Here is a 143,022-nt window from a genome sequence, read left to right as displayed (position 1 = left end):
AATTAACTTTTGACCTGAGCCATGACTTGGTCTCCTAAACATTGTGACAATACAAGTAGCATGTGAAAAAAAATTCTGCCACAAAATATTTCAGTATAATTTTTTGAGAACTTTCTGAGCCTTAAACCTACCTATATGTGGGTTCAGTGCTGTAACCAACATCAAAGATTCATTCATCAGTTTGTTGATCCTCTCTGTATTGGCTTGAATTCCTACTACACAGTTGTCAGTGAAAGAAACACACACATCTCCAAGAAGTCTTGCAGAGTTTAAAACATTTTTAATCTAACAAGACAAAGAAAGAAATACGAATTACTTCATTTGGATATTACTAGTTGCACATTCTGGCGCATTTGTTAATAACCCTTTTCAATACCAAATTATTTAACAGGCTATTTTCCTTCCAGTATCTGAAGGTGGTCTACAGGAAAGCCAGAGAGGGACTCTTCATAAGGAATTGTAGTGATAAGACAAGGAGTAATGGGTACAAACTGAAAGAGGGGAAATTTATGCTAGATATCAGGAAGAAATTCTTTACTGTGAAGGTGATGAGACACTGGAACAGAGTGCTTCTTATTTTTAACAAGACAACAAAACTTCAAAAGCTTTCGTTTTATTGCTATTTAGTATCTTTTCTGAAAGTCACCTTAATCCTTCTAAAACTATCACCCCTACCTTAACCTCTATGCCACTCTATGCAGCAGCATATGCCTCTACGCAGCAGCATGTATCTTGGTATATCCTGCTCACACTGCAGAAGGCAGACATTATTTTAAACACTGAAGTCTAAGACTAATCATTTACAATTTTACATGCCTCACTTGCCAAAAGCATGTAAACCTTTGATATTCGGCAGTAGCAGAAAGAAGGAACAGATAGCTGCTGAACAAAAAAAAAAATCCTTGTTTTTAGCTAAAATACTAAATTCACTTTGGCTTTGTACAAAAATCTTGCCTTGTTTTGTGTCTCTGTCTACTTCCTTAGGCTGATGATACACATACATCGTTAAGGTAGCAGCTTATCTGCATAAGATAGTTTCACGTTGAAAAGATTCTCAGCTCCCCTGTCAAAATAACAAGGGCTTACCATACAAAAGAATAAAATTTGTTCTCACAATTTATTAGCTTCTCTGGTGCTTGTACTGACCAATTATTCACTGAGGGCTTTTCTGCCCATGTATTATCTGACTATACAAGCAATTACTGACAAAGTCCTTGATGTTTAAAACTTTATGAACTTACCATCATGGGCTTAAAAACATTCAGTTCAAAGTGTCCATTGCTTCCTCCTACAGTAACAGCAACGTGGTTTCCCATAACTTGGGCTGCCACCATGGTTACAGCTTCACACTGGGTAGGGTTCACTTTTCCTGGTTATGAAAGGGAGAGAAAAAGGTTACCAAAGAAGGAAGGAAAAAAACAAACCAACCAACCAACCATCACCAGGCAGAAACAAATGATTTCCTCATCTACCAAATCACATTGAATAGAAAATGATTTTTAAGAGATAACAAGTCTTAATCACCTGCATCATGTGCACCACAGACGAAAAAGTATTTCCATAAATTATATTAAATTGACTGTGCCATTCCAGTATTTCAGCTACAATTTTTAAAACAGCTCTGGCTGCTTTAGCAATTTACCAGCACTTCAAGAGCTTGACAAATGTGCATGAGCTAAGCAGCTGTTCATTACCAGACTTCTTAATAGTCAAGAGATTATATAACCTTACTTACCAACATACAGCTCTGCTAGCAGGTATTTTTATAAATGCAAATGGTATAATAGATAAGAACTGACAGAAGGACTGAATCATGGCCTTACTGACATTTGTGATCACAGAATCATAGGATATACTGAGTAGGAAGTGACCCATCAGGATCATTGAGATGGTGTTTGGTAAACGTTTGTTAAGAGACAGTGGTCCAAAACAAAAGAAACAGGCAATTGTTCCCCCTGTATTCTCCGTACCTGGCATGATGCTGCTTCCTGGTTCATTTTCAGGCAGGATGAGTTCTCCTAGTCCAGAGCGCGGTCCAGAGCCCAGGAAACGAATATCGTTAGCTATTTTCATCAGACTACACGCCACCGTGTTCATGGCTCCACTGAGTTCAACTAGAGCATCATGGGCTGCAAGAGCTTCAAACTTATTTGGAGCAGTGACAAAAGGCAAACCTGCATGGAGGAGGGGGAAGTATTAACCCCGTGAGGCACTTCCGTGCAGACATTATAAACCAGATAATCAGACACATGAATAGCTTAATAAAAAATAAGAATTATTAACACTATAACATCACCTCTCTTCTCTACAGCTTACTTCACAAACATAGTTCTTAAACAAATAAAGTCAATATGAAAGACACAATAAAAGTTCTTAACATACAGAAGAATATGAAATTTTAGCACCTACCAACAACAAAGGCACAAATGTCAATCTTTCATTCTGTGTTTTTGCACCACAGTATTTTGTGAATGACAAAAATCTTTCAGAATTTAGCCCAAACTTACACATTTCTTCCATCAAATCAAGTTAGATAATTTAGATTTGCTGAGAGAACTGCTTTGATGCATTCTCTCAATTGTAAAAATAGATGTTTTTGCAGCACAGTGCAGGCATTAAAAGTAATCACAATGGAATTAGCTACTTAAAGGAAAAGGATGCACCTGAGTACCAGCACTGGAAGGGAACAGTACACCACTCAGAATATCTGAAAACTGATTCAGACTTAGGAGAATGCATGCCAACAGCAAAAGCAAAGCAGCAATGGAAGTAACAGCTCTGTTTATGTTAATTAAATGCCTGAAGATTTAAGCCTAGGTTCCGTAATGAAAAACATTTCTTCAGGACTTTGCTCTGGAAGGAAAGTCGAGCAGAATGCTATTAGTGGGAACAGATATCATTAAGGACTGACTGTGGGCTGGACTTCTGCCCCACAGAACTACTGATCTGAGCTTTCATCACCCATTCAAAGAAGAGCAGCATAACCTCCCTAATTTCTTGTGTTTGGCAGCTCCTGACAAACACCAAATCCCACCCAATCTGCATGAGCTTCTGAATTGCACAGCTGCATTCTCAGTTGCAGAGATCCACCCAAACTTTTCCTCTTGTCCTGGCCAATAAACATCCTCTATAAGAACGTGTGGAACTTCAGGAGTCTGCTCTACTTGTTTTAAACTCGTACAACCTGCCATTAGGACACCTAAAGAGTGCCAAGATGGGAGAGCTTCGTAACACCACCAAAACATGCCCTGTACTGCTCCTAGCAGCTGTTGTTTACAAGAAGTTACTTCTTCCCTCTCAGGGCACAAGAAAGTATTGACCCTCTGCAAGACAGTGAATAATAGGTCCATTAAAACCAAAATACTGTTGATAAGCAATTACAGATATTACAGCAAATGTGAATGACAGATGTACATGTTCATTTTGGGGGCATTTTAAAAACTGATATTGTGACACAAGATCTGGTTGACAGATCAAAAAACTCAATATCATTGTAAATTAAGTTTTAAGATCTATCAAGACAGCACTAAAAGAATTAGACAGCTAACCTTTACTCTTTCACATGAAAAAATCAGGGAGGCTTTGGGAGTGTTTTTTCCCTTCATTTGTGCCAAGTCACTGTAAATTAAGAGAGCCAGAGGAGCAAAGATCAAGACAGAAGTATTATAGTTGGGCTAATAATAGAAGTCTGAAACTGTATCCGTATTCAATGAGCCTTGCTCAGAAAAACACCATAATTTCAGTCACTTCCAATGCACTGAGTATAATTACAAAAATATACTGCACGAAAAATCTGAGGTAGAAGGCATATAACACATGGCATTACCAAAAAATGTCACAGTAAAATATAAATACAATTTGAGCTTATTAGAGATATGGAAACAGAAAGATTTAGTTTGAATTTGACTGTGTGTTACGCATAGCTTTAATGGTATTGTTACAGCATATACTTTACTGCTATATGTTACAGCATACTTTACTGGTAACTCCAAAATATCATTCCTCACCTGTCAGTTCAGCCACTTTAGCAGCAACTTTCTCAGCAAAGCCAATTCTTGTGTTTAATCCTGTGCCAACTGCAGTCCCGCCAGCTGCCAGCTGATATACTCTGGGCATGGTTGATTCAATCCTAGCCACACCATATTTAATTTGTTGCACATAACCACTAAATTCCTTTGAAAGAAAGGAGGACAAGATAAAGGAACAAAGACAATTACCAAGAATAAACGCCTAGAATCATTTAGATTTTTTAACATGATTTGACTAATTTTTTAAAAAACATGCAAGCACAGAATTTTACACAAATACTACATCTTAGCATGTTGTCAGTAAAAGTATGGAAATATTAGAAGACTGTTTCCACACAACAAACAACTATACATAAAACCAACATGAATATATAAAATTGTACATCATGCCTTTTATCTCGGGTGTGTACTTAGTAGGATCTGAATCCACATTAAAACAGCTCCAAGACTGAACTAATGTTCTCCAAGTACAAATAAAGAAATGGATCTTGGGCTTTGTTCACTTGACTTTAGTTTAATAAAACCCACTTGTGCATTCTTAGAAAAAATCCACATCCTTTACCTGTATGTTTATCAATTCACTTCAAATTCTTTACCAAATTACTGTTATGTAAGCCATTCTTTTATTATTATAAAATTTGCCATCTTTTATATTAATATACACACACAAGATCATATATAAAAATTTTCATTTAAAATACCTAGTAGTTTTGTGTGTTGGCAAAACCTCATTTACATAAGTTTACAGACTGCAATTACCTCTTCCTTGCAATGCCAGCGTATCTGAAAAATTGCGTTGGGTTATTTGCTAATGAAAAATCATTTATCATTTATATCTTAATACTGTTGAAAGTAAAATACAGGTGCAAAAAGTTAAGAAAATTTATGACTCAGTTATTAGAGTACAGCATATCCAGCAAACTCTTAAACTATCAACTTAATTCAGGCATTCTCAAGTTTGCCTCAATATCATTTACAAGAATTTTCCAAAGAAATGTCTAATTTTATTTTTTTTTACCTGTCCAAGTGTAAGTGGAACAGCATCTTGCGTATGAGTGCGCCCTATTTTTATGATTTGGGAAAACTCTTTGGATTTCCCTTCAAGTGCATTCTGTAGCTTCTTCAGTCCAGGTAACAACACCTCATTAACCTCCTGGGCAGCAGCAATATGCATTGCTGTTGGGAAAGTGTCATTGGAACTCTGTGAAGAAAGTTCAAGAAGTTTATTTACAAGCTTTTCTCACCACTCTTGCTGCAAGATGTGCATGTATGGCTTTATTCTCTTTATGTTACAAATAATTAGAAACTAAACTAAGAGTAAGCAACTTAGGGCTGTCCCACAAGGCCAGAGTCTTATTGATAAATCAGCTTTTTATAACTATACCTTAAGAAAGTTTAACTGAATAGGTTGTTCACAACATTGGGACAAAAAAAAAAAAATAGAAAAATAATTACTACAGTAGTTATGAGAGACAGGTAAAATGGATGGATGGATGATTTTAAAGGAATTGTAAGTGACTTTAAAACACCTGTGTGTTGCTTTGATAATGTTAACTTCATAGTTCACTGGATACTGAGTAAGCACAAAAGATCAGGAAGGGAAACAACCAAGTCAGTGGCTTAGTATATCATTCAGATCAGCTGAAGTTTAAAGGTGAAGTTTATTAAAAATGTCTGCCATGATCCAACATTTAGAAACTGTATCTATATGTAACTTCTTTTAAGACTGCAGTAATAGTCATTGTCATCAGGCCACCTCTGCCCATACATTATGTGTGAATTTATCTGTCATGAATGAATTCAAAATTTTTAATCTGAACAGCTCATTCTGTCACTTAGAAACACCTTAAAGTTCATTTAAACTGAAAAAAAAATGGAAAATTATTGCCAAAGCTATCCCCAAAACTACTTTTTCTTTTTTTTTTTTTTTAATTTAAACAGGGAATATAAGAGAACTCAAAATTCACAATTCAAAACCCCAAAACTTATGAAATTCAAAGAAGTATAATACAAGTATAACAACCTGGCTTTTGTTAACATGGTCATTTGGATGTACTGGCTTTTTGCTCCCCAGGGTGCCCCCCATGATCTCAATGGCTCTATTGCTGATGACTTCGTTGACATTCATATTGGTTTGAGTTCCAGACCCAGTTTGCCACACCACCAATGGGAAGTGATCATTTAATTTTCCTTCAGCTACCTGTAATGAAAAAAGAGAGAAAAGTTATCCTATGAGAAAAAAAGAGTAAAAGCATAAGCCTTAATATTTTATAGCTATAATTAAAATTATGCTCTCTATTGTATTTTTAAATCTACATATAACAATTGTGAATTCACACAAGAATAATTTAAAGTTTTTGATGTAATACCACATATTAAAAGGGAAAAAAATTTGGTATCTTTTTGAAGATGCTGAATTGTGAAACACAAAGATACATAGAATTTGATTTCATGTTCTGCAGTCATAGAAAGAAAATATTTTTAAAAGGTATTTTGAATTATATCTTCTCTTTCCCAAACAATGCAGCTGATTTTACAAGTCAAGCACATCACCCACTTTACCAAATTTTAAAGCCGTTTGAATTCTAATCCTCCAGGGCAAGACTAGAGGTAGTACATGCTGGTTCTCCCTTCCACACTTATTTGCTCAGGTTAGGAAGATTTCTAAGGTAAGAGAAATATCTTAAGAAGATATTATAGTATCTTAAGAAGAGCACATAAGGTTCTTCAGAGTACAGATTCAGTGTTGTGAATCTCCTTCGGTTTTGACCACTTTGACAAGGCTTATCTGTTCCCAGACTTCTCACCATGGGTGTGCTGCTTTCTTCTAGGAGATCAAGATCAACAGCTGTACAATTTCATCATGTACACTGATCACAACTATACAACACCTTGAATTAGAGGCATTGAGAAGTCCGTTCCTTTGGTCCCCCAGAAAAGGTGTTTTTGCCAAAGACCATCAGCCATCCACATGCAGTACATGAAATCTGTGTAACTGGACTGTGATATTTCACAAAAAAGAAATTTCATAAAGGAAGTTCCAGACCTCCTACACCTGTAGACATAATACTTTGCATCAACAAAGCCAGATAGTACCAAACAAAGCTGATAGTACCAAACACCTTCTTCCTCTAAGGTGCGCTCCTCTTTGATCAACATTTTTTGGAGTCTATTGAATCTTATACACATTTAGAGAGTTTTCTAAACATGTGTTTGTGATAACATCAAAATCTGTGCTCAGAAGTATCACACCCATACATCTTAGCCTCAGAAAAACAAAGGATCTGTTGTCACAACTCTGAGCCTAGATAACCATCTCCAGATTATCAGCCCTCCTGGAAACATGTTTTTCAGGAAAGGATCTTATGTATTCCCCATCTTATACAGGGGCAAAGTTCCCACCTCCAGGAGTAACCTGATTCTTTGATGGATCTTTTAAGTTGTATTAGAAAATTACTTTGTAGGTAAGGAAAGGCTATCATCACAAGGATGTTTGTTTTTAAAACATAAAAAACAAAAAAGCCCCAAGCAACTTTCAGAACTTATGAATCTAAACTAAGTAGCCTTTAGCCACCAGAACTTCTAATCCACCTTTAACTAGGGGAACCCTAGAAACAACAGAAAGAGCCTGGATATATTCTGAAATTCCCCAAAGCTATTGGCTCTTGGGACTTAGGCTGCTACAGCTGGTAGAAAGAGGATGAGGCTTCTGCAAATACTGAAATATTTTTAAGCAAGTTAGAACAAGAAAACTCTGTTAACAAATGCTTCTAGATAAACATATATGTTGATTTATACAAATCTGGGATTATTTATTTCTACTGGGTTATTATACAAATCAACACACCTTCTATTACCACACCTCAAATAATGGTCATTTACAACTCTGCACCTGGGTGGCATTTATCCTAAAAAAGAGGAAGATGCCTGTTTATCTCATCATGTCCTCTTGAGCAATAAAACTGATACTTATAAAGCACAGATTTACCAGTAAGCCTAAATATGGAGAGGAAATAGACTAGTAACAGAGAAACTACTCAAACTGCAGATGGTCTTCAGATTACCAAGATCCAATTGCTTTACAGATTAGAGACTTCCAAAACTAAAAAGCTTTGCTTGGCATATCAGACTTCAGGTTAGTTGAATGAACTGAGACTCTATTCCCCTCCTAGGTTCTTTTATATAGTTCATCTGGTAAGACTCAACGCTATGCAAGTAATAATTATTCTTAATAGGGGGGGGAAAAAATCACATTGCTTTTATAATTCAAGTATCAAAATGCATTTGAATATTCCATCATTTCTTTAAATACAAGACATAAAATACTAAAATTATTATACAAAGTAAATGATTTCTGAAAAACAAAAGTCAATAATAAGAAATGCTTTCCTCTAGCAATCTGAGAAATGCAACCCCCCAGGCTCCTGTGAAAAGCGTAACAAACATACAATGGCAGTTCTAGTATTTGAACAGTTTGTTCCTACCTCATTTGCCGCCTGTACAATAGCTTTAGCAATCTTTGGGTCAAGACCATAATCTTGATTTACTTCAGCAGCTGCTCTCTTCAAGATGCCAAAAGCCCTTATGACTTGAACCTGAGACACAAGTGTAAGTTTAAATACACAATTTTGTTCCCCCAAAGGACATGTTAGGAATTTATAGTGCATGTCTCGTTCTAAACCAAACTCCTCCTGATCATAAATCCAGCAGCAGTTCATTGAACAAACCAGAGAGCAATCGGGTCCTATGGCTTACGCTCCCATTAACAGTAACATTCATCCAAGCAGTCCAGAGAGCAGTACACAGCTTTCTCTGCAAGTCCATGTATGCTCTGTGCATCAAAAAATCACATGCATTAAAACTGAACTGGATCCATTTCTAAAATAGCCCTTTGAGGGAAAACTGACACATGTTTCAGTACATGGAAAGTCAGTATATAACAAAGGAAGTGCACACTAATGCTCTATGCACAGCTACATGTGAAAAAGCAACTTTATATCAATTCATGCTATGCTAAACAACCTCAATAAAAACCTATATAAAAGCCACGGCAAACAAATTATTCCATTCACTTTTTCATCTCTGGAAAAATGGAAGACGGATTTCTATTCATCCTGGTTATTAAAAAATTAAGCAACACAATAAAAATTACTCAAAAGCAATATTCAATTTATTTCAGTGCAACAAAAAATGGGATTTCTACCACAGAATAATACATCGCTATGGAATTTCTACCTTTAATTAAAATTCAAAGTTGCTCACACTTCCAGCAGAATTCTAAGAAAAAGGTATTCATTTGCACATCCAAAACGCACTTAAGAAAGAAATTAACACAGATTCAGAGTACTTACTGGCATCCTTTCTGAAACACCTCCAATCTTAAAGTTCATTGTCGATCTTACAGTTTGGGCACCATAGTATTTGTCACTTGGGACCTTCAGTTCACCAAAGGTATCATATTCTATCCTAAAAGCCTCTTGAGTGGACTGTAGAAAAACAAAACAAAAAATGAATTCAAACACTAGTAAATGGAACATCCATTTTCTCAGCAAGCAGTCAAGAAAAAAAAGATTCAAGAAGGGGGGAAAAACACAAAGCAAAGACATGCAGCTAGTCATACATAGGTAGTTTTATACCTTTGAAATTAAGATATTTTTCTAGTTTGAGCACCTGTCTCACTGGAAGTCACAATTACTACCACTGTGAAGCCCAGCTGTCCCACTGGTGTCGGGCAGCACTGAAAGACTCAAGACCTCGGCTGCCCTCTGTCATCCTGATGAGAGACTGCTTCTTCTTTTCTAAGAATTAGTACCTTAACTTACAATTCACAGAACCGGTGTTTAGTAAAAACCAAACTGACAACTAGCATAGTAAGAATTCAGGTAACATCTGCCCAATCCACATAAATGTAACATAACTCCTATTTGAAACCCAGACCCCCACATGACACTTAATACTGGAAGGGAGCAACTGACTAATCCAGGACCAAGTTACTGACCATTAATTATCCCCTTTGGCCTAATAAACCAGAAACAGAGTTGCCCTAGCTGTGCACCACAAAGGAACTGCATCTAGGTATATTTTGTGATAAACAGTAATTTACATATGGCAGTATTTCTGCATCACGTATACATCTTGCATGTGTTATTATCTATATACTATTATACTAACACAGCCACAGGCAAATTAATTTTAGCTGACATATACCAAAAAAGGTAATTCTTTACTTTTTGTAGAACAACAACATTCATTTGTGATGATGTGATCGCATTCACGTGCAGCTCTACAAAGATTATGGATCTGGAACAGGAAGCAAAAGCAGTTTATTCTTCCTCTCCCCACTCCTTGGTCAGCTAAGTCCCAGTTTTCTGTGGGAAAGGTATTGATCCTTCCCCAGAGGAGGAGGTTATCTTCTTCCAGAGTCTTAAGGAAAGGGGAGAAGTAATTTCCAGTTCTTTATCATGGATAGAGTAAAACAATCCTAGTCCCATAGGTAGCATATATACATACACAATACCAGGTCCTGACCTAACCACAACCCTCAGGGGTGAGCCCTTGGGAAAGCTCTATCAATAGAGTCAAGTCAGTGTCGCAGTGCAGTCAAATGAGAAAACCAAACCCAAGGAACTATTGGGAAAACCAAAAGATACAAAAAGAAACGTTGCCATGCCATCATGATTCATGCATAGTCCAAGGTCTTTGTGCAGATTTGGTTCTTTCATCCCCAAAAAGCATATTACTGGAAACAGTTCAAAGGCAGGGATAAAAGGTAGGGAACACCTTTCTTAAGACAAGTGGCTTTTTTGTGCAGAAAAGAGATAACTTGGGCATTGAAGGAAAACTGAGGCAAATAAAACCATCAGTAGGTGTTCACAGTCTCTTCCAGTACAAGAAACAGGAACCATAAGATTAGGCAAGTAGGAGTCAGGTTCAAAGCAAGGGAAAGGGAACAGCTCCTCACACAAGTCACAGACTGATGAAACTCCTTGCCAGTTGATGCTGCAGAACAAGAAAGTCACTGCTTTCCTGGACAGGCCATTCCAATGTTTGACAATCCTTTCAGTGAAGAAATTCTTCCTGATGTCCAACCTGTCCCCTAGTGCAGCTTGAGGCCACGTCCTCTCATCCTGTCGCTGGCCGCCTGGGGGGAGTGGCTGACCCCCACCTTGCTACAGTGTCCCTTTCAAGCAGTTGCAGAGAGCAGTAAGGTCTCCCCCGAGCCTCCTCTTCTGCAGGCTGAACAACCCCAGCTCTCTGAGCTGCTCCTCTTAAGACTTGTGCTCTATACCCTTCTCCAGCTCCATCATCCTTCTCTGGACCCACTCCAGCACCTCAATACCTTTCTTGTAATGAGGGCTCCCGAACTAGACACGGTACTTGAGGTACAGCCTCACCAGTGCCAAGCACATGAAGAGTTTGGGTCAGAATATGGCAAAAGCATTGTATACGTTTGCACAGTTCTTATTCTTCCCCAGGAATCCACTTCTGAAGTCAGACTGTTCCTTTCTCTTCTTGGTTCATTTTACTCACTCCTTGTTAGGTGAGTCTCAGTCTTCTCGGACAGGAGCGCAGCTGGGTACTGGCCAGAACACCCTCCGGCAGCCCTGACCTTCTGCAGCAGCTTGCCCAGGTTTGCATCACCACGGATGGCAAGTTGCAGGCGGGGAAAGGGGAGTGTCCCAGCCTTTTTGCTGTCCTAAGCACCATTCCTAGCCAGATGGAAACACTGCCATCAGGTATTCCATCAGTCCCACAGCAGAGACACCAGCCCTGCTCACTTTGAGTACTTGCAGAGTAGATGGTGCACGTGACCCAGAAGAAACTGCAGCCCAGCCCTCAGCAAGGGTTAGCTCTCACATTGCTGTCCGCTCCCTGTATCTTGTGTTTTGGCTGATACTCTCCCAGACACTGACTTCACAAGAACAGAAAGATTAGTGTGGAACAGTACATCGTTCCTATGTTCTTTAATCTTCTTTATCCTATTTGAGTCACTTAGCATTCATTTACATGCTAACAAGAAACACAACATAGTAAACGCTTCTTCGGTATCTTACTACCAAAAATGTTTAATAGGGATGCTTGTGGGTCTTACTGTACAAGTGCACATATTAATATTCCAACAAAGCTGGGAAATCCCTGCTTTAGGTATTTGGGTGCCTCGTAAAAGCAAACAATGTCAAGCTTTCACAGAGCTGGATAAGCAGAACCAATTCAGTTCCAAGCCCAGCTCTTGGTATGATCAGTGTTTCAATCATCAAAAGTTTCCAGGCTCAAATGATATAAAAAAGTTAAACTACCTGTGACCTTTTAGACAAAAAAGCTAGCAGTTGCACAACTGATTCCTCAAACTTACATAATCCCAGTGTCAACAATGGTGAAACAAAGGTAAATAGGATCAGTGCACACTTGTACAAGTACTTTCTAACAACAAAATCGTTATTAAAAAAAATTATTTCCCTAGCCAGTTGCACATTGCACATTCACAAACTCCAATGAAGTTAACAGGGTAAGGTGCTTTAAGATGAATGTAATTTGCTGACTCACAGAGTAAGAAGTGACATTAGCCAAAAAAGCAAAGGGGTACTTTTCACACATACTGAAGTAACTAAACTGCAGCCATTACCTTCACACTGATGGAGCGCCCTGAAGAAGCCTTGTCTGAATTTGAATGTAACAAACATGCTTCCCTCACTCCTCAGCCAGAATTAACCTTCTTGAATGGTTTTATGAGGAGAAGGTCCCAGTTCCTGTATGTAAAGCAGTTTCTGCAGCCAGTCCCTGACCTACAGGATGGGCTATGAAATGGTGCATCACTACCACACTCTTGTCAACCCTCTACTCCCTGACCCCCTGGGCCGTAGAAGCCAAAAGGTGACCTACCAACTCCATCACAAGCTAAGGCAAACTCCTGTGCTCACCTAGTTTCTATCACAGCTACAGGCCTCTGCTCAGAGCTACTATTCCTCACCTTTACACTTTTTTTTTTTTTTTAATTCCTTAGAAAGGCCTAACAAGGCAAGCTCTGCTCTCCAAAATCCCGAGAACCCACAGTCCAAAGCTTATCAAATTAGGCAAACAGCACTGTACTTTTGCCTTGTTGTAAGGAGCTAATCAGCTAGAACTGATTGCACCATAACATGCTGGAGATACTCAAATGTCAGAACTGCTGCAATATCGCTTTCTGTGGAAAAATATAATTTACAGATGCAGCAACTTTCAGATATAAGTATTTCAATTCAAAAAATCATTGGTTTTAGCCTGTCAAGGCACTTTCTGAGGCCATCAGAAAATGTAATCTATGCTCAATTGCTCCCCTTTAGCAGATGAGGGATGTTTCCATTTTTAAGCATCACTTGCCCTTAAAAACATCGAGTCAAAAATTCTGAAATCTACCCTTTAGAAACCAAACCCCAAAATTTTAAAACATTCAGCCACAGAAGGACCATTGTGACCTCAATTCCATTTAAAATATCCTGTGCAATATAGTTCTAAGTGAAGAGTCACACCATAGGACAACATAAACATTTGGTTGTAGCTAGCTACACAATGTGTTTTAGAACAACTCTTACTAGTGAAAAAATATCTACAGACATCAAAAAGTGATTTTTTTTTTTAATTTAAATACTGGCTGGTACATCTTTTGGTGGACCTCTTTTAAATAAAAACACACAGAACTTTTCCTATGAGAATTCAACAGCTACTTGAGTTACAAATCCACTGAGGGACATTTTGTTATGACTACTGCTGTTATTTAAACCAAAGCAACTAACAGCGCACACAGGTACTTCTGACCTGCAAAGAGCAGGTCTTACCTTTCTTGTAAGAAAGCAGCCTTTCACACCTACTGAGTCTTCAGCAAGTAAATCAAGGCCATGATCTAGAATGTTTTTCTTAGACACCAAATGGAAAGATAAAAAAGGGAACCATCTCACAGGCCAACGATTTGAGCTACAGAGTCTGCTTTGACACCAATTTTATTATGCAGGTAAGTTTCATCCACCATGAAGTTTATTCGCTTGTTGGAAAACTTGTTCTTTTAAATGCTATTTTCTACACCCTAATCAATATCACAGATTGGAAACCAATGTTCTCGTTCAATTTACTACCTAACATGGCAAACTAAGGAATTGATAAAATCCTGAACACCCCACTTTCTGCCGAAATTTTTCTGACAGTCTAAATTACCCCGTTTTAAGGAGTGAGCGCAGAGATGCACCTGCGGCTAAGGCTTCCATGCAACATTCTAGGTGTTATTACCGAGATTTGAAGTTCCGTACTGGAATAGCAGTTTTGTTTCTACGCTGAACTGTGTGCAATAATCGAGTCCCACTCACGTCTGAGCCCAACTACTGCGGATGCCTGCTAGAGGCCACGGGCTGCTCTCTCAGCTAAAAGCTCGGTAGTTTTCAGACAGCCCCGAAGATATTCCGGATATCCCCACTCCTGAGAAGACGCAGCTTTTCCTTATTTGTACCTCAACAGCTCTAAGAAAGGGTCATAAATTCCTGTGGGAGCAGCTGCCGCACGGCAGAGAGGTCCTGCGCCTTTCCTACCTGCCTCCCCTCCCCGGCCACATCAAGGCGGCTCAGGGCCGCGCTCACGGCGTCAATCTCATCCCCCGGAGGGCTGCACATCCCGGCCCGCCCCGGGAGCAGCCGCCGCTCGGGGCCGCAGATCCGGGGCCGTCAGCGGGGCCGAGCCAGGCCCGGCGGGGCCGCAGGAAGGATGCGGGAAACGGCCGCGCAAGCCGGGCAGGGAACGGCGGCCACGTCCTCCGGCTGCCGGCGTGACCCCGACGGAGCAACACCCCGGATTAAAGCGCCCGTGCCCGGCCCCGCCGGCAGCCGCCGCTCCCTCCGGCAGCGCCCGCTGCCCGTTCCCCCCGGGGCGGGGGCGGAGCGAGGGCGGCGGCGGCCGGCGGTGGCACTTAGAGGTCACCGCTGCCCGCTCCCCACCCGGGCTCACCATGGCGGCGCGGAGCGGCAGGATCCAGCGGGGCGCGGCGGGACCCAGTGAGGGCGGCGGCCGGGAGAGCAGGAGCCCAGCGGAGCTGCCGAGGCGGCGGCAGGCGCGAAGTGAGCGGTGCATGGTGGCGGGGGGCCGGCAGCACCGCGGGGGTGGGAGGCGAGGCGGCACCGCCCCGGACGAGCGTCACGGTGCCGGGGCGCCCACCCCCGCCGAGGCTCCGCCGCGCCCATCGCGGCCGCGGGGGGACGGGCCAGGACGGGCCGGGCCAGCAGGGGGATGCCCGAGAGGTGGCGGGGGCCCAGCGCGGCCCCGGCCAAGGGTAGCGGGGGAGGCGCCAAACAAGCGATTTTCCCACGCTGGACGAAAAAGTATGAGGTTGTCCTGCCTTACTGTAACCTTGTCAAAGATGCACGGAACGTTATCTCCCTTCCCCCGCCCCCCACCCCCCCCGGCGACAGACAAGGCTCCTTCTATTAAAACAAGGCTTTCCCCTTCCTGCCCATGCAAGGGTAGTCCTTCGGCACGCTCCATCTCCCCCTGGTGCGAAGTACAGAAACACTACACGAGCGCAATAAGGTGTATTGAAGTCTTCCACCCAGCACCACCATTTCAACACTTCAGGTTTTCCAAACATTCATTTTTTTTCCCTACAGCAGCCACCATTCAGCAGTAAAAAAACCTTTTTTTTTTTTTTTTTTTTTTGGTCAAACATAGCAAAATGCTTCATTCAATTGCAATACACTTCTGTCATCCAAGAACTGGAAGTTATTCACAGAAACACTCCTAGAAACTGCTCTATTAATGCCTTACAAATTACATCTTGGCACTAAATGCACATTAAATTTGAGTTTGGTAAGCTTTAACATTTAGGCAAGTCTTCTGCCCCTTTGTTCCTCTGCGAGTTAAGAGGAAGTACACACCCACAGCATGCCACAAAAATGGCTTCAGAAGTTCCAGAGTCAGTAAAGATTAACTATTAGTATTACAGTCTAGATTACACAGACTATCGTATTATTCTATTATAGAGGAAGTAAGTAGAAGTCTCATTTCATTCAATAAAACAAAAACATGACAGTAAAAAGTTATAATTACTAGTCCATCATTCTCCTTTTCTTCAGTGTTACTTATAATCAGAAATTATGATGCTTAAGTCCCCACATCACAAAGTTCAGTTATCTCCATTGTGTCTAAAACTACTGTGATGCATTTCACAGAATCACAGGAAGGATGGAAGGGCCCTGTGGAGGCCATCTAGTCCAACCTCTGGGCTAAAGCAAGTTCACCTGAAGCATCACATCCAGGCAGGCTTTTAACTTCTCCAGAGAAGGAGACTCCACAACCTCTCTGAGCAGCCTGTTGCAATGCTCTGCCACCCACTATGTAAAGAAGTTTGTCTTCATTTTCAGACAGAACTTCCTGTGCTTCTGTTTGTGCTGTCACCAGGCCTCACCTTTCTTGTTCTTAAAGCATGGAAATCAACGATACATTCATGATAAAAGCACTGTAATTATATATATATATATATATATATATATATATCAGCATATTCAAACAAATACAAATACAAGACTTGTAATGACTTTATTTAGACACATTTTGTGTTGTCCATGTCAGTTTTGACAGATGGGTGAAAGAACATAAGCTGTCCTGCATTCCATTTTTAATAATTGTACAGTAAGCCACAGCAGAATACAAGCTGGAGAAATGTTTAGTCAGCATTTTCCATTCATTGCTAGTGACAACATTGTTTTTGTTTGCTTGTGCTATACTTATGTACACTGGCCCCCTCTGGGAAAGGGCTTCAAGGGCAATGCACATTACTAGTAGGAGCGGATGGCAGGTGGGACAGTCTGGCAGTCTTCCTCGTTCAAAGTTCTGTCGATCACAGGCCTGTATTTCAAGGTAACCTGAAGTAAAAGGGAGCAGACAAATTTAGGAAAAACAAACGTCCCGCATCTAAACAGGACAGCCTAGCTAACAGGAATGGCCAAATAACACAGATAACAGAACAACTTCATGGATGTTAAGCTAATTTCTCCGTCATTTTCCTTCCACAGAAAATGAACAGTTTGTAACCCACAAGGAACTTTAAAAGTTCCATCACGTTACCACTGACTAAATTCCTTAAAAGCAAAGCCTGACCAGAAACGGTATCAGAAGACTGACTTTAAAAAGGCCTTTGAAAAAAAGTAAACTTTTGGCTAAGACTGCTAGCTCCTAGTTCTTTCATCTAGGAAAGCCGTGGAGATAAGAATGCAGTGGGATTAGTTAAGAGACAGAACTGTGTTTCTTTCTATTCTCAGCAGCTATTCAGGAAGTGAAAGTGTTCTCACTTGTCCCCAAACTAGATTCAAGGAAGGTGAAACGGGCTGGAGAGGAAATAAGAGGATTTAGAGCATGAGATACAAAAAAAACACCCTAAAGGCCAAGACTTCTATAGGGTCACAAAGCAGTTCTATCTTTGAAATACCATAAGGCCATTATGCTAAACAGCAACAACAGGTTTTGTCACCATTAGAAGAGAAAAGCTTTTGAACTAGCCTGACACAACGGGAAACACAATCCCAGCTCAAATAGTAAAGTCACTTCCCAAAGATCAACAGTAACTTCTCCCAGGTATGCCTACTGTTTAGCAACAAAATAAGTTTTGTGACAGTATTATCATGATTTCAAAAGCTGTCTATGAGAGCAGCTGTCTGTTGACAGCAAAAAAGAGCCTCAAGCATCATGTACCTTCCCAGACGGGATATCCACATATGAAAGGGTGTGCTTTCTCCAGTGCTCTTCAAACGGCTTTCGCTGTTGGCCTTGGAGTGGCTTAGAATAATCAAACTCATCTACCCGTAACTAAGAAGAAAATCAGGTTAGTTTAGGCCAGAAGCTATATCTGCAGATCACTTTAAAACCAGACAATTAGTTGCACTTCAATTACAACTGTAACACAATATGTCTCTGAGGAGACAGCAAGCTTTCTTAACACTGCCCGTTTCCAATTTTAAATCCTCAGTCTTAACAAGGGCTTTAAGATAACTTCCCTTGCATAGGACAATTATTCTGTGTATGCAAGTTTATGTCCTGTTTATGCATTCATGATGTATTACTATAGTCCTACTATATTACTATAGAGTCCTCTATATCACTATAGAGAGCTATTGAGCTCTCCAGTCATTCAGATGCACACATTGAACAACTCTTCTCAAGACTGCTGCCCAGTGTTGCATATATTGGTCATTTTATATACAACAAATAAGAACAGATAAAGCAGAACAGATGGAACCCCAAACAAATACTACGCTAATCATAACACTGAAGGCTGTACTTAGAAAAAAATTACAAATTTCAAGTAATACATAACAAGGAAATTCAATCCTACACATGGGTCACAGAAAACGTTTATACCTTATAATCCTCTCTGGCATGGGCACCCCGGGACTCTTTGCGAGCCTCGGCACTATAAATGGTTTGAAGAGCACAAAGCATCAGGTTTTGCAGTTCGAGGGTCTCCACCAAGTCAGTGTTCCACACAATACCTAGAAAAATTTTTTAAAATACTATGGAAAATGGTCTACAAACAAGTCACTCCTCAATTTACTTCTGTCCTATTGCTGATACTTAAAAACTGAGCTACCCAAAGCTCTATATACTGCAGCCACAGTACTCCACAATTACTCCACTGAATTACTCACATTGCCTGCAAAGCTCAGGAATGACTCCAACACTCTAGTTATCATGAATCTTAGAAAAATTACTGTTCTACCAGTCCCTGTTGCATACGTACTACTGAGTCAAAATTACGCCATAGATTCTTGCCTGCAACTCAGTCCCCATGCCTCATTTCAGCCCCTAAGATCTGACTAGATGATAGCTCTTTAAGTATATCCCGAATAGATCCATGCAACAGGGCTTTCCCTTCCCTCCTACCATCTGAGAGAGGAAAATAAATCCTGCGAGTTACACAGGGTCCTTCAAGATGCACACGAGTTCACTTACACATACATATGTCCATTTTGATCCCTATATTCTAAGTTAACACTTTACTTGATGCTTAGCAAGAGCTGTCCAAGAAACCCAGTTCTAGTTTTAGTGTTAGAAAACACATCCAACAGCAATAGCTAAAGAGAAACACATGTAAGTGAACAAAACGTACATCATCAGTTGTACTTAAATAACCAAGTTCTCTTAAGATACACTGCAAGACATAGCAGTATCTGCATGCACTGGGATCTGCTCAGATGAAGAATGAAAACTGTTAACCCTATGAATAGTCTTGCAACTCCCTGGCCTTTTCAGAAAATACTAATGAAGTTCATCATTCCTCTTAATATCAGAACAACTTCACCTCGTATTCTGAGAGAAGAGCAGTTTGTACCTCACACAGTTAAATCCAATTTCAGTCTCTGCTTCTTTCAAAGATTATGCAACCAGAAAACGACCAGTAAGATCAAGTACTTTACTGATTACCATGTTTAGTAAGTAGGGCTCTACAAAATATTTTGAAAGTTTCAAAGTGGTCAAAGTCTTCAGCCAAAATTTCAAGAAATACATAAAGTTTACAGAAAAAAAAACCCCAAACACCAACACTTTTCCCAGAGAGTACTCTGGCCAAGGTGTATTCTTTGCTATCAAATTACCTCTGTCAAAAGTCTTTAGATGAGCCAGATCACCATAAATTTGGCTAAGTTTTTCACAGCCTTCTTGGAGTACAGAACCAGTACGAAATACGGCAGCATGATTTTGCATTGCCTGCAACACAGTAAAACAAAATCAGTTTGATATGCTGCTTATGAACCCATGTAACTTCCTTAGCTCCAACAGAGCTTGCTACAGAGCTGGTTTGACTTCAAACTTGTCTTCAGCCTAAAAAATGCCACATTCTTCTGTTCACCACAAACAAATGAAACCCCACTCTATTATACAGTAAGTAAACCACACAAGAGGAATGACCATGAAGGGAAAAAAGAAATGAACAGAAGACATACAAGCTTTGCTGCACACAGACAGTATTAACACCCACTTTTTACTTCTGCAAAGCAAATCCTGAAGGGCACTTTGCAAAGTGGCCGAACCCCACTGTTGCTTGCAGCTTCTCCCACCCTGTAGCTGAGAGCTCCACCAGACTTACCTTCTGCATGCTAAGTCGCAGTTCTGAAGTTCTTATGCTTCCGTTAGCAAACCTTAATTTGTCAAGATTAGCAACTGACTCTTCACCAGCGTTTGGTTTAATGGGGGGAACTGGCTCTCCTAATAAGAAAGTTTCAGTAAGTTTAGTAGTTTGGCTTGGTTTTGCTTTCTGGCAGTTTCATAGACTAACAACTACTGAAAGATTTGACTAAAACACGATCTGTTTGCTTCCTCTGAGGTACACATTAACTGTAACTTTCCTGAACTCCCACCAATAGTACCCATACACATAAAGTTCTCAGAGGAACATATGAATCCCATTCTTTACTATGACAATCCATAGACATTTTATAGTTTTGGCTAAATTCTGCTGTTCATTTCTTAGAAGCAGCACTTGATGAAAATTCTTCTAAACTATGGAATAAGCTTGTGGTCCTTAACACCTTTTCCTATACTTTCCTTGTCTCCTCACTCCCAAACCTCCCACCTTCCCTTGGATCTGTTAAGGGACCAGTACAGGTCTATAAGCTTGGCAGGTACTTGAGCTCTGCTTCTTAGCTCTAATATTGGAACCTGCGTGTTACTGGGTAACAAATCAAACACAGCATCTTAACAGCACAGTTCACTTCATGTGTAGCTTTGCATTCAGACTAATAAAACCCTTTCTACAATTTCAAACTCTAAGGAGCCACAGAGGGATTCAAATAAACGTGGGCACAAAGCCAACCAAGAGATACCACAAGATCTAAGCCAATTCCATCAGGAACCATCACTCTGCACCTCGTGCAGTCAGACTGAAAAAACAATCAAGTCTTATTATTTTGGACATTAAGCAATGAGAAAACAAATGATTACTGCTGGAATTCAGCTGCTCTGGCAATATAACTGCCACTAACAGTATTTTGTTGGGGGTTGGGGGTGTTGTTTGTTTTTTCAGCTCAGTAACTGTTGCTGAACCAGATTATTTAAAAATATTTAATATTCAGCAGTGAATATTAAATCTCACCAGGGAATGAGATGTTTAGTATCTATGTCTTACCACTTGCATGTGAGTCCTTCTTATAAATCAGCAAGGTGGCAGCAAATTCCACTACACAAAAGTGCCAAGTGTAAGACAGACTACATTTTGATGTAGAAGATGGTATAGGATGTAGAAAAGTCAGTTTTCACATTTAGTATACTGTTTTAATTTGTGAAAAAAACCAACTGTTTTTGCCAATAGCACTGACCCAATTCTAGTTTTAAAAGGATCAACTTACAATGCCAATGTTAATGTCAAAATATTTTCACAGCAAAGAACGTGCCTATAAAAAGCATAAACATCGATTTCTTTCTTTTCTAACAAATAGAGACTATGTCTATCACTCTAAATTTGATTCAGGTAGCAACAACTCTTTGTTGGGCTGAAATGAAATCATAAAGGCAAAAGTTTCTAAAAAAAAGTGAGACTTACCAGGCTTGCATGTATTTGCAATAGTAAGGGCACAAGCACGACCAAAGACCACCAGATCCAGAAGTGAGTTTGCTCCAAGTCTGTTTGCCCCATGGACAGATGCAGAGGCTGCTTCGCCACAAGCATATAAACCAGGTACCACTTTATCCTCGCCATTCACATGTGTAATCACCTGTCATTTCAGACACACAATTAATACTCATTTTTCAAACAATTTATGATATTGCAAACATCCTTATTTGCAAAAGCCATGTGCATGTAAGGATGAAACACAGCAACCTTTAAGTTTTCCGCAACTCTAAACCCATAATCACCTTAGTTCTAAAGGGCAAGTAGTAATACAACAGATGGGACTAAAACCAAAGATTTCTTTATGCATGCTTATGAAAAGTACATGGTGCTGTTTCCCCACAATTCTGCAGCAAGTTGGAAATGCACAGGAATGAAGTCTGATCTGCACACATTTCTAAGGTTAAATTTTACAATAAAATTTAAAAAGTACAATACACGAACAGAAGAATTTAGCTGACATGATCACATGTCACTAACTATAGCTCGTGTCAATTGGAGGAATCTACTTTAGTGTTCAGATCACATGAACTGCAGAGAATTAATACACATTAGCTCAAGTTACAGATTGCAATAGAGCCCCAGTTTGATCACTGTTCAACTATACTATCCTCAACTTGAAAAACAGAATTATTGTCAGATGTGACAGTAACTTCATTTTAGATGCTTCTTGGAACTCCCGCCTCTCCAGACGGACAAACCAGATTGTGGGTTTTTTAAGTATTCTGACATCATCATTATATTACTATTAATAAAGGTATTAGTCATGCTTACATTTATGAAAAGCATTCTTAATGTTTTTATATTTGGAAAATAATTTCCTATTATGATGAGGAGGAGGAAAAAAAAAACAACCCCAAAAGTGATGCATATTACTTACCTGTCCTTTGTAGTTCGTAGGAATGCCTCCCATATTATAATGCACAGTAGGCAGAACAGGGATAGGCTCTTTAGTGACATCAACTCCAGCAAATATCATAGCTGTTTCCGAAATCCCAGGGAGACGGGTTGCTAGCTGCTGTGGTGGCAAGTGGTGCAACTGCAAGTACACATGGTCTTTTTCAGGACCACAACCCCTACCAAAAAAAAAAGGCAACACTGGAATACATAACAGGAATTCACAAACACTAGTGACATTTCTAATTCAGTTTGTTTCTCTTGTGAAAATAAATAATTTTTTTTGTCAAATGTTATCTGACAAAAATTAATATCTAGCATATTAATAAGACTCTTGCACTTGGCAGAATTAAGACCATTTTCCAACTCCCAGCTGTCTTTTCACAATAATTCACAGACTTTAAACCACTATATCTCTGCAGAAATACGTGCAAATTGAAGATAATTAGTCAAGAGAACAGAGCACCAAATTATGTTCCCTGTTTGCAGTAAGAGCAAATACATTAAGAGCAATTGTCTCTAAACACACCAAATTCAAACAGGAGACTCCTAACATCTGTTCTCTTTCAGTATCACTAGGAATTAACAAGAAAAATTTCAGCTTTACATGGGGAGATCAGCTAACACTTATTAAAGCTCACTCTCACAAATCATCATGTGCTTATCAAATGAACTATTGCACCACATACAGTCTAGCATGGTTAAGTATTTATTCTGCAGCTTTGTTAAGAGTCTGCAACTAACCTTCCTTCACGGATTTCTATGGTCATAGAACGAGACACTACATCCCTGGAAGCCAGATCCTTAGCAACAGGTGCGTATCTCTCCATGAACCTTTCACCTTGACTGTTAATCAGAATACCTCCCTCTCCACGACACCCTTCCGTTATAAGGCAGCCAGCCCCATAGATACCTGTTCAACAAAGAAAATACCATCACATGAGATATTTTCTACACAGCTTCGCAATCAGGATGAAAAACACTGAATAAACAATATCTTCTTAATAATAATGCAAGTAAGTCAGAGGGGCAGATTTTATCCCACCCTACATAGAGCACTAGGAGCTGTCCCCCAGGACTACATAGAACCAAGTGCTGTTCCTTTCAAACACTCTTCCTGAAGGGTAAGAAAGTTGATCTGGAACACCGACAGTATTTAAAATATTAAAACTGGAAGCGATCTGCACCCATCAATATGCAAGGAGAATTTTACAATTATTTGCTTATTTTTGTTTCCTCTTCTCTTGTGCTAAAGCAGTACGGGACGACTTCAAATTGTGTGGAATATCACAGCTTACTCAGTTTTCCTTTAGAGGAAGAAGACCTACCGTTAGCCTTCAGCACTGGTCATAACAGAAAACAAAACCACAAACCAACTCATGCACTTGATAATTATCTTAAAAGCAACAGAATTATCACACAAACAATGGAGCTTCATTAACTGGGAAAACCTTAAGTAAGTCAAATGAACACTGGATCCCTATGATTGTAAAATTAAGTAAACAATTAAAAAAAAAAAAACCCACACATTAAAACGAAGCATATAATCAGCTACAAAAGAAATCTAGTTTGCAACTGCTGTTCGAGTATTATTTCATATTCTGTACCTGTAGGGTGAAACTGCACAAATTCCAAGTCCTGGCAAGGAAGCCCAGCTCGTGTGACCATTGCAGTGCCATCACCCGTACTAGTATGAGCAGATGTACAGCTGAAGTAAGTGCGGCCGTACCCACTACAGAACACAAAAGGTAACAGAATCAGCAGGAAGAAAAATTAAAACATCACTCACCTATGATGTTTGCTCAACAGTGGAAACAGAGCAAAGGGTTAATAAGAAAAATGCATAAGGTTTGCCCTCTCCTGCACTAAGTTCAACCAAAAGAAAATAACACCAGTATTGCCCTGTTATGCTCAACCATATTTGAAAATGGCTGATACCATTCAACTTCATTCAAAATATTACTCGCAGTTTTATAAAGAATTGCATATAACAGGGCTTTATATCCTCAATATGGCTCCTAACTTTATATTCTTACATTTAAAAACTTAGTTCTCTAGGTATTAAACATGAATTCTTATGCTGAAAACTAGGTTAGCCTCCAATGTTATTGAGAACTGCCAATAAGCCAAATTTCAGGACAAACTCTCAAAAGAAATATCAATGTACATACTGTACGTACCTCAAAGTGCACAAGTGTGAAAACTGCCTTGGCTTAAAAAAGCAACATCACATATGGCTGTCTCCTATCTATTTCAGTATATAAAATATTTATAAACATATATGTCAAAGAAAAATGTTTAGCTTGGTTGCCTAAGAAGCAAAAGACTAATGTATATAGCACTCTAATAAACATATACAAACTTTGCAACTAAGTATTGTTAAGTTATATTCACATTCTGACAATTTCATCCTAGATCAGCTAGAATTACAATGGTAACAATAATGTCATAGATTCTTCAGAATTTTGACAAAAGCTGTTTTCTAAAGGAAATTTGGGAGTCTACAGATATACACACACATTTGTAGCATTGCAACAATATCTGCTTTGAACAGCATGTTTTAAAAATCAAAGACCAGCTGAATCACACATACCACTCTTACACATTTCTACTTTATGTCAGTGTTCTAGAACTCAAAGTTAGACCTAATACCAAATTTATACTTGGTCACAAAATTAGTACATACCTCCTTTCAGAGAGAATGACTGAATTCAGTTATATTGCTTTTGGGGTGGAGGGAATGAACCTATAACATATCACCTCCACATCGTGGATTCAAATACATGTACAAACACACAGACTTCCAACAGTAACACTCCCAAGTTTCTGTCCCTCACCACAAACATTACATTACCCAGTGGCAATGACTGTGTTCTTTGCCCTAAAACGATGTATGGTGCCATCTTCTATGCAGAGGGCAATAACACCACGACATTCTCCATTCTCCATAAGCAGGTCCAAGGCAAAATATTCAACAAAGTAGCTTGTATCATATCGCAGGGACTGGGGGGAAATTAAAAAGGAAACTTTAGGAAAAATGGAGCATGCAAGTAACCTCTCTTCAAAACTGTCAATGCATGTGGGCTGCCCTGATACAGCAAACACCCTCCACCAACCCTCGAGGAAGACTGTTTGCACTCAAATATCAATAAAAAACTGCTAATTAATCTATTCTAGCTTAGAAAGACAAAAGTAACTACCAAACCACTTAATTCTGAAAAGCCATAGCTAGTCAGCAGGTCTTGTTATTCCACCTCTACATTTGGCAACAGGCTACTCAGCTGCAGGGCTGGATACATGTACAAGCACGTTGTACTTAAGCTCTCCAGGAGGAATGGAATAAATCTCCAGGAGCCTATTATACCAGCAGAAGCAGCGGGCACTAAGTCAAACATTTGTTCATGCCCTCAAGGATCAGAGAAGTGTCTGGCAGCACTGAGCATTTGTATTGCAGCAGCATACACAGTCCAAACCTGGAGAGCAATTAGTTGCCAAGTAAATAAAAAACAGTAGCTACCAAGTACTTAATTTTGGGTTTGAAGCAGCTCACTATGATTTTCAAACAACCAAAACTTTCTTCAGTTATGGTCTGTAGAATCAATAGGCAGAAATGCTGGAGCACTAGTCACTTACTTGCTACAGAGCAAACTCAGAAATGCACAGTGGGCCTTAATCCAGCTACATCTCATCTCCCCCTGCTACCCGTTTGAGTAACAGTGAAACACAATGCTGTCTTGTACTTCTCTTCAGAGTTCCTCAATGCTGCTGTCTCAAATGTTTTGAAAAAAACAGGTTTTGGGAGGAAAATTTACATAAATTCTCTTTGGGTCTATCAACAGACACGGAAGTCCTAAAAGTGCAGATCTACTTCAAACCACAAAGCTAACAGTGTATGCTAATTAACATCCATTGTCTTTGTGAAAGCCATTATATTTACAATCTTTTTATTTATTCTGCTTCTGCTTACTCCTCACAAGAAATTAACATCAACTAGGCTATATCTTTCCACATTGCCTCAGAAAGGAAGGAAACCCAGAACTGTTATAAGCCATTCCCCTGGATTCCTCATTCATATGTGAACAGCTACAGGGGTTTAGGGTTTTTTTGTTTGTTTGTTTGTTTGTTTCAAACTCTAGGGGAAATAAGAAAAAAAAATCATTAACTGTAAATGCAAAAAACCAAACCAAGTTTACTTCACCACTGCTTACCCTGCCATACAGAGTATGTAAGAGTGAGTGTCCTGTCCTGTCTGCAACACAGCAGCATCTGTGCGCCTGTCCTCCTTTTCCAAACTGAAGACTTTGTCCACCAAATGCACGCTGATAGATTTTTCCTTCTTCAGTTCTGCTGAATGGCATGCCATAATTTTCCAGCTGTTGAACCCAAACAGAAGCGTCAGAAGCTCTTGCGCATAACAATCCAAACAGTTATTTTAAGGAGATCTCCTTGGGAGCTAGCCTATGTTATAAACAACTACAGCTGACATCAAATCCAGTGTGTCTCACCTCTATCACCGCAGCTGGGGCTTGCTCAGTCATGTAGTGAATGGCATCCTGGTCACCCAGCCAGTCGGACCCTTTCACTGTGTCATAGAAATGCCACCTCCAGTTGTCATCCTCCATGTTTCCCAGAGCAGCATTGATCCCTCCCTGGAAATAAAAATCCATTTGCCTGGAATTACACTACTGAAATAAGGTTTATCTCATTTCTATTAAAAAATTTTTTAAAATCACACACCACTTATGCAAGTGTGTACAAGAAATACAGTAAAGTCAGATTTCATGTGGTTTTGAAAAACCCGAAATTTCTCAATTTCACTGTGGCTTATCTTGCTGTTTTGTGAAACACAATGAATTACAAACTTACACAGAAGCAGCACTGCATTTTGAAAATGTTTAGAAAAAGGGAAGAAAAAAGAGGCAGTATGGTGAAATGAATACATAAGTGAGGAAATAAAAATTATAAAAACAACTGGAAGAGAGATAAAAAAATGTGTCTTGCAATGTCATTAGGTTGGAAAGACAATGAAAAGTACCTGCTACTTAATGCAAAGTGTGGCAGTGTTCGGATAATGGTTGGGCTCTGTGATCTTAGAGGTCTTTTCCAACCTTAATGATTCTGTGATTCTACGATAAACTGCCCCCCAAAAAAGTTTCAACTAAATATGCAATATTTATAAGAAGAAGCATGGCCTTGATGTTCAAGTGCCCCATCCCTGGAAGTGTTCAAGGACAGACTGGGTGGGGCTCTGAGCAACCTCATCTAGTGCGTGGCACTCCTGTCCATGGCAAGGGTGTTGGAACTGGATAACCTTTAAAGTCCCTTCCTACCCAAACCGTTCCATGATTCTATATCCAAACCAACTTTCTGACAGCAGGCATTTTTTAAACATTTGTTCTACCTCATTTCTCACCTGTGCAGCAACTGTATGAGAGCGGGTGGGAAACAGCTTGGTAACACAGGCTGTATTAAATCCAGCTTCTGATAAACCAAAGGCAGCCCGCAGACCTGCTCCTCCCGCACCCACAACAACTGCATCGAACTCATGGTCCACTACTGGGTATTGTGTAGAAATCTGGAAAAATAAATCAGTTTGTTATAATCACAAATAGTTCGAGCTAGATCAAACAACTTTCATAGAAACACAAGCCATGTAAGTTTACTGATCTTCATAGGCTCTTGCAGCAATTGCTGTATCTGTTACATGCTCTTGGGTAAAAACTATCATTAAAAAAAGCCATGCATTTCAGCACCTCAGTGTCACTACGTACTGGAACACAACACTCCACTGGAAGCCAAGTACCTGGCCGCTACATGCTCTTAAGCATTAAGTGTATTATTTAATCTGTTACGATATAAAAAGTACAAACATACCGAATCAGAAACCTTCGTAGAAGCATTTTTCTTCCCATAGACCGTGAAGTGCAAGTTGCGTGCAGGAGTCTGGCATGCCGCTGGCCACTGCGGAAAGAAGCCAAGACAACCATTATAGAACAAGTGTTTCCACAGGGAAGACTCTGGGCATTCTCAGCTACCCTGTGTTTATAACAAATCTTCACTTAACCACTGATACCATGCACACAAGACTATTGCATCAATACATTTTAGAGCTACATGCAATGAAGTTCTGGCTTTCCATGATCACACTGAGAATAAAAAGCAGGAAAGTATTAGGTTTTGACTGGATGAGAGAACACCCTGTAATTAACAAGATGTCACAGACTATCCATTATGTACTTCACTAACAGTGACCAGTCTCTCAGACTTATCTGAGGCAGCACCAACAGAAGAATATGTTTGTAAATAATGCTGTAGTATTCTTCCATCTTTTTTCATAATTAAGCAAAGATGAAGACAGCACTATAGGAACCACGGGAAGAAATGGAAAATACCTCTCATATCGAGCAATCATCATAATTTAAATTATTTCAGGTAGTCAGAGTAATGAAGTCTGAAAAAAATAGGTTGTAGGGAATGCTGTTCCAGCTGAGCATTTCTTCAAAACTCAGAGACATTTCTCTTTTCTCATGCTTTTATTAAATTAGTGACCCATTTAGAAACATTTATTAATACTTAAATGAAGCACAGGAACACGAGTTTTACCCTCCTGCAATGTCATTCCCTCTCCCCTGACATGTTCAAAACCAAACCATACAAAAAGCACCGACACCTACTCAGTACTCAGTCTTTGCTTCGATAGATTATAACAATCAGAATTTTAGTCTCCTCCTCTCCAACGTATTGGAACCTGGTGTTCCTTCTTTACGCAGCCCAAAAAATACACCTAACTCAACATGTAGGACTGCTGAGAAGAGAATCACAAAGCCATACTAGTTACCTGCCCAGTGACATCAGCACTTCCCTATTTGAAATGTATCCTAAAATGCAGATATCACTGGAGTGATGTCTGTCTTTTCCAGCAACTGTTACATTCATCGTTCCATCATTCTACAATACGCTAACAAGGAGCTCTTCCCTCCTCATCCATTGCAAATGTCCACCTCTTTCCTCAGCTCTGAAGTGAACTACAGAACACAACTTAGTTTTGTCATTTCTGATAACAGTTTCCTCAAATTATCTTCTTGCATAACAGCAAGTTATACAAGTCTGTGTACTCAGACTTGCTAACATTCACTTCTGGTTTTTACAGTCATCTTAGAGTAAGAGCAATCTTAACATTGCTGTATTACCATGCCTTGGGGCAATTCCATGACCACCTTAACCTCTGTATCAATCTTCTTCATTCATATTCTTCATTCACATGCGGAAACAGATCAGCTAGTCCACTGACAGCCAGATGAAATCTAAGCATCAGACACAATGTACCTGCAAACCAACTTTCCCGAGTCACTGCTCAAGCAGAAATGGGGTCTCCTCTTTGCAGCAAAACCACCTTCACAGGTGCACCCTGTGAGACTCACAGAACTCTACACCACACATCTGAAATGCAGCAGCCACGCATTCTGTAGCAGACACTACTGCCCGTTCCCAAAACATTATTCCAGCAACAGTACAGCTCTTTTTACTGCAATAAATTATTTCTTGCATGTGCACAACAATATATTCGGTTATTGGACTAAGTGATTCAAAGAAAATCTTAACTGTATGTGAAGACAGCACACAAAAAGAGGTCTGCACATACTTGGTATTGTTTACAGAAAGCGTAAATGACTGAAGGGAAAAAAATATAACAGGTTATGCTCTAAAGCCTCAAAAGAAATTGAACCTTTTTTTTCCTCCCCTCAGACTAAACAGCCTACTGCAATCTCCAGTCAGAATTCTGGCACAATACCTTGCAATTGATTTACTTTCTAAAAACCTTTATTATTTCCTGAAGTCACTACCAACAGTTATCAAATACATTTTGCATCAGTGGACTCTGGAACTATATTATTAAAAAACCCCACAAAATATGCAACTTTCTAGCAGATTGCTTTTCTTTTCCCATCTAAGCTTCTGCAAAACATTTTCAGAACTGCTATTCCCATCCACATACACTTGTTTTGTTAGAATTATACATAAGAATTTCTCTTGCCACTGAGTTTTGTTAGAATGAGTCTGAACAAGAGTCCACAAAGCAGAAAAAGATGTTGGAATAAACCTGAAGGAAACATTGATCACAGTAATCCTAAACTGTTATGATACTGGGAAGATTGTGGCCCTTATGAAATCAAAGGTTCAAACAGTTGTGTTTACAGGGTCCTTTTCCCACACACTTACCTTTTGTAACCCCAAGTTCATTATGGATACAGAGTGAGAATAGAGCAAAGAAACTGTAAACTCCCACTTCACCATGGAGAAAAAAAAGCCTTCCTTCAGGATTTGCAGCTTACAGCCCAGCTAGCACAAACCTACCAGATGCCTCAGCAGCCCTTTCCGGCATAATCACCAACCAGTTTCAAGCCACATGCTTGATACGCTGGCTTCCTATGCAGGTCCAGAATCACAGAATCTGTTAGGTTGGAAAAGACTTCTAAGACCATCAAGTCCAACCTACGACTGAACTGGACCATCACAGTGAACAAGACCATAACACCAAGTGCCACATCCAGTCTTTTCTTAAACACCTCCCGGGGGGGTGACTCTACCACCTCCCTGGGCAGCCCAATCCAATGTTTGACCACCCTTTCCGAGAAGAAATTCTTCCTAATGCCCAACCTAAACCTCATCTGGTGCAGTACGCCCTCTCATCCTATCGCTGGTTACCTGGGAGAAGAGGCCAAGCCCCACCTGGCCACAATCTCCTTACAGGTGGTTGTAGAGAGTGATAACGTCACTCCTGAGTTTCCTTTTCTCCAGGCTAAACAGCCAGCTCCCTCAGCCAATCCTCACCAGACTTGAGCTCCAGGCCCTTCACCAACTTCGTTGCCCTTCTCTGGACCTACTCCAGCACCTCAATATGAGGGATCATACACCTGAACTGAGGGGCCCAGAACTGGACACAGCACTCCAGCTGTGGCCTCACCAGCGCTGAGCACAAGAGAAGAATCACTTCCCTGCTCCTGCCGGCCACACTGTTCCTGATACAGAAGGAGCCTGCGGCGACCTTTTTACCCCGGTGCTGGGGCTGCACTTGCCAGGCCCCTCCAGGGCCCGTCCCCGGCACATCCCTTTCCCGAAGCCTCCCTCATTCCCTCAGGACTGCGCTCATGGCCTCAGGCTACGGCGCTCGGGAGGCGCGGCCCGGCCATGCCCACAGCCACCTAACTCCCTGGTATTCCCTCCAGGAGGAGCCTGCCTCCAGGACACGAGCAGCAAGATCGGCGCCGCTTCAAAACAGGCACCGGAAAGACCGAGCCTGGCGAAGGGCGGGGGGAGCCGGGGGCACCGGACGGGTGAAGGTCACGGGGGAGACAGCGGGATCGGGCCGCCGACGGCGGCGGGAGGACAGGGCCAGAGCTGGGCAGCGGCACGGGCAGGGGGCACAGATAAGCAGAAGCACTCACCGCCCGCGAAGTCGCCGCCGGGCGCAGCCAGCGCTTCGCCAGCCCCCGCGCCGCCGCCGCCGCCGCCATCTCGCACCGAGGCCACGGCAAGAGCGAGCGGGCAGGGCGCATGCGCGGGGCTCGGCGGGACACACCAACCGTGCCGGCGGGGCGGGGGGGCGAAGTCACGGGCTCGGTGCTGCCTGAGGAATCCGACCCGACAGCTGAGTGTTTGCTTTGCTAAAACCTGCTTGCGGGTGTGTCTCTTCCGTGAGGAAAGGTTCCTAAACAGCTCCTGCTTTCAGCAGAATTTAAAAAACAAAACAAAACACAAACCCCAAAACGAAACAAAAACCACGAACCTAGAATTGTGTTACTGCCATTATTTCTCCTTGGTGAAATACTGAAAAAATGTAGTTCTCCAGCACTGTAGGATTCGGACTCTCCTATCTTTGACAGTGCCTGACATAGTGTTGCCTAACGAACAGGCCACAATGATCTTTTTTTTTAAAGCTGTGGGAAAGATCGCTTTGTAAACACAAGGTTTGGGCAAAAGGGTGAGGAAAAAACTGTAAAGCATTTTCTCTATGAAACAAAAAACAAACAAACAAACAAACAAACAAAAAAAGGTAGATTCAGTTAATTCGTAGGGTTTAGATGCCACTACCATCTGTGTTCCCCTGCCGGTGTTAATCGAATAAAAAGAGCCCCTTTGGGGCGGGGACGGACAGCGGGTAGCGTCCGTCTGTTATGTCACCCTCCTCGGCTCCCCCCGCTTTGTCTCGGCTGATGGGCCGGCCCGGGAGGGGGCAGGTGAGTGGCAACGCCGGGGGCCCGCGCGCTCCCGGGCTCGTGCGTGGGGGTCGCGCTGGAGGGGGATAGGGTTGGGAATGGGGATAGGGATACGATATGGATATGGGGACGGGCCTGGGATGCCTCCGCGGGGCGGGCCGGGCCGGGTTGGCCGCTCGGAGCTCGGCCAAGCTCCTAAGTGTCGTGGCCGCCGTCCGAGGGGCTCGGGCAGCTTTCCCAGCCCCGCAGCGGGAGGGAATGGTGGCGGTGGGAGCGACCCCTCCGCTGCTGAGGCCGTGTCTCCCCTTTCTACGCCTCAGGTGCCTTCATGAATAACTTAAACGACCCTCCCCACTGGAACATCCAGCCCAATCGGCGCGATCCCGGTGATGACGGGAGCAGATGGAACTACGCCCTGCTGGTCCCCATGCTGGGCTTGGCCGCCTTCCGTAAGTAGCGCCGACCGGGGTCTCGCCCCCAGCCCCGGGCGGGTCTCTGCAGCAGCCCAGGGATAAAGCCGTGCCCTATTTGTGGATTTCCTCAGGTCTTCTTGTTTGTAAACAACCAGCACTGCTCGTAACGCTAAGGCAGTGGCCATTTCTCCTAGGTGGAATGGAATCTATGTTTAATAAGGTTTATAAATAATTTATAAAGTTCTCTCGGAGGAGTGGACACAGGATGTGCTGGAGAGCCCCAGGGTAGCAACCCAGGAAGATGCTGATGCATATTTTTATACTGGACCTGAAAAGTTCTCAGTGTGGTACCTGAATTGGAAACCTCCAGTTTGTTTCTGCATGACTTTTTTTTTCCTTCTTTAATCCAAGTAGTGCAAGTGTTAGCAATAAAAGAATAGGGAATATTTTACTTCGGGGAAAACAAGATCACTTAAAGTGACTTACTGTGAAAGAGGGACCACAGAAGTACACTTTGTGGGGACTTGTAAATAGAAGTAAGTATCACTGGGGAGGGCAGGAGAGAGAGTTACTTACCACTTAGTAGCTTCCCTGGAGGCATAGCTAGTTAATCACACTCATTGTTGTTTTATGTTATACTCGTGTCTGAAGTCTCATTTATATATGGTAGGTTGGATCTGGACCAGAGAATGTCAAAAAGAAATAGAAAGAGAAAAACAAGAGTACCATAAAAAGCACTCATCTTTACAAAAAGACCTGGAAGGCAAATACCGGGATATAATCACGGAGAACCGTCGCGCTCTTGCTCACTTGGAGGTGGAGCTGGAAAAGGAACGCAACAGAACCCTGAGTTACCGTGAAGCCCTCGTGTCCCAGAGCCGCAAACTAGTAGAAGAAAGGAGGTTCCTAGAACAGGAGCAGGAGAAGTTGGAGCGAGAAAAACAAGTCCTCTTGCACTCAGGAGCAGAAGGTACCTTGTACCAGAGTTGCCTGGCAAAGGAAGAAGAGTGGCAAAAGAGAGCCAGTATTTTACTGAAAGAATTTGAAGAGGGACTTAAAGAAAGGCAGGACATCTACTGCAGTCTTGTTGTACCCAGAAGTCAGAGACTAGAAATAGAGAAAAATCTGCTAGTTAAAGCAGCAACTGATCCTGTTGCTCTGGCTTTACATGTGGAAAGTGGCTTAAAAGATATTTTCAAATACGATAACTACTGTGGCAATATGCTGAACAGAAACAAGAGTCAAAATGGAAAGCTTATGTGGCTGTATCTGAGAAACTGGGAACTAGCTGTTGAACTGCAGAAGTTCAAGAGGGTAGAAAAGGCCATGTTAGGAAAACGCTAAGTAGGGGAAGTAATGGGATCCTGCGTGATCCACCGTGCATAAGTAGGGACAATCGCGGTTGTAGTCCGAAGCTGTTAAACAACTCTTCTACTGTGTTGCCATCTCCCCTCCTCACTGCGCTTGTATTTGCATGGGATGTGCGGTGCTGGTGCCTTTCCTTTCACTAACAGCAGACGCTCCGGCGAGCTGTGCATGCTCTTAAACTCTGTGATTGTGTTTGTATTGCAGACTGCAGTGTAGTGTAGAGATAGGCCAGCTTCCACAGGTATCAGAAGCAGCGAAATAGAACTCAGTTTAGAGGGATTTACCTGATTGATGGTCACACTCCATCAACAGAGAAGTGTGGTTTGTCTCCCCCAAGTGCGGTAGCACATTGTGCTCTTTATCCCTGACATTTTACGAGGTATCTTAAGACTATCTTCTTATTATCATCATTATTACCATTTTTCAAAGTTTGTTTAAGCAAGACTGATTTTGAGGCAGATGTTTGGAAGGGACAATGTTTGAGTAAGCTCCTTGATACAAATCCTGCGTGTCTGTACGTACATTCATAGAAGTACGTGCATGTGTGAATGTGTGTGCGTATAAATGTATGTATTAGTATTCTGAGGGGGGGAATAGCATGATCCTGTTTCAAATTCATCAGTCTTGCAGTGTCTTCCAGCTTGATATACAAATAGTACTTTACGAATGAAACACGTAGAAGATGCTAATTAAAATAACACATGAAGAAACAGACTGATGTAAGTCTCCTTGGGCCTTGGGATCCATTCCTGAGTACTAGAGTGCATAAACTTGGAAGTTACATTCTCATCATATTCAAGATAAGTTAAGAATACTTGTATTTTTTTTCTCAGTCAGAGTTTTAGTTGTAACCCAACAATGTGCCTCCATGAGGAATGATGTCACCATGCTGCTGCTTCTGCCTCTCAGGGCAGTGGCTGCTACCTGGTTAGCTTGCAGGAACCTCCTTGAATTACAGCTGTTGCACCTGGCTTTGTTCCTTGGACAGGCCCTGTTTGTTATATGCAGATAGAAACTTAAAAATAGCCTGCACTGGTAGCCACAATCTCCCTCTCCGACTGTCTCCGTTATCCCAGAACTGAATTTCACTTCCCCATAGCCCTTAAATTCTGACCTTACGGTTCATCACTTCGTGTACAGCTGACCACGAAAGCCTACAGATAGACAAGCTTTACCAACTTTTAAGAGGGGAGACTTTTTAATTTTATTAGTAAAAACAAAATAGACACCGTAAAAATAAAATTATAGATAAAGCAAAATAATATAGGAAAATAATCACCTCTAGATTTAAAAAAACAGCATCAACAAGTAAAAACCCCATTGCCTGAAATCTCTTGAAACTTTGAATATACTTTGGCTCCTTTTAGCAGTAGGAACCAATTTTTTTTTCAACAGTGCCATGTATGTTGGATAACTTTTTTCTTCCTCCTTTTTAATCCAGCCTTAGACCTCAGAGGGGCAATGTTTACCCTTCTGTATATAATATCCGGTCTTCTCTGTTACTTGACTTTGATTAGTGTTGGTAGGTTGTCAGCTCTTTAATTAGCAGTTCATTATTTCCTGAGGGCTAGACTTGGTAAACAGGTTTGCTCTAGGCAATCATCTAGAACCATGTCTTGGAAGCAATCCAGCTGTGTGAATGCCCATCCAAGTTTAACAGAACTCTTATAGATGTGGGTTTTTTTCTCTTACTGTTTTCTCCTGGTTTCATTTCAGTCTGGGCACAGAAGACAGCAGATAAATCTTTTGAAATAGTGTGTGCAAGCTAATCCAGTTACTCGGTAAAAATACCTAACATGAAACGAGATTCCTTAACAAAAAAGACGCTCCCCAACTACTCGGTTTTGCAGTTGTGATTTTGCTCACAGTGTTGGTACTAATTATACTGTTGTGTTGATCTGTTAGTATTTTATGTACTAATTTCTTTTAATAAAGTTGTAGTAGACAAAACAAACTTGGAGGAAAAAAAAGAGATCATCACAAACACCAGAAAGGCCACAGTTTGTCTGGATGCGAAGTGTGTGTGGGTTGAGAGATGAGAACACAATTGAGTTACTACTCACGTGTGACTGCCTGAGCCAAGCTGGTGCCCCTGGCCTTATGCACACACCTTAATTGCCGAGTAGAACAAATCAGTTTGAATAACTTACCCCATGTGTAATTCCTTCTGAATGTGGAAAGTGACCATCCAGCTATGGCGCGTTTCACACATCGTTGCAGGCAGTTCAGCCACTCAGCTGACAAATGTCAGACAGGGAATCGATGCCAATGTATTTGAGATTCATGCCTTGAATTTGTACCTCTTAGTATTAAAAGAGCAAAGATTTTACGCTTTTCCACTTTTTTGTAGTTTGTCACTGGTATCACTGAAAATGTTTAAAATTGTAATCAAGAGGGTAAAATATTGTTTTTTCAGTATAAATATATATGTTGAAGCATCATACACTCAATTGTACGGGGTTGGATGCAATAGAGTAAGTGTTACTCACTTTCTCTTTTTTAGAAGTGTCAGTTATTCGTTCAACTAATCACTGAACTATTGTTCATGGACTTTGAAGATCACTGTATAAAGACTGAAGAGTTACTTCAGGAGGCTTTTTAAAAGTGTGTAACTGGTTAAGAAGCAATGGTCCTGTTAGTTTCTACCCAAACCCATGTTTGTGTGTGTGTGATGTATTTTTGAAACATTCACACTTTGTAGCTTTTTATGTTGAAAATGCTAATTTAAGTTTTATCTTGCTCAGCACTGTTATTCTGGATTGGTTAATTGTTTGGAACTGCCCATAAATATATAGTATGCAAGAATAATTTCAAAATATGTAATGAATTTTTTTTTGTTATGAAAATTGTTGCTCACTTGTTAAACAAACAGTAACAATTAATAAAAACCCTTATGTTTTCTGCACTGTTTTTCAGCTTGGACAAGGTGGGTGGGAGGAATGGAATTTACTACTCTATTGCAACTTTCCAAGCTAATTACACCATTTTAGGTTTGACAAATTATACATTTTTTTAATTGGCATGTAAAAAGTATTGGTCTTGGGGCTGAGAAGAGAATGTGTTTCTTAGGAAAGAACACTATCATCACACAGATAAGTGCAACAGCATTAACTAAAAATGTGGGTTTAAAGATGATCGCCCCTCTGAAAGACTGGGTTCATCCTTACAGATAGAATGTGGTGTAGAATATTCTGCCTTCCTCCAGAATCCCTCAGATGGTCTCATTCTGCATGTCAGCTCTTTTTATTTCCCTCCTCTTCGTTCTCCCTATGAAAAACTAAAACCTAGCTGCTCTAGGGCAGTGTTCAGACACTGTAAATCCTTGTTCCCATCACATAAGATCCTCAATGTATTTGTATTTGACACGATCCTTTGCCACCTCCTGGCTCTATAGAGCATACTTTTGAGCACTTGTGTATGGAGAAAACAGTGAGTGATACAAGGCAGAAACTGGTCAGCAGTTCAGGTATTGTGGTAAAATCAAAGGAATTTGAGTTATTGCTGTGATACAGGGATGAAAGTCAAGTTTATGTTTGCAGTTTTGGTGCAGCTGGATATGAAGGCTTTGCTGGTCTGCATGCAAAGGGCACTTGGTCATTAACTGACTGCCTGATCCAGGAGCTTTCCAGCTAATCACTGCATAGCTTAGACAACAGATGGATCTGCTAAGAAGTAACTCACTGGAATTCAGTATAGTTTGGCAATGGGGAAATCAATGGCCACTTCACAACAAAGCAATCAACTGATTGCTGCAGGTTCTTTCCCAGCAGCTGGGGACATGCAGGGTTTTCCCCAGGGAGCTCCTGCTGATAGGCAGGAACTCTGCTCTGTAAGCTGATGGATGGAATCTGTCTGTTAAGATATATTGCTTAATGACTTGGGTTGAAAGATCCAGCACACAGCCAGGGATTTCCCCAAGCAGCTCCTGTTGTCAATTCAGGAATTGACCAAAGCATGCATAATTTTATATAGCCAGTGCAAATCGTTCGTGCTTATGAAAAGATAGGCATGTAAGGCTAACTTTTATTCATAACTGTGTTTCTTACATACCTTACATACCTTAAGATAATCAACAAGAACTGATCATGCATATGCTGTAATGATCACACAGAATTCACCAGAGCAGTCTGGGGAGTCTCAGCCCATCTAGCCGAAGACACCATTGATGAATGTTTGCAACATCAGCAATTGTTGTCTTGGTCAAAAGATCCAATTCCCCCTGTGAGCATTACCCTATGCAAAGTGTCTCGTTAAAAACAGTAGATGTTCTCTCTGTGAATGTGCACAGCAGTATGTTCAGTCAGTAAGGTTTAAGTGTAAGAGTGAGAAACCATTTCTCAACAGGGGAGGAGTTTCAAAATCTTGGAAAGTGGACAAATTGACCTTTTAAGCTGATAACACCTACAAACATTTTGAATAAGATCAAAGAAAAGTAAAACCGCAGCACCTGACCTAGACCAAGTAAGTTTAAAAGGCCTTGTACAGACAGACCCCCTAAGGACTGGTATTAGCAGAACTTTGACTTTACATGTGTACTGGGTAGTATCAAAGAACACAGAACAATATTGATACTGATCAAGCATCTTAATACTTTTTACATGGATTTTGACAACCAGGGTAACAAAAGCTCAGCCTATTAAGGGTCAGTGGGTAACAGAGGCCTTATATCTGAACCTGGGTTCTCTGAGAGCGTACAGTCACTCCAAGTTATCATTCAATATGCTACCAAAAAACCATAAGCCTTGTGGGGAGTATTCACAGAAATGGCCAAGGCCTCCTACTCAGTGACCCATGAGCATATCTTTTGGTCCTGAAGTAAAGAGAACTTTCTGAACATGTGGTCAGATGAAACTTGATCTGTAAGTGTCACTACCATGCCAAAGGATCATGCTAAGCCAATTACCATCAAGGCCACTGTCAAACAAGGGGATCCAATGTCACCAAATCAATCCATTATTCTGCAGCCTAGAAAAACATGGCTATGGATTCCTCCAGAGTAAAACCAGATTACCTCCTTGGCCTTTGTTGATGACTTGGTTTTGCCAAGCAACACATGGGAGAGAATGCAAAACACTGTCTCCCTCACAGCAACCTTCTTGTATTTGCACTGACCTAAAAACCCAGGAGAAATAAATATCATGACTTTTTCATCAACCCCATCCATGACTCTTATACAATTAGTGACTGCAGCCACTGGCAAATGTTCAATATAAATCAAACACAATTGCTCCAGGAGACTCTGAAAAATACCCTGGGTTGAAAATATACCTCTGGATAGAGACATCTAAACCTGAATATTGAAACTTGCTTCTTAGTTTTCTAACATCAGAAAAGCTCTGTCAAAACCTTTACAGAGTGCTGACAACTGTGAAAACGTACCAGGTATCAAGAATTACAAATGTGGTGAACCATGCAGATGTTAAGGGGACAACCTGGACTTTAACATCAGAAGGGCTGTTAAAAAATGATCTCACCTCCCAGCCTGCACATGTGATAGAATACTGGGTAACAGCACTAAAGGTGGTGGCTGACAAGTCACCTGTGTGGCAAGCTTTATTCCAAGTGGACAAGCACAGTAATAGCATATATCGCTATCCTCAAGGTACCATCATGTGAGACATTACTGTGGAAGGAGTTGTGCAAAAAGACTAATTACAGAAAGATTATGGTTAGCCATTGGAGAAAGTCAAAAGATGAAACATTACTGGTAAAATAGCCCTGAAAATGCTAGTTGTTGTGTATGATACTCAGGGCAACCACGAAACAACTGAAAGTAAATGGTGCCTCTGGAAACAAGGAGTCTGCGGATTAGAAGAGTTTGAAGAGAGCTGAGGGATTGTGACACCTGTAGTGGTGGCCATTCACAGTCATGCACCCCAACAGCCCTCTGTGCTGATACCAGCCCGAGCTGTCCAGCTGCTGAAAAAAATGCCTCTTCACTCTATTCTGAGTGGTTTATATTTCTCTAAACTTGACTTACACAATCACAATGAAATCCTCAAGTACGGAGGTTGGTGCTTCGTATCACTGGTTGCTGCCTCCCCCTTGTGGCTAATGGGTCTTCGAGCCGGCAGCCTCAACAGCACCTTCTGCTCCCATGAGCAATTCTGGAGCACATCTCCAATGCTACACAGTCAGACCCCTCTGGCCCAAACACCACTGAAGCATAATAACAAGAAAGAGGAGGAAAACCACGGTGTTCAGTGACCAAGACAGAATGAACTTTCCTCCGCCAAAGAGGGTACTAGAGTAGATCTCCGTGCAAAGGTGGTATGCAACAGTTGGATGTAGTTTGGCACCTGGTTAGCATTTCATTGAATATTACAGCACTGGAAAGGAAAATAGTAACAAACTTGATTAAAGAACACTGTTCATTGCTTAATTAAAGTAGCAAGCAACAACCTATAGCTGTTAACATGTTCTGCTGCCTGCTAGAGAGGAGATGTTTGGTGAGACAGATCCAAGCAATAGCACTTAACTGGCTAAGAAATTTAGGGGGTTTCTGGGCATCATAAAGTCATAGAATGGTTTGGGTTGAAAGGGACTTTTAAAGCTCATCTATTCCAACCCATCTGCAATGAGCAGGGACATCTTCAACTAGATCAGGTTGCTCAGAGCCCTGTCCAACCTGATCTTGAGTATTTCCAGGGATGGAGCATCTACCACCTCTTTGGGCAACCTGTTCCAGTTTTTCACCACCCTAGTGGGGTAAAAAAATTCTTCCTTATATCTAGTCTAAATCAACCCTCTTTTAGTTTAAAACCATTACCCCTTGTCCTGTCACAACAGGCCGTGCTAAAAATTTGTCCCTGTGTTCATATAAGCCTCTTTGAAGTCCTGAAATAAGGTCTCTCCTGAGTATTTTCTTCTCTAGACTGAACAACCCCATCTCTCTCATCCTGTCTTTGTAGGAGAGGTACTCCAGCCCTCTGATCATGAGATCAGATGATTTGGTGCTATCCGCAGAAGTATTTCTACACCTATGCCCCTTACCTGTATTTTCCCCCAAAGCTATTCCTAAGATGAAATATATTCTTCAAAGATGAAAGCAATATTTTGGTGATCTTTTGACTGTATGCAGTGAAATATTAAGGACAGAACATCTCCCTCCCTGCTGTCAACAAGAAGAACCAAAAAAAGCAGCATGATGCTGCTGGAGCTGATATTACTTTACTGAAATATTTATATATAACATTGAAGTAAGTATTATGGAAACTACCAGTACAGAGAAATATAAGGATTGTGCCTCTTTCTGGGAGATAAAAAGGAGAAAAAGGCCACATGGACATAAGTGTTAGCTCAGTTCTGGATGAACTACGCTAGATACGCTGTTCACAGCTTGTTTCCTTAAATATTTCTGTGGCTCTGCTACTTCCACAATAAACATGAATTTCTAGGTATGTCAGATTGCTGAAGGAAACTCCTTGACATCATACAATCACTCCAGAATGGGATGCTTGTGGAAGTCCCACCTCTGTTGTGTTCCCAATAGCCTGAGACAAATTTCCAATGACAGCTCAGTGCTGTCTTATTTCTCCTCTGCAGTGATAGTTGATAGCACCAAAAGACTTCTCTCGAAACTGGAGAAGTTTACAATTTTTTAGGAAGAGATTTAGCTTCCACAGTTTATTGGATGTCTCCAAAGCCTTCAAGGTATCCCTCCTTGAACTGCTGTGGGCTGATGGCAGCAGCCTTGAAGCACAAACATAGGATATCAAATCATGCCAGATGAAGAGTGCCTTTTGGTTACTTATCACGTAGAGTTTGAGAACAACAGAGCATAAAACTTAGATCAAGTTAAAGATCTACAGATCATTTATTGGCAAAGTAAACTGCATGACCACCTGCCATTGATTATTACCCTTAAAACTAAGCGACTCTGAAATATTTTGCCTGCATCTTTCCCCTTCTAATATGATCATCAGTGTCCATTAGGCTGGTGATTTGAGTCTCCTCCCAAGCCTGGGTTTCAGTGCTCCCTCTTTGCACAGCTGTTCAAGGATGTGACCCATGGGCAACTTGTATAAGGATTTTGTGTTTTCTCCACGTATTTTAAAGGATGGTCCAACCAGGGATGGGCTGTTAGAGAGGCTATTTAATTTAACCTTTGAATTTTCTTCTTCTTTTTCACTTTTACTACATCTTTACCAATTTACACTTCCAAATGAGAATCCTGTGCCTTAGGCATTTGGCTGTATAGTTACCACCATCTTTATATTTCCATCTTTTCCTGGTTTAGGCTTATCACACAAGCAGGAGTAATTGCATTACTGTATATGATGCTTTGACTATAAAGCAGAGACTGACTGGAAAGAAAATATGATTAATGCTGGTAAGACAGTGCTTTAGAGTCACTACAGTAAGAGGTTTCACATCAGTATCTGCTACAGTACTAAAAGGGGTCATAGAGTAATGTAGTTAATCCTGATAGCAGGCTATATAGTTAGTCCAGATAAAAATATCTGGAGAATTACAGATTTGTCCTATGTCATATCACGGAGGATGGAATCACAAGGAAAGGACTGTACTGTATTTCATGCCTGAAACTATGACTGGATGCAAACTACATATATTGCTGGTGCTCTCTGCTTTTCTCAATGGCTTTATAGGAAGGGATTTGGTTTTTTTAAAGGAGAGGTCCCTGCTCTGTCATGCTTGTTTCTCTTTGTCCCCTCCTTCACAGGATCCAGCCAAAAGAAGTTCCCCCTCTGCAGTTTCTTCCAGCCCATGATGGAGGGCAGAAGAATCATAGAATATCTCAAGTTGGAAGGGACCCAGAAGGATCATTAGTTTCAACTCCCTGGTCCTCACAGGAGCATAACTTCAGCGGTTTCCAAAGGAGGAAAGCATAACAACCTGCACATGTAAGAGTTTCCACACCAACTCCAGCTGCTATCATAGTTCCTGGCCAGTCCTCAGTGTAGCTTGGCTGGGCCCTGTCAGTGCCCATGGGGGCCCTGGCACACTCAACACAACGCATGTCCTCAGAGGCAGCTGGGGCTCCTTCTGTGGTGGAGGCGCGGAGTGTGAAGCGCTCCAGACAAGCTTCAGCCAGGTCCTTCAGTCGGCCAACTCCACTCAGGAAAGGAGAAGCTCTCCTTAGGAATCACGGAATCATGGAGCAAATAAGATTGGAAAAGACCTCTAAGATTGTCAAGTCCAATTGTTAACCCACCACCACCATGTTCACCATTAAACTATGCCCCCAGGTGCCACATCCACGCACCTTTTGAACACTTCCAAGGCTGGTGATTCAACCACTTCCCTGGGAAGCCTGTTTCAAAGCCTGGCCACCCTTTCCAGGAAGAATTTTCCCTAGTATCCAATTCTAAACCTCCCTTGGCACAACTTGAGTCCATTTCCTCTGGTCACTTGTTACTGGGAGAAGAGGCTGACTCCCACCTCCCACATCCTTTCAGTCCTTCTTTATATGGGGATGGCTTCCTGATGGTCTGGAAGTAAGCTGTGCTGGGCCGGGAGTGCCTGTGATGGCACAGAGAGAGACCCCCACAAGGTCAGAGCAGGAACAGCTGCCAGGTGGCCAGTTTGGTAAAATGTGTCAGGCACTGCAGGGGAAGACAGATTGTCTCACAGCTGGAAACAGTCCCTGTGGAGCCAGACCACCATAGGCATTCTGAGGGTTGCCCATTGCCACGAGTTCCTCAGCCCAGGTGGTACCACACCATTCCCACAACTGGTCCCAGAAAAGGAAGTGAGTGCCTCTGTTCTTCTTGTTGCCTCAATTTATAGCCCCAATAACCTTCTTCAGCCGTTTGTTTTCTTTATTGCCACCCCTTTCATACTCTTTCATAGCATTGTCATCATCCTGCTAGATGAAAGACATGTTCTTCTAAGAAAAGCAATATGCCCATGTTCTTCCACTATGCCTGTATGTATATGTTCCAGTAAAATATAGGACTTTTGTAAAGGGGATATTTCCTTCTTACTCAAGTCTTTGTAAAACTGTGTGTTATTTACAAACAAATTAGCTCACTTTTTTTGTATAGCTCTTTTTAACTTTTGAAGAAATGGTACATTAAAAATATGAGGGTAGTAGACAAAAAGACAAATGTGTCATTAGAAATGTTTCAAGTAATCCAATATAAGTTCAAGATCCATTTTCTCCTGCATTTACAATTAGCAGTTCGCAATACATGTCTTGTTTAGTGGCCTATATTGTGAGAGGGTGGATTTCATGGAGGTTTATTAGCCACAACAAACCTTGTGCCAAATTCAAGCTTGGCATTACTTGAATGAGAAATTTACCTCAGAGCACAGGAAGGGGCTCTGCTGAATAAACGAGTGACTGTGACTATGAAAGAGCAGCTCCAACTTGCTTGTTCAAATCCACAGGGTGGCAATATAGACAACCCCTCCGAACACCTGCTGGTCATGTAGGAGCTGGTGTCATTGCTGCCACAGGTCCTTCAGAAAAAAGCACTGTGCTTTCCAAAGTCATTAGCTATTACACTGATAAAGAAATTTGAGCTAGATGCTATACCAGCACATTTGCTTCTGCAAATATTTAACAACTGATAGATAACTAACAACCGCTGGAACCATGCATTACCGAAATAAGATAAAATTCTTCAAAACCAGGATTTGTTCAGCAGAAGGCAATTTGGACTGTATTTTTGGATCCTGATAGAAACTGCTTGCACGTGAAACTTAGCAGAGAGAAATTTTCAGTAGACGAGTTGCCACGTGACCACAACTAGATGTATGAACTGAACTAAACAGGAGATACAACATGAACGAAGTGGTGCAGTTGATACAACAGAAGGAAGGGACACCATCGAGGGAGGACCTGGACAAGCTTGAGAAGTGGGCACATGAGAACATAATGGGGTTCAACCAGCCCAAGTGCAAGCTGCTCCACCTGGGTCAGGGCAACCTCAAGTTCAAATACAAGCTGGGTGGAGAATGGATTGAAAGTAGCCTTGGAGAGAAGGAATTCTGGATGTTGATGGCCATAAAGCTGGACATGAGCCAATAGTGTGCTTGCAGCCCAGAAGACCAACCAATCAACTCCTATATCCAAAAAAGTGTGACTAGCAGGTCAAGGGAGGTGATTCTCCTCTCAACTCTGCCCATGTGAGACCCCACCTGGAGTGATACATCCAACTCTGGGACACTCTGCACAAGAAAGATGGTTAGAGCGAATCCAGAGGAGTGCACAAAGATGATCACAGCTCTAATATGAAGAAGGCTCCCAGGAGACCCTAGACCACCTTCAAGTACCTAAAGGGAGCCACAAGGAAGCAAGAGAGGTACGTGTGACAGGGCATGCAGTGTTAGGACAAGGGGTAATGGCTTCAGAATGAAAGGAAGTAGGTTTAGATTAGATATTAGGTAGAAATTCTTCACTATGAACTTGGTAAGACACTGGAACAAGTTTCTCAGAGAAGTTGCAGATGCCCTATCCACAGGTTGAATGAGGCTTTGAGCAACTTGGTCTAGTGGAAGATGTCCCTGCCCATGGCTGGGGGGTGTGAACTAGATGACTTTTAATGTCCCTTCCAAACCATTCTATGATTCTATGATGACACTATGAACAAAGAGCTTGGTAAAGATCTAATTATGATGGTAAACTCAGCTGAAAGCAGAAATGGTGGTCTAAGGGGAGGTTACTATGGCAGTTCCTTAAATATCAGTTTAGGAGCAGTGTTTTGTCATTGTTCCACTAATGACTAAGGACAAAAAACACTAGCATGTTAATGAAATACTCATGACACAGTCTCAGAAATATTGTGAATGCTGAAAAAGTATGAATTCAGGAAGATCTGAGCAGCTCAATGCACTGGAGTAGCAGACAGTGAGTGAAACTGAACATATGCATTTGGCAGCTTAAATGAAGTTGTTCTGCTGCAAGATAGGAAATCTGTACTTGAAATCACCAAAGAAGAAGAAAGTTGATGATCCAGTGGTTAATCAGGAAACATCTCACCCACAGACCTGACAGGGTCATGAAAAAGGCAGATACTATCACTAGGCCAACTGAGAGATATTTCAGGTCAAATTGGGCAAATATTAATACTTATTACAGGGAAAATTCATCTGGGTTACTGTATACAGTCATCCATGTGAAGGATGAAGACTTTTTTTGTAACTTTTCTATTCAAAAGATAATGAACAGCCTTTGGAAACAACTTTGAATCCACATAATAAGACTGTAAAGGGATGCTCTGATGTGTTCACCTCCTTTGCCACAGGCTGGAATTACAAGATCTTTTCTAGTTCTTTATTTTGATGATACTGTGTCATTGTATGCAATGAGCCTATAGGGCTTAGCTGAAAAAAATTCTTATGGTAGTGTTAGTTTTTATGTATAGTTTTCAGTGGCAAGTACTTATCTTTTGATAACACTGAGGTACAAATGGAAGGTTTTTTTATGATTGTGCTGAAATAATGAATATGTGACTAGTATCTGTGATATTTGTTAACCAATGTCTCTTTTTTATTTTGGACCAGTGTATCTAGGGTCATTTAAAAGGTGAAGAGACCTTTGATTTCAAGACCATTTATAAAAAAGACGCTCTGTTCTTCAGACCTTGTTCTGTAACAATCAAAGGCGTTAGTGTAAGCAGATTATGCTTATGACTTTAAAGGTCAGATTTTATAATCCCTTTCATTTCCCATCCTTTTGGTCAGAACATTCAGGTCTTTTACAGAGGAACATGAAACATATGGTTTTGTAAGTGAACGCTATGAGAAATTGAGTGTGATGGTGAGTCACAAGCTGTTTATCTTCCTGATAAAAAATGATATAAAGTTTCTATATTTGGTCTTAGACCAGTGGAATCTTATTACTTCTTATTTAAGTGAGTTTAGGCAGGGGAGTGGCAAGGGGTGTTATGTATCCTCATAGGAGATTACAGTTTATAGCCAAATTATCTCCTGAATTACATTAGCTGAAATCCATGTCTTCTACTAGATGAACAGACTGTTCCATAAAACCTTGGCAGATAAAGCATTAATAAGTGTCAGAGCTGACTTGGTCAATCGAATGATTTGCTGACACTTCTTTTTACCACAAGCATGCAATTACAAGTCTAGTGCCAAAGGTTCACTATATATAGCTGAAGACAGCAAATAGATGGTCTCTTTTTGAGCAGGTTTCTGACTAGCTGCCTGTTTCATTGTTCCTCACTGTGGCAGTGTTTTCAGTCAGGAAATTTAAAATATGGTAAAGCTAAAGTTGCCCAATCCTGGCCTGGAGGACAGGATACCTTCTCATGCTGAACTTGAGGTCCTTGAGAAAGAAGAGGCAGACTCCAGACCAAAATGGGATAACAAGGCTCAGTATATGCTGACGTGCGTAGGGTTTTGTGTGGGCTTAGGAAATGTGTGGAGGTTCCCGTATCTCTGTCAGAGCCACGGAGGAGGTACGTCTTTAATATATCTTAACTAACTTTGGGTATAAACTGGGTTTAATCTCTCTTTTGGGAAACAAATAATGGAATATGTTTTGAACTGGTCAGTCCCTGTAAGAACAGTGATGTTCTTTCACAGGTAATGAACACCCAGAGAAATCATGTTAGTGATGGAAGAAAAGGAAGGGTCTGCTTTTTACTTCAGGGCACGGGACTGAACAAATCAGTCTGGCACTGTCATGTACCTAGGATATTTTCTTAGTCTAAAACCAAAGTTACTTTATGTACATATATATAGTGTGTATTTTAAAATAATAATTAACTATTTGACACAATGATTCTGATCATGATCCCCACTCATCTTTTCACAATTGGGTTTTCATTGGGTTTGGACTGATCTGTGTATCACTTGTAGGGTCAGTGTGGGTGTAATTTGTGCTAGGAGTAAAAGCATGAAAGTAGTTAACATTAAGAATATGGTTTTAGAAGTTGCTGTAGTTAAGTCATTTAAAATCCAATTATATGTTATTTATTGGGAATCCTTAGGGTTCAGGTTAGGTCTAAATGACCGTATTAGAAATTTTGTTTCACTATTTTTATGTTTGTTTTAAAAGATGATTTTGAGATGAACCATTGCTTAAATATTATATGACAACATAAATTTCTCATTTTCCTACAGTAATTTCTGTCTGCTATCTAGTTGTCTGCATTTCAGTCTGGGATGTGTGAAAAAAAAGCTTTTGTTCCCTTGTAATGTTTGATCTTGAAAGAAAAAAATGGCTTAAGGAATAGTATTTCTAACTAATTTTCATTAAATTTCCAAGGTGGAATATTTAAAAATTGCTCTTCCTAGTTAGAGTAGGGACAAATGAGAGTTCTGTGGAGAGTTGCTCATATGAACTCAGGAATATGTAACAACATGTGACTCCATTGCAAGAGGAGATGCTTTTGACATTAAGATTTTTCTAACATGGACCGATATTTAGAGTTTGCAGTGCAAACTGAAGGTCATTTGCATCAGAGCCAACTCTTGTAATAAAAAAATTACAAGACACACACACACACACAAATCAGAAACTCTTTTCCATATTTGAAAATTTTAGTTTTAAAAAATTGGATGTATATCTTCAAAATTTAAGGTACTCACTGGCTTTTCAGGTTCTACTTAGTCTCAGAAAGTGGAGATGTTCTGTTTTCTAGGGTAGACTTATAGGCACTCTGCTGCTTTTTGGAATTTCTTTCCTTTGTGGTCTAGCCATGTGAAATGCAGCTAAAAAGCAAACATCTAATGAATGCAAAGAACTTGGTATGGACCATGGTTTTCTGACTGATGTCAGTGAAAATTTATGAATTGATTGTGTGTGTTTGTCAGCACTCTGTTTTAATTTGTCCTTTGACAACAAATATTTTTCTTTCTCATCATCCTATTCCTTGTCCTTTCTTAGGAACAAACGGTTATCCCTGTGTTTTTTGTTTCCCTGGGACTCTCTCACTCAGATTTTAGGCAGAAGTTGAAAGGGAGCAATGGCAAAGAAATTATGTAGCTAGGTCTGCACTTAGAGCTAATACATAGATGCATGTCCTTCTAGCCTGAACTGCTACCTTATTTATCAATTCTTCTGCACGATACCAAATGATGTGACTCATATCAATACAAAAGAGTTATCAGGAATTACTTCCTGTGACTTCTTAGAAAGACTTAAGACTCCTTAATTTCATCATACATGAGGATGGAGAGCTATTGTGCAATTCCTTCTGCTTCTCTGCTGTACAGTGCACCTCAGACTCTTCTAGTAGGTCTAAATCCAACTCCTGCCACCACTGTCATCCTCTCATTAGAGTGTCTGTTCTCAAGCTTCTCCCTTCGATCAGAAAAAAATTAAAAAAGACTATTGCTGATCTTTGGGTGGATGGCTTTGAATTTGAATATGTGATGCCATAAAACCACTCCAGAATGGGATGCTTGTGAAAGTCATTATGTATGACATCCTACCTCTGGTGTGCTCCCTCTATCTGGCTTCAACTAACTCCAGTTGGAAACACATATTTCCTAGACATTTTATACAAGTTTTGCATTAGTCTTTGCCCCTCAACATGGTGGTCAAAATAAGTCATTCACCTTTGCTTGTGGAGCCCACTCAGGGGCACAGATGTGCCTCTATAACAGAGTGGGGGGAACTGCAACATTATGCACCTTCTTCCAAGTTATCCATTAGAAAGTATACACCATATTCCGGAGTTCAATGTGGAAGCTCCATTTTCCCCCAGCAGGTCCCATGCCTTTACTCTGGATGGTGTATGACTTCACACTTTGTGTCTTCAAGATACGTCTTCACTAAATCCTGAATGCAGAGCAGCAAGAATCCCTGCTACTGCTCTCTCACCAGAAATGAGGATTATGCTCCTGGCATGATCATGGATTATGGATGTAAATCAAGAGATTAAAAAAAAAAAAAAAGCTATTTCCCATGCAGTAAATATCTGCAGAGGATGATAAGTCCTATGTGATCACATGATCAGATATTAGGCACATGCTGAATCAAGGTTGAAAGACTATCTTCTGAAAATTGTTTCTAATTTTTGCTTTGCTATCTTAACTTCTTTCTTTTTGGATATGAGTGATATGGATGAACACTTGGATCATTTAGCATGGGTGAGGTCTGATAGCAATGATGTAGATAGTATTTCAGCCAAAGACACTCCCAAATGGGGTTGGATGTCCACTTTGTGAACCAGTGTTTGCATATTTTAAATACCTTATGAAACATAATTAGATCACAGTGAAGTATAAAATTTACCCCTGTGGTACTTGGAATTCAAAGAAGTTGGATTTTTTTCTCTAAAAATAGTCTCTAGTGAAGGTAGTTAGGAGCACTGAGTTTATAAGTAGCTCTTATTTTTAGATGTTTGAACTTAAATCTGGAATTATTTAAGAGCTGCCTCTTCCCCAACACAATACTATGGTAGGGTTTTAACACTGTGATACCCAAACATACAAAAAGAAATTGTGTTTGCATAATTTGCTTACTTTTGTTGTCATAGATTTTGAGTTTGTATTTTTTTAAATGGAATATTTTCCCCAGTGAAATTTAGTAGAGCAAAGCACATTTTATCCTTTAATGGCTTGAAAGTTGTCAAATACATCATTACCTAAGGCGAACTAGAGTTCGATATGCACACAATTTAAAATGTATGGTGTTTGTCTCAGTGCTTTTACCAGCTTAATGAGATTGAAATTTCCTTTCATTTAAGGGCTGTCTCTGACATCGCACATAGCTTTTGTTTAATCTTTATTGAGCAACATGTCATTTAATCAGCTGGTGAGCAGTTTTTTTCATCCCTTATGACCATAATAAAAAAGAGAATGCATATTTAATGTTTAAATCATTGATTAAAAAAAAAAATAAATGTCTCTAAGTCTACAGCTTGCATATGGAAACCTTGCTTCTGCATGACAGAGAACTTTCTTATCTCTGTGTGTGCCACACTGAGTGAAGTGACAGTCATGACATTAGCAGTCCCTCATTGGTACCCTCACTACGGTTGAGGTCTAAGAAAATGTTAATATAATAAAACATCTCTGTCTGAAGTCTGCCTGCCTTCCCTTCATGAGGAATTATGTGCAAGCACTAACAGTTTCTTCAATTTCACATTAGAAGCTCTCATATTAAAGAGAGAGTAATAGCTATACAGATGTTCAAACCAAATATTATGTGTTCTGAAATACAGTACTGAAAGAGGATGAGAACCTAATATCTCAAATGGAAGGTTTTTAGACTGAAATATTAATCATAATTTATATACATCTGTACAGCATCTATTTTCAGATAATTGGTGTATTTGTTAGGTTCATAACACTGTGACAGCTTAAAAAGGATGGTTTTATTTTTTTATTTCCCATATGAACTTGGAAGTATTCTAAAGTTGTGTGGATGTGGCACCTGGGGACATGATTTAGTGGTGAACACTGGTGTTAATGTCAGATTCAATGATCTTAGAAGTTTTTTCCAACCTTAGGGATTCTATGATTCTATATAGCAGCTTTGCAGAGTCAAATTGTTATTATTATTTTTCCATTACAGCTTTTTTTGGAAAGATTGGGGAGAAATTGAGAGAAAGAGATAATGCAGCAGAGATGGATTTCTGAGCTGGCTGTTAGACTTGAACCCTAGAAAGAGAAGAAGCCAAGAAAGGGAAAAAATGTCAAATATGATTGAGAACTGTCATTTTATTTCTCTTGAAAATATAACAATATTCCTACAGCTAAATACCAGTAATTTTAATAATTCATCCAGTTGTGACATGGCACACTATGGATTTTTACCTTGTCAGAGTTACCATAATATACATGGTTAAAGCCAGAAATGCTTTTGTTGTATCTGTGTGTGGATGTAGTTTCTGCTCTGCAGATCTATACACACACCATGTACTTCATGTCTGTGATAACAAAAGGGGTGGACAGAGATCCACTTGCTTCACGGGGTATCTCCTTGATGTTGTCGACACCGGACTTTTTGAAACAACCATTATAGCAAAGTCTAAATTTTTTGTGTACTTCAATAAAGTCTGCTAAAAACAATAATGTGGTATCAAGTGGCCACTATTATAATGAAGTCAGCCAACTGCACTTTTTGCTTTCTACTTCTATGGAATTCAAGTAATGATAGTTACTTACTTGTTTTTCATTGACATTTTTAATGTTAGTCAGACTGAGGAACTCATTATGAATTGTTATTTGCAGAGATGTTTGCGAAACTTTGCTGACTATTCCTCTCTTTCTTCTGTGTCAGTCTGTCACTTCAGGAAAAGGATTATGTAGACATCACCTCCAAGGAGAACAGTATTCCATCTGTTTTCTTCCCCACTTTTCACATCTCAGCTACATTCCCTTTTCATAGCTCTTGCAAGAACAAAAGCCTTGCATTAGTGTGGAGCAGCTACATGATAAATCTAGGAGCCTCAGGCTTGTACTATGTCACCTTGGAGGAAAGTGGCTGTTTTGTAACACCAGAAAGAGTGAATTATAGTGATCTATCCTAGTTTTGAGGAAACTGAACTCCCTTAGTTTCAAATTCAAATTTATCATGGTGGTCTTAGCTCAGATCTTGTTACAAATAGTTTCAGTGCTCAAGCAATCAGTTTCTGACTTGTGTCCTTTTGACTATGTATTTTCATGTCACAAACCTGTGAAATAAATAGGGCATATTCCAGTTTTTGAGGGACTAAGATCACTTCCAAAACAAGGTTCTTCCCTCTCTCTGCCCACCACTCCAAGGACTTCTATGAAGTTACAGACAGCAGGAGCTACTAATGTCAGGTGCAACTGGGCAGCCCTTTCTTCTTGCTTTGTTGACTGGTGGCTGAAAGGCAGCCATGCCAAAAATGGTGCCTCTTACCTGCCTGTGCCCTGGCATCATTGTTGACAATGCAAAGGTCTTACCCAGTGTTGGCAGAGGTTCTGGGACTCACTGAAACTGTGTCAGACTCAGTTACTGCAAGGAACTGACTCTCTCTGTCCTTTCAGTTTCTAAAGGTTTGTCCCATTTTGTCTCTATGGACTTGCTTAGCTATGCTGGAGCATTGTCTGGTATGCACCTAAGGGCCCCTTTTTATCTGGTTAGATAAGCAGTGCATGAAGATTTGTCTTCAAATACTTTGTTATCTACTAATGTTGGACCCTCTTTCTGTGAATAATACTTCTCCTAACTGTTTTATTCTTGCTTTCATAGAAATCAGGATTTTTTAAGGGTATGCAATGAGTGCTCCCTCACTGTTGTGTTTCATCCCCTTAAATCCTGATGGCTTCCTTCCTACATGGGAGGGTCGATAAGATAACCTTCACACACAGGGTGTCTGACCTTTTCCAAAGACAAAGTTAATTGTCTATGTGAGGAACTGCAAGCAGCCATAAATACATCATGTGTTCCAACCCCATGTCAGGCTGCCACACAGTTTCATTCCTGTCACACTCTGACCAGGAGCTCTCCTGAGGGTAAGATGAGAGAAGGACGTGATCATTGTGTTTATACCAGCATTTTTAAGTTCCGGAGCATCCTTTCTCTTTCAAGCCCAAGACACCTCATAAGAGTCTGAAACCTGACCCTGAAGAGTTTGTATGACTACTTCATCTGGATTTTTTTCTTTTACCTCCCCTTTTGGATGCCATATGGGTTTCTGCCATACCACAATTTCACTTCTCTGTGGTAAAGCCCTTCTTTGGCAATAGTAATAGTTAAGTCCAGAAGATGGATCTGTACAGCTACCTTATCCAAATACTCCTCATTTGCACTGAGGATAAGTCCTTGTCACCCTTTGAAACTCAACTTACAGTAATTTGAGATAATCTCTTGAAACCTAAAAATGGATTTTCAGTTAGTTCTGCTAAGATGATCCTCATGAAGATCCGTCACTTCTTTTTTTTTTTTTAATCAGGTCACAGTAAGATCACTCAAGGACTTGATTAGAAATTATCTCCCTGGTTAAAGATCATGTTGAATAAGGAAATACACAGCCTTTGCAATCTATTCAAGCTATAACCACTTGTTTCTTATCATATCTTTCAAAGAAAATATGTTTTGATAGCTGCTGTCTGTTAGCAGAAGGAGGGAAAAATCAGGCCATTTCCAATGCAGTATTAGAAAGCATTCAAAGGTAGTCTGAACTTTTTGCTTTCAGTAGACAGCAGGCAGATTGATATTCTGATTTAGTCTTCATTTTTTCCACCCTCAAGACTTTCTCGCAAACCTCAAATGCAAAATATACCTCCACTCACACAGTTCTAGCAGTCTGGATAGACATCATGGCTTATTCTCCAAGACAGCAAGGTTCAGCAGCAGCACAGTCCCTGCATCATAACTCTCCCTGTCAACAGCACAGTGGGTAAAATTTGCTGCAAGACTCTCAGAATTGAACCACCTTGTTCGGCGGACATGCCAAGAGTGCTCTGCCAGCCTCAGGGCATTTCCTGAGGCCTCAAGATACTTATAGAGGTACCTTTATGGAAGAAGTCTTCAAGCATAACATATCTATGACAGAGCAGTCAGACGAAGGGACTCCATGACGGTCCTTGCGCAGACATAAAAATAGGAAAGGAAAAAAATTAAAAAAGTGTACTGTGTGCTCCCAGCTTCCCAGCTTTCTTGCTACCCTGGAATCATCAGGAAGTAAATTTCAGCTTCTGGCATGGTTTTCTTACTTCAGATTTCCTCTGTATGTTGCTATCTGATTTTCGTTGCATACATGAGGAAGAAGTCAGCAAATTCCCAGACCTGAACCATTCACACACTGGTCTGCATTTTTTTAATGCATTCAGATTTTTTACTCCTCTTTAGATGGGGAAGTTAAAGACATTTTGCAATGACAGGTAACCATAATTCTATTATTAGCTATATATAATACATATACAGTACATAATTCTAGTAATAGCTATATTCAAGCATTTGACTCTGCACTTTGGTAGTCCAGTATGGTGTTCTATGTTATCTCTGTATCCAAAGTACACCTTACTCAGGAAAAAATTAGTTTAGAATACTTGTCCTACACTGACCAGCTTTCTCATAATCAACAACATTTGAACTCTGTACTTAGATCTCTTCTAATCAAACATAAAGGCTATTGCACACAGATGCCAAGAACTCATTTTTGTTTTATGCAAACAGCCCTGGGCTCCGGCATAATATTTCAAAACACATTGCTTAGTTCATTCAACTATTTTATATACTTTGCATGATTCTCAACTATAAACCCATCATCTTTTGCCAAAAAAAAAAAAAAAAAAAAAAAAAAAGTCATTCTAGAAAAGGAACTACCTTTCCTCCACTTGCCATACAAAGGTGGCTTTTTCAAAGTTTAACTTTGAGACTATATAATTTCTGTTTATGTTTGTGCCTTGGGAAGAATAAAACTTCCTACCTGAAACTGCATATGTAATGAAGTCCCCTGCTTGGGCAATCAGGCAGAAGCATTGTTCAGAAAACAGAGAAGGGTTTCCACAATGATTCTTACAACTCACTTATTGTGTCAGCATCTCACAAATCTGATGTTTGTGTTTTGTTGTAGCACTTCACTGATCAGAATCATTATTTTTCTTATCCATTACAGGAGCCTTCATGATCCCTTTCCTGATTTTGCTTGTCCTGGAGGGTATCCCCTTGCTTCATCTTGAGTTTGCCATCGGTCAAAGGCTGAGGAAAGGCAGTGTGGGCGTATGGAGCTCTATCCACCCTACCCTGAAAGGAGTTGGTAAGTCTGATGACAATACAAAAAACCACCTGAGAAAGCATAAATCTCTGAAATTATAATCTACTGAGCAAATCCTCAAGATTTTATTCTGGCATGCCATGAGAGATTCCAAGATCTATAACTTTTCCCTTCTTGTTAACTCTTCATTGATAGGTCAGACTAATGATAAAGCACTATGACAATTTTGTGTTCATATTCCTAAGTACCACGGGCCCAGTTAAAACATCTCTTAATTTCAGACTAATTTCAGGCCTCAGAGATATTTTCTGTGTTATTGATATTGGCTTTTTTGCCATTAGGAGGAATCCTTAAGTGTGCCAAAAATTATTCTGTAATTGTTCTGTGGATAAAAAATGGTTGAATCTTTATCTGGTAGACCTCAGCTCCATCTAATGTTACTTTCTTGCATCAGAAAAGTACCAGAAGCCACAGAAGCAGTATTTTGCAGAAAATATACTTCTTCACATCTGTACCAGACTTCTGAATATGGTACTGTAGTAGAAGCAGCACTATGCACACAATGTAAGAAACTCCACAAATACCTCATTACACAGAAAACACAGAAGGTGCCATCTGAACATCAGGAAATACTGTGAGAATGCTAAAACGCTGGCACAGGTTGCCCAGAGATGTTGTGGAGTTTCCAACCTTGGAGATATTAGAAGTCTGCCTGGACATGATCCTGGGCAATCACCTCTATGTGGCCCTGCTCGAGCAGAGGATTGGACCACATGACCTCCGGAGATCCATCCCAACCTCAGCCACATACTTGGAAGGGAAGAAACAAGGCCAGTGAGGATTGTTTCATCACCCAGTGCATTTGTAAATCAGTTACAAAAGAAAATTGTTCATTGCATCTGGAATTTTTCAAGTTTATTTAGAACCTAAGAGTTCTCAGGAGCTAATCATTAGCATTTACTGTCTGCCAGGAAAGACACTAGAGGCTGACTACTTGGGAGCAAGTGGAGAGGAAGAGATACCTGTACCTTGTCACAGACTGTTCCTCCTGGCCGCCGTCCATCCTATACAACACCCCCTATTCTGAACTCTGCAGTGACATTGCAGAAGAAGACTATATGGGTGTAATTTAGGCAAAATCCCAAGTCAGTTGAGCTTTCCAAACTCCTCCAATATCAGCTGGCAGGACTACGAACAGGACTGTGTGGTGTCTGTAGAGAGTTAGTCTAGTCACAATGTTGGCTCCTAAGTGGGAGTCAGCTTCAGTCTCAGAGCAGTTTTAGGATGTACATCTGCATAGGACTCACCCGTCCAAACTTTAGGTAACAAATTCACAGTGATTAAACCTACACCCAGAATAAAGAGAGGAGAGGGGAAAGGCTATAAACCACAGAATTAGGGTGAGGAGGGGAGGAGGGAAATGTTGAGGCTTATGCAATATACTTTGATATGTGTTGAAGACGGGACTGTTGAAATTTACATTGTGTTCTGATTTTTATTTTTTTCAGGCATAGCATCAATGTTTGTCTCTTTCCTGGTGGGTTTGTATTATAACGCTATTATTGCCTATGTGATGTGGTATTTCTTCAACTCCTTCCAAGAGCCCCTACCTTGGAACAACTGTCCTCTCAATGAAAACAGAACAGGTATATTTTATGAAATATTGTATTTTGTTGCACAGCACATACTTCTGTCTTTAACAATTACCCTAATTTAGCCTTTTTCTTTAAAATGGCAGTAAGGCATGGCAGTCCTGTCAGGAACACTGTGCTATTTTGATACTTGTGTTTTGCAAAAATTCACATTACATAAAATGAGATCAACTCTTAATCCTTCAGACAAACTTTGACTTTTTATATGAAACTACATGGTTGATTGTGACAGATGTATTTGTACCCAGAATATTCATAGAGTGGAAGTCTAACATAAATATTCAGATTTTCCAGATTTAAGCAATGTGTTTCATTCATCTCTTCACCAAAAGCCCTCTGTTAGCATACTGAAAAGGAAAAAAAAAAAAAAAAAAAGAATTGCATAATCCATATGAAACACCTGTACCTCTCAATATGCTCCATGGAGACTGCTTGGTTTTCCATAGTCAGCCCTGCATGAAATTGTATGAAGCAGGTGTTTCCAGTGGGTCCGTGAACAGCTGTTTGGAACTCTTTGCTCCTCTCCTCCCAGAATAAGTATGAAAAGCCTCATTTAAGGGAAGACCAGGGCAGAATATTGCACAGGTCAGCAAATTGCAGGGAACTGAGAATCCAGCTTGAGCTAACAAGACCTTAAAGGATGTCCTACAAAACAGAAAGACAAAATACTGATGATCTGAAAGAGGTATGGGAGGGGAAGGAGGTGTGGGAGAGGAAAAGCTGCTGTATTAAAATCCCTGTTAAACAATTCTGTTTTAAATCTCTCATTTTGCCATGAAACCAGCCTCTAAAAATCGGAAATTTACCAACAACAAATTCTTTGGCATTAGGTGGTACAATTTAGATCACTGGTGTTTACTGTTTAGCTTCATTTTTTCCAAGTAAATAAAAGACATGAACCATTTTGTTGTTACAGATTATATAGAAGAGTGTGCCAAGAGCTCTCCTGTAGATTACTTCTGGTACAGAGAAACATTAAATATCTCCACTTCCATTGAGGATTCTGGCAGTATACAGTGGTGGCTTTTGCTATGTTTAACATGTGCATGGTGTGTACTGTATGTGTGCACAATCAGAGGCATTGAAACAACAGGAAAGGTAAGTTATTTTTTTTAATGAGATTATATTAATCATGTTGTTGTGATTCCTTATTTATACAGACCTAATAATGCTGTAGAAACTGTTTCTTGAGTAAAAGCATATCTAAAACTTTGTGTGTCATCACTGGGTCTGCTTTTTGAAGAAGGAAGATGAATTAAATTAAATCTGATTGATTTGATTTATGTGAGCAATTTGTCTTTCTTGTCCTTACAGGTCCTAGAAAAACATTCTTTAAGTATTATCACTTTAGCATAATACTAATCTTTTGTGCAGGACCATGGGACTCTCTTTTTGTTATGCTGTTCTCTTCAAAACATATATATACATATTTATTTGGGTTTGTGTTACTCTTAAACATTATCTCCCTGAAAGAGTGACCAATGTTCTGCTGCCTAGCAAAGCCCTGAGAGTCCATCCTTGCATCCTTGCATCATCCTGGTCTCAGGGTGTAGATTATTTTTGATGCTGCTTTTGTATTATCTGAGCTGAATTTCAACAAAGACAATTTGTCTAAAATAGACAATTATTGCTGAAAAAATTCTTTTTATCAAAATATACCATACATACTGTTTCACTTGAACACTTCCTCTAGTATGCTAATTGTGACTCGCTTGAAACTTGCCCTAATTGCTAATCACCGTACCTTGTTTACTCCCCTCTTCTCTTCCCTGCAATGCGACTTTTATTCAAGAGTTCTGTTTCATATAAGTGTTTAATTTACATTCTTTTTGTGCAGGCTGTGTATATAACTTCGACTCTTCCATACGTCGTGCTTACCATTTTCCTAATCCGTGGCTTGACGCTGAAAGGATCAACCAATGGAATTGTGTATCTCTTCACCCCTAACGTAAGTCGCTGCGTGGTTCACCCGTTAGTGAAACATGATGTAGTTTTCTCTGTAATTAACAACCAATTGAAAATTAGGTCTCTCCACTGGTGCTTTTCTAACTATCCCTCAGACACCTTAGAAGTCCTGATTCTGGGAGGTGAATCCTTTACATTGGATGGAACAAGTGTACATATTCGCAGACATTTTTTCTCTCTCTTTCTCTCTCTTTGTCTCTCTCCATCCCCCATCAAAATCTGTTATAAAAAATTGAAGGATCATCACAGAGAAACTGGATTACCATTATGTAGCTTGGTTTCTTTTCCTGTATTCTAATTAGGAACAAGTCTAAAATTAGAGCATAAATCATGTATTTGAGAGTAGAACCCATCTAATGGCTACATGGACAAAAGACTGAAGAGTTTTTGAACAAAATTAAAAGGGATTTCATTTTCCATGAGCAGACCTCTGAATGATCATTATTAATGCTAAATATTAAATACCTTTTCTGAAAATAGGCATGGCAGCTGTCAGCTACGCAAAGTAATTTTTTAATCAATTTCCAAAATACTTGTATAAAAACTACAGATAGGCTTTTCTTTTGGAAGAAAAAGGTAAATTTGACAAAAATATTGACCTATCTGTTGAAATTCTTCAAAAACAGTGAGTTTTGCACGGTTAATGTTCTTGCTTTAATGATTGTTTTGAGTCTCTCATGCTCAGTTTAAACAGCCATGTTGGATATGCTTAAAGCTGTATATCTGATGCTTCAGGTTACCGAGCTGGCGAATCCCCTGACATGGCTGGACGCGGGCGCTCAGGTGTTTTATTCTTTCTCCCTGGCCTTTGGAGGCCTCATTTCATTCTCCAGTTACAACTCTGTTCAGTAAGTAGCTAGGCAAAAGCCAAATTTTATATGAATATTTCATTCTTTCAAATGAAACATCTACTTTTGCCCTGTTGTTACGCTACTTGGAACTGGGAGAACACCCCCTCAGATGTGTAAGATGTATCTCTGACTACTCCTAACTCTCCTGAGACAAGATTTCAGGTCCCAATGCTGGCTGACTTGCTATAGAAAGATGTAGTGGTGCAGGATAGAAAAAAGGGGATTGACTACCCAGCACCAGCTGATGAGCAGGAGTTTCCTTTGTGAGAGTGCTCAGTGCATGGTGATGACCTTGGTCTCAGTGCTGTCAGAGTAGGGTGATAGTACCCACATTTCAAAGCATTTCTGAGACCACAGTTTAAATCCTTAGTTTTGACATGAGGAGATATATCTAGTTTCGAAATTCAAATTTAGTGTGGCCAGGTAGTGTGAACTCCCATCATCCAGGGACTGACCCATCCTGCAAAGTATGATGCAGTGCTATATTCTACACTCTCCCTCACAAAATATTGGAGCAGCCACCAATGCTTCTTGGTGCCTGGCATTCCTTCATCACTGTCTGTCCTCTTGAAAAGCAAGCTGTGTGGCATTCTCTAATATTATTGATAAATCTCTCTGAATTGTTTTGGATATATGGTTTGGTCATGCTTTCAGAAATCTGTGTTTCAGTTTTAGCTTGGGTTCAATCACACCACACCAGAATTTCAGTTACCAAAGTAGTTCCCTGCCACCACTCTTGATTTCAGATGTTTTTGAAAAGATCATCTGGAATTTTTGGTGCCTGTAAGTCTAGGTGTGAGGTGTGAAGCCCTGCTTCAGGTCCAAGTCAATGTCCCACAGCCATGGGGAGCAGGACTGAGAGTGTTCTTCATCTTTCCAAAAAGGCACAAAGGAAAGGAACAGTGTCCTCCTGCTTTTCCAACCCAGAGGGCTGTTGCACATGGCCATCCTCCTTCAATGCTCAATCATTTATGACTTAGGGAGCAAACTGCAGAAAGTCATTAAACTCCCAAGGAAATGTAAGGGAAAAAAAACCTCAAAATGTGCAAATTTCACAGTGTTACACTGTGTTGTTGGGCCACTTGCAGTCCAGCACCACCAGGACCAGGTGTCAGTGACAATGGATGGTTTGGGAATATAAAAATCTCAGAAAATACTGTAAGGTTTCAATGCCATGAAGAATTCACTAATTCATAATGAGAAGGAGCTTGAGCATCTTGTTTTCTCTAAAAGGAAGAAGTGCTTTTATCAAGCCTGTAATTGAGAATCTCGTGTTACAATTCAAAAGCTGACATGACAATACAGCAAGGAATTTTCATTCAATGCCCTACACCCAGTAAAAACCTATTTGCAGTGCTATAAAAGGGTAAAGGACACAGTATGACAGGTCTTGGTTGGACAGGCTTGTCTCTCCCCTTGAAGGTGTTCAGAAAATTAGTATGACAACATCAAGTTAATTTCAATAGTCCTTTCTCACGCAGAAGTAATAAAGTATCTACAGTTTTACTGTCTTCTCATAAAACAATTAACTAACTTAATGTTGATGTTTTATCTTGTCCCTCAGATGAAAGTCTGTTTCTGGCTCTGCAATTTTTTTGTCTTAACACAGACATACTGGAAAGAAGTGCCTGCAGCAGAGAAGTGTCTACAAACAGCTTCTCTGTCCAACCTTATCAGCATGTTGTTCCATTGCGTTTCAAAAAGTTCAGTATATTTTGAACCATTTTTTATTCAGCAGTCAAACAATACTGTTCCAAGTGCTCATGGCTACTGCAATTCCACCATACCTAGTTGCTATGAAAACTTTTGTTCACTTTTCCTTTTTGGCTGTCTGAATTTAAATCCAAATCTTTCACCTTGCAGCAGAATAAACTAGCAATGTAGATACAGCCCCTGGCAGTGTGTGTCTACACGCATGCATGCTAAGCTTGAAAAGGAGGAGACATATTTTTTTACCCCTCATACTTTACTTCCTGTGACGCAGACTTGAAAACAACTCAGGCAGTTATTCCTTATGAATAGGATTATTTGAAGGGGAAAAAATCGCCAAAACAAACCAAAGCCACAGCTATTAAATTGTTTAAGGCACTAAGTTTTAGTTTACCAAATCTATCCCAAACAGCAGTACTTGTCTGCTCTTAGAGGGTACACTGATATACCTATGCATCCGTAGGCTACTTTTTCTTAGTCTTGGTAACCAGTTTTAGTATTTGTTTTGGGAACGTGTTTGAAATCCATTGGGCTTTTTTTCTTTGAATTGCAGCAATAACTGTGAGCAAGACGCTGTGATTGTCTCAGTGATCAATGGTTTCACTTCCATCTATGCAGCAACTGTCATATATTCCATCATTGGATTCAGAGCCACAGAAAGATATGATGACTGTTTTGACAGGTAAGTTATTAGGAAAAGCCCCCACAGAATATGCAGGTGTTTGTTTGGCTGAGGCAGCTCTGTTAGCCTGATGATAATGGAATTATCATTTCTGAATAATTGCAGGACCTGGCTCACATGGTATCAGAACTATTAATTACTTTAAAAATTCGAATAATGGAATAAATCCCATGGAAAGTGATAATTGTTTGAGCCGCCTGTTCTCCTACATAAATGTTGCATAAGCAACCATAATTTACATTATTCCCCATGCTGACATATGGCATGAATGAAATATTCCCTGGGGCCTGTGTCAGCTCTGTATTTAGGTTTCCTCTCGGAGACCTTAAATGCTTAGGTCTCACTGGAGTTACCTCATTTCACCAGGGCAACCAGACTCTTTTCTAACCGGGACTGCCAGACTACGTGGGTTCCAGTCTAGTTCCTGCACATTCAATTGCAAAAGTGCATGATTCATAACTGCAGACAACTTAGACATTCCCAGAAACTGCCCAGTCTGGGAACTGGTGCCCAGTCTGCAATGTAAAGATAGGCACCTAATTCCGATACAGATTCCTACAGTGCCCACCCAGTTAGTGATCAGCTTTACCATGACAGACAGTGTCAGACTTACCTTGGAAGAAGAAAGAAAGGCTTGCACATGCACATCTCCTGGAATTTCAAAATCCGAGCTTGATAATGTGCTCTTAGTAACTTGCTTGATGATGGAAATGAGTCCTGAGGATGCTTAAAAATAAATAATTTCAAATTACTTGCATTTCACTTTTTCAGAAATATTCTTACTCTGATGAATGCATTTGATTTGCCAGAAGGTAATGTAACACAAGATAACTTTGAACAAATTCAGCAGCTGTGTAACATGACTGATCCGGTAACTTTTGCAAGCCTGAAGTTTGAAACATGTGATCTGGAAACTTTCCTGAATGATGTAAGTTTAACACCCAAGTCACACTGGTACATTCAGTATGGTAGGAATCCATAGTAATTATTTAATTGCAAAATGTTTTTTTCTTTTGAGGTTGTTGGGGTTTTTTTATATTTCCAGTGATGGATTGCAGTTGGCTTGAAATGCTCTTGGACTGAAAACTTACTTTTGTTTGCCCCATTTTGCTTGTGAAGAGATAAACTATTTAATTCCCCTGAAAAGCATTGGCAGTCTGTCACCGTGTTCTAGGCTGGCCTCACGTAGCTGGCAAAATAGCAGCAGGTCTTTCTCTGGAACTAGGTGGTTGCAGCTGTGGTGGGGCAAGATGACTAGGGAAGAGACACCCAGAGAGAGGTTAAAAAGGTTGTGAGTTACAGATGGAAATAGGTGCCCATGAAATTCCATGAAAGAGAATATGGAATAGAATTTGTGTTATATTACAGTAAATATATCCCTGCATTAGGAGGTCTTTGTGGAAACAAAAAGTGTAAGTACTATGGTATGTGTAACATATACCAAGTCTGGTGAATACCAATAAAAATGTAAGTGCTGCATGATGTTAGTGAGCCTGAATCTTCCACAGGGAGCTCAAGGAACTGGTCTAGCCTTTATTGTCTTCACTGAAGCTATCACCAAAATGCCCGTCTCACCTTTGTGGTCCATCCTCTTCTTCATCATGCTCTTCTGCTTGGGTTTGTCATCTATGTTTGGAAATATGGAAGGTGTGCTTGTACCTTTACAAGATCTTAAGCTTATACCCTCCAGAGTGCCTAAGGAACTTGTTACTGGTAAGTGCCTTTTTAGAGACAAGTGACTTCCCCAGGGAACAGCTTTTATGCTGAAAAAGCAACCCACCACCCATCTACTTTCTGATCTGGAATGGTCCTAAGACACTCAGACAACCTACTGAAGCTTTCTCACGTCCTCCAGTGGGGTAGCTCCTGAGAGGTTCCTTTTGAGCCTGCAGACAGCTGTTCACCCTTTGGCTTGCCCATCAGCTTGCTTGTGATGACTGTCCATCGTGCTCCATTGGGAAGCTGGAGGACCCAAGTCCTTCACCCAGGCAGGTTTTCTCTCAGAGCAACATTGTCCCACCAAGTAGGAGGAAGACCACCTGATGCGTCTCCTAAGCTTTCTCCCCTTCTGTTTGCAGCATCTCCCACCTGTGCAATGTTAGGATAGTTTTGCCATTTTACCTGCATAGAAACAGACCTTCTCAGAGTGCCATTAAAAAATAAAGTGGTAACCTTCAGGCTGCAAGAATTACTTATTAAGCTTTATAGTTACTGGGAAAATACCTTCTATTATTATTATTATTATTATTATTATTATTATTATTATTATTATTATTATTATTATTATTTCTTTGCCTAAGTGTCCTGTTTTGTCTTTTTTTTCCCCCCACAGGTGTCGTTTGTTTGGTGTGTTATTTGATAGCTTTTATTTTTGTGTTGAATTCTGGTAATTACTGGCTGAGTCTGTTTGATGGTTATGCTGGCTCTATTCCCTTGCTGATAATTGCATTTTGTGAGATGTTTTCAGTCGTCTACATTTATGGAATAGACAGGTATGAAATACAGCTTAAACATTACTAGATAGTGGTGCATAAAGTAATTAGTTGCATAGCTACAATCTTGCTGCATCTCTGTGCATAGCATTTCTGTTACAGAAATCACTGAGATTATGCAACTGTAGTTTCGGCTTGCTTATATGTTTTAGGTTTGGTAAATAGTTCTCAACAAAAAAGAAAAAATATTTAATAAGAATTTGTACAGGAAACTTTTCCACGTCATTAATGCATTATAATAAATACTGCTCTTTAACAACCAGCTAAAATAAACACATTACTAAGATATTGCAAGGAAATATTAGGCATTAATAAGTGTCCTAGAGTGTAATTATATGAGTGCAAATAATTTATTTTTAAAGAAGGCATCAGAATGTAGGTATTTGCAAGAGCTGCTGTAGCTCACTTGCATTTTATGTATGGTGATATTTACAATAACACTTCTTCAGGATAATTATATTAAATATTTAGTTAGAAGAAACAAAATACAAGTGCACTGAGATGAAAGTTTAAAACAGAGGTATATCCCAGGAGTGTTTACAGTGAATGCTAAATGACATTGTCCAACGCAGGTATCTCCAGGCAGGCAACAGATCCTGTTTTACAGCAGGATGCAAATCCAAGGCTACTGAGATACATTCTTAGCTGATAGATTCAGGATTTTATCAGTTGTAGGAGCAAGTAACTATCCTCTCAACTTTCTGGAGATGTAATAAATCAAATTTCAGCATCTTTATGTTTATAATTAATATGTAAGAAATAGGAAAAAGAGCACGGGGAATTCAATCACCCTCAGGATTTGCTTGAACCTATGCTAGATCCTCCCACTGCTGCTCCTGACAATGGGGTGAATGCCCTTGTGGCCAGTCTTCCCATACTTAGATTTATATTACCTGAGTAGGCATGAATCAGCCTAGGTAAATTAAACAGAGTATCCTTGAGAAAGAAGGCTTATTTTGATTTGTTAAGTACAGAAAAGTCTGTTTTGACCACTTTCCCTTACCTTTTAGATCTCAGAACACTTTACAAAGTAAAATTAAACTATTCCCAGGACACAAACATGGGCTGACTCTAAAGAGGGATGGGGGTTCATTCAGAACAGAGCTTCACACCAGACTTTATTGTTCCTGGCCAGTACACTGCAGCCCTCTTTGAGAACAAAGCTTATTGGAACTGCCCAAAAGTACTCCAAATGAGTTTCTGTGACCTTTTTCTGAGAAAGGGTCATTGGCAAAAAGATAGACCTCTTGACTGAAGGATAACATGTGTGTTACCCATGACACTCACATGAACTACACCTGGACATGCTCTGAAGTTGGGATGTGGGGCTCCATGTCATTTTAGGACACCTAGATCTGAGAAGTTAGGGGTGAAAAGATAAAACAAATTTATGTAGTATTTGAGACTTTGCTGAATTCAGTGTGTTATTCATAGCTGAAGGACCAACTGAATAGCCCCCTCAGGCTTATCCCCACAAGATACGCTGGAAAGCCAGACAAGAGGACTAAGAATAGAAGCCCAGGCTTCCAAACTAACTATTTTTTAAAAAGTGTGTGCACAAAATGTTGCACCATAGGGAGAAGTCATAAGTTGGTGCAGGACTGATGCAGACAGTATCGCTCTAAATGCAGGGATTGTTTCTTCTTGTGGAAAGATTTTTTTCCCATTGTCCACTGCACATTCTATGAATAGTCCAAATAATACATTTTTAGATGTTCTTAATAATGTGGAAAGTTAAATATTGTTTCCGCACTCAACCTGAGAAAACTGGTAGAAATCCAAATCAAGCTAATATTATGCACAGAATATAATTAGTAAAATTAATAGAATTTGCTTTTGTTTCTTTTTAATATAGTGTTATTCCTTTTAGTTTATACAGCACTGAGATGCTTACCAAGAAATTGTGAAGCAATACAACAATATGTTTTAGGGAAAGTCTATCTACATTGACTCTTTCCTATTCAAAATATTGAAAATATTTTGCATATGCCTCACAGACCTCTAGAAGATAGTACATTTCCAAAGATAATTTTCCTGACTTGTAATGATATGTGCCTTACATTGAACTACTCAGATTTAACTTCTGATATTGTTGACAATTCCAGTTTCACACTGACATTAGCAAAGTCCCGGGAAACACAGCCAGGGGTAGTTTGGACTTCTCTGTTTAGGAGCAGGCACTCTTTGATCCTCAACAGTTTTTTACAGTCCTGAACTTCCTGTTTTTGTTTCTAGGTTTAACAAGGATATTGAGTTCATGATTGGACACAAGCCCAATATTTTCTGGCAGGTTACCTGGAGACTAATTAGTCCTCTCATTATGTTAGTTATTTTCTTCTTTTATCTTGTGGTGAATGTCAGCAAAGAACTGTTTTACAGCGTTTGGGACCCTACCTATGTAAGTATATAAACCAAAATAGTTTTTAATAATTATTTTATGTATTCTTCTTTAATGCAAAATTCATGGTCAGATATATTCATCTCCCACCTGAAACAGTTTTCTAATAGAAACATACTATGAGACAAAGTAATATTAAAAAACAACACTTAAAAAAAAAGTCCTAAATTCAGCTGTAATGCCTGCAACTGATATAAAGTGATACCTGAATAGCTTTTCCATAGTGGACAAAACCAAAACACTAGTCCAGTTTTTCTGGGGTTTATTTTGCAAGCCTGAAACAGATGTCACTGCCCCAGTAGGGATTATAGAAGATATGGAAATGACTCAACCTTTCCACTTTGACAAAGGACCAAATCTTTGAAGCCATTTTGATATTACACTTGTTTCTGCTTGCATTTAAAATCATAGAACAGCAGTAGTGCTGGTTACTCATCACTGACAGAAGAAATGAATATTAATATTAATATCCATATTTCCTCTTCCAAATTTTATTTAAATTATGATTGCAGCAATAAGTTACCTACTTTTCCTTTCCTCCCCTTGCAAAACAAAAAGCTGCATGTGGTACAGAGAAGGGAGTATTAGAAAAACTGTGGGTCCCATAATTTTCTCTGTCATCCCATCTCTTTTCTGCCTGTCTAGCTCTGCTTTCTGTTCTATGACCTTATACCAGTGACCATCTTCAAAGCAGAAACAGTCATGCAACACACTTAATTTGTAAAGTTTAATTTTAATTTTCTTAGGTCAGAGACAGAAAGAGAGAGGAAGGAATATGGGGAAATGGGACTGTTTTATTCTCTCCTCCTTGACAACCTCACTTCCTTCTTAATGTTTCAGCTCTCCCTCACCCTTTGATTTCAGACTTCCCACCCAGAGACTATTTGGCCATCAAACTTGCTTCCTTCGTGCCATCTTCTTTCCATGAATTTTAGGGAAAAATAATTTCAAAACAGCTGAGAGTGGAAACCCTTGGCCTGAAAGCTGCTCTGGAATTGGCAAATTGTTGTGCCATTGTGGCCAGCTACTGTTCCAATTACATTTTTGATACACTGAAATATTGAATGTGAATTATTGAATGTATCCTAGGTATTTGCTCCTCACAACTCTCCACAACTCAATTGTTTGTTCTTTCAGGAGGAGTTCCCCAAAATGAAGAACGTTGAATATCCCCCTTGGGTGTATGCTGTTATTGTAGTCCTTGCTGGAGTGCCTAGTTTGGCCATCCCTACTTTTGCCATCTACAAAGCCATCAGAAATTGCTGTGAGAAAAAAAATGACCGTGCGGGCCTTATTGCTACATCTGAGACTTCCATTAATGGAAACTTGAAGTATTCATCATAAAGCCACTTATTAAAATGTGGAAGGAAGCTTTGACAGTGAGGAAAGTAAAAAACAAAAATTTTAAAAATCAGGAGTTTTCACATAAGGGTAACTGTGTTGTTTCCAGGTGAACATTTACTTAGCAATGCAATGCACTGTTAAGAGTTGATGTCCTGGAAGCAAATGGTGACATTTGCAAGTGATTGGGTCACCAGACCAAATCATTTGTCCTCCTTCTGGTTTTGGAGCCAGATTGTTTGAAACTGGCTTTCATTCCCTATGCCTGGGGAAGCACTGTGCTTGAAATGCCAGAAGTGACTCTTCCATACGCAGTCGTTCTGGTTGGGTGGCTAATATGAGAGGTAACTTAATACTGTCTTCTCTTGCACATTAAATTGTTTTTATTTTACATGCCACTGTGTTGCACAAAGCCACCAATATTATTTGTCTCATACAGAAGTGTAAAATATTTAATAAAAATGTTTCTAAGTATGAGCATGACAGCTTGATTTGTTTAGAATTCTATCGATTTTATAAATTACTTTCAAGTTCCCAGCAGATAGTGATGCTTCTGCTGACGATAGTAATCTTGCAATGGGGCAGCAGCAGTTCAGGAAACAGCAAAATCTGCCCTCTCTGGCATCCCTGAGCAACCAGTGCACCACTTGCTTGGGAGGTCCAGGCTGATGGGAGAGCCAAGGCACTCAAATGATGCAAAGGTTCTTGCTGTTACAATCAAGGTGGGTGGCTCTGGTTGACGTACACACCCCACTCCCCCCCCACCCCCCCCACCCCCTTACAACTGTTTCAAGCTTCTAACTTCCATGTGACTCAGAGGAGCTCAGTGAGGAGTCCCAGTCCTCATGGGCAACACATTTATATTACCTTTTAGCAATCCCCCTTCCTTTTAAAACAAAAATGGATCCAAGTTATACCCTGACACTAATTGAAACACTCTTTTACAAGAAGTGGCTATAATTCAGGTATATTTACTATGGAATGTATTTGCTATCTTTAGAATAGCATATGTGTTCTAAATAGAGAGTAAAGTAAGAGGCATTGCATGTGTGCTTCATGAAATCATAGAATCAATGGTTTAGTTTGAAAGAGACCTTAAAGATCATCTACTTCCACCACTCTGCCGCAGTCAGGTACACCTTCCACTAGACCAGGTTGCTCCAAATCCCCTCCAGCCTGGCCTTGAACAGTTCCAGGAATGAGGCATCCACAACTTCTCTGGGCAACCTGTTCAAGAGAATATGAATGATCAAAATAATTTGCATTCCAATTTCCATTTTTTTAATTACTTGAGTGTAATTATTTAAACTATTTAAAGATGTTATTCTTTAATGGGAAAAACATTTTTTGTCAGATTTTTCTGCTGATAAAAAGATCAGCCACCACGAACAAATAAAATTGAGTTTGAAGCATCTATCTGCAGCTGGCAGGTGTGGAATTCAGTATTTTGCTAGAAGGGCCCAAGCACAGCATGAGGTACATTCCTGACTGGAAGCACAGCAGCGGCAGGGCGATGGTGGTGGCTGCCATGGCAGCACTGATGCTGTGTAAGTGCTGCCAAGCCTCACTGCATGCACGGACTCGTGTGCCCTGTGAGACAATCTTGACAAGAGACTGGGAAGTTAAGCTGCTCCATCTGTGGATCGGGATATTTGCAGAGCTGCAAGCGGATAAGCTGTGCCAGCCTGGGAAGACTCGAGTAGCCTAGATCTGAAACTGGCTTCTGGTTGCATGATCTGCAACCTGACCATATTTGTGTGCTTAGCTGCAGAGCAGGGTTTTTATTTAGGGGCAAATATTTAGGGGAAAATATTTAGGGTAATCCAGGCACAAAGTGTTGATTTACTGAACAAAGCAAGCTGACTGGTTGCTCTGTTGAGTGTGGAATGAACTGATTCATCTCGCAAACTAGGAAAATCCTGATGTAACTGAAAGAAAACAGAAAAATACTCTTGCATAGTTTCAACAGAAGGAAGGCATTCAGCTCTTGTATTCATCAGTAACTATTTAATGACAATAAAAATAGTCACTGAGGATTCATTGACAAATGGGAAGTGATTAACTTCTAGCAGCTATTGTAAAAATGGACCAAATTCTTATGTCTGAACATACAAGGTCTGATTTTTCTTGCCTTTTTTCTGATTGACTTTTTGCATTTGCAAAAGATGCCTTCATTCATTTACTTCTATTAACAAGCTAGTAAAGAAAATGGTCACACTTTGTTCACAGATTTTTACCAGTATTTTACAATTTTAATTAGTCTGCTGTAAAGGTTTCTTTTTAATTATATTCAGTGTCACACTTCTCTGACAGATTCGGAGAACAGAAGGAGAACAGAAAATAAAAACCTGTTTGATCCCAAGTTACCCATTAACAACGTATTCCCAAACTCTCTAACTACAGAAGGAGTTGCAAAAAAGGCAAGAGTGGTAACTCTCTATATAATAACAATTCTTGGTTTTTTCTTTAAACTGCAGTCTTGGCAATGACACATTCCTTTGTATCAGATAAAAAGAGAGCTCCACCTCTCTTCCAGGATCCTCCTGTCACCCTACATAAAACCATAGGAGAGACAGGTTTTGAAGCATCTTCCCTTTTATAGGGAAAGGGGCTAAGGAGCCAAGGATATTTCATTAAAATGTCAAAAGATTTATCAGCAACCCCTGAAATCCCTAAAGAAGATGGCAGACCCAAGTGGGACAATAAGTTCCAGTATATTTTAAGCTGTATTGGATTTGCTGTTGGTCTGGGAAACGTGTGGCGATTTCCATACTTGTGTCAGATTCACGGAGGCGGTAAGATTGAAATGGGACTTTGCCAAAATATTACACTGCAATTCTGATATAATTGTACCAACTTCTGAGAGGTATGGAAGTTATATGATTTATATTGGTTACATCACTTTAAAAAAAAAATTAATTATCTTAAATGTTTTGCTCTAGTTAGATTAGCTTTTTCTATAGAAGTATATTTCTTTTTAAAATGATGCATTTGTTTAGGAAGACCTGACTGATGTTCACTCTCAGAAAAAGCTATTTTAAAGTTTTTACATTGCTACTACAGTCCCAATGGGACCAGGAAACTGAACCTGCAACTGGCTACCTTAAGGAGAAACAAGAAGTCCTAGGGAGGACTGAGTGAATCGGCCCCCAGCCAAATGGCCACTGAGTTTTCCTTTGGGAAGGTCAGCAAGTCATTCCTTCTCTGATGCTCTTAGAAGCTACCTCATCATCTGGAACTGCCTCTGCAGAAAACTAAGTTGTGCTTTTGGGTGTCTTAGAGGCTGTTTAAAATACTCAGCCGATAGAATAGCAACAGGATCCTGTCAGGTGGTATGGACAAGTGCCCAAGCCTGTCCCTGGGCACCAGTTCCACAAAGAATTGCTTTAGAATCAGACAATTTGGTAAATATAAATGGATCAGAAAGGAGTACTTGATAACTCACTATCCTCAATAGCTCATGAAATCTGCTGCTATCTAAAGCAGAGTGAGACAGCAAAATGTTTCAGCCCAATATTATTTGTTATTTTTCAATTAATTGTAGAAACAGAAAATTCAGACCTGGAGAAACTGTCAAATGACAGAAAATACTATTAAATCCAAGCTTATTTTACTAAGGTGTCTGTATAATGTGATGAACTACATATATTTCAATCCATCAAGGAGCCAAGAATGGATGTTGCCTTTAATGGAAGGTGTTTCAGAAAGAAGTAGCCACTTAGGGACTCTGGTAAGCATCTCAATGAATGAGATACAGCAGGTTGTATCAACAGAAAGAATCTTGGCACATATAAGCAGAGCACTAGGAAGTAGGTAGAGATATTGCTACCAATACTAAATCAACTTCTGAACCTCTGACTTTTTCTGGAAGTCCACTCTTCAAAGTCAGCTTGAAAAATTAGGCAAAATGCAGACAAGCCCCAACAATTATTCAAGGGCTGGAAAACTTGTGGGACAAGAAACAATGGTAATGAAATTGAAAATGAAAATGTCTATCATAGTCTTTAAACAAGCAAATGTAAATTATTTTGGTGGCAGGGAGCTTTTTAACGTTGAATATGTGACAGCTGAAAGTTGCAATTACACAAATACAAATAATAAAAGACAAGATGCAGTAGGTTAGATTCCTCCCGGGAGACTTGATGGTTTCTGTTATTTTATTTACAAGATGAGAAACCCAGTGGAATTCCCTCAGAGAAGTCCCATAACTGGGTGGCTAGAAAGCCACAGGTTCACATTGTTTCTCTGCATTTGTCCCTGGGAACGACTGGGAAAAAACTGATCCCTTCAGTTAATGATACTTGCTTTAATGAGACACGATAAAGACCTTCAGAGAGACATCCCCATAGCAGATACGGCATGAGACCTGCAAAGAAAGTGTTCTGGAGCAGGAGCTGTAGGACAAATACTCTACAGCATCTCAGGCTGTCTTTTGATCTTGGAAAGTTAGGGAAGATACATACAACACTAACAAATAACATAAGGCTAACATAATATGATATTTTTGTAATGTAATGAATGATTAACACAAAGCGTTCAGTGGAAGGTTTGAAACTCACAGGCAGGGACATAGCAAGATGAAGCTCCTCCTCACATCTGATTACACAGAGCTGCTTCTGGGACCACCGACTGCACCAGGCTGCATGAAATTTGTGCTTCAGAGTTTTGTGCAAATCTGGATAAGATGAAATATTGCTACTGACCATAAAATGGCTCTCAAACCTTCCCACAAAGCACCAATCGTTGTTTCTCTATGCTGGAGGGGGGGGAGCAGCTTTGGCCAAGAGTTTTCCAGTATCTCCAGATCCTAGCCTCACTTCAGAGTACAGCAATGTTTACCTGTTACTGAGGTTTGATCTCCATCCTCCCTTCTGGGGTCTCCCGCATCCCTGCCCTATAGATCTCACCACCCTAGGAGAAGTGTGAGACTGACTGCAAGGAGACCCGTGGTGACTTGTCTAATGAACTGAACAGTGCTCAGAAAGTCTATTTGCTTCCAGATATTTCCCACAGGAACTGCTGGGGAAAAAAATGCAGGGGTTAGAGCAGGTTTAAAGATAATAAAAATAGGAAAAATGCTGCAAAAACAAGTCTGAGTTGCTCTTTTGCTCTGTGAATAGTAATGTTGACAGTGAAAAACCAGTTTAAAATAGCTATCAGAGTCAGTAACAGCAAACAGCTACTTTGCATCATCACAAACAATGGCACAAGACAGTGGTGATTTAAGGTCAATGTGTGGATGTACAGCCAGTGTTTGGTCACTCAGCCTCAATAAAGGGCTTGAAGAGCTGAACAGCAGGATTAACTCTGTAGCAAAGTGCAGTGGGGTTTGTGAATAATTTATCCTAGAGAGATGACACTGGAAAAGTTGAGGGAGTTATGAAGACCACTGAGAAGACAGACTTGTTGGGTTTACACCAGTGTATAAGGTAGTTGCATTTTTCTTCTGTTAGTTTAAGGCAGTGATGTGATTAGGGGTTGCATTTTTGAAAGCAAACAACTCAAAAAAAGCCCAATAGATTTTCAGGAGTACTGGAGCATAAATCCTGTTTGTGTGCATCTGAAGATGTGAACGTGGGAGAGAACAGCAGCATCGTGGTTGACTGGGAGCCCTGAGAGGTGCAGTGGATTGTGCCTGCAGCCACAGTCATATGTGCAGTGAAACCTGGTAGGGATATGGCACAGACATGCTCGAAGGCTGAATGGCTTCTATGGTACAGTTTCACTGCTGGTTCAGGTGATGTCCAAGTATTTCAGCGCTAGGCAATGTACTTTTCCTCATTTCTATATATTTCAAAAAACAAGAGATGAAAACAAGTGCATGTGCATTTGTCCCATATCAGCTGTTCCCATCAGACCTCTGGACCTGATTCATTGCACATTAGTGTTACTCAGTAACTCGTATCTAATATAATATCAGTTTTGCTGACATTTATCACCTGCTGCCGTTACTGATTATTTGGATTTATTGCCTGAGTTAAGTTAGCTATTTACTTTTCATGACTAATGGGTATGAAGGTTGTTTGCCACAGTCAGTGGAGTCAAACACAAATGTTCCCAGGCAACTGGGATTGAAAAGAAGTCTGTAAATAGCCCAGTATATTGTTGAGACACTGACAAATGTATATTGACTCAGTATATATTGAAACACTAACAAGTCATATAGCTATACCTGTACACATAGAGTCATCCGAGTATACTTTAGAAAAATCAACCCTGTTCTAGCTGGACTGACTGCAGTAGTTTACTTTTAATTTTTGCTATTATATGCTTGCCTAGCTCATGGGCATTAAAACGTGCACAGTGCCTGAGCCTACAAGATGACTGAAAAATATCTTTAATATAGAATACAGTTTCTTTCTAGGAAAAGAAATATGCATAAACACTACAGTCATGGTAAAAAGGGAGAACTGTTTACTTCTGGGGCAACCATTTACAGACTTTCATAACCTTATCTGACCTTTTCCTCAAACTTGAACTATAACTTGCTGCGAAATGCCTGGCTCACTGTGTCCTCAGAAAGAAAACAAAACCCAAGAGGAACAACATCTATACCAGAAAGATACTGTAAAGACACACAAACCCAAACATAGTATGTTGGGAAGTGCAGAACAGTTTACTCTCTGACAGAAAGCAACAACTTCATTTCCTGGATTGTTGCCATGTTCTGCTCAAGTCCTTGGTGAAAAGCTGTGACATTCGGAGTTGATCCTTTCACAATCTGTTATATTTGTTTGCCCTTCACAGCTCAGGTTGGTGGATATTTGCATGTGAGTGCTGCTTGCTTGCATCCTTCAGTCATGAGTATTTCAAAGGAAGTTCACCAAGATTATTTTATAAGTTGGTCTATGGGTGTTACACATCTTTGTTTGAAACGGCTAATGCTCCCTTGGATTTCTGGACTCAGCTTTAGCTCCTTCAGTGTTGCTGAAGGAGATATTGTTATTTACATGGAAAGTTCAACACTTCCAAGTCTCAGACTTTGTAAGATGCACAATGTGACCTGCAAGTCAAAATCAGTGCCATCATAAATATGCTGCACAAATACAATATTTATAGTAGCTCATACTTTTCATTCTCATTGAGGCATGTGCAGAAGACATAAAAAAGGTCATGGAGTACTATTTTCTAGAGAGAGGGGTGAGTGTGATGAAGTTGCTTCTTTTTTCCTACTAGATGCCTTGATGTGATTCCTTGCTGTGTTGACTACCACACTGCTTAGCTGAATTCTCGTAAGGAAAGTGGGACGGGTCTGATAATCCCCTTTCAATAGCTAATAGCTTTTTCTCTGTATCTGAACAAGTAATTACCACCTATTGCAATTTCTTGGAGGTAAAACATAAATTATCACAGGTATCTTGCCATGAAGTCCTCATTTTTTTGGAAAAGTTCACCCAACACCCTTCCTCCTATGTGCCAACACAAACAGTAAAGTGGATCTCTGAACTCTTGCTACACTGTATCACACTGAGATGTGCTTTCTGAATTTTTCAGACTCTACAGATGCACTTCCTTTGAAGTTACTATTTTGATCCTTTCCAGGTCATTTCAGTCTTTATCAAAATTATTTTTTTCTATTCCTAAATCTCTGTCTGAAGGAAAATTATCATTCATGTTCTGCCCTCTCAAATGCTATCGTGTCTTTAGATCATCATTCAAGTCACTTGCCTTTCTTCTGCAAGCTGATCCACAAGCACTGCTAAGATGCAAAATTGAACACATAGATCAGTTCCTGCAAGTTTTTCTCCAATATTTAGGAAGTTTTCCTTAGTATCCCATCATCAAGCAAAGCTGCTGGGTTTTCTTCTCTGTTTCTGAGGCTCATGGATTTCTGCTGATCTTGGTATCTATAGATCATGAGGTCACCTGGCTGATTCTTCAACTGCCTTACATTTCCACTAGTCAGATCTGTTGTTCCCTCCTTCTAAGAAGTTACAAACCCAGTTCAGTTGTTTCACCCTGTTTTGCTGGTTGATGTGAACCAACTTTACACTGTGCTACTTCCTGAGCCTCCTGGTCATTCTGCCCTGTGGTGCATCAGCAGCACTCCCCAGGCTGCATCATAGCACTTCTCATCCAGCTTGTCCCATGCAGGTAATATAACAAAGATCATGCCCTTTAAATGTCATTTTGCTGAATGTGGTTGAACAGTTGTTTTTCTGAGTTGATTTGCCTGTGCATTGCAATCAAGGAGTCAGGTTTAAAAACCCTCAGTGTATCTCGAGTGCACCACGTCCTTTCTTTTCTACTGCTCTGACTGTGGAGCTACCTCCACTCCAGTGGTTCTTCATCAATCGTGTCACACACTGGTGCTCCTTGTCACTTGGGACTCTATTCTTAATGGAACCAGCTCACCAGTGTGTGCAGAATTTGAAGTTGTTGATAGCCTGATTTGAAAAAGTTCTTGAAGGCTTTCTGTGCCTTCTCATGTGCACAGGGGTTGTTCCACAGCTTTGTAGTATCCTTGTGCAGGATCTCGTTCAAAAACAACATTTAACTCTCATAGGTTTTGAACTGGGTTCCCCCTCCTCCCCTTGACCTTCTTTTAGTACTTCATGTATCTACTTGCTTTATGAACCTTCACTATCTTTCTGACAGAAGGAATGATGTAGATGAAAATTTTCCTAAGTCATGCCTCAGGGATGCAACTAAATCATGCTCTGGCAACACTTCCGATTTTTATGGGCATTGCTCCAGACTTTAAAAGTACCTAAAAATACTTCATCACTATCATTTTCCTTATTTATTTTTTGAGAGGAAAAAGTTACTGGAAATAAACCTTTTTTTTAGAGGTTCCCCCCCATCCCTGGCTTGCTTCTTATGTCATTTATTTTCCATTCATTGTAGAGCATATAGACCTAGAATATCTAGATATAAATATACCTAGAATGTCCAGATCAGGATAATTTGTTACTAGTATTTTATGATCGTTTCTTCCATGCCTCATGGAAGCCAAATCTACAGAGTTTCTGTTGTACCTGTATTACGCATCATATGAGTGCTGATGGGATTTTGCTGTGCCTGTGTTTGAATGCTCTGGTTTGGGATATCTGCTGTGTGCCAGGTACCAGCTTGCTGCTTCATTCTGCTTCTTGGATTTTCTACTTGCCTTTTCTGTGGTTAGATTTCTCATTGCATTTTTTTAAAAAGGTACTTAAATTTTGCCTTCTGGCACATCCTCTTCCATCTATTAAACAGAGCTGTTAAGCCCTTGACTAGACAGTGCTGGAGGGTTCCTACTCACTATTCCATATATGATACCTTTATGTTAATGTATTTCTGTTTTTATAGGTGAGGGATTTTATTGTGGAAAAGAGTAAGCTTCAAGTTCTTCAGCAGACTAACTGTCCTTCTCCTGACTATTTTCTTTTTGCCTAAAAATAGGGTAATGCAAAGGAATGAATAACCGAAAACTTCATTTTACACTACAAACCATTTACTTTAATTAGGTTTGAGAAAGTTGGCTTCATAAATTATTTTTTCTTAACCAAGTCTTCTGCCACATTTTCATATCTGCAGATAGCAGATTTTTTATATTGTTCTCATGGAAAGCCAATATCTTCTTTCCAAGTGTGACATTATGTTTTGCCATGCCGTAAATATGCCTGGAGGTACACACAAGCTTGCACAAAGTAAACAGGCTTTTATCAGCAGAATGTCTAAACACGCTCTGCTGTCAATGGCTCAACTAGCAAACAGAAAAGGGGAGAGAGATAACAGAGGGCGGTTTGCACTAATTATTACACAGTTATTTCCCAGGAGATATGATATGGGAGATAGGTCGGTCTCTTATGGAGTGCTCTGCTAGCAAGGCCTCAACACTGTGTGGATTGGAGCAAGACAGCTACTGCCCAGGGCTGGTGTATGGCCAGGCAGCTGGACAAAGTAAAATGCTCCATACTGTGGTGCTCTGGTCACTTGCCTGAATATTTTGCTCTTCCCAGGGGGCAGTCCAAGTCATTGGGCTGTCAGGAGTGCTGGGTGGGCATTCTTAGGAGTGCTGTGGAGAGGGATACTGCAGCAGGTTTGAAGCAGATTGCAGAACTGAGCATGGCAAGAGGTTACTGAGTTCCTGTGGAAGGGACTTCCAAATTCCTTCATATTTACATGGGAGCTTTGGTACGTAGCTCCAGATGAGATTTCATCAGGTGGCAAAACACTTAAAAATAAACCAAATACTGCAGTCCTGAAGTCCCTCTGTAAATCTCTCTTGGAGGGGGAAGTTTGTAACAGCCACTTTAGAGCTTCCTCCAAGGACAAGGACTACTGAGCAGGGGTACCAAGGATCCAAATCGAGAATTTAACATACTGCAAATTAATTGTGAGACTCCTTTTTCAAATCTGCTTCTTAGTAGTTAAAAACATCTTAAGAGTTCAGGTCATAAGGCAAGGCATTTATTTCCACCTTTGGCAATTTTTTTTCCTGTGTATTTATTGGTAGAAGGCTAAACCATTCAACACCACACCTTCTCTGGGTGTTGTATGTATTTATTGCAGCTTCTAGCAATAGGTAGCAAAGTTATTGCAATACAACACTAGCCCAAGTGATTAGATTTATCTGCCCAGCCTTTCTAAATGACCAGTGATTGCAGAATCCCGGCGCCACTCCAGGTAGAGACCACAAATCCTTCTTCATTTCCCAACTTCCCTCTCAGGCTGAAGACTGAGCAGAGCTACTCCGTAGTGCTCTCTCAGATGGGGATGGTGAGGCTGATCTCCCTGCCAACCTGGAGGGAGAAGAGAAAGTTTCCAGAGCTGGAAGAGCAGAGCTGAGCAGACCCAGATATGAGATTTGGAGGCAAAGTAGAAATGGTAGAACAAGGCACGGGTTTATTGACAAAGCAATGAGGAGCACAAAATCAGTCCGCATCAGTACACATCCTCTCAGTAGGAGAACTAGGAGGTGGCTGGGGCAGGACTTCTCTCTTTGTTTCCCTGGAGAAAAGAGACTTCGTGATCACAGTGGTTGTTGGCCATGGCAATAAACTTCAGTCTATTACACTATTCCAATTTAATTGGACATTTGGGCAGGTGGTATAAACATACTGATGGAACTTCTCCTGGTCTCCTAAAAATCAGTATCTGTGTGAAAGAAGGGAGACCCAAAACCATGTCCTTTCTGAGGAAAAGTGTGGGAAACCAGGCACTGTACACAGTTTAGCAGGAAATAGCCAGGCTGCTGGCAAGACTGGTCCCTTCCTCCAGGTAACCAACAGCACATGCTGCTTCTGGCCCAAGGGGGGTGCTGTGAGAAAAACGGGAAAGATGTAAAGGATTCAAACTGGGAAGAAATTGGGTTTCATTTCTCCCACGTCTCACAGAAAAACTTCAGCCTTGCTTTCAGTTTTTCGTTAGCCAGAGGCTCAGTGCTCTGAGCAGAACTTTATGCAATAAAGCAACCTTGTCTCTTGGGGGCATCCAGCACGAAATCATGCTTTAGTAGCAGAAGACAGAGGAGCACATGCCTGAGAGCTTTAAGAAGGGGAATAATCCAATGCACTGAAGGGAAAACAGACAGTATAGGGGACAGACAAACCCTTGTTCTTTATGAAAATGGGGACAAGAGATGCTTAAAAGGAAGGGAAAGGGATGAAATAGTGAGCGAAATACTTACAATGGGCTGCAGCAATGCCTGAGGGGAAGTGCCCTGCAGCATTAAGCATCCCAGTCCTTCCTCCTCCATCTTCACCAGCAAAACATAACCAGTAACAAACATTACTTGGTAGGTGTCCCTAGAAATGATCCTTTGTTCATCCTTTAGGTTCATAAGGAAATTAATTATCAAATGGTAATTTAGTGAGATGCAGATAATCATGTGACTTAATTGCACTTAATTGTCTTTTCAGGGGCCTTCCTGATCCCATACTTCATAGCTCTTCTCTTCGAAGGCATCCCACTGTTGCATCTTGAATTGGCCCTAGGACAGTGCCTGAGAAAAGGCAGCATCGGTGCCTGGAACACTATCTCGCCTTACCTGGGAGGCGTTGGTATGTCTCTTTGGGTCCCAGCTCAAGGAATGGCAGATGAGCTCCCATCCAGCACTCACTTCCTACACACCTATGCCTGATGCTTTTTGGGATACAAAAATTAATGAGCGAGAGGATTAGAAAGAGTTTTTTTACAATGAGAGTGGTGAGATACTGGAACAGGAGGCCCAGAGAGGAGTGGTTTCCTTGGAAATATTCATGGTCAGGTTGGACAGGGCTCTGAACAACCTGGTCTAGTAAAAAATGTCCCTGTTGATGGCAGGGCAGTGGGAATAGATGACCTTTAAATGCCCATTCCAATCCAAACAATTCTATGATTCTATAATTCTATATTGCTCTCAGCAGGTATTACTCTAGGCACACAGGAGCCTAAAATGCAAACTTCATAACCTTTGCTGTTGGAAGCATAATGGACATGAGCTCTACTAGCCAACACTGTCCTGTTCCTACCATATCTTGGTGCTCACACAAGGGCTGCCTGCTTGCAGTGCTTCTTGCTCTTCCCTGGAAGCCCTTCCAGGATCCAGTCCATGAATAGTCAGACTGAAGAGAGGACAGAAAGATATGAGGATTCTGGCACCTCCTAATGAGTCTATAGCACCTCAGAAAGTTGCCCTCCACAAGAGGGGGGCAGAGTGGGGTGACTGAAGAGAGATTATTAACATGGCTGAGCACCAGGTACAATCCACATAGCAGTGTGCATCAGACTGGTGTGTAGGACTGTACTGGCAATTCATTTCTATTTATTGAATATACACTGAAAAAAACACATCTTGTGTCCTGCATGCATTGTTAGGCTGTAGAAGTGATTGGGAACACCCATCATGAGGGCTGAAGCATCGACTCTATTCGGTATTTGAGGTAGCACCCTTGTGCCTGCAGGGCAAGGAGAAGCCTCTGGATGCTCCAGCCAGCTCTGCTGGATCATACCTGGGCACTGGGCTGGATTATGCTTGAAATGGGCTTGGTACTGACAGCCATGCCTGTGGGCACGTGTGGGAGAAGAAGGGATGGGTGAGAGGAGTTATCTAAGGGCCAAGGACAACAAGGAAAAAATACCAAGCAGCGGGGTGGTGCTGCCAGCTAAGCCTATCTCCTTTAACTAGGCATGTTCTGCACTCCCTCTATAAAAATATAAGCAAGCAGAAAATGTGGTGTTGATATTCTTCCCTCCTTATCACAGGAGCAAAAAACAGTGATCAATTTAGGGCATATGTGCATGATTTGAGACAAAAGAGTGGTCTCATGCAGCTACAGCATGCTGTAAAACTTCAGTCTCTTTTGGTCTCTACTATTAAAGTTGTCCTGTGTTACAGAAAACAATGTATTATGTACTTGAGCAAAGATTTCAATCCTAATCTTTCATGAAAGTAGAGAGTGTCAGCATTCTTGGAGCAGGGTTGATGAGATGGGGGACTGTGCACTAATGTTTGGTTACTGAGAACACAAATGCCCATCTTTCAGGGGAAAATCTCGGGGAGGGGCAAGAGAGGATGGACAAGAAAATCTTGAAAGAACAGGAAATGTGAGCTTCCAAGAGCTAGTGCTGTGACTGACTGATAGCTTTTTCCAAAGCTTTTCTAAGCTGAGATCTTGTGCTCTCTGCAGGTGTTGGTTCGTGGGTGGTGTCCATTCTGGTGAGCTTATACTACAATACTGTTTTAACCTGGGTGATGTGGTATTTCATAAACTCCTTCCAAGAACCTCTTCCTTGGAGCGTTTGTCCTCTAAATGAAAACAGAACAGGTAACTACAAAAAATTTCATAGTCTCCAGTGCCATTAGTTTAGGTTTTACCTTGCACTGCGTGCACCACTGTTTCTATTTAGAAAGTTATCCCCTGTAGAAATGCTGGTGATGGTCTCAGATAAATCTGAGTCTCAGACTGATGTGTCAGAGTTTGTCTTGCTGCACTTCACCCACAGTGCAGAAAGTCCATCTCTGAATTTGATTTGGCAGCCTACAATTTATTCTAACATTTGCAACATTTTTTTTCCCAGGGTTCAATAAAGAATGTTATGAAAGCACTGCAGTAAATTATTTTTGGTATAGGAAGACTTTGAACATAACACCTGATATCGCTGAGAGTGGCACATTACAGTGGTGGCTCATTTTGTGCTTAGCAACTTGCTGGGCAATTGTCTATCTCTGCACCATCCGAGGAATTGAAACCACAGGAAAGGTACAAAAAGGACAGAGAAGTGCATTACCCTACACTTTGCATCTTGCTCTTCAGAAACTGAGTTTTTACCACCAAGGAATGCCTTCCCTATTTACCACACCAGCACCATTTCACTGTGCTCCTTGTCCAAGAAAGCCAGAACAGCAGTACAAGTGGCTTAAAATGATGCTTCTCTCTTTTTCCATTGCAAATGCTTCTGCCCTACCAGCCTCCTCTGACATGGTTTTAAGAGTAATTTTTTTAGAAATATATCATGCAAAAGTACACCCTGATTCTTTTAAAGATGGCAGTGTTCATCTGTAGCTGTCTTATCAAATATTATTAGTATTGTATGTTGCAATAACTTAAATAGGTTTTATTGAAGTTATTGCTAGTAACTGTTTGTCTTCTGACTTTCTTACTTCAGGCAATTTATGTAACAGCAATATTTCCTTACCTAGTCCTGACTATATTCCTTATTCAAGGACTCACTCTACCAGGAGCCACAGATGGTCTGGCTTATCTCTTCACCCCTAATGTAAGTATTGCTGCTATAGTCAGAAACATTTTTCCTTTTTCTTCCCCTCAGATTTCACAGTGTATACTCATTTTCTAGCAACACCTGATCTAACTTTCTACCGAAGAGCTCAGCTAAGCCCTTTTTTCAGAGATGAAGTGATTTAGTATTTTAATATATTCTGGCAGGAAAAAAAAGCATCAAAGTATTTATCAGTTCAGTAGTATGCATATCAGAAAATACTGGAAAATTAAGTATATTATGGGTGCTTCAGTCTTGAATATGTAAGTAAACTTCACAAACACATGATAAAGATGAGATTTCTGTGCCAATGTTATAGAATTCACACAACTTTAATCTTTTAAGAATTCACAAGGAAAACTAATGAGGAATTACACTGCAAAGTGTTTTGGTTTTTTTTTAAGGTTGAAAGTCATTTTCTCCTACCCATGTTTCTCCTTAACTGCAGTTTCCTCCCCTCCATTGTAGCTGTTCCTAAAAGACACAACTGCTAGAGAAGAACGCCTCTCCCATTTCTTCTCATCTTCTCAAAGGGGTGGGATTTCCAGATCCCTCCTTTCAGAAGGAACTTTTTACACTGTCCTTAGTGGCATTCCCAAATGAAAAGTCAGACTGTCCCCCTGAGTGGTTGCTATCCGCTGTAAGCTCCTCACAGCTCTGCCCTTGTGCTAAAAAGCTCCATGAAGTGGTGAGTGCAGAGAAGGAAAAGCAGCACCCACTAATAGGTGGTCTCAGAGCATCCACTGGTTCTGCAGCCACAGCAGCACTTCCAACCACATATTTTTCCCTTTCCTTTTCTACGACAAGAAAACAGACATTAAGGAAAACATAAGTCAGGTAGCCCAGAGATATATGCCAGGCTGGAAAGGGACAACAGGAGAAAGCTCAAATGAGACATCTCTTTATCCCTCCCTCTGCAAGCCCCATGGCACAGACAGCCATCTAAATGCTGCCAGAGCTCAAGAAGGACAACCTTGGTTATTACAGAAGATCAGGACATACACTTGTATTTTTTTAGGGCCCAGACAGGACAATAAAAGCTTGGTGCAATGTCTCAAGGAAGAAAGCAGGTTAGACACCACAACCAGGAACAGGGCACAGCCTGTTGTCATTTGGTCTCAGCCTGGCTGTTGGGTTTCTCTGGAAGAGCTCAGGCATCTCTGGGACACAGGATCACTGCACACTGAATTTAACACAGAAAATAGATTTGTGTATATTCCCAAAGCTTGGACGTATTGCAGTGCTAAGGAGGAGTGGATCATCATAAAAACAGCCGGATGGATTTGTAGACTGGTGCCAGAAGTCGGAGTGGAAATCCGCCTGCAGTCAACCTGCAGTTAATGTTTAGCTGGTTTGAGGAAGCAGATCCTGGGTACATCCTTGAAAAGTCATCTGAAGATGGTTCTAGTGATGAAACTGTGCTCTTATCTACAAACATGGGAAAGCTGGTGCAACAGCCTTGTAAGTTGATACCTGCTATGGGTGTTCCATTGCATAGAAAGTTATAGTATAGGAGAGAGAGAGATGGCTTTGTTAAACCAACCCACGAACTGCTATGCAGGATTGTGGCACTTCAAGGATTTCCAGACAGTAAGAATATAGCTGCAACATTGCCCTTCTCTCTTCTTCCCCTTAGCCCATAACTGCAGTACCACTATTTTGTTTACTGTTAGCCTATTTCATGAGGAACTATTCCTACCCCTGCCATCAGTAAACACAGTCATGTTTCTTGTTATGCTTCCCCACAAGGAATGTCCCAAAGTGAGTTGCAGAGGAAGGGCTATTGGTTTTTGGGTTTTTTTGTTGTTGCTTTTTGTTTTTCTGGTTTTTTTTGGTAGAGATTTATCTGCTCCACCCAGACTACACCAGCTTACAAAGTTGTAAAGCATGTTTCTTAAGTGTGTGCTGTTTCCTTCTTCTTTTCCTGTGTTTTTGCAGGAAGTTTGTAAAGTTTTAGGAAAATAAAGTAAGAATTAGCTCACCTACTGCTTTTTTCAGTTTGCTTTTAAAATAAATATATAAATCAAATCATTCTTCTTGACATTCATGCCTCATTGGAGGTATTATTTTCCAACTTTTTTCCAACTTTGCAGTGCAGCACAAATTGTAGTTTCTGATAGCTGCCACATCCACTTCCTGGTAACTGTGACATCTCACTGTTTTTGAAAATCTGTGAAAGAAGTAACACCTAGTGCTAAAAGTTATATCTTACCCAGTTTCAAGATCATAATCACCCAAATGAATTCATTTTTTTTCCCCAAACCACCACTGTTTAAGTTTATTCACTTTCCAAGTTTGTATTTCAGTTCTCATTAAAAAATATCAAAAATAACAGCTGCATGCATATGGATTTAAATGTGGCAGGCTATACAGAAATACATAGGCTTTTTGCCATTTGTCTTACTTTCATACCCTAAGTTTTAGAACAAATAATGAATACTTCTTTTCATTGACTTTCAGACATGGAAAAGTCTGACAATTCACTCACTCTTTCTAAACTCTTGGCTACCTGGAAAATGAAGCTGCCAAGAAAATAAAAGAGACTGAAATGATGTTCACAGGCATTTGAAGGGAAAGCAGAAGTTGTCAAAGATGAAGCAACACAGGAGCTGGAACAGACTTTTGGAAAGGTTTTTTTAAAAAATAAATAATGAGAGGAAGCAGAAAAGAGATCTCATCAAGCATCAGCAACAGTATGCATGGCACACCTTCAGTGGACATCTATGTCAGCTCAGGAACACAAATGTCTCCTCCAGTCTCTTTCACATTTGAGAGAGCTTCAGAGACTTGAAATATTTGGAGGTTTGGCAATGAACAATTCCAAGAACTTGTTTGGGCAACTGATGCCTGTGCCCAGAGCTCTGCAGCTATTTAACGAGCAGCGAGCATAGCCAAGAAAAAGGCAGCACAGGCACCAAATCCACTACCCACAGAGGCAATTTGTAACTTTTTTCTCTATTTTACAGTTATGATATATTACTGTGCATGGCCACTTAAAGCTTCTTTCAAGGTACCTGGACTGTCCATAATGGTTCTGGTATTAAGGGGAGGAAAAGCACTGCCCTAATGAAATGCTGCCTTTAAGTACAGCATTACTTGTTGGCCTTATGAGAAAAGCATTAGTTTTTACACATCAGAGGGACCTCAGTAATTTTAAACTCTGTTTTAAGAAAATTTCTGTGTTTCATGTGTTCGTGTATCCAAACATATTTCCATCCATAGGGTAGCAATTATACTTCCTGTTCTCATTACTCCCGTGTTCAATCATTGACATTCTGCTTGTGCATCTTCATCTGCATGTTTCTGGCATCAGCACACTTTTTCTTCTGAAGATACTTATAAACTCTATATGCCATATTACTGAAAATATAAAATAATATTTAAAATCATTTTCTCAAGAGCACATAATGACATTGCCATGACATCAACATGTTTGCCCACCTGTTATTTTTTCAAGTTTGGGGGTTGATTAGTATCTTTTAGAGTCAATAAATGCATTGCACCCAGCACTGGTCATAACTACCTGCAGACTCATTTGCCAAAGTCCCCAGTCAAAAATCCAGACTTGTAGGAGTCGCATCTGTCAGCGCTGACTTGGCAGCACTTAATCCAACTGTGAAGGTCATGCAGCACTGTGAGTGCCAAGCTTCTGCACTGCAATAGCAGTCTAGATCTGTACCTGCACAGGGCCCTGCCAGTGAGCACTCTGGCCTTTGAGGGTTTGGTTGTGATCTTTCAAATTAATCCTCTAGGAGGTTTGGCTAAGCTGAAGCATTTCAGCCAGCAGTGGTGACACATATCTGCTTGTTATGCTATGTTGCACAAAGGGTTACACCAGTTTTGCTGCGATCAAAGCACTGACATCCCTGTGGGGAGGGCATCGGCAGTAATGGCATTACCTGCTTCCATCCACACTGAGGTGAACCCATTATTCTTGCTCTTCAAGCTCAGGCCAGCTGCAGAGAAACCCAAAATGCTGTTAAGGGTCTTTTGACATACTTACCTCTCACTCCTGCAAATGTTCCCAGTCATGTACCAGGATCACTTGCACAGACACAGAGACAGACACAGTAGACACATAAGTTGTCCTGCAAGACTGGGATGCAGATTTAACTCAAACTGATGTGAAACAAAGTGAAATATTCTGCAGTCCCAGTATTACTTTTCAACCATCTGCTTTCTAAAACATTCTTAACTAATACTGTACTCTATTCCCCCTCCTTGATAACAGATTGGAAAGTAATTTACCTACTAGGGTATGAATATAACATGCCACTTTCTGCAGGAAACTAGTATTTATTGACCACTAATATTTACTGACCACGTTTACATTTTGCCCACTACTTACGTTTTATCTTTCTTTCAGACAGATTTCAACGGCAAAATTCCTTAGTGCCACTGTTTAAAACTGCTCGACATTCTCTGTAATCCAACAATTACTTTTTAATTTAGCTTCCTGTATGACGCTGGTTGCCCTTACATAAAAATTCAAATTTCACTTTTTCAGTTTCTTCTTTTTCCTTGTATTTCCTCAGAATAGCAGAAGTGAAATAAGGCGTAAGCTATGAGAGCTGGAAGAGAGAAAGAAATTGTAATTTAAGCCTAACACTCGCATTTCTTCCAATTATTTCAGCTGAACACTTTGAAAAATCCCCGTGTATGGCTTGATGCAGCTACCCAGATTTTCTTCTCTCTCTCTTTGGCTTTTGGAGGGCTCATTGCATTCTCAAGCTACAATCCGCAAAAGTAAGTAGAACTGCAGCTTTTATTAACTGGCTAAATTCTTGTTGCATTCTGTGCCTCTTTTTCTTTTTTTTTTTTTTTTTAATTTTCAAAAATCTTTCTTAAGAATATTTATAAATGATCTTAATTTTTTCTAAAGGATATTATCAGATGCTGTCTTTCTAAAAGGCCAAATAGATCTACCAGAAAGTGGGGCAAGGGAGAGTGGAGGACTTTAAAAAGTTAAAACGCTTGCAGAAATAAGTGAGAGAATCACAGATAAAATACTGCCTTTTTCAAGTTTCTTCACTTGTTTGAATGCTATCTCTAGGAATGACTGTGAAAAGGATGCTGTGACAGTAGCAATTGTGAACAGCGTGACATCCCTCTACGCTTCCATCCCAGTCTTTTCTGTTTTGGGGTTTAAAGCAACAACAGCTTACTGGGACTGCTTGGACAGGTGAGAAAGTTGTGTTCCCAGTGTTACACTGTGGTTTCAATGCCAAAATAGATAATGTGTTACTTGAAAAACATGCATTTGGAGAATTTATTTTCAATAAAAAGGAAAAGCATCTATGGATGACAAGCATGTATGGAGAAGTCTAATATAAAACCAGAAAGTATTATGGCACTGAGGTAAGGATGATCAAGGTTAGCATTCATAAGAAGCAAGACATATTATAACCACAGAAATATGTAACTATAACCATGTAAATATACCCATTTCAAGTAGTGCATCAAAGTTCACATCTCAGTCTCAGGCAAGCATTAAAAGTAGTAAGAAATAACACATTTTTCTATTCCACCAGATTCACTAATTTTCACTAATTTTATTAATCAAAAGTGGTAGAAATGATCTGGATAAATTTTAGAGACTGGATCTCCATAAAGTACTCAGAGTTTGTATCTGAAAGAGAAGACATTAAATAGTCTATTTTTTTCTGTTTAATAAAAAAGCTGTCAATTAATATTTTCCTTTATACTGTAAATAGCAGCACAGGAAGTAAGCACAACTTTTGAGTAACCTCTGGATACACAGCATAGCATTTCCAGCCACATCATCTGCAAAGATTTAAACTCATGCTATGTTGGCTTCTCTCGCAGGAACATTATCAGTATCATTAATGAATTTGATCTTCCGGAAGAGAGCATCATGCGGCAAAACTATACATCCTGGATTACTTTCCTGAATTCATCACATCCAGAAAAAATTGCTGGACTCAAACTGAAGAGCTGTGACCTCCAAGAATTTCTTGATCAGGTACCATAACTGCTTCCAACAGGTAATCCTTAAACAAAATAATGTAGAAGGATTGGTATCTTCCTTTTTCTTATAAGTGCTTGTATTTTGCTCTACTTGTAATGAATATATGATATATAATCATCATTGAACAAATCAATTTTTCAACATTTGAGATAACAGTACTGTTGTAGGGTAGTTTGAACTTAAACCTGTCTGTTACAGCATGTAAAATTACACACAGTAATCACAAAACTAATCTTCAAGGGTGCTCCCACCTGCAGCCTACCATGGACACTCCATTCAGCTGTACTTTAGTTTATAGGAATAAGCACAACAGAGGAAACACATCTAGATGAAAGATTATAGAAAAAGGATGCTGAATGGGAATTTCCTAAATCTATATTTAGGAAACTTCCTAAATCTGTATTTCCTAAATCTATATTTAGGAAAGCATCAAAAAACCTATAACAACGTACACTGTTTGCCACAGAACCAGATTATGATCCTCTCCCCTTCCTTATTTTCTAATTCTCCTAAAACATATCCTCTATCACTACACATGGATGTTTCTTCTCTGTCTACTTGTCCTACCTCACTTCATGTGTGATTCACATGATGGAGAAGTCCAAGGATGACATTCCAGCCCTGGCACAAGTCTGTTTCATCTCACCTCTTCTGATGGCACCCATTTCTGATTTACGGTTTGAAATACTTTACTTCCAAATTATGGCAACATTAGTGTTTTTCGATGCTTATATTTAAATATCCCTGTCCCTGGGAGACTAAATTAAAAGAAATTTGTTTGAAATTGGCTTTTTCCCTATTAGTCTTTTCTGCCTTTGCAATTATGGGGTGCTTTGTAATCAACAATTCACCATTTGTCTTGCTGCTAGAGTGACAATCATATCCTTATTTAAATCTCTTTCTTTCCAGCACCATCTTAGATTTTTTAAAAAACACACTTAAAATGGCATTAGCAAAGCAATTGCTATTTCAATTACAGCTCTAAGATCTGCTTTACTGTGGACCCATCTCTTTGTGCAAGCTGAAGTTCTGCTCCATGACTGTCTAGACAACTCTGATAGAAAATTTAGACTCCCCACAAACACCCCTCACCTTCTTAGCTGCTGGCTGCCACAGAGCCCTGCAGGCTGACTAGCATCCTTGACTACAGAGAAGGACAGAAGTCTGCCATAATAACTTCGGAATGAGAAATGACATTATAATGTGTATTTTTATCTGTTTGTGACTTCTGCAGAGTGTATCAGGAACTGGCTTGGCTTTCATCGTTTTCACCCAAGCTATCATTCTCATGCCAGGCTCCCAGGCCTGGGCCATCCTGTTTTTCATAATGTTGTTCAGCTTGGGTCTTTCTTCAATGTTTGGAAACATCGAGGGTGTCTTCACTCCTCTTCTAGAGCTTCAAATTGTATCTAAATCAACACCTAAAGAGTTATTATCTGGTAAGGCATTTGCTTTGTTCGAAGAAGGTGGCTTCTTTATAGATTCACAAAATACCAACTGCTTAGTAAATATCACAGTGGAATTAATAATTTGTAATATTGATTTAGCTTAATCTCACAGTGTAAGTAATGGCATTGGACTGTGTTTGCAGAAGACAAGCACAGAGATGAGATAGCAGTTATGGCAGAAGCTGTCAGGTGACAGTATTATATTGCCTTTGCCCTTTTTTTTCTTAAGTTCGCAAGGTAGCTGTTTCAGTGTGAGAAAGCTTGCTAAATTGCTATTCCTGGAGCCAAGTTCATGCTGAACTGTTGTGGATGTCAGGAAGAGCCTTGTCTTCCCTTAAGCCTTTGGCACCAATACAAATCACTTTAAGGCATCCAGTGACATCAGCTAGTCTGCCGTAACCACCTGCACGTTAACATTGTCACAACTGTAGGAGAGGTCATTCACTCCTATTTCATTCAGGTTTATGATGCTGCAGATTGTTTCACATTTACCATAAACAAGCCAGAGTAGCAAATTATCACTTGGAAAATGAGGAAGTACTGTGTGTGTAATCCTGTTCTTGCACCAAAACTGGGATCTTTTTAACCAGAGGCGGATACTGAACCCAACCTGCTCCTTAAGAACCAGGCTCGATGAGAGTCTGAGAGATTCTGCTGTGAAACTGGTCCAGAAAAACTGCTCAAGAAAAATGTCTGGAGCCGTTTGAAGTAATGGATTAATACTTCCACAGTGTTCCCTTTTAAATTCTCATGGGAAATATTGCTGTCGTGTCTTTTTTAGATTCTTCCTGTGGCATCTAAATTATATCCTTCATTTTACAACTTTTAATGCAGAAAACCAAATTTATTCACAACCTGATGAGGTAACCATATTAGTTCGAAATGGATTTTCCAATTGTGAACTTCCTTTAGTAAAATAATAAAAAAAAAAAAGGTCTAGAAGTCTAGAGCCAACTTTTTACAGAATTGAACCAAAGTCCATCTCAGAGTCAGAAGAAATCAGTAACACATTAGGAGGACATACAAATTGATGTGCAGCCCCTGTCTGCACGCAGCATCATTTTCCCTCCTTCCCACTTTTTGAACAATTACCTCAAACCTAAATCCTGCTAAAGTGGAACTGACTGTGCAGAAGAGGGTGCTGAAACCCAAACTGTACACACTGGAACATAAGGGGCTGTAAGGATGTGAGGGCACTTGAAACTCGTGGCATCAGCCAAAAATTAACATTGGACAACAGCATAGCACAGCCCAGGCTTCCTAAAGGATTAACAACAGGAGGGTGGTCTGAGTCAGATGAGTGCATTCCGCCTGCAACAGCTGGCCTCTTAGCCAACACACAAGGGAAAACTGAGTTTGGGAAGTGATATTAGCTCCCCTAAGGTAAAAACAGCTTGTCGTAGCTCCATAGAGGGAGAGAGAATAAAAATGACAAGAACAAGAGCAAAAACAATTTAGAACAAAAATATACTTACCAAATTCAATACTCCAGTAACATAGATATCTTTTTTCCTTCAGGTATAATATGTCTAATTAGCTTCCTCATTGCTCTGTGTTTTACGCTGAGTTCAGGGAGTTACTGGATTGACATTTTTGACAGATATGCAGGCTCAGTGCCTCTTCTAGTCCTTGCTTTCTTTGAAGTTATTGGAGTTGTGTATGTCTACAAAATTAAAAGGTACGTTGGAAACAGATAGAATTTTTTTTCATAAGACATAAATACAACCCAGGTTGCAGTAATTTTGTCCCTGATGACCTGATTTGATTTGGTGCTGGTTAATTCAGACTTCTTCCTAAAATTCTGTTTTTTCCCTTGATAATTTTGCCTTTTTATTTTAAATATTTGAATAGTCTATAGAACTGCTGAAATATTATCATTTATTTGTGCTTAGAAACCTTAGACTACGTGCTCTGGTAATGTAAACTGACAGTGCAAACTGGTCATTCACCTCTGGTAGGGATCAATAAAGACCTACTTCATTGATATTATTATTTACTGAAGTCAATACTAAGTTATTAAAGAATGGTAAGGAATAGAAAAGACTTAGGGTGCTGTACTGTGTGTTTAAAACTTACAGAAAATTATAAAGAAGTGAAACTATTATACTCTAGATCTGACATCATCATAAACATGCCCTCTTTTACAAGGTTCAGTAAAGATGTGAAATGGATGACTGGTCGAAAACTCAACATCTACTGGCAAATCACCTGGAGGTTTATTAGCCCTCTGCTCCTGCTAACTGTCTTCATGGCCTTTGTTACTCTTCAGATGCTGAAGCCGCCAAGCTATGCAGCCTGGAACCCTAAATACGTATGTTCCCAAATATTTTCAGAACCTCTAATAAAAGCAAGATTTACCTTATTTTCTCCCTTAGCAGATCCTTTAAAATCATTGCTAACTACGGCTTGCCTATGGAATGCAGCCTGAAGTGATGTAGTGCTGAGAATGAGAAGGCTCCAGCATGCAAAGAGGTTACACATACTAAAATGTGTCTCTTCTTGAGGTGTCCACGTACTTTGTGCTCTGTATTTGTAACGCTGAGAAGTGTTGAAGTGAAATGTCTCACAGACATTCCATACCTATACAGGGCTCAGAGGCAGAACAAATGCATGAGCAGAACTGCAAGACGGATGTCAGAGATGAAAACATTCCTCAGTGAGAACTATCAGCATCACTGGGATCCTGATGAACATATGAATATGTACTTTTGACAGGCAGACAGGGAGGGAGCAGTGGTCTGAGAACAGTGTTGGTTAATTCAGCAACAAAGTCATGTCAATGCTCAGAACAATTGATCTGGGTGTCACTGTCTCATGTCACCTCAGTTTCTTGGATCCCTCTCAAATACAACCTGTGTAGGGGTTTGGAGATCGATTCTGGTCCTAAACTGTATGAGGATTACACAGCAGCAGTATCTCCTCCAAATGGCATTAAATATATATCACCCCAAATAAAACTCTCAGCCACAGACTTGCAGAAATTGTTTTACCATCATTCCCTCAAAATCTCTGACAGAAATCTTCCCTGTTTGACAGAGAACATGTTCAGTCATTGCTGACACCAGGTAAGCTTTGAATCCTCACACATATAAACAGACTTTAATCAAGAGAGGGTGAAGGTTTGATAACTCTTTGGGCCATCTTTGTATCCCTAGTAATGTGTCACAATTACAGCTACAAATCTTTGAAACTGTAAAACATTTACTGCCATCTTTAGACCCAAAAGAAGGGTTTACAGAGGGCACGGCCTCTGAGTGCTATTGTTGACCAAGAGTGAAATGTTGCTATCCTTACTGAAACAGTGTAAGAAAACGCAAACGTAAGTGTACCTACCAATTATTTCTTTTGTTTGCTTTTTTTGTCTCCATAGGAAGGCTTCCCCATGAAAGAGGAGAAAGTTTATCCACCTTGGGTACAGGCAATCTGTGTGCTGTTAGCTGCCCTTCCCTGCGTGTGTGTACCTCTGGTAGCACTCTACCATCTCACCAAACAAAAGTGTAGAAGCAAGGACACAAGCCTTGTATCACCAGAAGTATTTTCGTGTCAGGGGGCCAATAGCAACTTTTCTAATCCAAAAGAGTAAATACTCATTGTACCTCTCTGTAAGCAAATATAAGCCTTTGTTAGGCATGAGGAGATGTCATACAGTATTATCCAACCAACCTGGTACATGCAGTTCATATACTTACAGCCAATCACTATTACTGTATGAACAGTACTGCTGTTTCCTTCAATTTCAACCAGTTTCACTGCAGTTATATTAATAAAATTGTCCCTCCTGCATCCTGTCCTAAATCCTACACACTGACCAAGTACCAGCCCCATCGCTTTAACCCTTTTTATGCACTACCAGCTTCATGTATCTTTCCAGCCAGACTTTAAACTTAGAAAGCCTGTGAGTTATTGTTGGTGCCTTCTGTCTTTCTTCACTTCTAAAAAACCAGTTTGTAAGGATCAGCAATATAAAAATTGGAATACAAGCACTTACAGTTTCATCCACTGACAGATACACCCCACTCCAAGAGATGCAGAATGGAAGCTCTTAAGGAGTAAGGACTGCTTTCGTCCACTACGCTCTAGTTTTTGTAAATCCCTAGATGTGTTTAAATAGCAGTTATTTTGTGATTATTTCATATTCTGCAGCATTGCAAAGAGCAAAAATAAAGCATCAGCAGTTAAAAGAATGTTCGTTAAGTAAATCTGAACAATTAATTCTGTACAAATGTCTTCTCTTAGCAGATTCCAGAATTTACTGCAGTGGAAAATACTGCAAAAACAAATGACTCATTTTTTTTCCCCCTTCACTTCTCAAACTGAACACAGTAACCGAATAGTATAATAAAAGCGCAAATACATGGCAGCCTCTCAGTGAGCTGCAACCTTGCATGGTATGACAGTGAAGCTAATCTTTACTTAAAACCAGGTTTTTCTGTACTTGCCTTGCAGATTCTGGCCACTCCACAGTGATGGGAGATGAGAATTCCTTTTGTCAAGATATTTGAGAAATCAGCAGCCTCTGAAAAAAATATAGGGAAAGTATGTGAGGATAAGGTACAACAAAGCCTTTAGATTGAGGAGTCAAGAAAAGGAAAGGAAGATTAAGGAAAATGGCGGCAATTTCAGTATTTAGCCTTGTGATAGGTTATGCACTAGTAGGGCTTCATATAATGGGTGTCAGGAATTTGGCAGCACAGTGAAGATGAATGAGACCAACTGAAACTCTGCAGAGCAAAGGCAGTTACCTGACTCCTTGAAAGAGGCACAAAGGGGAACTGCAAGCTTGGGAGGGAGAGGGGATGATTTCTTTCTTGCAGTTTAATTTTTTTTTTAGTCTTTTCCTTTTTTTTAGATTTAGTATCCCCCTCACACAGCTGCTGCAGCAGCAACCTCCTGTCCTGCAACTTGAGGTTGGACTTGATGATTTTGGAGGTCTTTTCCAACCTTAATGATTCTACGATTCTGTAAACTAGCCTGGACAGTAAGATTCTCCTGAAGTAGTGATGGGAACAATGCCACAACAGTGGTATCCAACCTGTCTACACCAAATGACGAAAAGCACACCGTGACTGCCTCCTGAAAAGAAATGCACAGGGTAAACAGTCTGTGTGCATAGCAGTTGCCACGCCAGAGCCTCTCGGCTCTTCCCCCTATGTGGAACGAGTCATATCACCTGCAAAGTGGTTAAGTGCCTGGGCTACGCACGTTTTTATTTCTGAGAGCCATGGACTTGGCCAGTGGTCTGCATGAGGATGTCCAGCAATTGCTCATGGTAGCCTGCCAACAGCCCCAGCCCTTCAAGTCAATAGAGGGACAGGTACCCCAGCATGGAAACACAGCTTCTGTCAACAGAAACCTCACAAGTCACAAAGGTCTAAGCAGAGTTCTTGATGTTCTGCAGCTATGCACTGTAAAGCTTTTGGCAATGACACTAAAGATTTAAATCACTAGTCAGCCTGCTGCAAATAAAATTTGAAATGTTGTGAGTAAAAAATGCTTCCAAAAAAATAACAAAAAAAACACCCCATTTAAATTTTGTGCATGTATTTATATAAAAGCTGTGAATACATAAGATTTTTTTACTAACTAAAGCATATTAGTTTATATTCATGTCTCTGACTACAGATAGCTAGATGTTCATTAAAATCACATAAGCAAGTATATGCAGCAGGTTTAAGTATCTGGTCAGAGTTCTGTTGTTACACAAAAACACATCCAATTAATACAGACACAAGATGAGAAAATAATTAAACTACATACACAAGACTTTCAAGTCTACAAACCCATCTTGCATCTCCAGCGTAGCACTCACAGACTTGTTGACTTTTGAGCTGCCCCTTCCCATTCAGCAGAAGGGAGACTTTGTGGGTCACTGGACATGCAGTTCAGCCTAGGACAGGACTCAGGGGGAAGACAATTTTCAGCTCCAGCAACTACAAACGATAGCAGGGAAACACACTCTCTGAAGTTACTGTTTAGCTGCAGGAGGCATGTAGAAAACGTGTTGAGCAACTCTCACATGAACATTGTGTTTCTGTTGTCACTGCCCTTCTGATGTGACCTCTACCCAAATTCCTAAGCCAAAACTGCAGCCTTATGCCAGCAAAATCAGTGCTGCAACCTTCCCCTTCCTATTCATGTGAAACACAGCATCTTATAAGTACTATTTTCACTTGAATTGCATGACTGAGTGTTACTTGGGGAAGGATATGCATGCAAACATGTAACTAAACGTGCTGAAGTCTTACATACTAAGTGCTTTCCCTACTTCTGCTCATTCCTCTTTGAATATTTTATCTCCATATTCCAACAAATCTTTTTTGCTATAATACTCCACAGTGAACTCATACTGTTCTGACTTTCCTACAATTGTCTAGGCTGTAAGGACAGCCTGGATTCTTTGGGGGTGAGTTAATAAAGGACACAGGCATTGTCATGTTCAGCCTTAAGCAGAATCCACATCCCTAAGAAAAGGAGCTCAACTGTCTCTTAAAGGAAAAAGTATCAAAAGGAGCATTGCAACAGCACTATAAATAAGGACACATCCAAATTATCACAATACAATAAATAGAGAAAAGATGCAGAGAGAAAAGCATATTCCTTCTGGAACACAGGCAGTTTCCTAACTTGGAAAACTTGACACCTACCTCAAATTGAGATTCGCAGTCCGCAATTCCCTCCTAAAAGGAAGCAGTGGGGAGAAGGATGTGTTTGACGAATGCATCCAGATACTATAATATCTTCCAGAGAGACTTGTGTCAAATGCCTCCCTTCCAGCCCTGCACACACATTAGGAAACAATGTTCAGTCCTATCCCTCTTCCTCCCCACATAAACCCTCCAGCAAGCTCCCTTGCAGAGCGGTTTGCAACAACTGCAACGTAGGTTGCGCAGTGACTTACATCGAGTGGCTTAGTTCTCTCTACTTACCTTCTCTTAAATACTGAGACAATCTTAACCTTCACCCCAACCCTCAAATCTTTTGCATTTTTCCCAGCTGTCCAATGATTGCTGAAAATCCACATTACAGATTCAGAACGCTCCTAAGGTAATTCATTTAATATTTCCAGATTCAAGTTATTCAATCCACCCAAACACTTCCAGTTAGCAGTTGCTGTTTAACGCACTGCCTTGCTACCAATTAAGTAGAATACATTTTACCACCACAACATATGGCACTATTTTAGAGCAGTTCTGTGCAGCAGCAGCTTTATAGAATATTTCTACCTTCCCAACAGTATAAACATCTAATTTTAGAGCAACAAATGCATCCCCTTGCTATGGTTAATCTATTCCTTACATGTATGCCCATGGTACTGTTTTCCCAATTATCATAAGCCACCACAGCAAGTTCAAATTTCCAGTAGAGACTGTAGCTTTTCTTCAAATATACAAATTCTCCATTTGCTAAAACACATACTAGTTTCAGTTTTACATCCACTTGCCTTCTTGAGTGGAGCATATTTTAAATGAAATAGTCTTGTGATTTCTGCATTGTATTTGTATCTGTTTACAAACAGCCTTCAGAAACAGCGGTTACTGTTCAAAACTGACAACTCAGCCAGTAATTACAGATAAAGACAAATATCAGGTCAGGGAATTGAATGCATTACATTTTATTCATTTTTATAAAATTGCACCTTCAACTGGGACCACATCAGCTGTTTGCACTCTCACAGTATCACAACGGATTGTGATACAGAGAAAATATGGTCTAATCCAAGCCATCAAGTGAAGTTTACATTCCCTCTCTTCTTCATGTTGGAGGGTCTTCCTGTCTCCTCCTGCCCCGCGATCCAATCAAATAAAGCTTCCTGCCTGGCCAAGGCCTCTCTTATGCGATGTTGCCCGTGATAGTGCTCCCTCACACCAGTATCACTGCAGACCATCGTGGGGCACAGGAGGGTTTAAATGTTTGAGCTGCTGGCTGAGACGCAACTGGTTTGTTCTTCATCTCTAGTAGGAACAATTCTTCTGTGGCTTTTTGAAAGTTTATTACATTTTTATTTTAACAGTGCCACTTTTTAGAAAGAAAAAAACCAAACCCATATGACTGATTGTATGTTTTGAAGTGAGTTATGATATTAATGGACAGATTGCAATACGGCAAATCAGCTTCTAGGTGCTGTGTGGTGGTGGTCTGCCAGGGATGGGGCTTCCATGACTTCTTTGGGCAAACTGTTTCAGTGGCTCGTCTCCCTCACAGTAAAGAATTTCTTCCTTAAATCTACTGTAAACATACTCTCAGTTTAAACCCATCTCCCATGTCCTATATATATCTCTATATCTATCTATATCTACCTAGATATAAAGGACATATATATATATGCCTTTGTAAAAAGTTTTTTTGTATAGAGGCAAAGATAAACATAAATATAAAACAGTAAATGCAAACAGAAGAGCAACATATGTGGTATATTTTCTAATCAAGAACTTCTGTTTTGTAGGTATAAATGCACCAGCATCATCATTCCATATAACACTGTACTAAAAATACCACCAAGTATTCAAAATATATAAAACATGCTCTAAAAAAATCCATTCTGGACAGTGAAATTTTGTTGTATACTAGCTGTGATCTCCAAAGCATAAAATTTCCAGCCTGTGCATCTTGCTAGGTAATGCCATGAAACGCACTTGCCCTGTGAAGGTAACTAAATTTCAAGGCATAACCCAGATGGGCAGAATATTAAAGATTACTATAAAATAAAGGTACTGGAAAAAAGCACGTGTTATTGCAATTAACCAGGTACTTTATTATAAAATAGTCTGCAACACAGAGTCCTTCAAAACAACCCACTGAAACATGAAAGTAGGTAACTTTGTACAGAACATAGTTTAATGATTCCTTCATCAAGAGGATGGGGATCACTGAATGAAACCAAGTAAATTACTTCAAATAGCCTATGAATTTACAAAAAAAACCCCAACAACAAAAAAATACAAACAAAAAGATATTAAAAAAATTGTCTACTCTTTTTAAGTCCTTGTATGGTATCTGAGAAACAAAGAGAAAACTTCTGAACAAAGTTGATTTTGGTCCACTCTATCAAAACAAAGTAGAGAGGAAAGTCACCTAAAGGCATAGCACTTATTTTCAAACCTGGAAAAATTATAAAATAAACATCAATCAGTTAGTCCAGGATAGCTTTGAAATCTTGACAAAGAGATGGTTCTGTCACTGCCTCCAGTAGTGCCATAGTATCCTTTGAGATCTTCCTGAACAGCTGCATCTTACCTACCAAAATATCAGAAACAATTCATTATAACTGCAAGTAACTATCATTTGTCATTTAGGCAAAATACTAATGAAGTCATGAAATGAATACTAGCTAAATCCAATTAAAAAGCTGAAACATATGGAATATGGGGATGAAAAAAGTTATAATAAAATATGCTACCATTCTTCTACCTTTAAATGAGACTAATAAATAAAAAGGTTCAAAATTGTACATGAAAATATTAGCAAAGAAAATCAAGGAGCAAATTCCTCCTACTTTCAATTCTTGTAACACTTATTTGTTTGGATTTGAGAACTTCATTAAACGTTTTTGAAAAGCACAAGACCATTTATTCAATAACTTTAGCCACCCAAAAAGGCCTTCTGTCAAGCCAGTTACTTTGAAAGACCCTGTTTTAAACAATGCTAAGGACAAGGGATAGGTCCTTATCTGTCGCAGGAAGGTATTCCCAGACTGTTTCCTTTCCCCTCTACTTTCATGTATGACATCTAAGTAGCCATATCCCTGGAACTGACGTATGCAAAAAAGATTAAAAAAAATAAAATCAAGTGGAAAATGCACCTTTTGCTATAAGACTGGCAACAGCAATTCTCCCCGCTGTGTTTTCTTGTCAGAGAAGAGAGGCTAACTGGAAAGCCACCCTTATGGTGGAAAATATTGGAGACTAAATGAGATTCTCAGAAATTAATTTTTTATAGGATAACATAACTGTTTGAAACACAGGTCAGTGAATGTCCCATCAACAGAATTACAGACAGTTAAAAGGACTTTTTAAATATTAAGAAGAACATGTAAAATCCTAGCAACAGTTTAAGTCCGTCACCTAAACAGAGTCAGCAAAATTGTCAATGGTGCAGAAAGGTAGAAGTGCTCAGTAAACATTTATCCTGGACTTGGAAAGGAGACAGATGATGTATTTATATCTTATCATGATAAGGAAAGACTCTTGCTCCTTTCCCTACTGGTAATAATAGGAGAGATGTTAAACAGTAACTATGTTTTAAATACTTTACTCTGAAGAATGATGACAACTCGTACTGACAAGCCCCTGACGTTGATATTTAACAGGTTTGGGAATTGGGGGGGGACGATCCTCCTCCCCCAAACCAATGGGCTTGGTATTGACTTCCTGTGGAGAGTAATGGGAAGGCATGTGCAGGGAAACAAGAAAACCCATGTTTGTAACAATTCCTATCAACAACATGAACTTACAGGGGCAATAGGCTTGATACAGCCAATACAAACTCCAAAATGACAACAAAAAAATGCAGTTGTTAAGTCAACACAGGGGCTATTACCAACCTTGGTTATCTCTGTGCTACAGTTACCACACAGAGATACTGAGCTAACTTTACAGGATCACACCTGAGTCAGTGACTTCCCTGTCATGACTACTCCAACATCTACACGTGCTATCCGATTGCCAGAAGTAAGACAAAAATTTTTGTCTCACTTTCACAGTAAAAAATGAGTCAAAGCCTGCTAATTGTTTAGGTAGCTATGAAGCAAAGATCTCTAAACCCTTGACTTTTCAGCACTTTACCTGAAGTCTCAAACATTGCAAAAGAAACTGTGCCCTGTACATAAAAAGAGTGGGTTGTCTTGACACTGTGGCTGTGAAGAACAGACTCTGCCTTAGAGAAGGTAAGATTTATGAAAGAATAGCTGGAAATTACTCTTTTCAAGAAAACATCACCACTAACCTTCTAGTGACCTTTGTATTTTTCCTGCTCCACCTCCACAATACTCAGCAAGTAGTGTGTTATACAACATAGACTTTTCCAGGAATTTAGGAAGAAAGATTATTCCATTTCTCAAGGGCAATTCTCACTTCCAGAGAAGCCAACTGATAGATGGTCAGCCTTCCCTCTTTCCCTTATCAGTTTAGAAACTGTGCACACAGGCTTGGACCACATGCAAGTTTCAGGCCAGTGCTGCATTTAGGCAAGCAGCTGTATGGGTACAGCAGAAGGAGCCTAGTGACAACCACTATTCACACTAGGGAAACTCCACTTTACTTCCCCAGCACATTTTCCCTGCCATTTGTGGTGGAGTGATTCTGTGGAGGGCAGAAACCATTTTTATGGCAGATGCGTGCAGCCACGGAAGACAAGCTTCTGCTGAGCAGTAACGCTGCCTGGGGCTGTCTCCACCGTGAAGGTACTGTCAGATTCAAGAGCAAAGTATGCACAGAGAAGGATGATGGAGCTTTGGCTTGCATTGTGGTCTGCCAGTCAAAGATCCCAAGAGCACAACATTCAGCATTAAAGACGAAAACTCAAATGTGCCTTATAAGGATCTCAAAGAAGTGAGGCAGTTCCCAGGGAAGCCATTATCCTACAGGGTATGACTACTGCATTGTCTGCTTAGTTTTCCAGTTCCTGTCCCCTCCAAGTGAAGCCAGCAGCCACGCCCAGGTACTTCTCAGCAGCAGTGAGAAGTACTTGGGGCTCTGGTTTTGGTGTCAGTGAGTAACTGGGAGAAGGAGCTTCTCTGGGAGAGGCTGTTGGAGTTCTGCTCCATAGCTGTCAAGAACATGGCTGGTACAATCCCAAACACCAGTCTGGTTCCTGTCAAAGTTTAATTGACATCTTGATACATTCACACTGCACCACCAAAAATCAGACTGTGCACTCAGGCACTGCTGCAAGCCTTTGATCTGGGAAGAAAATGCATCCTTTCAAAAGGAGAGCTGCCCTCTTTTCGGGGCACTGTGAAGGTATCAAAGTAAGCTTATGACACGTTTCAAATCAAATAGATGCTATTCTGGAATGAGACTGAAGAATTGCCCAAGCAACAGAAATAATAGAACGGAGCACACAACTAGTTAAAGCGAGAGCCCCCCAGATGCCAGGAACACAGGCAGCTTCTTTCACCAAATAGAAGTGTCAGAGGTATGCCAACACCACCACTCTGTAAGAACACAGCACACACAGTGTAGCCAGCAGTTCTGTTTCAAAGTGACCCCAATGACACTTTTTTTGGTACGAATTTAAATTGTGTGAGGAACTTATTTAGTTGCCATCTACATTTTTAAAAATAGAAGCCCGAGCATTTATACTTCATTTAGTTAAACCTGCTGAGAATGCTTTTATGATTACCTCAATCTTTTTAAGCCTTCTGAACAGTACAAACTTAAGTGTCAAGTATCAGGTATTGTCCTGTAAGGACGAGGCTCTAGAACATGCAGTGTTGAAAAACACACCATTTTAATTTGCCTACTTATCCTTAGTAAATTTGATTAAAATCAGAAAGCATATTAATGTATATTTTATAACAACATTTTATGATGAGAAAACTTGAAAAATCAATTAATTACCAATATTTATTAAAATTAACCTTAGATAAAACTGTAAAAATAGTTGAATACTTACAGATTTTTAAGGGCTTAAGCAGACATTTGTAAATAACTTTGTGATTCGACAGTTTGACAATGAAGGCATGGTAGCAGAGCCATTCTGCTGCCTCATAAGGGAACACACCAGATGCACCTTTGTTACCTAAAGCAATCCCTAAAGATAGAACAGGATAATAATGTCACTGCAAATGATGAGCATCACGAAGTATGTCTGATCTCTCCTTCTACAAAACCACTTAAAGACTTTTTACTAAAGACCCATTTAGTCAATGATGTCTCTTAGGCCAGCAGAAAACTAAAAACTAAAGCCTGAATCTCAGTCTTCAGAAAACTGAATTTAAGAAGAAAAATGGACTGTGATTCTTAACACACACTCCATATTTTTCATTCCTGATCTTTATCTAAAAATTACATTATCAGACTGCACATTAAAGATGCTTCGTTTGTCTAAAAAGACTACCCAAAACCAACTACTTCATCATCATTAACAACCTATACCTGCATTTTTTGCTTTCAGGATAGCATAGCAGCATGGCGCAGTCTCAGAGATGATCCTTAGGAAGAAATAAGGATTTTTTCTAACTTGCTGGTTGAACGGAAGTTGGAGAACACAGGCATGGAACCTGTTCACAAAAAACCAGCCTATTTAATCAAAAGTCATTTGCAATTTCAAGTGCAAGTATGATTACATACCTTACCCACTATACAACATTTAAAAGCACCCAACAATCTTTAGCTGTATCAACACTGTTACCGTATGACACCTCTCCTATATATACACATTCCTGGAGGCGTCAGACACACAGGACATTTGTTTATAGGTTTTATGCTGAAAGAAGATCTTGAAGCCATCTGCCTTGGTAACAGAATTCTCTTCTGAGGACAACAACTCTGTTATGTGCAGGGAAAAATAAACTACACATCGTCACCAATTCCATATCACAGACCATGCAACCAGAGAACACCCACATGAAAGAGTTTGAGAGAAAATTAAAACAAAGCAAAATTCCACAATAAATTCTGTTCAGGTACACAGGAAAACAGACTTTCAAATGATGTGGTGTTTCAGAGACCGGGATACGCCCTATTTTATGTATTTTGAAGCCAATTCTACAGAAATTATTTGTATCAAATGCTCCTTTACGCCTGTTTGGAAATATGTTAAAATTGTGACCTTTTTCTCCCTTTTTTTTTCCTTCAGACTCTGGCATTATAATCCCGCTTATGTGAATATAGCTAATTACAATGTTGACTTTTATTATTCAAGAATGTATATAGTTGTTCATTAAATTAGTGTATTGCAATCACTTTAAAAAATTTTGACATTTTCAAATATTTATTAAAGCTTCGTTGGAGGTCTCTGGCTGAATTAACCTGACATGCAGCTCTAGACAGTTTTTAAAATAACATATAAAGAGCACTGTTAGAATGCTACCCTAAAAGCATACAGAAGTAACTAAGTAATCCTATCCAACATCAGAGAAAAACCATAAGTCACTCACACAAAAATTTAAGAGTCTGACACATCAGTGCTGTACTAGACAAATCCAATTACACTTCTTGGACAAAGAATATATCTTGGACAAAGAATACAGTTTGAATATAGACCAAGATGATTTTAAGAACAAAACTAAAATGCCACTTCCTAAAAAGTATGACCCTAGCAAAAGATCTGTTAAAAAAAATTTTAAAAATTACTTTCTGCTGCCAATCATTCAAAGTTTTCAATGTACAGAGTTTATTATTTTCTCCCAGTCTGGTTATCAGTTTTAATTTCTTTCCCTTATCTTTGTTTAAAACATTCATTTCCTCTGCTGATCAAGACCAGCTCACAGACACCAAGATACTACCAGCTAAGGAGCAATCAAGACATTATCAGCAGGTAAGAAACTGCAATTAACTTGGCAGAATGAAACCTCACTTTACCTAGTTATACTGGTCAAAGTTCTATATGAATTTAATAGATACAAAGTTCTAAATATAAACTGATTAACATTTAACTGGTCTAAATATAAAATGGTTAATAAGATATACTCCTGAAGAAAAACAAACTGGTTTTCTTGAAGTCACCTGTCAATACCAAGAGACACTGAAAATCTACTTAGTGAAATACCACTTAACACACACATCAATATAATCCTGTATTCTAAATCTAATACTCTTACTTAAGAGGTGTTGAAAAAAGAATAACTTGACTTGCTACTGATATTTACTACTGAACACATTACACACTGCACATTTATATGGCACACTTATTTCTAACCCATAGCTCCTCCCTGTGTCAAGAAAGAGTAATGAAATATTGACAGTTACTACAGAAGACAGTGGCTTACCTGTAAGCCTGAAGTAAAAATATCTTGTAGATGTTAATGAGAACTGTTCTAAGGCTGTTGATCTAGAAGAGAATAGAAACAGAGCCTTAAGAATATTTTAGTGTTATAATAGGATTTGTTGAAGATCCAGATAAAAAACATTTTATGCTAAACTTCAAAAATTTCCTTTATGCAAGTAAGTTAGCAGGTTCAGTTCTGGAAGACCCTACAACATAATTATTGTCAACAGTCCCAAATGATGTGGATTACCTCTCAAAATAAAGTCTTTATCTTAGAACTCAAAGCAGTTCTAATGCTTTTCATCAGTGATCACAGTACTTCCAAACATCCGTTTTCATATTCTTACCTCTAAATCAAGAAATAAACAATGACATTTCAGTTTGAGGACTGCAATCAGTTTGTTTTTCATGTTTTTCCCAGCTGTTCTACATGAATTGAAGGAAAGACTTGATCTGATAGAAGTAAAGGTATAACTAGAAAAAAAAAAAAAGTAGTTTAATTCCATGGGCCAATAGACTATATTACATTCTGTAAAGTACGCCCCATTTAACAACTCATGTTACAGAGATTCCTGCTAATCAACAAGCCAATAGCTAAAAGAAGGCCACAACTAAATTCAGTGTTGAAAAAAACTAGACACTATGGCTTTAAGGGTATTATCTAAGGAACAACTTCAATATCTCAGGGTTGAATAACTCACCTTGCTTAAAAAAGCCAAACCAATAACCTTAAACACAAACTAAATGTATTTCTAAAACACATAGTCTAGCCGGAGCATTATTAATTACTCCACTGACAATCAGGTTACAATTTATGATCCATGCAATGCAGGATCTTAGGTCTGAAGCCATCTTAGTTGCTGGAACAATCCCAGTGTTCCAGTTACTTAAGTCAAGCTTATCAAAAGCAAGGCAGTCCTTGTAACAAACACCGTGGTGGACTTGGCAGTTCTGGGTTAATGGTTGGACTTGATGATCTTAAAGGCCTTTTCCAACATAAACAATTCTATGATTTTATGATTCTGATTAGTGTCTCCAAGACCAGTAGCACTGATGCCCTTTATCAACATAAACTGTTTCTTTCAGAAACACAGCTAGTGAATAAATCTCTTTGGCTGTTGGTTTTAGTCCTTTGCTATGGAAAATCATATGTCATATAAATTCCTTTCCTAAACCGACCAAGCTTTTCTGTTTAGGAAGACTACTGAAGAATTTTACCATTCAGTTGATGGAAAACGTCCTCCTAATTTCCCACTTAAATGCATGAAGCGCTGTTTATACTAAAAATGGTCATTAATGCAGCAATATTATGCTTGAGCTTAAACAGTTCCTTCTTTTCAATCTTTAGCAAATGTCTAATGCTATCCCTAGTAGTCCATGTGAAGGGTCTACAGAGCTTTTTAGTAGGACACATTGTTTTGTCCTGAGTTCTATGCCACTTTGAGCTGTTTTGTGTAGACAGTCAAGAAGTTCTCTCTCCCCTACACTACCATCTGAAGTGTACTGCAGGGAACACCTCTGATGGTGAAAGGATTGCTAGTCGCTCCAGTCAATACCAAATTAATCCCAATCTCTAGCAATCCCAATCCCTACCTGAAGAATAATAATTCCTGCTTTTTTTAGGAAGGTACAAAAATAACAATTTCAAAACAATACATGTAGTTACATGACATCAGGTGCAATACAGTGCATAGTGGTGACAGAAACTGAACTGATGTGATTGAATAAACATTTTCAGAACCATGTAGCCATCATGTGGCATACATCACCAGTGAGCTAGCCACATTTAATGGTGTTAATGGCATGCACATTCCACCAGCGTGGAATGGAGAAAACAGTAAGCTGCACAACAGCATAAAGTGTTTAGATTACTGTATAAGAATCAGAATTGTAAAATACATTTTGCAGTTAATTTATTTACACCATTCACAAGACACCCTTGTGCCTCCCACACTATGTACAAGACACTATAAAGCTGACACTGGAGTTTACAACTATATTTACCTGGAGTAATCGCAGTAAACCTCAAGTGTCTGTATATCTAATAATAAACCACACCACGGGATCAAACGACAATTTGGCAGCTGTTTAAATTTGGAACATCCTGGGATATCATCAACAGGAAAATTCACGACTGTCTTATTTGGATTTATTAAAAAGCCATACTCGGGAATACCTGTTGCTAGAGTCCTAGAACAGACACAAACAGTTAGCCTAACTCTCACCATAAAAGCAAACAAGATCTTGCATAAGAGGTCAGAAACCAAAGAATAAAGGGAACTGCAGCCAACTCTAGGTTAAAGAATACAGCAAGAAATAAACAAAAGTGAAGATATTAGAGGTAAATACATACATAAAATAAACTTTAGGATAATGGTGAAGAAATGTCACAGATTAATGCAAATTAAGCATTTCTGCCATGAAACATTTGAGACAAGCTGCATAAACCACACTCAGAAACCACTGAGATCATAATCACTGGAAAAAGATTAAGAGTTATTGTTTTTGAAAGTTAACTAAACAAAAGGAGAATCCATATAATAGTAACCTCATTTATTTGATGAAAGGTTTGGAACTTTGTGGAGAAAGTTTCCCCTAAGGATGTTTTCACTGGCAGAATGCCTGCTGATTATCTACTACTATTGGATTAGTGGTGTCACAGACAAGCAGCAATTTGTCTTACTTGGCAATGTATTTATGGGCAGGTTTCATCCTTTTAAAGAGTGAGAGGAAGAGACAGGCTTTTCTTCTTGGGGTGCCATAGCCGTAATGCTGTCTCCTCAAAATTAATTTATTGAGTCCCCATAATGCAGTACTACACTAGACAAAACTGTTACTACTCCATTTGTGGTACAGAGTTCATAGGATCTGTAAGCAGTTCTGGAAAACTCTCACAGAAGAGGCTGCTTCTCTACAGAAAATCAATGCAGATGGTGCAGAAGTTGATATAGAACAAAGATGCAGGTAACTTCAAAAGGCAAGTAGGACAATATCTGCAATGCTACTGCAAATGACATTGTGCTGAAAACATGTTATAAGGATTATTAGCTTCAGGCACCCCCAGCCTCTTAGTTTAGTTTATCACTTCCAGAAATGTAAACCTACAGATCCCTAGAAATTTCTTTCTGTTCTGATAAGGAAATGAGGATAAATAAAGTCTTAAAAGCACATTATCCACTATTTCATACAATTTATACTTCAATCTGTACTTAATTGATTCCTCCATCACCCTTCAGGTTCACAAGAGAGCTACATCTTTCTGAGTACTGAAAAGCATGATGCAAATGACTGCACTGCAGAGCCTAAGCTTCAAGATCAGTCTATTGGATCCATGAAATTGGCTTTGGTATCAGTCAAACTCTCCTTGGACTGACTGTACACTCATACTCCACGGTAAGCAGGAACCTCTTTTGGGTTCAATTTTAAAAGAAAACGTAGTTCTGAAGCACTCTATAGAATTACTGGTTTAAAACTTCTGTGTGAACTGCATGCTGCCCTGCTACTGGTATCTTTAGATACTCACCATGGAATTTTAATGATCAGAAAATTCTTAGCAATATTGGATCAGTTAAAATTTGCACCCTTTCCCAGGAACAGAAACTAGCAGCACAACTGCTCAATAAAAACATCTAAAGAATATAAATAAGATATCATCAAAATTTGAGGGAAATTACTTAAAAGACACCTGTCAGCTGCTTTGGTTACTAGTGCACTACTAATTTTTGCTGGAAGCTCCATCAAAGTCAGTAGGTAGGTCCCTAATTTAAACTTCAGCAGGAGTCCCCTAGCATCTGAGCTGCAACAGATTGTTAGCTGGCTGTCAAGAATGTAGCTATTAGGATTCTTCCCAAGCACACGCTTACACCAAGTAAGGACTCTAAAACAGCCCTTGGCTATTAACTCATAAAACAAATATACCTGTATGTACAACATGTATAGAGACTAAAAAGAATTATGTAAAAGGTGTTAGTGCTTATTACTTTGAAGACTGTCTTCAATAGCATACCTTAGAAAAGTTCGTGCCTGCAATAAATGTGGCGTAACCAGCAAAAAGTCATCAATGAGACGTATTAGTACTCTGTAATCAAGAAGAAATCAATATAAGATTTTTTTAATATGTATTCCTTACAAATTTTTGTCATACTCTTCAGAGCAAAAATGTGCCCATTTTAATTCACAAGATAGTAGAAGCCAGACTCATGATGAAATTCTCAATTCTGTTTCTTTCCTAAATATAAATTAAAAAAAAAAAAAAAAGTTAAGGGACCAGCTACGTGAAACATGAAGGAATTTACAGCACACAAGACATTCCCCAGTGGCACCCCTGGATGCAGAGCTGCACACTTTTCCAAGGCAAAATTTGCAATACCTTAATCTACAAGACATGGAAAAGAGGTGCAAGACCAGGTACATAAGCAGAAACCAGATTCTCGATGGGCTCTAATTCTTTATCTTTGTTTACCATATAATAACTTGTTTATGAAGCTATAACTTGAATGTAAAACAGACTGCCATCTACCACTGTAAAGGCTGGAATTTTCCAACAGAATTAAGATCCCAAGAACACCCATGTTTTTCTGATAAATCCTGCCTAGCAGATCACAGAAGCTCTGGAGATGATCTTGTAAAGTCTCCTCTTCAAAGCAAGAGTATTGTCATCGCTATGATCAGATCAGCTGTGCCTCTGCCTAGCCAAGTCAACAGCCACCATTATTCTTTTGACTTAAAAGGTAATTTTCAAAATCATTCAACATGCACCTAAGCAATAGTCTAAAATCTATTTTCTGTAAAACCAGTTGCTGCACTAGGGAACGCATTCTTCTAAATCAGTTTCGTAATTCCAGTTTCATAAACAATAGCCTTTGAAAACAATAGACAACTGTTCAGACTCATCACAGTGACCCAGAGCCTGTAAGAACTCTACTAGTTTTGTAGGGATATGTTTAAAATTCTGAGATCTTCCATTGCACAATGAGCCTCCCAAGAAGAGATACCAGACAGATGCACCTATCTGGAGTATTCCTACACAATTCTGTTTCTTTTTTCTTTCTTAGGATAGAATTCACAGCAATGAAGGGAGATATCTGAACACAGACAGGTTTCAGGGTCCAGCTCATGCCCAAATACCCTGATCTGGGATTCAGTTTTACCTCCAGTTCACATGGAGGGAAAAGGGACCCCAAAATTTTTAGAGATAATAAAGAAGTAAAGCTTTTATCAGGTTAGCTTTCTACCAAGCTCCTAAGAAGCAAGCACATGCAGGGCACAAAGGCTGAGAAGATTTACCAAGAATCACACAGGGCTTCAAACAAGAACCAACATCCCTCACAAAAACTCTGCAATAACTCCTTGATAAAATGTTAAGATTTACACACAGTGGATTGGAAAACCCGCAGGCAAAACCCTGGAATATCAGGAAGCCTGTAACAAACATCCTATCTTGTCTGAGGTCAAAAGACCACAGATGATGTGAGAATGAGCATGGAAGAACCATAAACTTCTTAGATGTACAAAAGCAGATTGTCAGACTCTTCACAGCATACCTAAATACAGTTCTCTTTGTAAGAATAAGATATAGGAAAACCAAAGATATAGGAAAACTTCTTTTCTGCACTTTTACTTCTAATCTTATGACACAAAATAACCACAGTTTCACTGAAGCTGCAGAGATGTTTGTGGGCACCACACTCCTAATGAAGGGTTGGAAATCCTTCAAATTCAAAATTAAACTTTGGAGAAAATGACTAATGCATATACCATGTATTCTGCACTACTATAACAGAGCACAGAACAAAGCATCCCTACCCATCCTGCTGCACTCCACAGAGCAATTTGTTTTCCATGTCTCCGTAGCATAAGCTGCAAAGTAAGGTTGACAAAATGGAGCCCTGTGGAATTCCACAGCACTGTAAGTAGTACCTAATAAAGAATAAAAGAAAACAAAAAATCAAAACATGCAACAAGATCACGACAGTCATTAAATATTTTTTATTTCAAGTATAATATATTTTATTTCAATAAGAAATACAGTATATGTTCGCCAGTTAGTCTCACTTATATTTGTTTGTCCTTTCATCTAAGAATCTACATATGGATCCAGAAGTTTTAAGTTAAAGAGCAAAAAAAACCCAACTAATACAGATATTCCTTTCATATTAACAAACTCTAGGAACAACTATCATCAAACAAAAGAAATCTTAAAACTGATCTCAAACCACAATGTCTCCTTCAGCTGCAGGGACAGCCTTAATTTAAGCTTTTTAATTCTTTATGTTACACCTCACACAGCTTCAAAAGAAGTGTTCTTGTACAAGAAACAAAGTGCACTGGGCAGATCTTTCAAACTATAACGTATTTATTTTCAATTACTGCTGCGGTGTTTATCCTTTGTTTATACTTGCACAGCATGACCAGGTCAAGGAAAATATTTTCATAGGGGCTTTGGTTTTGGTTTGTTTCTTGTGGTATTTCCTCCCCCCGCAAAATAAATAGTATCTTAATTTTAGAGAAATTTCTGATGGCTTAGCCCAATACAGCACAATCTGGTTTTATACATCCCAGCTACAGTCTAAATCACATTTATTTCCTCATTTAGCTCCTCAGGCATGAAGTTATATTACTTCTAGTTAGGAAAAATCATTACATCCTGTGAAATGCTAACCTTTGTTATTTGTAATTATAGTAAACCTCCCCGCGTCCTGCTTGAAAAGTTCTCTGAGATTGTCAGTTGTCATTTTGCAAAGAAGCAAATCTTGATTTGTTTCTCAGAGCTTCAAAGAGTTCACACAGACATAGCAGGGGGAGGTTCATTAATACTTCTACTTTGTTGCTTGTGTACAGCCCATAATAACACACAGAGTAATAGTAATGTATCAAATCTAGATATGATACTGAAGACAATCCTCCAAATCCTCCAAGAACTTGTGCCTTTCTTTGTGCTGGCAGCAACAGAAGGGTTATGCCTCACAAAGCCCAAGGGAATTATTTTCACAACACTTCCTTGAAATAGGGAGATGTTATAATGTCCATTTCAACATTACTACATGAATGGCTTGGTGAAGCTGAACAGAATGAAATTATCCAACTGGATATCAGAGCCACATACTACTTTTGAGCATTGATCTTACCTATGTTTTGAGTCATCTGCAAATTTTCCTAGCAGGAACTTTACTTTACAGACCTTTGATAAATGTATCAAATGGTATTCAAAGATTCCTTCTAGGTGCCCAGCTCAAAAATCAGCATTTTTCTCAAAACATCAAGTGAATGTTGACTGTGATAGCTTTTTGAGAACCATCAGTTAAAGAGTCTATTCATTCACTAACCTTATTTGCAGTTTTGGTTTTTTTTCTGAACAAATGAGAATAAGCTACTTAAATGGTGTAAACTCATTCCAGTACAAACATTATTTTTTGTTACAGCTTGACTGAATTCAAGTGCAAAGTTGGCTTTGTCAGACTGTGCTTTCTGTAAAACCATTCAACTTTCAAGAAACATACTGATGCTGGTCAGTTACTCTTAAGAGTCATGCCACATCAGCATTCTCATGACCCTCACACAGTGAGCGTAAGCATCAGTGCCAGAAAAACCTACAAATGCCCTTCTGTTTGCCTCCTTGAAAGCTCTCCTCCCTCTCCCTCAGTCCTTTAAGTATTCTAAAATAAACGTATTTTTTCAAGCACAAGAAGGTAATACTTGTTCTAATACACTTCACTCTGAATTTACAAACAAAGGTCATGTAAGCACTTGCTTTCTAGACATGGTAGACATTTGTCATCTACAGGTGGCATTTTACCTACACGTAAAACATAAGCACCAACATAAGAAGAAATCTGCATTGTTATCCTCTTAACATCTGATCCTTAATTATGGAGTTGCCAAATTTTAATTCCTATTGCTATTGCCTTTTATTTCTATTGCAACTTGCCAAATAGCAAAACCATGCAGAAAAGGTTTAATTTTCCACAACAAGGACATGAATAAACAAGGCCTACGCATGATTGCCTGTATGTCACATTGCTTTGTCACCAGTTGCTTTTTTTCACCACTATAGATCTTAACATTTTTAAGTATTTTCCTTTTGAATTACACTTAAAACTTTCAGCTGAAGAAGGTTACATATCTATGAAATAATGTATTCTGTGTACAGGTAACATCATCCAGATTGGAAAGAGAAATTTTATTCAGAATCAGTTGGATTCCAAACCCTTCACATTTTTTCGGAGCTTAATTTCAAATTAACATGAAATAAAAATCTTTAAAAATTAGCTATCAAAAGTCTCCTGAGTCAATTAAAAGTATCCTTAACAGAAAACTCAAACAAATCAAGCATGCTATACAAAGAAAAACTAACTTCTTTTTTACCTGTTTCCAATCTCCAGAACGTTGTTATGTATCATTTGAAGAAAAAAATTAAAGAGGCTGGTACTTGTCTCATTAAAAGTTAAGCTCTAGAAATAGGACAAAACAAAACAAGATTTGAAACAAAAAATACAGTATAAACTTTGAAAATTAACAGAAATCTTAAAAAGAGTAGACTATAGCAGTTCAAACCCCTAGGTATGAAAAAACAAACCCTAAACCCAAGATCTGGATATACGTACTAAAAAGCTGCTCACATCCAACAAGTGGGTGTTCCCTCTTTTGTTTTGCATTAGGAGAAATTGAATACAACATCTAAACCCACTTTTTAAAGTGCTGGCATATTATATTGGATTATTACAGTCTGTGAGACCTCGCTCCTTTGGTCAGTTTCTGTCCTGCAGGACAACTTCCGTAACTGTTGTGATTAAGTCAGGATTCTGTTAAGATTTCCCAAGCCTAGATACACTCACTTGCCAGTTCTGCTGCAAAACACCTACTTTGCCAGATATTACCAGTGATTCTATGCATGACTGTCCGCCTAATACTTAAAAAGCTTTTTGTGTTAAAAACTCTAATAAATAAATCAATTTAGAAGAGTTTGAATACCTTTAACAATGACTTCATGCAAACTAAAGCAGAATAGACAGCAGACAAATGCACCCAACTTTTGACAGAGCCGTGTGAGATGACAACTATTTGCATCGACAAGATAACATGATGTACCTCCAGTACAGACACCAGGTCTGACATGATATTCTTCTCAGAGTACTCTGTCCTTTTAAAATGACATGCAAATTGTTTTCAAATGTAGTAATTTTAAATAGAATGCTGCTGTTCATGCAATATCTAGCACAGTTATCTAAATCAAACGTACACTGCAAAAAAACCCCAAAATACAATGTACTTATACATCATCATAGATCCATTTATTTTTCATTTTCATCTATGTACTCATTAGGTTTTCTCCTTTTTGTAGGACCCTGGAATTGTACACCAGCCACATTGTATATTCTACTCCTACATCCACAGATGCACAAGATCATTTTACTTGTATGTCAGAAATTACCTTATGTCAACCTTGTCGTTTTCCACTGGAAGGTTTAAAAAAGAAAAATTTAAAGGGAATTATTAGCCTGTTAGAAAATACCTGTCTGGTCATCTGAAGCTCAGGTAATCTTGTATGACGATATTATTATAAACCACTATGATTTCAAGGATTAAAATGCATTAAGAAACTGAGCATATCACCTACATCTATGCCTTTCTCTATCATGCTCCTTGCACAGAAGAAACTCTTGGGAACAAACACTGGCATCACAAAAATTAAAACAGAAGAATGCTTGCTTCTTACAACAAAGCCGCAGTTGGAGTAAATATAAAATACAGGTAATTCTTAACCATACTTTATTTCATTAAAAGTGAGAAGTCTCTTAAAACAAACTGAAAGAGTTTCTTACTTTGTGTTGCCTTAAATGCTCTAAAGAAGTGTTCATTCTTATCATATCTTGGTAGGTAATCTTTAAAATAAGCTCTTTTATAAGGCATAAATAAGCTCTTAAAAAAAGTCATCTTTCTTTTCTGTGAAGTTTGCTATTCAAGATGCCACATTCTTAGCTACTTGGCTTAGAATACGTTTTTCTTATTCTCATGATTTGGAGACAGCAAGTGTTTAAGTCCTTCCTTATTAGATAGTTAATTTCTCACTTGAAAGCTCTTAAAAGAAACAATGAAGTTAGGAAAAAGAAAACACCGGTTAAAATGAAAGCTTGAGACAACAGTGAGAAAATCCAGGAAAAGTCTAGAAGGACATTTTGTCAGATTTACTGCCTGTTGCACTCCTCCCACTGAACACTGAGAGCCTGTTATAAACATCAAAGAAGAGACGACAGAAAGCTTTCTACAAAAGGTGTTGGGTAACTAGAAGAGAAATGGTGTCACTACATAATATGTACATTCAATCAAAATTCCCAATCTTCCTCTAATTCTTCTGTAACTTTCTTTTTCAGTTGAAAAGAAGCCTCACAATACTTACCTGCTCAACTACTATTGCATTTTGCAATGAGGCACTCTTCTGAAGCTGGGACACAAAACGCTTCATGTCTGGCATAAAATCCTTGAAAGTAGAAACCTGCGTATTTGCATAAATTGTGAAGAAATAAACAACAAAAGCAATAGAAAATTCAGTAACAGATTTTTTTATTCAGTGAAGGCCAAAGGCCCAGTTAATTTAAAACAATGATTCTGCTACTGCTAAAATTAAATGTCTCCCTCACACATCTCTATTTCCACAATGTATTTATCTTTATTCTTCCTACGAGTGAGTAAAAACTTTAAATAGTACATAGAAAAAAGAAGCTTTTCTACCTCTGGAAAATGTCAAACACTATTAAAAAAGAGTTTATGAAGTATTCAAACTGCAACTAAAAAAACCCTAAACACAGTTATAAATAAAAACTTTCTTTGGACCAAAATATATCTACAGCAAACAGAAGAAATCAGCAAGTCATACATGTCTCCTATAGAACCTCCTGGCTCTTCCACTTGCGGTAATCATAATCACAGCATAGCGCCGTATGCAGTACACAGTTCTCTTCTCAGGTTTTAAGATTTGCGAAATCACTTCCACGAGTTTTTTGTGAGGAATGGTATCATAAGCCCTGAACACATCAGCCTGAAATACACGAAATATCTTCCATTATGTATTCATCAGTATAGCTGCAAATATTGTGGTAGCATAAAAAAAAAGCATTTAGGCAAGGCTTTCATAGAAGTGAAATTATTACATCATTCAGTCCAAACTTGTGACTAAACAAAAACTCATTGCTTATCTGCAAAATTCTTCCCCACTCATCAATGAGTATTCCCTTACAAGGGACATCCAAACCATCAGTTTTAGCACAGTTCAGAAGAAAATAACATATGCAACTTAAATCCAACACTGAACCCTCAATCATTTAAGTTAATTGCTGATATTTTTATATGTTTAAATATTTGAAGAAACTTGCCATGTGATCATGGATGTGACATCTTAGGCTTTTGGAAAGTTGCAAATCTACGTATTTTACCTTTCCTAAACTTCATATTGCAATCCTACCTCTGCTTGCATTTGTCATAGTCAAAACTGAAACTCTTCTAAAGAAGCAACAAGTATAATTATGTCAATGACATGATTCTTTGGCTTGAAAGATAATGAGACAATCACTGAAAGGATAGGATGACAACTAACATCTGAGAGACAACAGTGTCATTCCACTATAATATAGATAAATGTGAAATTTACATACGTGTGTATACATTGCCCCAATTCAAAGCTATGAATTGAGTTCAAACACAAAATGTTGCCTGCTACACATAACAGAAAACAAAAGTGTGAAGAAGAAACTCCTTCAAATAGTGGGATACGACAAGCACTTATTTTTCCAAAGCAGGAGAAGGAAGTGTTGGGAAAAAACACCAGAAGAGTTCATTTTCAACAGAAACTAATGATACTGAGATAGAACAGATCAATTTTTAAAAAGATACTGAATTTATCCAAATGCACATAGTAAGTTTTTTCTGGTTTGCATTTGGGATGATGGTTCAAAAAGCATATCCAAGCTTTTATCTTTGTCCCATTTTTATACCCAATGTATAAAGGTAACTTCAAAAAGCAAGAGCTTCTACATGACAGAAAGATGGATATAAAAATATCCAGTACAGGAAGTGGTACTGCAGGGACACCCATCCACAAAAAGCAACCAATCACCCACACTGAAAAACCAACCCGAGTCTTTGTTAGGTATGCATGAAAGTTTATCTTGAAAAGGAAATAATTATGCAGTCAGATCACAGCTATTACAGTTGTAAAAGTATCTGCACAAGCTGGTTTTGAAAAGCTAGCGTAAATATGTAATTAAAAATACATACCTTTACACAGTAGAAATGAGGAATTTCACCACCAGATTCAAGAACCTTCATAACAAACTGTTTCCATGTCTTGTAGATATCATCTTTCCCAAACACAGAAGAGCCTATAAAACTGGTGTTTATAGTCCGTTCATAATTTAACACACTAAATAGATTTTTTAGTTGAGTGTTGTAATGATGCATCTAAAGAGACCAAAGAGAATCACCTTAAATTATGCTGAAACATATTAAACTCTGTGAAAAACAGAGATTTCATGTTTAGATGAAGTTTGAGATTAAATTTATTTATTTACTATATTGTTTTGGTCAACAGAAGCTTTCAGAAAGCCTGAATATTGCTGCAGCAAATACTTGGAAGCCAAAAACAGCCTTAGAGAATTTTTTTTTTTTTGGTACAGTTAAATCCTATGGAAAATGTTTTTGTTTCTGTACTTGACTCTTGGAAATCAACAGTTACAGAAATAAACAGATGAATACCACCAAATAAAACTGCCACTGATTTGAAGGTAATTTCTTAAATATCATTCATTCTCTCTGCTGGAGATAACAACTGCAACAAGAAGAGCAAAAAGAACACGTGCCCTGAGACTTTATGCTAACTCCAGCTGCACCACCATCTGAGCCCCTGGAGGTACTTTATACAGGTATGATAGCAAAGATTAAATAGATTATTCTGTGTACTGCATGTTCTGTCTCTTTTCTCACACTGGAGTTATTCTCAGCTTCCTTCCTATCTCCCTCACTGTGCTCAATCCAGCTTCCTTGTCCTTCTTAGACCTTCTTCAGTAACACACCCAGTTCATCATTGATCAGCTCCCTGGATTGATCTGGCTCCACAGACAACTAGCCAGTCAACATGCACAATCAGCATCCAGGTAAATCCCAACAAGCCAGATGGATCTATCCCAAACTAAATGGGATTACTCGACAAGCCATGCCATTCTGTTACTTCTGTCTGCAAGCTTCTCTTACGGAAATGAGTGTATGTGATTCCGGAATGGAAGGCTAATGGTAACTAAACATTGGGAACGGAGAAGTTAAGTTGTAACAGACCAATTCAGTCTTTCTGATTAGAATGTTCCAGTTGACCACATCAAAACTAGTTTTATGTAACAAAAACCCTTACTCAGTTTATTAGTTGCCTACATCAAAAGCACATAAAACAATAAAGAAAATAAAAACCTTCTTTTCTCTGCTTTCCCTGCTGAATGCTTGTGCTTCAACAACACCGCTCACTTTTACTATGGGTCTTAACCCGTTTAGTTTGGGAATAAACCGGAGTTTTGATGCCATAAGAACATATTTTTTTTGACGGACAGTTTCAATCTCCTTTGAAGACAAAGGTCGTAGATGTACTCTGGCAAAATGGTTTCTGAAATACAAATACACCCTTAGTGTAAGCAGTAGGAAAGGCGGTAAGTTAAAGCATGCAATGTCTTTATGATAACTGAAGCCAAATATTTTTCTAAGATAATACAAATACTAACCTCTGCAGAAAGTGACATGGAAATCCAGGTTTCAGAGCAATTTTACAGTATCTTAATGACAGTGTAATACAATAAGAAGGGAGTACACATTTCTGCTTGATGCAAATAAAACCCTCTCTTAGTTAACACAAAATAAAATTTAAGCAAAGATTAGCTGAATATATTTGAACATTATGCTTTATGCAAGAAGCAGGACCCTGTATATTTCTGATGGTTTCAGAAGTTTGAAAAACATTAACAAAGTTGAATAGAACCTTCTGAAAAGACTTACACCCTGTGATGGGCTGTTCCACTCCTAACACTTAGGGGACCCACTACTTATTAAAAGTTATAGTTAACTGAGATGCTAGGGTACATACAAAACATAAGGGCATTTAGATATCCAGGACTGACCTGATGAGCAGGTGTCAGCTGAAGCGAGAAGCAGAAAATAATAAAAAACCAAAGGCTCCCAAGTCACAGTTCTGAACAGTGTAAGTTCATCTTACTGGGAAACATGTTTCCCCCTCAAACACCCCCTCAGGATTTATGGTTCAGTGTAGCTTAGCCCAAATCAATACTTTCCCATACAATGAGTCAGGAAAAGGCGGTGGAGTAAAAGCCCTTGCTTTTACTTATGATGCAGCATTAAAGTACCGGACTTGCAACATAAAAGACCTGGATCAATCTCCTGCACTGCTTGTATTGTTCAGAAGGGCAAAATATGCCGTGCTAAAAAGCCCTACAATATAGTGGTTATGGTACTCCGCTGGGAAGCGAAACTAGGCAATTCAAGTCCCTGCAAAAGAGGAAACATGAATCTAAACATGCATGAAGATTTTTCACATCCCTCACTGGGATGGTTAGCAAAAGTAGGCCACACAAAAGGCAGTCAGTGGATGGTGGAAACCTGTTAAGCATGCACTGGGAGACACCCAAGAAGGCAAGGATGCAGGTAAGAAAGGCACACAATCTGCATATGTCTGTATGCCTTCGTATCCCAGCACAACTCACATACAAGGTAACGATCGAGTTGCTTGGGAGTGTTGAGATCTGAGGTACACAACCCAGGGCAGGCAAGTTGAGCTATTACAGAGAAGGAGTTTTGAGGATTTATATTCCAACTCTGGAATTAAATTCCTTGTACAGATGCTGCCCAAAGTAAAGTAGAAAGAACCAGTGACTGCTTTTCCACAGATAGAGATCAATATTTTTTATAGAACTACATTCTTTCTTAAACACATAAACTTCATCCTCTACTGCAATATTAGGTAGATCACCAAGACAAATCAAGTGACTCCAGTTCAGTAGAAAAAAATGAATTATCAAATCTCCATCCCATCCCTTTGTAGCTCACAGTCAAGAAGGGAGGGGAAAAAATTCACAACCAACCTCAATCAGTATATAAAAAAAGCAAAGACATCCTTTGAAACTGAAAACAAAGACCTCACTACTACCTCTGGCCAGCTGTAGAATTGCATGTAATTTTGCTTATTTCACGGCATCTATAGCATTGCTAATGATTTTGACTGTGTGCTAATGTAGCAGCCACTGAACCATGCTGCTCTCACCAGCACACTCACAATGCTGTTAAGCACGGGAACTTGGATGAAGCTGAGTGGATGGTCCTGCTGTCTTTTGACATCCCACTGCAACCCGATGGGTGAGATTCAGAATTTCGGCAGCATTTTTAATCCTCAGCAGTCACTGTATATGGCAAAGGCAGATAGAGTATGAGCCTTAAAACATATGCTGTCACAACAGCACTGCGCTTACTATTTTTAAAACATAATTTTACATTCTGCAGGCCATGGAACTCGAAGCAACCTTATCATGAAATACTTTTTCTTAGTAAATACTGTTCTTAATTTAGGGTATGAAGTTTGGTATAGCTTCAAAAATCAACACAAAGCTGTCTTTGTGAAGTGACCTGCACATTCACACCACCAACGCAGCACGGCAAACAGAGATCCAGGTCCCCTGTCAGAACCACCGCCTGTATCCTTGAGAGGGATTCGCATAGGATGATCTACTCATATGGACAGTCCTTCAGGAAGAGGATTTACTCCCTAACGACAATGCAGTGCAAAGATAAGCTCACAAGTAAAGTCCAGGTCCACTCAGTCCATGCTTGTTCCATTCATTCTCTTCTTCCAAAGGAGGATGCAGAAGAAATGGAAAGGAATCAATAGCTACAAATGCCTTTCTGCAAACCCGCTCAGAACAACAGCTTTGAGCAGCTCCAGCTGAGGAGAATCAGAATAATCACAGAACAGACATTAGTGAACAACTGAGGCCTCAAGATACTCCTCCAGGGAAGATGGAAGCAGCTTAACAGCGTTTGGCACTGATTCACCAACAGTGCCTGAAAACACTGGCTGGTTACAAGAGGACAGTGCTTGAACAGCATCAGTATGGCCAAGGCAGCCATAAACACCTGTTTCCCAATATCTGTTAACCCCCAGTTTCTCTCCTCCCATGTGAAGTAGGCAGCTGACCACCTGTATGAATGCAGTAAACTGAACCGCTGGCAGATATCACATTGCACTACACATTTGAAAAAGCAGTGCTGAAAGCCCTGTCAGTGAAGATTAAGTACAACTGTTGGGATCAGACTACAAGTCCTTATAAACTACGTATCCTGTGGCCAACAGCAAACATCCTGTTCTTAGAACACGCCTTTGGCAAGCGCACAGCAGCACATCCTTGGAATGTTTCTCCAGCTGCAGTTCAGGGACCTCCTGAGCCAAAGGTGAGAAGGAGCTTCCTTTATGGTGGGGAAATGTGCAGGGAAGAAATCAGAAGAAACAAGATGAGCCTATATTAAGGTCTTTGAAGTGCAAAGCACCTTGGGTTTTTATGGGAAACAGGGAAGAGGGACAAAAGAGCTAAACCCCAAGTTACTTGTTTTCTTTAAATCACATACCCCACTAAAAACAGCAGTATTTCTATTATGTAAAAATTACTTGATCGTACTTCATGCCAAAAAATAGCCTTTAAGTACATTACACCTGCATAAAACACTAATTGCAACACTTAGGGTGTTAGTTTGAAGATAAGACAAACAGAATGTGTGGGACTGAAAATTACATTCTACTACTACTATTTAAAGTGCATAATCTGTGCTACAACTGCAAGCAAGATCGAGGCCCCATTATGTGCAAACATATATGCAAAGAGCTGCACTGGAGATATCAGTGCTGAAATCAGGGAGTGGAGGGGCAGGAGGGGAAAAAATCACACATATAACATTGTAGACCAAGAGATCACTGCAAAAGCAAAACATTCACTATAAAGAACAGCCAGTAAAACACAAGACATCAAGTATGCTCATTTTTCAGTTCCAAAACTCTCTCAGACACCAACATTTTATAATGAAAACCTGAAAGATGCGAACTATGTAGATTGGCGCACAACACTGTTCATTAAAATTGCCTTCAGGTGTTTCCTATTTTCTTACTTAATTGCTTAAAACTTTACCTTAATGCCCTAACTTAAATTCATGCATGCATTTTTAAGACCAAAAACCAGCATGGAATTCCACAGCTGCACTAAAAAAGCAGCTCTGGCTTCTAAATCCCTTAAAAAAACCTCACCCCTAAAATCACAAGGCTACTGTCTGACTTTTATGAGTAGAGTATTACAGGATTTCAGCAGATGTTTGGTTTTGTTGATTTTAAATTAAGGCAGTTGAAGCAAATTGAGTATTTTTAAAATCACAAAGATACTCTGGGATTCTATTACTATGCTTCACTCACTGCTAAAAGGTGTAAAAAATTTACTTATCAAAAAACAGAAATCTCTTCATAAGGGATTTTATTATTGCAAAGGTTTCTCCTACTGAAGAATTCTAAATTTGCATCAATTTTCCCATTTAATATATTTCTGAAATTGCAAATTGTGCATGCTACAATGACAGGCTTAATTTTCTTTTAGGAAATTAGGCAATTAAAAGAAGGATAAACAGGCAACAAATTAAAGCAGAAATAATACTTTACACTACAAAACACAGTATTTCTACATATTCCATTAATGTTTAATTACTTTTCTTGTGTTACCTAATTCCAATGTTCTGTAACTTGCCCCAAACAAACTTTCGGTAGTAGAAAAGCATGTTTTTCTGGAACATGGTCTCGGTGATATAGAAAAATGATCTGAGCAACTCAACAATATAGGTATCCATCAGCCAGTATAGGAATTTGGCCAGAAGTTCTTCACGGAAACAATGTTCATCGGCAGGAACAAAGTGATCACCTTCAATAAACAATTCAAAGGTAGTTATAGTAATTATCAACTATTTGTATGAGCAAAGAAACAGAACATACAAAAAACCCCCCCACAACATTATTTCCTTAGCTTGAGGTCAGCTGAAAGAAAAGAAGCAAGTACAAACAATTACACAGCTGCCACTCCAAATCTGCACCGGTATTAACGTGACTGACGAAAGCTTAAAGTACAAACACAGAAACTAATCTGCAGTGACAAACTTACACAGAGGATACAAGCACATGCCATTAGTAGTCCAAAGACTTCCTTTCTTCCCCCAACATTGATTGGGCAAGACCTTTAATGCACAGCGGCAAGATTATTGTAAAAGAAAAGGTAAAATAAAAAGAAACATCTACTACAACATAAAATATTTTTTTTTAAAAAAAAGGAAGCAAAAGGCTGAAAAGTAAAAAAAGTAAAAAAAGAGCAAAATTAAACTGGGATGATTTGGGGATGAGAATGACATTCAGATTTCCCAACCCCCTGAAAATTAATTTCAGGGTTAGGCTTTATTTCAGACATCCTATATAAAACCTTTTGCTGCAGTCAAAGAAAAAAAATTCAAATCACCCCAAGTCCATCCGCACTTCCTATATGTAGATGGGAAAATAATTATGAACACAGAACATTCCTAACTACTGTCAAATTTAAGGCCACACAGATCTGTAATGATATCTAAATATGGATGAGCAGGGAATAATACACAGGGCTACAATAATGATTTTTTTGCCAACTTCCAATCATAATTTTTCTGATTAAATTTAACCAGTGGAATTTAGCAAAAGACAACAGGACATTTAAAGAAACTGAACAGAAATACTAGTTTAGCTGCATAGCACAAATCATGATTATGGCACGAATGAGTTAAGAACAGCTTAATTTTGACATAACAGAGCTGAAGCTTAACAGTGAAACTTATAAAATGGAAATAAATATCCAGTTCTCTACCTTGTTTAGTTTTTGTGAGCTTCAGGGTAGACATTTTCATGTATTTACAGCACCTAAGAAACAACTACCATAAAGAGTATTCACTTCAGCAGAAGCCAAGTAACACCAACAAAAAATGTCCAATGACTGTCAGAAAACTCTTGAACTGAAGAGTTGCACTGTGCACTTGTAATATGCAAATTAAATTAGGATGCTGTTCTGGAACTAGTACCTCTTCTGGAACTAGATTATTTGTTTTCTAAGTTCCTGACAACAGATGTAAATGATGACTACAATTCAGGGACCTGACAAGAAACCACTACTACTGCATTTGGAGGAAAAAAAACACCTTCAGTGCAGCAAAGCAATTAAATGTGTGTTTAAACTTCAATCCCAATGGAGTTGTGAATTGCAATCAAAATTCAAATCAAGCTTATGTGTTGCTTTACCTGGAATACAGCCAGAGAACAAGAGTGTTACATTTTTTAAAGATAAGATGTCCCAAATGGCTATGAACCAAGTGTATATTTTAGGATAAGGCCTACCTAAAATATTTAACTCCTCAGCATTTTGAAAGGCATGTTTCTGAACCATAGTTTCTAAACCAAGAAATAACATATTTCCAAGATTTAAGAGTTTCTTATGAAAGTGTAACTTCCCCTACTTTTCACATCAGTTCTCAAACATCAATTTTAAATCTGCCTCTGACACACACAATTTTAGCACTTGCTACACCTTTTAACAAAGGAATACCATTTTCAGCTCACATTACTGTAGGATCCAAGCACAATACCAGCTAAGAATAAATACTGCAAACATGCCAGTTAAGGAAGTGCAATCTACATTTCATAGATGGAGAACAGAAGCACAGCAAAATGAAAATACGCATTAGATCCTATAGCAGTCAACCACAAAACCACAGCTTCAGCCTAGATTCAAATCCTAGGATAGTGTCTGAAGAACAAACCTGAGGGAAGAAGATTTACCTGTCATCTGAAAAGAGGACTAAACAGAAATAGATTCACAGAGAATTTGGAGCACTCATCTGATGCCCTCATGAAAGCTCTTAGCCAGGGACCACTCAGTGAGGTGACTCCTGCACCACCAAGCACCCAGCCTGAAGCAGTGCTCAGTAAGGGTCTCTTGATCCTAGAGAAGGGTTCTAGAAGGTGACAGATGGTGACAGGCCTTTTTACAACGGCATGCAGTGATAGAACAGGGGGCAATGGTTTTAAACTGAAAGAGAGTAGGTTTAGATTGGATGTTAGAAAGAAGTTCTTCATTCTGAGAGTGATGAAGCACTGGAACAGGTTGTCCGGAGAAGTTGTGGACACCCCATAGCTGGAAGTGTTCGAAACCAGGTTGGATGGGGTTCTAAGCAACCTGGTCTAGAGGAAGGTGTCCCTGCCCACAGACAGGGTTGGAATGAGATGATCTTTAAGGTCCCTGCCAACCCAAACCATTCTATGATTCTATGCTGGGCAACCCCTGTATTGAATGGGTCCCATACTCACATCTTTCTCACAGGGTTGATGTGAGGGGGTAAAAAATCCTGTTTTTTCCCTCCCATAGCAGAGAAACACATGCCACTGCAACTGTCTTTATCTGCTTTTTAGTTCTTTCTGAAGGTTTATGGTGACAAACAGGCAGATTGCATTTATTCCTTACATGCTTAGGTCATGCTTCAATGGATTTTCAGTTACTGCAATTTGGATGGTAGAAGTGGATGGGAAGGAGTTTTGGTTTGCTTTTTGTTTGGCCCAGGTTCTGAATTCATGTTTAGGAAGACATCATTCCATTGAACACAAAAAGCATGAACGGAAACAAGTTTTGGAAGGAAAACAGGCTTATGCGTTGTTCCACCATCAGTTACAAACATTACTAGGTTTGCTCTCAGCAATGGTTATTACCAGTGAACTCAGCAATTCTGACTCCAGATTCAATACCCTTCCCACCTTAAACACGACCACCAGTCCTCTGACCGCCCCACCACTTAGTTCTTTACTATAAGAAGTACCTTTGCCTAGACGAAGCCACATGCAGTCATTCACTCTCATCTTCCACATCAACTCCTGCAATGAAAGCTTAACAAACTTCCCCCTGGAAATGAATGCTTTCACATTTTTTAGGAACCGGCACTTGTTATGGTTTGAACCCCAAAGCTCAGCAGGGATAACCTTCTCCAGGCATTCCCTCACAAACATGTACACCTGCCAGTGGCTGCTGTGCTGCTTGAGGAGCTCCCTGAGTGCTGAATCACACACCTCTCCTGGGTTTTGCTCCTCACTCTGCAACTCTCCACACACAGATTTTGCAAGAGGAGCACGTAAGTTGTCTGACACAACAGTGTGACCAGATTCACATCTGCTGCTTGTCACACATTTAGTAGGCTCTGTCCCAGACTGTCCTGCTTGCTCATGAACCTCTGCCTGATGAGGCATATTGGTTTTTCTCACACTGTCAGATATGGAAACGGGACAATTTTTTTTCAAGAGAGCTAAGTAAGGGCACTTTCCATGGTTCTCTACCAGTTTCTGAAATATATGTCTCATTTGCCAGTAGCGTTTGGGCAACCTCTTCTTTCTCCAGCTGTGATGTGGCAGACTTTGGTTACGCCTTTGCTCCAAGGGATTTTGGCTTAAGAATATAGTTTCTATAAGCCTTCTTCCACCTGTCTGACAGCCCTGCAAGCGATTCAGTGAAAATGACTTAGGAAAACATTCTTGGAAACTCCTGCGAGAATACAGAAGAGACTTCCTGTCAATGTACACAGTAGAACGCAGGAGTCTATCTGGTAACTTCTTTGCCAAATCATGTGGGGGACTTTCCCGCCTTCTGCATTTTGAAGAACTACCCTCCACAGGCTTGATTTGTACAGAATTCAACTGAGATTCACACATATGCATCTCTACTCCTTTCCTACAGGACTCTGCTTGCATTTCAATGCTGGACTTTAAAGGTTTTTTACTCTGAACTCCTTGCAGAAGAGAGCTTTCACCTGCCACAAACTTCTTCCTGTCACAAGACGTGTGAACTAAAGAGGGACCAGACACAGCACTATTACTTCTTTGAGAAAGGTGGTTATTTTTAATGAGGCTTTCAGGATGTGATGCTACATACCCAGTTTCATATCTCTTGGAAATACTTTGGTTTACATGATGAGTAAGATTACAAGCCTTTTCCTCTCTCACTTTCTCCTCCACTTTTGCTCTCTTCGCTGGAATTTCAAGCTGTTCCATGTGAAGCTTCCTTTTTAGAGATGGTGCTGTAAATGACAAACATAAACTGTAGCTATTCGTTTTTTCCAGATGTTCAGTAACCATTCTGATCTGTTTGCTTGCTTTAGAAACAGCTTTTGCAGAATACTGGTAACTGGATACTAAGCTTTGCATCTTGCTGGTTTTTTTATTCCTCACGCTGGAGACATTATCTTCAAGTCTTTGTCTGCATTGCCACCTATGTGACTTTGAAAGATACTTTCTATGAAAATCAAGTCTTTTCTGCACATAGTCAAGCAACCTATTACACTTATGCTTTGAGAATCTCTGTTTAACAAATACTGGGAATGAGTCTACATTTTGTGAGATAAGCTCATAAACTGGTTGCCCACAAACTTGGTAACAATTACTAGGGGGAACCAGCATAAAGACTGCACAGTGTTCTAATAAATACATCATCACATCATCCCCTATCCTGCTCAACAGTGTTTCCCAGAAGACGCTCATACGAAGAGTTTCTGTGGAAGTATTGGGCAGGTAGCTGTATATATTTGATAATGGTATGATGTAGAACTGAGAACTCTTTTCATCCAGTAAGGAGTATCCATATGCAAGCACATTCTTCTTTCCTTTTTCACACAGTCTCTGCAGAACTCTTGCGACGACTTCATCCTGACTAGATAACTGAAGAAACAAAGAAAAAAGAAAATTAGCTTCTTTCACTGAGTCTTCCATAAACCACAACATACCCTTTAAATAAAAAGACATGCAAGACACACAGCCCTCGACATAAGCTGTCAAAGCAGTATTAGTGATTCCCAAGTGCCATACAAAAAAAGAAAGACTCTTCAGGCGTACCACAAGGTGTTTACATGCAGTAACGTAAGCCTACGACTTTAAGGAAGTCTTTTTAATGTCTGCCCTTTTGATCCTGGTTTTCATGCCCAGGAAAAACCCTACACTACTCCCCCTGGCTCTCTCGGCAACCCAGACTCCAAGGCCTTCAGGTCACCGTGCCCGTAAATACGCGCTCCTAGATCCAAGTTTGTAGGCACGCGTTCGTGGATACGTGCTCGCGCAGGCTCTAACCTCCAGGGAACTAACGCTCATTTTCTTGAGGCCTCCATTTCCTTTTATGTAAAGAAAAGTTCTACTAAACAACTCCGTACGCAGTTCTCAAACCCACTCCACGAGCCCGCTAAGGCCGCTTCCTACCATAGCACGGCTCTGCTCACGCACGCGGCAGTGCCGAGAGAAAAGCAGCCTTTCTTTCCTCTCTGAAAACTTCCCTCTGCTTAAACGCCGACCCGCAACCTTTTCTGCCCCGCTCTCCTCTCACCTCCCAAGAGCAGGTAAGGAGAGTGGCACTTTCCCTTTCCAGCCGCTCCCCGGCCACGCTCGGTTTGATCACCCCGACCCCGCAGCGGAAGCGGGGAGGCAGGGGAGCCCCATGCGCGCAGACTTGTCGTGCTCTCCACCCGCCAGCGCCTGAACTTTGCTCGCCCACCCTCCCGAGAAGGGGAAGGGCGGTGATCCCCCACCACTCGCCGCCGGCTCGGGCCGGCAGCGGCGGAGGCTGTGCGGGAGCAGGCGAGGCCCGGCGGGCAGCGGCCACGAGGGACCAGGGGCCGCCGCCGCCGCGGCGCTCACATGGAGGGCAGGAAGCGGCCCCCCGGGAAAGCCCCCGCCGCCGCCCGGGCCTCCGGCAGCGCTCTCGCCGCCCGGCGAGGGCTGAGCTGCCGGGGCCGACCCTCGCCCCCCGGGCTCCTTCCTACCTGCTGGAAGGTGAAGGGCCGGGGGATGGCGCGGGCGCCGCGGGGGATGCACACCAGGCACTGCTCCACGAAGGTGCGGTAGCAGGGGGCGTCGTCGCCCCGCAGCACTTCGGCGTCCCCGGCGCCGCTCTCCCCCAGCCGCTGGATGAAGGTCTCCAGCGGGGTGGCCTCGGCGTACCAGCCGCGCAGCGCGGACACCACGGCCGCGAAGGGCTCCCCGCCCGCCATGTTGCGGCCAAGGAGCACGCGGGGTCCCCGGGGGCGGCCGGTGCTGCTCCCGCCCCGACCCCTGCGCTCCGCCACCCCGCCGCCGGGCAACAGAGAGCTGCCGCTTAACGAATAAATAAACGAACAAATTAAAGTATTAACGGAAAGGGGAAAAACGATTAAATAAGCTGGAGAAAACGCCCCTGCACGCCCCCACCACCCGCGCGCCCCCAACGTGGCCGAGGAGGGGCGGTGGCCGCGCCGGGCGGGTCGAGGCGGGGCCGGGCGGGGCGGGCCGAGAGGCCGCTGTCCAGCTCCGCCGATCGGGAACGATGCGCTTGGATTCCCCTCCAAGGTTTTTTTTTGTTTGTTTGTGGTTCTTTGTTTTGTTTTGGTTTTGTTTTTTTTTTTTTTTTTTCAGGACCATCACTCCGTTGAGGATCTGTCTGAAAATGGGAGCCGCTGCAGGAGAGGTTATGGTGGAGATGAAAATACCCAAGTGGGCTGGTCCTGGGTTTCTCGCCAGAATCATGAATTAAGAAGCTAAATGACTTGCGGTAGTGTGTAACCTACTACTCAGAATTTTTCTTAGCATCTGAAGACTTCGTGGTAGAAAACTTGATGCCAGACTGTGAGAGGGACTACAGTGGAATTCTGGGGAACTGCAGGTCTACATCCTGATATTTATCCCAGGTGAATTAGTAGAAATTGCAGAATCAACGAATGGTTTCGGTTGGAAGGGGCCTTAAAGTTCCAGCTCCTCTGCCCTGGACAGGGACAATATCTGTGAAATAGCAGAATACAGGATTAGTAGATGCTGGGAGAAATACAAGTTGCTTAGTCAACATTGCTCCTGTAAAAGGGAGTCCTGCCTTTGAATTCTGTCAAGTGTTGGAAAAACATGAAAATTATGGTCATCTGGTGGATATATGCTACTTAAATTTCCAAAAACCTCTGCAAGGAAATTTTATCAATAATAATAATAATAATAATAATAAACTAAAATAGAAGGTGCTGGTACAGATATATTTTTAAAACATAAAAGACAGAGGTAGGGATAAATCATAGAATCATAGAATGGTGTGGGTTGAAAGGGCACCTAAAGATCACCTAGTTTCAATCCCATTGCCATGGGCAGGGATGCCGCCCACTAGATGAGATTGCACAAGGTCCCACGCAACCTGACCTTAATCATCAATTCTTTCAAATGAGTAAGGTCTGTACCAGAGTTCCCCATTAGTCTGCACTGTGTAACTTCCATAAATAATCCAGAAGTGCCATAAATAAGCAGTAAGTAGCAAGATTTGCTGATGGGATGAAGTTATTCAAAGCAGCAAGGACATGAGCAGAGTAGAAAATCGCAGAACTTTACAAGACTGTGTGATTGAGCAATTACATGGCAGATGAAATTTAATGCTGATAAAACAAGTATGGCACAGAGTTGAAATATGTTCCTAGCTTCATGTATAAAATGATGAGTTTTGAGCCTATTAGTACTACTCAGAAGTGAAACCCCAAGGTTACATGACCCAAATAGACATTGTGCTCAGCAGCAGTCAAAAAAGAAAACTGAATGTTAGGAATGATTGAGGAAGGACTAAAGAGGGCATCATTATGCCATCGCATAAATTCACGGTTTGCCTACACCTTGAGTGTAGTTCTGGTCTCTGCATCTTGAAAAGGATGAACTAGAATTAGAAAAAGTGGATGGCCAAATGTATGGAACATGGTAGGGTGGAACCAGAAAAGCGATAAATTGGTGGGGAAGGGCAAATGCTGCATGCCATGATCCATCTCCTGATGGAGCTGGGTATGTGCCCTGGGGCCTGGCAGTCTTACAGGCTGCTTAAAGCATGTTGCAAAGGCATGGATCACCAAGTTCCTCTCCAAATTCAACCCTCCTCTTCCATCTGCTCTGTCCTGCTGATCTCTCACATGCAGTTGCAAACAAAAGAAAGGGACTCTAGTTCCCAAGACAGGTCTGCTGGTAAGGATGCGCTCCTGGTCCCGGGACTGTAGGCACTAAAGATTAAGAATGGAGAAGGTTGTGGCATGACACATGGCATAAATTAAAAAAATGCAGGACCTAAAGTATATGTTTGAGCAAGATGGAGTTAGTGCTCTGCCACGGATATTGGGGTGACTGTTTTCTAGCTAGGCTTCATAGTTGGGTTTCTGTGAGTATCCTCCAGGAATGTAACAGTTCTCTCCTTCCCAAAGATTAGAGAGTACCTCATCTTTGTGAGGAATCAACTAACAGCTCCCATTGTGGAAAAGATTTTTTTTTTTAGGTGTGTCACTAAGTGAAAGTTTTGCCTCACCATATATGGGTATTTGACGAAAGGAGAAAGAAATGCAGCATTACCCTGCAGAGGCTGCTTGGTCTCTGCCACCTGCCAGGAGCACTGCCAAAAAAATTGACTGCTTAGGGTTACATTTACATGGGTGGAGTAAATGCTGTGCAAGTGCTCTGAGTATACCTAGCTCATGTTTGTGACTGGTTGTGCCAGAAGGCAGAAGTGTGGCTGCTCAACAGCCCAGTGTAAAACAATTCCTACCCGTGACAGCAGGACAGGAGAACCTGCATGCACTAACCTGTAGCAGTGTCCAGAAATGGTCCAGTGATAGAAAAGCTCTGCATGCTGAAGAACCTGATTCTGCTTCTACAAACAAACCACTATTCTTGGCATTTACTCTTGGTCTTGGTGATTCTGTGTTACTGTTGCTCCTCACAGATGGTCCATTCTGATAAGAAATTTTCAGCTTGGCTCATAAAGAGTCAGTAGTTGGGAATTTCATTAGAGAAGGGAGTATCCTTTCACTTCTCTGCTGGGTCCTGCAGAGCTCTGCCCCAGTACTGTGATGCCACGATACAGTCCCAAGAAAGAACTATGGAACTACATTTAACCTTCAGAAAAGATGCTGGGGAAGATTAATAGGAAAAGGGGCAAAATATATGATGCTGATGGTAGCTGAATGTAAGACCATTACCTTTAGTTGGTTAAATCTTCAGCAGAATGAAATACCTGTTTTGTGTATGAACTAAACTAGCCTTTGTCACTGGAAGACTTTCAAATAATGTGCTTCCTTTAGAAACGCAGATGTCAGCACTTTTCTCATTTTTTTTTTTTTAAATTTGTGTGTGTGTTTTTTTATTATTTTGTTTTTGTTTAGTTTGTTGGTTCCACCCCCCACCCCCCCCCCCGGCCCCCAGCAAAGACTGGAAATTGCTGTAGCTAATTAGCAAGAGAAGAACACAATTCTTTCTGAGTTCCTGGGACAGAATATCAGAAAGTTTAGGTGACTTCTTTGGCACTCCAGCTACAGGTATTTATAATTAATCATGTAAAAACACAGCATAACCAAAAAACTGTCATCTTTTCCTGTCTCCCCTTTAGGCTGAATGCATTTCAAGTTTGAAGTGACAGATCAAAGAAAGCAGTAGTGAAGGACATGAATGCTCTCAGAGCCTTGTATCTTCAATTCTGATTTTTGAACTTTTGTTCAGTGGAGGTTTTTGATAATAAGCAAACATCCATAATGTGCTGATCTCTGCACATTTGGCATAGCTAAAGACGATCAGAGTAGGATGTATGAGGCTGCAGAGAATACTTCGTGTGTTCCAAGGATAATGGAGACAAGGTTTGTGATTAGGACTTTTTCAGATTGTATGATCCTCTGACACTTATCTGAGATCCCCAAGTTTACAAACACTTGAAACTACACAAATTCCTGGTTCAAGTTTGTTTTTGTTTTTTTTTTTTTTCTCCTATGTACCTGTAACAACTTCTGGGATGGCAGAGAGGGTGAGGCTAGCCAGTTCTTTCTCAAGCAAGTTGATGAAGGGTTTGTTGGTTTTACCAAATAAAACACTGCTTATTCCTTTCTGTTCTCATGGTCAGTACTAGGCAAACGAAACACCTGATTATGATGGAGACTAAAGAGCAGATGTAGCAAGAGCTGAGAATTTCAGCATGGGAAATGTAAATTGCCAAGTCCAGCTGGAAAAGCAGAGGCTATACCCCAGCAGATCGTGTGAGTCCAAAGCAGGTATCTGTGACAGTCTTTGAGCTGAAGCTTGAAGTGCAGATGGGAGGCTGCAGGGCAGCAAGGGGGCAAAGTGTGCTTGGTAGGAGGGGAAAGATGCTGTACTGGTACTGGGCACCCACCTGTTTTAGATCTTATGGCATGGGAAAGCTGTAAGCTGTAATGTAAAGGGGTCAAGCGCTATTAATAAATTGCCATGTTTCACTTCAAGATGAGATTTACCTTCTGATGGAAAAACTGGAAAGCATGGTGTTTGCAGACAAACTACAGGATTATCTGTCTTAGTGGTTCTGTCACCAGCTGCAGATGCTGCAGCTGACAGTTACTGGAGTGCTGTTTTTAAATGGAACACGTACTGGTGCTGAGTCTATGTTTTAGCAGCCCCTACTCCAGCAGGGACAGAAGCAGAGCAGACTTCTTGAGCTCTGCTAGTAAGACAAAAACTGTCTGTGCTGCTGCCCATTTTGTGTATTAGCTCCTCCTGTGGCTCCAGGCAAAAAAAGTCATAAGGAGAGAAGGTCAGCTCCTGGAGAATAGGGTCATGTGCAGGAAATAGCCGGGTATGGAAGTGGAAGGGCTGTGCAGGAATATAGCACAGCCTCCGTCACAGTCGAGACGTGCTGTGCCACAGGCCGTGTACACCCACAAAGTCAAGACAGCTGCCTTTTGTCACTTACATCCTTACATAAGTGTAAGGAATCACAACTGCTGCGTTATTATGCACTACTAAGTGCTGTGCAAGAGCAGCTTTCAGGAGTGTATAACAATTTTCTCAATTCATTCTAAAACAGCCCCTCCCCAAATCACAGTAATCTTTTAAAATCCAAAGCTATTACAAGCCTAATGAAGATGAGAAAGTGAGATGGTCACCTAGTTGCTTATCACAGTAAATCCTATTAGAAGTGAGGAAGTTTTTAAGTTACTCTCAAAGAGTTAAATAGTTCCTAGATACTGATAATCCAGCATGAGCTGCAATACTTCCAATGAAATTTTATGTTTTTCTTCCACATTAATCACATTTTAAGCTGATGTCATTTCCACAGCAATAAAGCAAAAACATTTAATATCTCCAGAGTTATACTACTTATGTACTTTTTCCCCCACATTTCTTGCTAGTAACAAAAAGTAACTCTTTATCCCGTATGACAAGTCTTTTATTTGGAAATGGAATGCATAAAACAATGACTTGAACGGGAAAGTCTTGCTCATTTAAAGACTTAAAATATTCTAATTTTATATGCTTTATGACTATTGTATAGGATATTATGAAGTCACTGTCGTCAGAAATGCAAGACAGAGGACCAATAAACTCACAGTATGTAAAGGTGCAAGAGCAATTTTTCAACAGCTACATATAAAAATGAGTGATGAAACACTAGAAATACCCAAATATGCATTCTGGATTTTCAGAAGCTACTCTAGAAGAATCAGTGACTTGGATGTTTTGAAATGGCACAAAAAGGGAACGTGCTATATGCATTCTTTATATCAGGAAAATTTTTCACACATATTTAACTTATTGTGAAATAGGAGCCACAAATTAGTTTGCTTAACAGAAAAGAGCTCATTCCAAACAAATTCAAAACGGGTACAAGACAGCAAATGCAACCCCAGTTTTGCATAGACTTACTTACGTGTGTGCTAAAATTAACAGTCCTCCTTAGTTACAATTAAGAGCGTAAAGAGACTTTAACATTAACTAGAGTTAAATATTTACTTCAAGACTCCTTTCCATTGCCAGGAGCACATAAGGAGGACTTCAATATAGGAGAGACATACTGACATTTCTTTTGCCTGTGACAAAAGAAATTAGGCACATTTCCTAATCTTTTGGGGACCCAAATATTTATCCATTCAGACTTTCGCAGTATCAAAACTGGATAAAATCCACTTCATTAAGCAGTTACAGACCGTAGGAGTTGACCTGTGTTCTTCAAAGTTATTCAGTGAATATTTTCCATCAATGACAAATTGAGGTTTAAAAGCTTTGCACAAACAGCATGCAATTGAAGAAACTTAAAAATCACTAGGGTTAGTTTGTAAACATACTGACGAAAGCAAAACTCAAATTGGAAACTAGAATTTTGCCTTCTGGAATCATTTTAATGACATTTTATTTGACGCTGAAAGGAATGCATTCTGTATTTCACTGTTACTAAGAAACTTGCTTTTTAAAATTTAGAACCATGGTTTCTAGATATAGCTGATAGCTGTGAAGTTTCTATTATGGTGTAATAATTCAACCTAATTATTTTTACTAGTTTGAAAGAAACAGATCAAATACCTGCCTTAATGAATTCTATTTTCATGGAATATGGAATTTAAATTGTGCAAAAGCATACCTGTTCTTCACCAGGCTGGGGTTTTTTTCTCTGTATTTGGGTAGTTTGTTGAACCTGTATTGTATTTAGGCAAATTTATTCCACTTGAATGATGCATATTTCGTCTTATAAATAGGATGGGGCAGGATGGGGAGGGAGAGGAGAAAAGACCAAGGAATTATTCCCTTTGAAACATGACAGAATTAACCTAGTAGGTCACTGGGGTACCAAATGATGAAGAATTTAAGATGTGTTAAGAGACTTTCCTAGTACATAACAATGATTTGCATTATATGAATACCTGCTATGCCAAGAAATCAGGTTTGTCCACAATGCAGAAGGATTTATGTAAACTTGGATGCATACTGAAAGAAATCATGTTACAGTTTTTGTCACACCTTCATTCAGTTTAAGACAACTGAAACCCTCTGCTGTGTTGTGGATCAAAAATGTGGCAGAATCTGAAGTTAAAAACCTCTCATCTGTCTCACTGTATTATTTCCAACAATGTATTTTTTAAGTTATGAAGTCACAATTTCTAGAATTTTCATTATCTCCATCATCAAATGAGAATGATTTGTAATTAATCCAATATTATACCTTTTATTTTTGACAGCCTCCAGTTTGGCAATAATGTTCGATTCTTTTGTAACACGTTGTCTTGTTTTTTTCACTTTTCATAGCCTAGTGGTGTGGGCACCACACTTTCAGTTAACGAGTAGTCTTAAAAACATAGATTTGGATCTTAATTACCATGGTGAGGACGCTTAGGCTTTCACTGAAGAGAAGCTGAAATGCAGGAAGTTTATATAATGACATCTGGCAGACTTTGGGTCTTGTGAGGACAAAAGAGGGTCTTGAAACAGGAGGATATCAAAACTAGATTTTGGCAATATAGAAGATGTATTGTCCATGTAGTTCTGTCATAGGTTTTAAAAATACTCTTATTAAATAAGTTTTTCTTTCCTTAAGACCAGATAATACACAAAGCAAGTAAGAGTCCAGGGGTCAGAATCTTCTTCAATTTTTAGTTATTCTCTATGAGCTTTTTTTTTTGTCTTTTCTTCGTAACATTCTCCAAACTCATTTACTCTGTTCTTATCCACAGGATAAAGCCTGGCAGAAAGAAACAAGTTATTAGTTACATTATAGTCTGCTATCTGAAGGAAATAAACAGTTCTGTGACAGTTAATTTTAAAAGTGAATTTGTCATCATATTCTCTGTTTCATATTTTCTGCCCATTTGTGGCAAAACCCAAAAGTTTTAAAGATTAGCTACAGACATATCAGCTTCTTCACATTATGACTTAACCAGTTGTCTCATAACAGGACCTCTTAAGAGATGTATTAGCTCCCCTAAAGCTTGGCTGGAGTATCTCTCAAGCAATCCAGGATACCTCCCAGACTTGAAACCAGTGTCCACCCCCTATTTGAGCCCCTAACTTCTAGAAAAATACCTCAGAAGTAGACCTTTTTACTACACTTACATATGATTATATAAACCCCAAACTGCATTTAGTATTAGTGATGAGTTAGATGCACACATCCATATATCCCTGGTATAAGGCAAACTTGTCTTAAAATTCTTGTTTGCTCCACATGTAAGTATTTATTCTTGGGAACAAGAATACGCTTTCTGTAGCTTCACTATGAACAATATTTCATAAGCATTGCATATAGCCTTCTTCCCCATCTGATTTTAGTTACTAAAGAATCTGAAACTCATCAGATACTCAGCTTACAAGAGAACCAGATAACTTGTGTTTGCAAATTAGAGAAAGAGAAAAGCAGAGCAGGGAAGTCCCTTACCAGGAGACACCTTTTGCTACAGCCTTGCAGAGTAACTTGGAAAGCACGCCTCAGATACTGAGCATACGCAGACATGCGACCCCTCAGCAAGGGTTAGAACTCCTAAGTGGGTTTGTGAATACAAATTTAAGAATTTCTCTCCTTCCCCCTACTTCAGGTATTTATGTCTCAGGGTTTAGTGTTTTTTTGTTTGTTTGTTTTTGTTTTGTTTTGGTTTGTTTTTTTTTTTTTTTTTTTGGTAACTTGCAGATGTGAAACAATCTGTTGAAAAGAGGGACTACAGTTCTAGGGAGGGAAATAGGGTAACTGACAAAACTTCTGAGTCCTGTGAGAAGAGGAACTTTTTGACTACTCTGTAGCATGTCCATGATTACTGTCATTTATGAGAAAACGCTTTTTTTCCTCTTATCTCAAGATCTCCTTTACAGGATCCCCTGCTCACCATTCCATTTACTAGGCATATATACAAAACTACCACTATCCAGACCATGCCATGCTATATATTACTATAGCATAAAAATTCTGCTTGAAGTCTATCCCAAACTGTAGTTCTTCATAGCAGAAAGACTGCAACCATCTACAGCATTTCTAAAAACTCCAATGAATATTAAAGGAAGTCATACCATCTTTGGTAAAGATAGACCAGGAACACAACATCATCTCTAAAGCATGCCAGCCTATGAGATGTTGGCATAGTGATGATAAAAGCAAATATATCATCAATAAAGGTGTTGAATGCCTGCAAATAAAAAAAAAGCATACTTCAGTTGGCTGTGAAGAAAGCAAGTCATCAGTCGTGCAAAGCTACAGATTTCCTATGTTTTTCAGTAGGAACACAGACTACTTCCATATTTATAGCAATACTTAAGAGTTACGCTGAGAAACTAATTAATGCAAACTTTAAACAGCTTTCTTTGAATGAAGACCATCCTGTCTACTACAAATCACACTGTTATAGTTACAAGTAAAAAAAGAATTAGGACTGTTTCAGGTAAATGAGAGTATTGTCATGGGAGGGGAAAAACATGGAATCAATTTCGGTGAAATCTTTAAAAGAAACTGGAAGAAAACCCCACACATTTGTTCATTTATTACTCAAATATCTTAAGATTTGCAAAATGTAATTTCATTTTCTGTAGAAACTTGTGTAAAAACTTGTTAATTTATCATTCCTGAAAACACTAACTTAATAGCCTTAGAGAGATTTTAAAATATTTTCAGCAATCTTCTGGAAGTAATCATGTCTTGAATAAGGGATGGACAATGTTCTGCACCATTTCCACTCAACTAGGCATACTATAGGTTCTGTTTCTGCAGCAATAATGAAAGGTAAATACACAGAAGGGCAACTCCTCTGGATCTGGCTCTAACCTACAGGGAGGTTACAGAAATCAACTCCTAACAGTGCACCAGCTCTAGTACTCAGATGTTGCAATGAACTGTTTCAACTCACTAAAAACATCAGGAAACAAATCCATCAAAGAACATTCACTGTTGGGTTAACAAATTCAGTCATTAACATGGCTTCTCCTTTAAGTATTAGCAAACTGTACATTAATCCCTACCATAAGAAGAGGGAAAGTGATGTATCTAAGCACAGAATGACTCACTTTTCAAACTGAACCAATGTTTATATGATAGAACAAAACTTCAACAGAAAATGGTAGTGCTGGAGGGTTCTGATTAGTTACAATGGGAGGGCTCTTTCTGTCAGGTCAGAAAAAAATCTGTTAATCTGAAGTGATTGAAAAATATGGATGGCACTTCTCAAGCCTGTGCAGAGGTTTATCATGGAACAAAAAAGACAATCCTTGCAAGTTGGAAAAGACAGTTTTTCCAAGTCAACACCCAAGTGAGTGATCCTACAATAACAACGGGAAGAAAAAGCTAAGTGCTCAATCTTTCAGGCACATAGGCAGTCCTCATGAACCACTGCAAGTGAAGGCATCAAGGCAGCCCATCCAATAGTGTTTAGACTAGATAATTTTCTTTTGAGATTACCTCACTTGAAGGTATTCCTCAAAATGTATAAAGGGCATAAACATAAAACCTACACAAACCGGGAAGTCAGAGTTCAAATTAAGGAAAAAAACCCAACAAAGCTCACAGATGAGCCCTCAGACTCTTCTTTCCACCTGAAGTGCAGAAGAGAACAAGCAATTTTAAATATCCATTAAGAAAAAGTAAATTACTCTCTCCAAAGCCCAGTAAGTTAAACATAATTGAAAATATCATATACTTCTTTCTTCATACACATAAGCCTTTGTTCTGGGTAGTCTATGGCATCTAAACAGAAACCTTAAATGCTGTGTAAGAAAAGGCTATTCAGTAAGGTTGTATTGCTTTCAAAGCTTCTTGCTTGAACAACCTCCCTTCATTGTTTATTTAACTGCTGATGGCTCTGCTCAGTTTTATCTTTTGATGGTGAAGTAAAATTGTGAAATTATTTCACTAATATACCTTTTATCCCCTTTTGTTAAGAAACATGCCTAGTATATGCCTGAAACACTGTGTTTATTGTTGTTTTTTACTCTATTTCCACATCAAACACGGTTTAGTTGCTATTCTGCTACCAGCTATATTTCAATCTGTTTTCCTAGATGCACCCTAGTTTCTTAAAAATATTAGGACAGCAGAAAGTTGGGCTATTGCTGTAGGTTCACAGAAATACAAAAGCTTTGAAAGGCTTTTCAAATTTTTAGATTTTAGTTCTTTTGTCCCAAATAATCTGTTCAGAACTGGACATCGTTTCTTCAGTGTTTTTTAACACTGTTTCTTTTAAAGTACCGATGTTCTGTGGAACTGTAATACATCAGCACAAAGGAAGAACGAAAGTATTTATGAATGAAAGCAGAAGTAGAAAGGGCAGATGTTGATGGCATCTAGGTCTCGATGATTCCAGCACATCCAGCCAGGGTTTCTCAGGACATAGTAATCAGGACAGTACAAAAATCCTAATGTCTGTGACTGGTAGGAAATTATGGAGTCAAAACACTATCAGCTCTTTAGGGGTACAAGAACAAAACTAGCATATAGTTGCCAACTCATTAAGAATGTAGGAGACACAAGAACTCAGCAATGGGTGTCCCTTGCTATCTATATCAGCACAAGGAATCCTGACTGGGATACTTGGATATATCCATCTTGGTGTCTGAATACAATACAAACCACTAAGACACACAAGTACACCTGTTATATTCATATCAAAGGGTTAGTAATTTGAGTTTGGTTTGAAATAAACTCATCTTCTCCTTCTCCAAGGTCTGGTATTAAGCTTTGTTGCAGCACTACATTATTTCCTACCAGGGCAGTCTAGGCAGTGGGGACACCACAGTGCAGCCCCTATTCCCCCATGGAACAACCCACCACAAACTTGCCACTACACCATTGCTCAGGAGCTCAGAATTACCACACCAGCACAGTCTCTCTACTTCAGTCTCTGGAGCTCCTGGAGCCTGCCAAAATAAGGTCTCTTAGCAGTCCTATGTGTTTCTTGGGAACTGTCCCTTGTTACTATAATTTCTCTCTTCCTAAAATGATGCATTACATTGAGACTGGTTGATTTATCTGCAGGACCAACATCTCCACCTATGCAAGACAGGTGACAGTACAAAAAGCAGTATTATAATAAAACCTAGGATGCAAGTATTCTCATTATATGGAAGTCATTAGGAAAAATGAAAATGATTTCTTTTTAAGGAGAGTTGCAAACAAGTTTAGTTCTTAAACAAAAAAAGTACCGTCAAGCTAAAATTACTAAGACGTTTCTTACAGAAAATAATTTTCAAAATGACTGCACCAAACTTTAAACTAGAGCTTTACTTACTTTGTATGTGAAAGCCTTCCATGGTAAGTGTGCAACAGATTTCATCTAGAAATAAAAAATATCAATTTGTAATAAAGTCTGGAAAAAGAGACTAGAAAAGCAGAATTACATTACTTTTCAGTCTTACCTTGTAGTTTACAAACAGTTGGGGCAGCATAAAGAGGAATCCAAAAGCATACACTCCTGAAGATAAAATACAGAAAACAAATAAATGCACACAGATGTATATCACACAACTATACTTTCATAATTAGTGATTTACAGTAATGGTTTTCTAAAGAGAGAAGATGCATCTAATTCTTTTATTCACTTGAGTTGAATCTTCCCCCTTTTTCTATCACAGTGATAATTTTGGAACCTACAGTCAAGTTATTGCTCTGTATTACACTGATCCAAATGACAGCAGTTAATTTTCTACTTTTGAGTCTTGGCCTCCATTTGAAGAAATATGAATAGAAAAAAGAACAGAAGAAGGGACTCACCATTGACAAAACTGTTAATCAACCATGAGTACCAGCTACAAGCAAAGAAGATAGTACAGTTATTTTTTCATTCAGCCAAAATTATAACACATTCCCTATGTGACTGCATGCAGACTACACCAAGAAATGGCTACATTGCAAATTGCTTTACACAAGAA

At 39.7% G+C, this 143,022-nt stretch overlaps 7 protein-coding genes and 2 long non-coding RNA genes across 25 annotated transcripts in view; 3 read left to right on the top strand and 6 right to left on the bottom strand.

Moving 5' to 3' along the window:
• Positions 1 to 15,157, bottom strand: part of FH (fumarate hydratase) — a 15,919-nt gene extending 762 nt beyond the window's left edge. The window contains exons 1-9 of one of the 2 annotated variants that reach the window (XM_027890910.1): positions 14,994 to 15,157; positions 9,380 to 9,514; positions 8,513 to 8,623; positions 6,052 to 6,228; positions 5,047 to 5,229; positions 4,008 to 4,173; positions 1,971 to 2,174; positions 1,242 to 1,369; positions 132 to 285 (exon numbers count right to left, since the gene is read on the bottom strand). In XM_027890910.1, the coding sequence (XP_027746711.1) occupies positions 132 to 285; positions 1,242 to 1,369; positions 1,971 to 2,174; positions 4,008 to 4,173; positions 5,047 to 5,229; positions 6,052 to 6,228; positions 8,513 to 8,623; positions 9,380 to 9,514; positions 14,994 to 15,116 (1,381 nt within the window). In that variant the 5' untranslated portion in view covers positions 15,117 to 15,157. Of the gene's footprint in view, positions 1 to 131; positions 286 to 1,241; positions 1,370 to 1,970; positions 2,175 to 4,007; positions 4,174 to 5,046; positions 5,230 to 6,051; positions 6,229 to 8,512; positions 8,624 to 9,379; positions 9,515 to 14,581; positions 14,678 to 14,993 lie in introns of those variants that run through there. The other variant, XM_027890911.1, reaches the window with a different exon arrangement.
• An 866-nt stretch (positions 15,158 to 16,023) lies between these two features.
• LOC114060987 lies at positions 16,024 to 41,325 on the bottom strand. The gene is made up of 3 exons (XR_003572016.1): positions 41,304 to 41,325; positions 35,851 to 35,858; positions 16,024 to 16,429 (listed from the first exon to the last, which is right to left on the bottom strand). It is a non-coding gene; the product is annotated as an uncharacterized LOC114060987 (long non-coding RNA).
• Positions 16,553 to 32,051, bottom strand: SDHA (succinate dehydrogenase complex flavoprotein subunit A). Its single transcript, XM_027890909.1, has 15 exons — positions 31,983 to 32,051; positions 28,411 to 28,497; positions 27,950 to 28,111; positions 27,042 to 27,185; positions 26,745 to 26,909; positions 25,391 to 25,539; positions 24,144 to 24,268; positions 23,281 to 23,449; positions 22,520 to 22,715; positions 21,571 to 21,742; positions 20,119 to 20,237; positions 19,628 to 19,739; positions 18,396 to 18,526; positions 17,730 to 17,843; positions 16,553 to 16,903 (listed from the first exon to the last, which is right to left on the bottom strand). Exons 1-15 carry the CDS (start codon positions 32,049 to 32,051, stop codon positions 16,817 to 16,819), a joined length of 2,001 nt encoding a protein of 666 aa, XP_027746710.1. The 3' UTR covers positions 16,553 to 16,816.
• Positions 32,225 to 35,244, top strand: CCDC127 (coiled-coil domain containing 127). Of its 3 annotated transcripts, none has more exons than XM_027890913.1 (3): positions 32,225 to 32,231; positions 33,074 to 33,202; positions 33,837 to 35,244. In XM_027890913.1, the coding sequence occupies exons 2-3, from the start codon at positions 33,082 to 33,084 to the stop codon at positions 34,508 to 34,510; spliced, it is 795 nt and encodes a 264-aa protein (XP_027746714.1). In that variant the 5' UTR covers positions 32,225 to 32,231; positions 33,074 to 33,081; the 3' UTR covers positions 34,511 to 35,244. The 3 variants fall into 3 exon arrangements, with proteins under 3 accessions (XP_027746714.1, XP_027746715.1, XP_027746713.1); XM_027890914.1 differs by lacking the exon at positions 32,225 to 32,231 and adding an exon at positions 32,779 to 32,813; XM_027890912.1 differs by lacking the exon at positions 32,225 to 32,231 and adding an exon at positions 32,805 to 32,823.
• A 5,860-nt stretch (positions 41,326 to 47,185) lies between the features above and the next one.
• On the top strand, positions 47,186 to 69,675 carry SLC6A19 (solute carrier family 6 member 19). Of its 2 annotated transcripts, none has more exons than XM_027890930.1 (12): positions 47,186 to 47,261; positions 56,008 to 56,148; positions 57,615 to 57,752; positions 58,675 to 58,856; positions 59,596 to 59,706; positions 60,459 to 60,571; positions 62,838 to 62,966; positions 63,738 to 63,894; positions 64,475 to 64,679; positions 65,299 to 65,458; positions 67,694 to 67,856; positions 68,994 to 69,675. In XM_027890930.1, the coding sequence occupies exons 2-12, from the start codon at positions 56,016 to 56,018 to the stop codon at positions 69,198 to 69,200; spliced, it is 1,698 nt and encodes a 565-aa protein (XP_027746731.1). In that variant the 5' UTR covers positions 47,186 to 47,261; positions 56,008 to 56,015; the 3' UTR covers positions 69,201 to 69,675. The 2 variants fall into 2 exon arrangements, with proteins under 2 accessions (XP_027746731.1, XP_027746729.1); XM_027890928.1 differs by lacking the exon at positions 47,186 to 47,261 and adding an exon at positions 47,547 to 47,919.
• Positions 69,676 to 71,707: 2,032 nt separating this feature from the next.
• On the top strand, positions 71,708 to 94,926 carry LOC114060988 (sodium-dependent neutral amino acid transporter B(0)AT3-like). Of its 2 annotated transcripts, none has more exons than XM_027890920.1 (12): positions 71,708 to 71,992; positions 81,044 to 81,184; positions 82,793 to 82,930; positions 83,184 to 83,365; positions 83,772 to 83,882; positions 88,516 to 88,628; positions 88,936 to 89,064; positions 89,709 to 89,865; positions 91,106 to 91,310; positions 92,838 to 92,997; positions 93,468 to 93,630; positions 94,690 to 94,926. In XM_027890920.1, the coding sequence occupies exons 1-12, from the start codon at positions 71,836 to 71,838 to the stop codon at positions 94,900 to 94,902; spliced, it is 1,869 nt and encodes a 622-aa protein (XP_027746721.1). In that variant the 5' UTR covers positions 71,708 to 71,835; the 3' UTR covers positions 94,903 to 94,926. The 2 variants fall into 2 exon arrangements, with proteins under 2 accessions (XP_027746721.1, XP_027746722.1); XM_027890921.1 differs by lacking the exon at positions 71,708 to 71,992 and adding an exon at positions 72,242 to 72,381.
• On the bottom strand, positions 85,942 to 98,340 carry LOC114060989. 7 transcript variants are annotated; one of them, XR_003572020.1, is made up of 7 exons: positions 98,218 to 98,340; positions 97,964 to 98,095; positions 94,653 to 94,919; positions 92,795 to 92,982; positions 89,775 to 89,893; positions 87,886 to 87,978; positions 85,942 to 87,227 (listed from the first exon to the last, which is right to left on the bottom strand). It is a non-coding gene; the product is annotated as an uncharacterized LOC114060989 (long non-coding RNA). The 7 variants fall into 7 exon arrangements; XR_003572022.1 differs by lacking the exon at positions 98,218 to 98,340 and adding an exon at positions 97,129 to 97,217 and having other exon boundaries at positions 94,653 to 94,800; positions 97,964 to 98,160; XR_003572023.1 differs by lacking the exon at positions 98,218 to 98,340 and having other exon boundaries at positions 87,886 to 88,001; positions 97,964 to 98,160.
• Positions 98,341 to 100,044: 1,704 nt separating this feature from the next.
• Positions 100,045 to 130,567, bottom strand: TERT (telomerase reverse transcriptase). Of its 6 annotated transcripts, XM_027890924.1 has the most exons (16): positions 130,173 to 130,567; positions 127,197 to 129,081; positions 124,042 to 124,237; positions 119,700 to 119,889; positions 118,518 to 118,700; positions 117,121 to 117,282; positions 116,644 to 116,739; positions 114,612 to 114,697; positions 112,053 to 112,166; positions 110,254 to 110,325; positions 108,252 to 108,437; positions 106,595 to 106,721; positions 106,249 to 106,310; positions 104,414 to 104,538; positions 103,932 to 104,069; positions 100,045 to 100,553 (listed from the first exon to the last, which is right to left on the bottom strand). In XM_027890924.1, exons 1-16 carry the CDS (start codon positions 130,398 to 130,400, stop codon positions 100,450 to 100,452), a joined length of 3,954 nt encoding a protein of 1,317 aa, XP_027746725.1. In that variant the 5' UTR covers positions 130,401 to 130,567; the 3' UTR covers positions 100,045 to 100,449. The 6 variants fall into 6 exon arrangements, with proteins under 6 accessions (XP_027746725.1, XP_027746724.1, XP_027746723.1 ...); XM_027890923.1 differs by lacking the exon at positions 108,252 to 108,437 and having other exon boundaries at positions 130,173 to 130,458; XM_027890922.1 differs by lacking the exon at positions 110,254 to 110,325 and having other exon boundaries at positions 130,173 to 130,458.
• A 4,999-nt stretch (positions 130,568 to 135,566) lies between these two features.
• Positions 135,567 to 143,022, bottom strand: part of LOC114060993 (cleft lip and palate transmembrane protein 1-like protein) — a 17,166-nt gene continuing 9,710 nt past the window's right edge. Inside the window, exons 8-12 of the mRNA XM_027890931.1 lie at positions 142,865 to 142,899; positions 142,510 to 142,565; positions 142,383 to 142,427; positions 139,180 to 139,295; positions 135,567 to 137,863 (exon numbers count right to left, since the gene is read on the bottom strand). Coding sequence (XP_027746732.1) covers positions 137,779 to 137,863; positions 139,180 to 139,295; positions 142,383 to 142,427; positions 142,510 to 142,565; positions 142,865 to 142,899 — 337 coding nt within the window. The 3' untranslated portion in view covers positions 135,567 to 137,778. The remainder of the gene's footprint in view (positions 137,864 to 139,179; positions 139,296 to 142,382; positions 142,428 to 142,509; positions 142,566 to 142,864; positions 142,900 to 143,022) is intronic.

Source organism: Empidonax traillii, unplaced genomic scaffold (genome assembly GCF_003031625.1).
Source record: "Empidonax traillii isolate 1590-97213 ecotype Southwest subspecies unplaced genomic scaffold, ASM303162v1 scaffold303:size634589, whole genome shotgun sequence".
Classification (NCBI taxonomy): Eukaryota; Metazoa; Chordata; class Aves; order Passeriformes; family Tyrannidae; genus Empidonax; species Empidonax traillii.
The sequence above is the reverse complement of the archived record's forward strand: the minus strand, read 5'-3'. Positions and strand labels throughout refer to the sequence as shown.

Bases quoted from the DNA above. Each gene is read 5' to 3' on its own strand.
- SDHA (XM_027890909.1), bottom strand. From the start codon at position 32,051: ATGGCGGCGGCGGCGGCGGCGCGGGGGCTGGCGAAGCGCTGGCTGCGC. The intron at 25,540-26,744 runs GTAAGCAGTGGT...ATTTCCCCCCAG, and splicing joins TACATACTCTGTATGGCAGG to TCCCTGCGATATGATACAAG. The intron at 20,238-21,570 runs GTAAGTCTCACT...CTTTCTTATTAG, and splicing joins TGCAAATACATGCAAGCCTG to GAGAGCCAGTTCCCCCCATT.
- CCDC127 (XM_027890913.1), top strand. From the start codon at position 33,082: ATGAATAACTTAAACGACCCTCCCCACTGGAACATCCAGCCCAATCGG. The intron at 33,203-33,836 runs GTAAGTAGCGCC...TATATATGGTAG, and splicing joins GCTGGGCTTGGCCGCCTTCC to GTTGGATCTGGACCAGAGAA.
- SLC6A19 (XM_027890928.1), top strand. From the start codon at position 47,718: ATGGTAAAGCTAAAGTTGCCCAATCCTGGCCTGGAGGACAGGATACCT. The intron at 56,149-57,614 runs GTAAGTCTGATG...TATTTTTTTCAG, and splicing joins CCCTACCCTGAAAGGAGTTG to GCATAGCATCAATGTTTGTC. The intron at 63,895-64,474 runs GTAAGTTTAACA...AATCTTCCACAG, and splicing joins TGGAAACTTTCCTGAATGAT to GGAGCTCAAGGAACTGGTCT.
- LOC114060988 (XM_027890920.1), top strand. From the start codon at position 71,836: ATGTCAAAAGATTTATCAGCAACCCCTGAAATCCCTAAAGAAGATGGC. The intron at 82,931-83,183 runs GTAACTACAAAA...TTTTTTTCCCAG, and splicing joins TCTAAATGAAAACAGAACAG to GGTTCAATAAAGAATGTTAT. The intron at 83,366-83,771 runs GTACAAAAAGGA...TTCTTACTTCAG, and splicing joins GAATTGAAACCACAGGAAAG to GCAATTTATGTAACAGCAAT.
- TERT (XM_027890924.1), bottom strand. From the start codon at position 130,400: ATGGCGGGCGGGGAGCCCTTCGCGGCCGTGGTGTCCGCGCTGCGCGGC. The intron at 124,238-127,196 runs GTACTTCTTATA...TGTTTATTGAAG, and splicing joins GTGGCTTCGTCTAGGCAAAG to GTGATCACTTTGTTCCTGCC. The intron at 117,283-118,517 runs GTATGTATTTTT...CGTGTATTTCAG, and splicing joins CTCATTTCTACTGTGTAAAG to GCTGATGTGTTCAGGGCTTA.